The sequence below is a fragment of the Myodes glareolus genome, chromosome 14, assembly GCF_982192425.1.
Source record: "Myodes glareolus chromosome 14, mMyoGla1.1, whole genome shotgun sequence".
Classification (NCBI taxonomy): domain Eukaryota; kingdom Metazoa; phylum Chordata; class Mammalia; order Rodentia; family Cricetidae; genus Myodes; species Myodes glareolus.
This window is the reverse complement of record NC_142039.1, coordinates 40,750,434-40,875,810: the sequence shown is the minus strand read 5'-3', so window position 1 is coordinate 40,875,810 and position 125,377 is coordinate 40,750,434. Positions and strand designations below refer to the sequence as shown.

The 125,377-nt window shown below is 42.8% G+C and overlaps 4 protein-coding genes and 11 non-coding genes across 15 annotated transcripts; 2 read left to right on the top strand and 13 right to left on the bottom strand.

The window, feature by feature from the left end:
* The first annotated feature begins 19,593 nt into the window (after positions 1 to 19,593).
* Positions 19,594 to 19,667, top strand: Trnai-aau (transfer RNA isoleucine (anticodon AAU)). Its single transcript has one exon. It is a non-coding gene; the product is annotated as a tRNA-Ile (tRNA).
* Positions 19,668 to 20,456: 789 nt separating this feature from the next.
* On the bottom strand, positions 20,457 to 20,529 carry Trnaa-agc (transfer RNA alanine (anticodon AGC)). Its single transcript has one exon. It is a non-coding gene; the product is annotated as a tRNA-Ala (tRNA).
* A 233-nt stretch (positions 20,530 to 20,762) lies between these two features.
* Positions 20,763 to 20,835, bottom strand: Trnav-aac (transfer RNA valine (anticodon AAC)). Its single transcript has one exon. It is a non-coding gene; the product is annotated as a tRNA-Val (tRNA).
* Positions 20,836 to 24,868: 4,033 nt separating this feature from the next.
* Trnav-cac (transfer RNA valine (anticodon CAC)) lies at positions 24,869 to 24,941 on the bottom strand. The gene has a single exon. It is a non-coding gene; the product is annotated as a tRNA-Val (tRNA).
* Positions 24,942 to 25,804: 863 nt separating this feature from the next.
* On the bottom strand, positions 25,805 to 25,877 carry Trnaa-agc (transfer RNA alanine (anticodon AGC)). Its single transcript has one exon. It is a non-coding gene; the product is annotated as a tRNA-Ala (tRNA).
* Positions 25,878 to 35,935: 10,058 nt separating this feature from the next.
* On the bottom strand, positions 35,936 to 36,008 carry Trnaa-agc (transfer RNA alanine (anticodon AGC)). The gene has a single exon. It is a non-coding gene; the product is annotated as a tRNA-Ala (tRNA).
* A 196-nt stretch (positions 36,009 to 36,204) lies between these two features.
* Trnav-aac (transfer RNA valine (anticodon AAC)) lies at positions 36,205 to 36,277 on the bottom strand. Its single transcript has one exon. It is a non-coding gene; the product is annotated as a tRNA-Val (tRNA).
* Positions 36,278 to 41,686: 5,409 nt separating this feature from the next.
* On the bottom strand, positions 41,687 to 41,759 carry Trnav-cac (transfer RNA valine (anticodon CAC)). The gene has a single exon. It is a non-coding gene; the product is annotated as a tRNA-Val (tRNA).
* A 917-nt stretch (positions 41,760 to 42,676) lies between these two features.
* Positions 42,677 to 42,749, bottom strand: Trnaa-agc (transfer RNA alanine (anticodon AGC)). Its single transcript has one exon. It is a non-coding gene; the product is annotated as a tRNA-Ala (tRNA).
* Positions 42,750 to 42,954: 205 nt separating this feature from the next.
* On the bottom strand, positions 42,955 to 43,027 carry Trnav-aac (transfer RNA valine (anticodon AAC)). Its single transcript has one exon. It is a non-coding gene; the product is annotated as a tRNA-Val (tRNA).
* A 17,571-nt stretch (positions 43,028 to 60,598) lies between these two features.
* On the bottom strand, positions 60,599 to 74,597 carry LOC125396291 (vomeronasal type-1 receptor 4-like). The gene is made up of 3 exons (XM_048428136.3): positions 73,621 to 74,597; positions 64,368 to 64,439; positions 60,599 to 60,978 (listed from the first exon to the last, which is right to left on the bottom strand). The coding sequence occupies exons 1-3, from the start codon at positions 74,501 to 74,503 to the stop codon at positions 60,599 to 60,601; spliced, it is 1,335 nt and encodes a 444-aa protein (XP_048284093.3). The 5' UTR covers positions 74,504 to 74,597.
* Positions 60,891 to 60,986, top strand: Trnai-uau (transfer RNA isoleucine (anticodon UAU)). Its single transcript has 2 exons — positions 60,891 to 60,928; positions 60,951 to 60,986. It is a non-coding gene; the product is annotated as a tRNA-Ile (tRNA).
* Positions 74,598 to 92,233: 17,636 nt separating the features above from the next.
* LOC125396334 (putative vomeronasal receptor-like protein 4) lies at positions 92,234 to 93,136 on the bottom strand. Its single transcript, XM_048428172.3, has one exon. It carries the CDS (start codon positions 93,134 to 93,136, stop codon positions 92,234 to 92,236), a length of 903 nt encoding a protein of 300 aa, XP_048284129.3.
* Positions 93,137 to 103,110: 9,974 nt separating this feature from the next.
* Positions 103,111 to 104,198, bottom strand: LOC146891991 (putative vomeronasal receptor-like protein 4). The gene has a single exon (XM_085698842.2). It carries the CDS (start codon positions 104,017 to 104,019, stop codon positions 103,111 to 103,113), a length of 909 nt encoding a protein of 302 aa, XP_085554968.2. The 5' UTR covers positions 104,020 to 104,198.
* Positions 104,199 to 113,820: 9,622 nt separating this feature from the next.
* Positions 113,821 to 114,723, bottom strand: LOC125396321 (putative vomeronasal receptor-like protein 4). Its single transcript, XM_048428159.3, has one exon. The coding sequence runs from the start codon at positions 114,721 to 114,723 to the stop codon at positions 113,821 to 113,823; it is 903 nt and encodes a 300-aa protein (XP_048284116.3).
* Between the last annotated feature and the right edge of the window lie 10,654 nt (positions 114,724 to 125,377).

Genomic DNA, 125,377 nt, shown 5'->3' with positions numbered 1-125,377 from the left:
TATGAGGGTATTCAGACAATGGACTCCCAGAAACTGGAATTTTGGCGGGAGTCTTATGCTGGGAAAAGGAAAGGCCTAAGGCCCTGTTTCCAGCCAGTGGGAAAGTCTGAGCAGGATTTCACACAGTTCTGACTATGGTGATGAGTAAGGCTGCACCTTGACCAGGACTGCTTACTTATGCTAATCTCATGCCAAAAAAACAAAAAACAAACAAACAAACAAAAAACCCCACACTCAAAAAAATCCCTGAACCTCATGTTAGGGCCCCCAAGGTGAACTTGGGGGAGTCATTGAACATCTTTACTCTTTCCTCTTACCAATGTGACCTCGCTGAGTAAGTATTTCCCTGCTTTTCCTTGCTTGTCTTTTTGACACACTGAAGATACGTGGCTGAGCCTAGCTTGTTAGCGCTACCAAGGTCCACGCATGGACTCTAACAGCTACTGCAAACAAAGAGATTAATTTGCCGAGATTGCACATTTGTAATGAGGAGCTGGTTTGAGCTTCTCAATGATACCAGAGTCAATTACTGGAACCACCATACTTAAGGCTACCTCAGAGTATCATGGGAAATGACTGAACTGAACAAAAAGGTGTGGTAAGTGCTAAGCATCCTTTGTCAATTGCTCTAGACATACTGGCCCAAGCAGAGGATTCAGTGCCTTCAGTCCGAACATCTCTAATTCACCTGACATAACAGTAGAATACAAATACGCAAGCCAGCTCAGTCCTGAGCTTGCTAGTCTCATGCTCACAGTCTAGGACGGAAACTGCAGATGTCAATAGTTTAGAGAAGTTGTAAAAGATGGTGTGGGAGCATAGACATGGGGCCCTTGGCTAAGAATTTGGGGAAAGGTCGGAGAAGACTAGGCAATTAGGCATGAGGCAAAAGATTAGAAGTTGGCTAAAGATGCGATGGGATGGAAATGAGTCACAGTTGCTGACTTCATCCTCTAAGAAATGAGACATCAGGCCAGCAAAGTGCCTGTGGGTAAAGTGCCTGCTGCCCAGCCTGACAGCCCAACTTTGATTCACAGTGCTCAGGAGGTAGAAAAACTGACTTCCCCATGTCGTCTCCTGGTCTCCACATTGTGTGTGGCACGCTTGTGCCACCCCCACCCACATATATGCACACAAAGGGACTAGTGATTATTTTAAAATAGAAACAACTCCTGAAATTTTAAGCATGCTGGGGTAGCTTAGTTGTCCCTGAAATTCAAATATTTTTAAAGGTTTTTTTTTTGTTTTTAGTTTTAAATGAAGAGACATAACAAAATTTAATAATAACATTAAGTTTTACTACCAGAGTCAAATATTACAAAGAGATCAGATGAAATAGAAGTCTGGGTGTTATATACTATGGATTATGTTTATATGATATATACACTGTGTTCCAGGCATTTTATCATCCCTATTTCTTTTTATCTCGTAAGTAGCTGAGGTATCTCGGGTTTTCCACTAATATACAGAAAGATGATGTAAAAGTATCAAATTAATTTGGTGAATAACTTATCTGCAGATTCCATTTAACTTTAAAATTAATGAACATCCTATTTTATACTGTAGTCCAGTACTATGAGTAGAAAATTGTAAAAAGTTGATTCATGCCTTTAAAATAGTAATTGAAACCATGTGTAATGGTTCGCACATTTAATTCCAGCACTTGGAGGCAGAGGCAGACGAATCTTAAAGGGCTGTCTAACAGACCCAAGCCTTGCAAACATGGAACCGGCTGGTCTTGCCACCCCCACTTCCCTCTCCCTCACTAAACCATTAGATTCCCTTATTTAGGTAATCTCACATTCCCAAAGCTAGTCACCAAGGTCTGTTCCCTTATTTGGCCACTTCCGTATGCCTGACTAAAACACCAGGGCCCAACTATCCAAACATCAAGGTCCAGCAACCAAAATCCATTATTTGGCTATACTGACTAACATGTCCATGTGATGTAGGTGGGCCTTCTGTCTATGTGTTATTTTCATTGGTTAATAAAGAGACTGCCTTGGCCCTTTGATAAGACAGAAAATTAGGTAGGCGGAGTAAACAGAACAGAATGCTGGGAAGAGGGCAATGAAGCAGATGCCATGGAGCCAGCCACCAGGTCAGACATGCTGAATCTTTCCCGGTAAGCCACCACCTTGTGGTGCTACTCAGATTATTAGAAATGGGTTAATCAAGATGTGAGAGTTAGCCAGTAATTAACTCTCTAGAGATAATGGGTCAGGCAGTGTTTAAATGAATACAATTTGTGTGTTGTTATTTCCAGGGCTAAGCTAGCTGTGCAGGAGCCGGGCGGGACGAAAAGCAGGTCTGCCCGCCGTTCCTCACTACATCCATGTAGGACAACTCATTCTAACACACAGTTCCCCTTTTTCTTCTTAAAAATATTTCCTGCAGAGATATCACTGCTGTCTTTGCCTGATCTAGAGACAGCTTCCCCCTCTCCCCCCATCTCCAGTTGTCCCTTCTAGGGTAAATAAATCTCTTTTGTTCTGAAAATTTGTTATCTGGTGACTCTATGTTGACTCCAAAGCCTCTTCAAATCTCTCTGAGTTTGAAAACATTCTGATCTACATAGAAAGCTCCAGGAAAGCAGGGCTACATGGACACTGTCTTAAAACCAAACCAAACTGGTTGTGGATAAAAGTTTTTAAATAGCTGACCACCCACCCATGGTAGGGTGGCATGGTAGGAAGGATCTCAGGTTAAACATAGGTATTTTGTGGAATATTATTTTAACTAGGCAAAGGTGTGTTACATTTGTTTATGCTGTGGGATAATATTTTAACTATGTATAGATGTGTTACTTTTGCTTAATTATGTAAAGATTTGTTGCATTTGTTTCACCTTGCCTGCCTATGGCACCTGATTGGTGTAATAAAAAGTTAAATGACCAATAGCTAGGCAGAGAAGGGATAGGTGGGACTGGCAGCCAGAGAGAATAAATAGAAGAGGAGAACAAGAAGGAAGAGAGAGACACACATGGGACCAGAAGTCAGGCAGTTGCCAGGTAGAAAGACAGGAGAAGCAGTGAAAGTAAGATTTATAGAAGAAAGAAACGTCATAAGCCCGGCGTCAAAAGGAGGATAAAGAGAAACAGGTATTAAGTTAAAAGAGCTAGCCAGAATAACCCTAAGCTGGACCGAGCATTCATAACTAATAAGTCTCTGTGTCATGATTTGGGAACTGATTGGTGGCCCAAAAGAAAAAGCCTGGTACAAGGGTAAAAGAAGATACATATGTTGATTTAATATGTTGATTTGATCCTTCTGGATCATTGGCACAGACTTCCCTGCCGCCATGACCTCATAAAGTTTCAAGAGACCAGAGAGAAATCCATTAATATTAAGTGTTCTGCCTCTTACAGCAGTCTTGAAGGAAAGAAGATGATTTTTATCTCTTGTCACTGTTCCTAACACATGACCCAGCAGGTAAGATTCATTTGGGCAACTCTAGGTGGGTCATAAGACAGGTATTTGAGGTCCAGCAAGTTGTCACTGGTCTCAACAATGAGTTCCCTGTCCACTGTGAACAGCTAAGTTTAGTTTCCTAGAGGAGCAAATGGAGGTATAAGTAATAATATTGGTGAATAGTTCTGTGATAGTTAAGTTCACTGAGAAGCTGGCTCTGGAGCCTGGATTTGGTCCTCTCACTTCAAACCTTAGCATGTTTGTCTCAAAATGCCTTCCAAAGTCACAAAGTCTGACTCTGTGACAAGGGAAAAGGAGGACAATTAAAGGGATCACAAATAAAGCCATTGTGTTATCCTTAATTACAGCTAAAGAGTAAGTTATTTCCAACAGAAGCTACTATTATCTCAGAACATACAAGTGTTTATACTGGAAAACAATGTGATGCTCACTCTTGAAGACAGAACTTTCTACCTAGAAGTCTTTCAACCAGTAACTTTAACACAGCAGTTGTAAGGATTTTCTTTCTCCATTTCTGGGAAAGCTGATGAAGTTGTTTGAATGAAAATGACCCCATAGGCTCCTGTATTCAAATGTTTGGTTTTCAGTTGGTGAACTGTTTAGGAAGGAATAGGAGGTGTGACCTTGTCGGAGGAGGTGAGTCACTGGGGGTGAACTTTGATGTTTCAAAAACCCAAGCAGGTTCAGTCTCTCTCTCTCTCCTTCTCCACCTCCATCTTGTGGATCAGATATAAACTCTCAGCTTCCTCCCCAGCACCATGCCTCTCTGCATGCCACCATGCTTTCCACCATGATGATCATGGACTAACTAACACTTTGAAACTGTAAGCAAACACCCAATTAAATGCTTCCTTTTATAAGTTCCTAAGAAACCTTATGTCCCCCTTTAAGCTCTCTTATCTTTACGTCCCTTTTATAGTGTTTTATTTTCTCTTGAGACCAGAATAGGAACTGAAAGAGCTGTTGGGTTTATATCCTTCTTATTCTGTGGCTTTTTATGATTTGATTCTCCAGCCACTGTTCCCTGACCTCTTTGCCCTTTGTTTAACAGTTTGTACAGTCTAACCTAGTTGTGCTCCTGGTTTTGAATTAGTGAAAGTAGCAAAAAGGAAGAAACAACAGTCACATAACAAAAGGTTCTCAAATCTACATTTACTGTCTTGGTTACTGTTCTTGTTTTTCCATCCGCACAGCAGCGGTACCTGAATCTACTGCTGTTTTAGCCGGTAGTTGCAGTTCTGCAGTTGCTGACTCATTTCTCAGGAAATGGCCCAGTGGGACTTTTATGTTCCCCATCCCCCAATTTACCTCCTGCTGCTGCCACCAAATATAGTTTTTAAAATGAATCTCTATTGTTCTATTTACCAATAAAGACTCAGGAGTCAGAGGCTGTGGTGAAAACCTGCTAGCTCCAAGAGGTTGAGGAGCAACTAGCTGACCTTCCTATGGTAATATCTTGGTTTTACAAATAAAGCTTGCCTGAAGATCAGAGGGCGGTGCTAGCCATTAGCTAATCATAGAGGTCTGGAGGTCTATATAGACAGCCAGGAAGTGATATGGCTGTGCAGAGAGAGGAAGTGATAAGGCAGGAGGAAACAGGAACTCAGTCCCTTTTTGCCTGGGAAATTGAGAGGTAAGGTGGCAGTGGTTTAGTTCCTCCGACTCTCTGATCTCTCAGTATTTCCCCTATATCTGACTTTGGGCTTTTATTGTTCAGACCTGTTCGAACTTGTGCTTCTAACACTTCCCTCTTCACTGGTATCTAGAAAGAGGAAAAAAAAAAAAAGAAAAAGGAAAAAAAAGCCACACTCAAAGTCCTTTGTACAACTTCCTACGCATTCTATCCATTTTCCAGACTCCCTCTGACTTTTTATTGATTACTTTCTGTCAACTAGTTCCTGGCTTTGCCTCCTGACCCAAGGTTGATTCTATTTAATTCACGCAAATGCAAACTCGGGTTTCGGGTTTCACCGTGCAATTGAATATCCAGCAGCAGACCTTAGAGTGGGGTATGTAGTGAGAACTAGGTCTGAGACTCCGGAGACTAACCCTCTCCAAGTTAACAACCACTGCCTAACTGGAAGAGCTTATTACCCTAACAAGGGTTTTGACCATAAAGGGAAACAGATACATTTTTATACAAATTCCAAATATACATGCTTGATACTGCATGATCATGCTGCCTTCTGGATGGAGACAGGACTACTGGCTACCATGGGGACGTCTATCAAACACTCTAAGAAGATCATGGAGTTATTATATGAAGTCCTGCTTCTCCAGAGGGTTGCAGTCATGCACTGCCAAGAGTACCAAAAAGAAGGGGACTGAAGATCTTGGTCAGTCACCTGGTCATTGCTACTGCCAAAGCTGTACCACTTAAGATAAAAGGAATGTTTACCTTTTTATAGGAAGATTCTTTCTTCCTTCTGAAAGGCTGTACTGTACTCTCCTCAAGACAGAGCAGGCCCAGGGACAGGGTTGCAGTCTGGACCATCCCGGATGGTGGGTCACTGTTGATAGTCATCAATGGTTACATCAGTCCCTATACTGAAAAACTTTAGAATCTCTTCACCAAATATACCACAATTTCACAGTGACTGTGATAATACAGCCTCACAGATTTATACTAGCTAAGGCTTGGGACAAACCTTGGACTTTCCCATTATACAGAGACTGGACAATAAATGACAAAGCTAGCACTCCCAGGACTTGATACTTTTCTCAAGTTTTTTCAGGGTCCCCCTAAAGATGCCATCATCCCCAGATAACAGGAAGAAAATTTAAGAACATGACGTTTATACTCCCAAGAGCTTTTGGTCTTTCAGTAGATTATGAATATTTGTCATCATTTGGGGGGAGTGTTTACAAATTGTTATTGATAATGGTCAAGAAAAAAAGATAAACAAAGAAAATTGGATTCAGGGATCTTCTTCTATAAAGAAAAAGGGAGGATATAGAAATAGAATAAAAAGGTAGATTATTGACTCTTACTTTTAAAAAGCAACTACTAGTTGTAAAACCACTAGTAACTATTTAGGTTAATAAAGAAATGCAGGTTAGGAGTTAGTCATCTATTAAATCAAACTTAGATATGTTTTCAATGTCAAAAAGAAACACATTTTAGATAGGTGAGTGGTCCTCAGATACTTCAAAGATCTGTAGAATATGACATCTAAGATGTTTTTATAACATAAGGTTCCTTTTTTCCCCCCATGACAACGAGGCATGTCTGCTCCTGGCAACACCAACCTACCTTAGAGAAGATGATGGACATTGAAGAAACTCCATAGGGAGTCCAATTTCTTTGTGGCAAAAGTTAGCCACTGGACAAGAAACTGCCCTTGACTGGACTGCTGACAGTAGACAGTATGCTGTACAAACTGGTCAAACAGAAGCCAAGACAAGATGGGAGAGGCCTCCAAAATTCCTGCTTCATAGGTAAGTGTATCAGATAGTCTAGGCCTGTAGGCTGAAGATGAATGCCCCAATGTTTCAGAGGAACCTTGGGTGACTGTCTAGGCTGTTTCTGTCATTTCTTATTTTTGGAAGTTGTTTGTTCTATCCTTCCTGTTTACTCAGGTAATATTATGTCCTTCTGCAGTCTTTGATGGATTTGAAGACTTTATAGTTATAGTTTTCTTTTTTTAAACAAATTCAGAAAAGAAATTCTCAAAAGAGGTGTAAAGTATATAAGGTTGAGAGACATAAAAAGATAGTTTTGGGATGATAATGCAAGTTAGGATAGAAAATAAATTAGGTACACCACTTTGAACTCACCAAGACAGGGTAGATAAGAGTATTTTCTTTGATTTTGTCAAATGCTAATGGACTAGACACCATTAATGTAATTATTGCCTGTATATATTTGTATATAGTTATTGCACTTATTGTATATAGTTTTTCTGTTTTAAAACCTTCCATTTTTGTTTAGAAAAAAAGGGGAAAATGTTAAATGATATTTTGTTTGTGTTCTAGCAAATAAAGCTTGCCTGGAGATTAGAGGGTGGAGCTAACCACTAGTTAAACATGGAGGCCAGGCAGTGGTAGCACACACCTTTAATTCCAGCACTTGAGAGGAGGAAGCAGGACGATCAGGAGTTGACAGTCACCCTGGGCTATGTGAGACTGAACCAGTCTAAGAGAGAAACAGAGCCTGGCAGTGGTCGCTCACACCTTTGATGCCAGTACTTTGAATCTCATGCCTTTGATCCCAGCAGATGGGAGGCTGATGCCTTTAATCCCAGCACTAGGGAGGTGGAGACAGGAATATAAGGCAGATGGAAACAGGATCTCCCCCATTCGGTCTAAGGATCCATAGAGAGAGATCTCCCCCGTTCAGTCTGAGGATTTTTGCAGAGACAAGATGTCCCCCCTCCCCAATTTGGTCTGAGATTTAGTAAACGTAAGAAGTTTCTGGTGGCTGACTGCTCTGCTTCTCTGATCTTTCAGTTTTTATCCTAATATCTGACTCCAGGTTTTATTTGATAAAACTAATTAGGATCTAGCTTCATCCAACAAATTATCTCAGAGCTCAGGCTCAGAGCTCTTGACAGGAAAGAAGTGGGGCATACCTTATTTTGTCTTGAAGATACGGTCTTGGTCAAAGTCCTCAAGGAAACACTGTCTCTGAGCTGCAGTTGAGTGAGTCCTTATTGTGATATTCTGCAACATCCACGGCTGTCTCGCCAGTGTAGCAGAAATGCTGACTAGGCAGGCAAATATTGCCGGAGGATTGGGATCCGCGCTCCACAGAGATGTGTCCTGGGCTGTCCCTTGGCAATCAGTTGTGGTGTAATGCCACCTGAGTCGCCATTTGTATTGACTCGACCTGGCTGTCCTTGGAGCCATATGTCTGTCTTTTCCCTTGTCTGTGTGTTCTTTGTGATCTTTGCATATTGCTAACAGATCAGACTATTCCAGACAGTTGCGGATACAAACAAGACTGCTGAGGACATTTTTGAGTTTTGCGCCCCTATTCATTAAAGCCTTTAAAGAAATAGCCAGTTCTGGAAATAGGGAAGTCATCGTCAAAATAATTCCTTGATGATGTGGAGTAAAAGGAGTTGCTCTTATCAGGAGAAACCTTAGAAGCCTTCTGTAGGAAAACAGCTGCAGCAACACTAGATGTTTGCCTGAGAAATACGTGCAGGAGGCCTATGCAGCCTTCATTATGGCCAGAATAAACCTAGGCTAATTACAATATCTGAGCCTGAGAATTGAGAAGGGAGGAGAGTTGAGGTTAGTGATATAAAGTAAACTTCAGAGAGATTCAAGACTATGTATTAAAAATTTCCTAGCAGAAAGTTTTCCCAGAAAGATAGTAGTCTTCTTCTTTCTCACCCAGACACACAAGGTCACTTAGCTGAGCCCAGTCAGCCACCTGGTACAAGCTAATAAAGGTGGCCTAACTCAAGAACAATGGTCTCTCTAATAACAAGAAAAAAAAGGTAACTTTACAGAATGTGAGAAAACAAAAGTCCTTGTACTCATGCCAAAGCATCTTTAAAGATTCTCTTTGTAAACTGTTTTATGCTGTTCTTTCCTATTTTATGATCTGATGATGTATGCCTTTGCCAAGTTCTTTGTTTGTAATAATATAAAAACCTCGCACTGAATAAGTAAAACACAACAACAGCATGTCTCAAATACATTGAGAATGGTCTGTTTGTCACTTTCCTCGCCATATCCTGATTTCTCCTGTGCCTTCGCCCTGATTCCCCCACGGTCTGAGTGGCTCTCCTGAGCCGGTCCGTAGCAATATTCTATCCACCTCTAGATGGTCACCCCTTACTCAAAACCTCCCAAAGAAGTTGGCCTCCTGGTGTAGGAGGTCCTTCTGTCTTTATGTTGCTTTCATTGGTTAATAAAGAAACTGCCTTGACCTAGTTGACAGGCAGAACTTAGGTAGGTAGGGAAGACAGAACTGAATGCTGGGAGGAAGAAAGGCAGAGTAGGGGGAGAGACACCATGAAGCCACTGGAGACAGACATGCTGAATCTTTCCTGGTAAGCCACTGTTACATGATGATACATAGATTAATAGAAATGGGTTAAATCAAGATGTAAGAATTAGCCAATAAGAATCTAGAGCTAATGGGCCACACAGTGATTTAATTAATACAGTTTCTGTGTGATTATTTTAGGGCTAAGCTGTAGGATCCTGGGTTTTCCCCCTGCTCCTTGAGGTGCAAGTCACAAGGACTGTTTTGGTTAGCCAAGTAAGCTTCCTGCTAATTTCTGTGCTCATTCTGCTTTAGCCTGGTGATTTAGCTGCAGGGCTTTGTTTTACTTTTGGTATGGTAATTTCCCACCTGCCTGGGAGAACATGGCACCAAGTTCCCTCTCCACTGTCTGTCACTGCTCTCTCTGCCTCCAACCCTCTGCCTGCGAAGGAATTCCCACACAGCGCCAGGTTCCTCACACTGTGCTTTCCTGTCTGGCTGGGAGGGAATTCCTCTACTGGGGCAAAGGTATATTAACTTTGCTGAAAGCTAAATAAAGTGGCATTCGGCTATCTCTTGACGAATGACCCAGGTCTCTTTTTGTGTGTGTGTCTTTTGTTCAATCCCCAGGCCTTTGCCCAAGCTCGTGGTCGGTAAGGAGGCGCCCGAACTGTACCGGGAGGGTGGCGCAGATACGGGTGGAACACTAAGCTAGTTGGGAGGCCGGGACAAACAAGTGGGCTTTCCTTGCAACAGCCTCCTTTCAAGTCTTTTTCCAAAAATGTTCAAGTGAAGCTGAACAAATGGCTCAGCAGTTAATATTTACTGCTCTTGCAGAGGACCTGAGTTCAGTTCCCAGCACTCATGTTGAATGTCTTAAAAACATCTGTAATTCCAGCTCCAGGGAATCCAACAATCTTTGAGGGTACCACACTCACATTTACAGATGTACAGATAATTTAAAAAGATTGAAAAATAGGAGAGGGAGGAAATTAAAATAATTCAAAAATAAATATCTGTGGGGAGGGTGATCAAGTGGAGGGAGTCAACTAGTATCTAGAGGAGAGGAATAGCAGAGAGACACTCCTGAGCATATCTTATTCTACTCCATTATCAGCTTTAGTCTTCCTCACAAGAATATACTTCTTCCAAGGAGGACTCAGGACTCAATGTTTCTGCATTGGCCTTCAATCTATCTCATACCCAGCCTCCCTATCTTCCTCTACTGAATGCAACTCAAATGTCTTTGACAGAAGGACATTTAGTAATATCTAGGCCATCTTTATAAAAGTCATCTCTGGCTTTTCCCTGCGACAGGTGTGGAGAATACTCTGTGGCAGGCTAGATATCACTGAGCAATTGTTAAAAACCAAACTTTATAATATGTAGGCTCTTGTGCCACCAAGAAAAAAGGGGGTCTCGAAAACCTGATGCTTCTTAAATTCTCCTGCTCACAGAAGTCAAGTAAATTTATTTTTCTTTTTTCATTCTTTTCTAATTTTCTTCTAATTTCTAATTATGTATACGTGTATGTACATGTCTATGTGGGGGTATGTGCATGTATGAATGCACGTGCCTCTAGAATGCAGAAGAGGGCATCAGATCCCTGGGAGCTGGCGTTACAGGTGATCATGAGCTCCTTGATGTAGTTGCTGGGAACCAAACTAGAGTCCTCTGCAAGAGCAGCCAGCATTCTTAACTGCTGAGCCATCTCTTCAGTCCTAATATTGCATTTTCTTTATCTCAGAGAATTATGAATCTTCATAGTAGATCAAAACCACGCATGTTTTCTCATAATAATGTAGAGTTGAATTGTTTTGTAGAGTGAGAGTGAACAGTACATAGATACAACCGCAGTATTAAGTCATGGGTGTTGCCTACTTGAATGTTCAGAGACAATCTCAAGGTCTTGTTACACCAGAAAACCACAGCTTAGGGTTCTAGAGGACCAAGAGGCCAAAATGGCGGAAGGCTGGCAAGCAGGCCACAGGACAACCTGGGTAATCCCAGACAGTCTGTCTGTGGTGATGAGGATGGCAAATGCCCACCTTAGGCTCGGGTACCTTGAAGACTTGGTCCCCAGTTGGTGGAGCTGTTGGCAGAAGCGGTGCTGCTTTGCTTAAAGAGACCCAGCACTCAGCTGAGACTTCAGGGACTCACCCTGCCTCCTCTCTCTGCTTGGTACTTGCGGTTGAGCTGTGATTTCTCAATTTCCTGCTTTTGCAGCCATATCTGAGGCTTTCTTGTCAGCCTCCCACCATTTTGGCCTCTTAGCCCTCTGGAACCCTAAGCTAAATTAAACTCTCTTCCCAACTCTGTGACCTTGACACTGCTACAGAGCCATCTTCCCATGCAAAGCAACTCCTCACTGACTCCAAGAATTCAGACATGAGGATCTTGGGAAGGGACTTTATATTGTGTAAAACAGGAAATTGGGTTTCCCATTTCCTTCCTAGATTGATGTGTTGTTAGAATTTGAAAGTTGTGTTTACCAAGAAATTCCAGGAAGGTCAATTAACATTTATGGAAACATTACAATACTGCCCGAAAAGTATTAAAGTATGTGTACAATTTCAGGTCAGGTGACTACAGTGTAAGAAACTCTAACATAGGCCTCAAGGCAGGGACATCTGGAAGATAGGAATTGCAGTTATTTAAAGGGTACAGATTTAACAGAACCCTGATTTGTCTGTTTTGTTGGAGCTATTCTTAAGCAAGACTATTTATTTATTTATTTACTTATTTATTTATTTGAATGTGAACTAAGTAATAGCAGGATGGGTACTAGCTCAGGAGTGCCACACCTGGTTGCTGCCTTGTCTTTGCCCCTCCCCCCACGAGACGCAGGTGTGTTTTACCTTTATCCTTTTAGGCCATCAGCGGTTTTTTGTAGCAGATTATTCTGATGTCACTGTGGAAGTATGGCTGCTCATTCTGCTTCCTCTCAGAAATTTGAAGACTTCTGAGGCCACAGCAGAAACTGCTATGATGGGAAACTTCAGTCAATCACATTCTGCTTAGGGTGTGTCCCCCTGGGGTCACACAAAACAAATAAAAGATCCAGGTGCGCTTGCCGCTTCCTCTTTTGACCCCTGCATTCCTGGATCGCTGGAACCCTGGTTTTGTAAGTTTTCCTTTCTTCTGTTTATTAAAGCTAAATCTTTTATTTTAAGCTAGTCTGGTTAATTTTTAATTACCGATCGACCATGCCCTTCACTGCTAGATGTGCAATGCGAGTAGTACAACCTCCTTAAAGACAGCTCTCCTCTGGGTCGGACCTCTCTGTTTCTTGGACTACTCCTACAAGTCCCGTGTGTCAGGTCCTCCTTAGGACAACAGAAGCTTTGCAGTTCTCACCCACATCCACCTGACCCCAGACCAATGTTCTCACAGCCCGGATTCTTCATTCAGGTACAAATCCCATTTTAGATAGCCCAGCCTTCTACTATCCACAGAGTTGACTTCTGATCCCAACATCAGGAGAGGGAGGCTTGTCTTAAAGGCGTATCTCAAAGATCTCTGTGTCCTCCATGGCTCTGAGCTCCATAGACTACAAGAGCAGGTCATCCATGCAAGCAGGTTCAGTCAGCACTCTGAGCAGGTATCCTAAAATCTTTACAGTACTCATTTGTCCATGAGTCATTCTAGCTTCAAGAATGTGTTGGGGGAACCACCAATCAGCAGAAACTGCCCTTTCTGAGACTCTAACTCAGGCCCAGGCCCTTCAGATTATGAGACTAATATGCTGCCAGCTACATTAAGAGGGCTATAGGTGTTTGCTTAGGGATAAGTCTTTCTTTCTCTCTCTCTCTCTCTTTCTTTCTTCCTTTCTTTCTTTCTTTCTTTCTTTCTTTCTTTCTTTCTTTCTTTCTTTCTCCTTCTCTCTTTCTTTCTTTTAAAAAAGAAAACAAACTATCTTTTTTCATTTTATATACCAATCCCTGTTCCTCCCACAGCAAAGTTGCTTCTCCCCACACCCTCTCCTGTCGCTACTTCCCTTTTATTCACAGGCCTTAGCACTGGAGGCAGAGGCAACCAGATCTACAGAGTGAGTTCCAGGACAACCAGAGCTACACAGAAAAACCCTACCTCAAAAAAACAAAAAATACACTGGTCCTCACACTCTTTCCTAAGCCAATCTAGATATTCAAGTATTGCTGCCTGGGGGGCAGCAACACAGGGCTCAGAAGGAACCCACAGGTGTTGATGCGCCTACTGGACTTTTCTGTCTGAGGGAGTTAGGGAAAAAGACACACATTCTCTTGATGGTTTCCTTCAAACCCTTCCTTTATTCTTTTTCATTCTTTACTCCTTCACTCATTCTTGATGTTTTCTTTCTAACTCTATCTTAATTCTGGATGTTTCCCTTCTAATTCATTCTTGATGTTTTCCTTCTAGCCCATTTTAACTCTATCTATATTCTTTCCCTTACAGCTTATATATCCCAACACAACCTTTCAGGCAATATAAAAATTACAACATGGTTGCATTCTGATTTTCAAGTGAATTATTACAATGAATATAATTTGTAAAAAGCATGCTTTACATGTCCCTTAACATTATTAAGCATTTTACATATTACAGGTAAAAAACCAAATTATTCCAATAACCCACGTACATTCAAACAAAACCAACTTGTTATAGATTAACTGTGTGAGCAAGCAAGACATTCTTCTCCGTCAGGTCTTTTATTGGCAGGCTGCATTTTGCAGTTACAAAGAAAGGACCGATCACTTTATTCCTTATCTTGAAAGATAATCTTATAAGAATCTTAAGGAATCGTAAACCTAAACTTTTATGTATGAAAAGGATTCAGTCAGTTCTACTTTAAATCTTTAGGGTATATACCCACTCATCATCACCTTTGGTCATCAACCAATCCTGACAAGAAAGGCACATCAGCTAATAAAAATTGAGTTGCTTTGTTCTTGTTCCCTGACCTTAATGAGTTCCGTATTCAACTATGTGGCTTTCTAAAACTTTAGATTGTCTTCTTGGGTTTTTCATCTCAAAGCTATTTGACAAAAACATTTTAATTTTAAAATTTTAATTTTAATTTAATTTTAATTTTAAAGTTTAATTTTAAGTTATTTTCAAAGCTTTGTTTCAGCTGTGATGCTCTCCAAAATCTGTGAACACATTTCCCAACATAAAGGTTAAAAGAATTTAGCTAACTGGGTTACTGAGACTCAATTGTTTTTCTTAATCAATAACTTAATTCACAGTATATATGGCTCCTCAATAGAAACTCATATGTTCTAGCTGTGTGATACTTCCTTGTTCATATTTTTAATTATCAAAACTCTATTTAAACCAACATTATTATTATCAATTAGCAGTACAACATAAGAAGAAATCATCTTCATGGTAATAATCCACAAGTAAAAATGCCCAATAGAACAGGATGTTTCCATGAAATAAGCACACTGCATTACAGGCAGTAGAGATCTCCCCACACCCATTCACACCATGCTAGATACCAGAGAAAGATAGAAACAAATATGTCAAGGCACAGCAGGGTAGGGGATTTGTTTATGATTTGTGAAATGAAGACTGCTAGCCAAGTAACTTAGACACTGGGAAGGAGAGGACGGGTTCAGAAAAGAGTGGACAGAGAGAGTGTCTGAAAAGGCATTGGCTAAGAAACGAAAGTCACTAGCGGGAAGGCATTGTCCTCAAAGTGACTGATGGGAACAGACATCAGCAGGTAGCTTCCATGACACTGCAAGTGACTGGGAGGGGTGGCCTTGAAGACACCAGGTTATGAGTCTCTTCACTAAAAATAGCAGGGGATGATTGTATGGAATTAACAGAACGTGTCTTATATTATGAGTCATATCCCACAGTTGAGAAAGTCAAGTCAATTGCGTGAGATCAGATGGGGGAAAGAGACAGGTGTTAAGGGGAGGTCCAGGGACCTGGAGGAGCTTCTGAAGCAAGCCATCCCTTATGAAGATCCAACACCCTCTCCAGCACACTAGCTGTGCTATGGATAAGTGGCCTAAATCACATGACATGTAATTAATTCATTATCTCATGCAAATTCTTTGAACAGGAAAGGATGTTATAATTATAAAACTACATTGTAGAGGTGGTTAAGAGCACACACTTCTGTGCAGAGGAACAGAATTTGGTTCCCAGCACCCAGTCAGGGCAATCCAGTATCTTCTTCTGACCCTCCTTATGCATTTGCACTCATGTGTACACAGATACACTTACATCTATAAAATTTTAAATGAATAAAATGATATATACACATTGCATTAAAATGAATAGATATACATTGGATATATATATATATATATATGTATATATATTCAACAAACAAAAGTTGTATGTATAATATGTTATCCAAAAGATGATGAGGATCGTCTAAATGACATTTACATACTCAGATTTAGAACTCCTTAAGAATTCATCAAAAATTAGTATTTTTTGGGAAAGCCAGACTTCAGACTATGAGCACAAGGTGGGAAGTGATTTGGGTTCACTTCAAGAGGTTCCACTAACTAATTGTGCCTGTGATGACTTTATTTTATGCACTTTCACAAGCTGTGCTCGGCAAAGGAAAAATCATCTTCTCTCAGATTGCCCAAGAGTGGGTCCAGCATTGAAAAGGAAGACATGGCAAGAAGTGAGCCTGGAGGAGGTTGAGGGAGGGACCCAGCCTAGTAACTCCACTTAGCAAAGACACTCTCACCAAGGGAGGTGCAGGTCACTTTAAAACCCAACTGTGATCTCAAGGATTGAAAGAGTTTTTTTTTTTTTTTTTTTTTTTTTTAAGTCTGGATATGATGGCCTGCATTTGTAGTTCTTACTCTGGAGAGGCAGGGACAGTGTGGTGCTTGGGGCTCTCTGGACAACTCATCCAGCCTATTCAGCAATTACAGGCCAAAGAGATACTGTCCCCAAACAAAAATGAAAACACTAAGTGGTTGACTTAGGAGGGACATGTTGTTCCCTGCTCTCTACACATCAGCAGAGATGTACACCCATGCATAGATAATTGATTATATATATATATGTGTGTGTGTGTCCAAATATATATTTGTTATTTATCATGCATATATCATTGAACATATATACCACTTTTACTTGCTTTTTATTTATTAAACTGTTTTTTTTTAATAACAGGGTTTCTTTGTGTAGTCCTGGCAATCTGGAACCAGCTGTAGACCAGGCTAGCCTGGAACTCAGAGATTTACCTGCCTCTGCCTCCTGAGTGCTAAGATTAAAGGTGTGCACCACCGCATGGCCCATTTGCTTTTTAAACCATCAAATACAGCCAGGGCACGGATCTACAGAAAGGTAAACCCCTTGAATGTACTTACCAGAGACTAAGACCATAGAAACCTAGGGTTGTAACAGGGCCCCAGACCATAGTATGCCCTCAGACCTTAGCATACCTGACTCCATGATGGAAATACCATTCAGAGTGTAAAACTCAGCACAGAGGCAGCAGCACCATCTGCTAAAACTGAAAACAAAGACAATCTATCAAAGTACATAGTTCTGGGACACTCTCTAAATGTGCTAACTTGCTTGTTGATTTTTTTGCTGTTCCAGTCTGGCTAACTGTTCTTGTTAACAGAAGTGTGCCAACCCAGAACATGGTTTTTGTGCTTATAAGCTCACCATGAGAAAGACTCAGTGCTACACTCGGATCAGAATGCCCGTTGTTGTCACCGGCTGGTTAATAAAGACTTTCCATTAGCTTAAGCCCATGTATGGAGTCTTCGCTGGGAGTACCTCCACCACAAGGACTAGGGAGGAAAGCGCATAACTGGAGCTGGCTGGCATTCCCGCTTCCCCTCATTCTAGATCAGCCACTGCTCTACCCTAGAGCTGCCACCCCTCAGGCATAGGCCTTTCCAGCACGCAGTTATTGACTGTTTTGTGGTGCTGGAGATGAAGTCCAGAGAATAACATAGGACAGGTCAGCTGCTCTGCATGGTCACCCCTTTAATATGTTATGTGTGACTTCTCTGTTTCGGGGTTGAGGTCTTTGCTAATTCCTCTTTTCAATTTAAAATTGCCAGAAGGAGCCCTTTCCTTTTCATTCAGACTGAAGAACCCGGTTGCCTTAATTTCTTTAACACTGCTTAATATATAATGCTTGTAAAAACGGGTCAGCGGCACTGGAGCCGTTCGAGATTTTCCCCACACTCTGGAAAATACTACAAGTGTCTGGAGCCCTGAAATCTGAACCTGAGGTTCCACAGTCTCCCCGATGGAGATTTCCAGATAAGAACCCGGAGTTCCGTTTTAGGGTGCGATTTCGCAGGCATTTTAGCAGTACTGAGACAGCTCAACGAGAATCAAGGAGGTATTTAAGAATGTTCACTTCCTATGGAGGTGTGAGGCAAAACTGGTTTATGTTGTCTAACACATGCTAACGGGATCCGAGAATATATTTACAAAAAAAAAAAAAAAACCTTCCCACTCACGAGGACCAATATTCTGAGGAACTCCGTCCCGGTCTCCCGAAGAAATTAACTATTATCCCGCTAAGATGTCCTAATCAAGCTCGCTGTGACCAAGAACCCCATCTCCACAGACCTTCAGTAGTTTTGAAAGAGGGTAGATGAGAACCCGAGACGCAATTCCTGGGCTTTCTCTGAGATAAACCAGAGAAAGTTTGTAAGGTCCTTGTCAGCTGCGCACGCGCAGGTTTTCTAACCTTAGACAGTTACAGGATCCACATCTGAAGCAGGGCGTTGAAATGAGGGCCGCGCGGAGCTCTTGGCCCGGCCTTCGGGGACCTTGGCCACAAGGGACCTGACAGCCTGGCGGTGAAGCCGTTCGAGTTTAGAGTGGTGAAGTAGATTGTGACGTTCTAGGAACTGTGCGTCACGCGTAGCACTTTTCCCGAATCCCCCTTTGTTCGGGTCTCCTTCTGTGGTTGTTGCCTCAGCAAGACCCCCAGTTAGGGAGCGGGAGGTCCGAGGGTCGGTCCCTCGTGAACAGAATCAACAGTTCTTTTCACCAAAAGTGGGACGGAAGAACAAAGGTCTCGGTAGGTGGAGGCTGATGCCCGGCGTTGACCTCCTCGAAAACAGACTCCGAGGTTGGGGGCGACTTTGTAGTCACAGGTACTCCGTATCACCAAAGCTCCTGGTTGCCGCTACGAGGGGCTCTTTCGGATGTCAAGATGAGGAGACATCAAGTCAGCATCCCGGAGGTCAGAGGAAACCCAGGCTGCATTCAGTCCCGTGGGTGTCGCCTTGGGCTTGTTGCGTTTTTTCTCCGAGGCTCCGCAGACACTCAGACCAAAAGCGCCCAAGGTCAGTGTTTTTGGGGCGACTTGAAAATACTTATTTCAGAATCGCAAGTTCTCCACTCCTCCGAGACTGCATTATAGGAGGACGGGATGAACACGAGAGCGCATCCCGGAATTCGGAGGCGGGGGACACGACAGCCTGCCCTCGTCTCTTCGGTTGCCCGCTGAGACAGCTGTGACCCGCCCGGAAGCGCGGGCCTCCCCCAAACTTCAGGAACAGCTGCTGGGCTAGTGACGAAGGTAAACCCAAGTTCGAGCTGAGCAGGGTTTGGCATCGCTGAGACTTAAGAAAAGCATGGCTGTGCCGAGAGGACTCCGCCCTGTGACGGACGGGATGGCGTTGGTCCTGGACTCACTCGTCCCGCAGGACACCGCGGACCGCGACAGTGGCCAGAAAGACAAAGACCTGCCAGCCGCGAGCAGCGCAGGCTCCCCGGGCACGAACCCCTACCCGGCCTCGAGTGCCTGATCTGCAAGACTAGAGCGATCGATGCCTTAACGACCAAGTAGAGACGCGCGCCGGCGGAGGCCAGCGGCGCACTGCCTAATCCAAATATTTTTAGAGAATTGAAGGAGAAATCGGTAAAATCGGGAAGGCTATCAGGTTGTTGTCACTTGAAGGCAACAGGGAGAACTGCACAGGAGGTGACCTCTGTGAAGGCTAAAGGGCGGGTCGCATCGTAGGCGGCCACCGGAGTAGGGAACTATGTTGTCCGTGGCCGGGTCAGGAAACTTTGCGACGTGACATTACTTGCACTGGTTCATAATTTTTTTTTCTGCTCAGAGAAATTTTCTACTTGGAACAACACGAGTTTCATAACTTTTTCCAGGTTCAAGAAAACTTTAAAATTAAAAATGAAACAAATAACAAAGCAACAACAAACACCTAAAATAATGTCAAATGTCAATTAAATATTTGCTACCTGCAGTGGCTGACAGCTGGCCGGTTAGCTCAGTTGGTTAGAGCGTGGTGCTAATAACGCCAAGGTCGCGGGTTCGATCCCCGTACGGGCCACGTGAGGAACCTTTTTTTTCCCCCTTTACTTGAAAACACAGAAACACAAAAAAACAAAGCAGAATCTAGTCAGTAGTAGTCATTTCAGTCAGTGCGCTTTCAAAGAACTTCATCTTTATTGATCTCAGCCCCACAACTGCCGAGTCTTTCTGTGGTTTTAGTCGCCTCAAAGCACCGATGGGATCCATCTGGAAGCAGAGGGAAACAACAGAAAAATGTCCCATTCACTCCAGTGTCCCTTCCGTCCAGCCACACTGACCCTTCACCACCTGACTTCCTGGGTGGGTCAGAAGGCTGGTAACTCCTGTTTCTTTCCTGCCTTCTGCCTATCTAGAGACTCAGCTGAGAAATACCGGGTTCAGAACCCCAAACCATTCACCAATGTGCAACAGCTTAGTGAGGTCCAAAGCGTGTTTTCGCAGACATCTTTCCTGCCAGTTTTGAGGCTGAGCCTTGTTCCTCCAAGTACTCCTCGGCAGAGATCTATGCTGTGGTATTTACGATGACCCTTTTAGTGATCTTTCCCATCCATTACAGAGACACGTGCAGATGAGTGTAAGTCAGATGACCTCTGCTATTTCTCCAAAATTTAATTATGTCTGGGATGGCATTGAATTAGGTTGGGCTTTCCACACGAGGCAAGCACCATGGCATTTAGCCACATTCTCAGCCCTTAGATACTCGGAAAGGTCGTATCGTGAATTTGTGCTCCAAAAGAGAACACACAAGTCACCCCCATTTCCTGAGAATTGCTGTGGAGTGTGAGTGACTCTCAAGAAGCCTAAAAATTGGAGGATGTGGGCATCGATCCCACTACCTCTCGCATGCTAAGCGAGCGCTCTACCATTTGAGCTAATCCCCCGACGTCTTGATACTTTTTGCTAATCCGCTGATGTTTTGATAATTTTCCATGTACTTTCTTGTATGCCAGATGAATCAATGAGTTTTCCTAAAATTGGATGCTACTTCGTGGCCAAAGCAAGTATGCCGGGAGTCGAGTGGCAAATCAAAAACTCGAGATTCTTTTGCGACAACTGCTCAAAAGTGTAGGGAAGGAGTTAAGAATCTGGAAACAGAAGTGAGCAAAAGTAACTTTGTTTCCGCCCGGTTTCGAACCGGGGACCTCTCGCGTGTTAGGCGAGCGTGATAACCACTACACTACGGAAACTTCACTTCTACCCTCACTTTGCCTAGTTTGTAGAAATAGATTCTTTCTTTGCCTAGGAATAATTTAATGATAGCGTACGTTGTATATCCTTGTATCATGGGTTAGCTAAATCAAAGTAACTAAGGTGACTGCGCCTTCCATGCCGTGCTCTTGGTGACTCCGCTCTGCTAGTGCCAGATGAACACTCCGATTCCACGTTATAAGTGAGGTCCTGTGGAATTTTTCCCTCGATGGATCGATCACCTCACTTGCCATGTCCTCAACTTCTTGGTTTCGAGTGACAGAACCTCCTTATAATATTGATCCTTCCCGGAATAATCCTTCTGGGAATTAGCCTTCTGTGGATGTGAAGAAGTCAGCGTCTCAGTAGTCAGGGATTCGTTCCTGTGAACCAACAAATGTCTCAGAACACCTTGTTCCACTACGGTGGCCACGTGCCCAGGAGAGGGATGACTCTGCGGCTGTTCTCAATTTGTCATGCTAGAGGAACTTCTTTGATTCTCAGCACCCACATGGCAGCTCATCGCTATTTTAACAGTAGTAGGCGTCTGTCGCCATCTATTGTCTACCCTGGGCACTACATTCAAATACCCATATTCATAAGAAATAATTGAACTCTTTCCTGTGGATCCTCTGAGCTTTCCCTTCCTTTGGGTCATCCAATGATACACAGAAACCCCTTTTACCAAAGACTCCCAGTGGCTTCACTGGTCTGAAACAGAGGAAACCCTCCTCCCTATCCCATCCCGGGGACTTTAAAACTTGGTAGAGGTTCAGGGTCTCCTAGCTCTTTCCCTCTGCCCTCCCCCATCCCCACCTTCCCCCGCTCCCGTACTCACTTTCCATTTGTCCCGATCTCCATTCCATTTGTCAATTAGGGATCAGAAATGCTTTCTATCATGAAACCCCCACCCCCCAGGGACCACACTGAGCTGGGACACAGGCAATTTTCACTATCATTCCCACCCTCCACTCCAATCTGTCCAGACCCCCTCTTATCCTGTAGCAGCCTGCAGGCAAGAATCTCTTCTCCCAACCTACCTCACTTTGTGGGAATGTTGTTGCCAAACCTGGTCCCCTAGCTCTTTCCCACTGCCCCTCTGATTCTTTCCGCATAGCCTGTCTCCATTGCCTTTGTATCACCTCCCAACCTGCAGAAGTTCTCTCTACCAGCAACCGCATAGCTACCACCCTTGCCTAGGATCCAGAGTGGGCAACAGCAACCAAAGAACAGAACGCCCACCAGATAGGGAGAAGATCAGTTATCTACCCCAAGAAACACCTCAAATACCGTAACTCCATTGCCTACATGGACAGGCAAGACAGCATGCCTCCTGGAGAAAGCAGTGATCTACTGCAATAGGCCTTTAGAAATGCAATAGAGAGAAAGCATTAGATGGCATGGGCTGCATGGAGAATGGCCACCTCTTCTGCTTGACAAAGTTCCAGCATTTCGACACTGCAGGCCACACTTCCCTAGCAAAAATTTCTACTTTCCTTTTTAATGATTCTTGCTGTATGTAACTGGAGTTCTACATGCCTCTTCCTTTGGAAAATTTTGTGGGGCTTTGGGGAAGGATGGAAATCTATACAATGGCAGCTTCTTTAAACAAAAATAGTTCTTTGGGAAAAGTTTCCACCAACGTGGAACCATATTGTGTGATTCCTCTGTACACAGGATTCCCTGTTGTGTCTCCCTGACTACACCGCGAACAGGAAGGTTAGAGATTTACTAACTGGCACACCTGACCTTCAAGGATGAAAACTGTACAATCCAAACCCTCTCCTCAATACCAACCTCATCAAACAACCAGGAATTGATGTCAATATGATCACCATCAGCAGTTGTGATTGTATTTCTTCAGATGAGACTTGGAATTCTCCACAGTCCTTCTTTGTCACCCACCGTCAACACAAGCAACTAACAGAGCCTGAGTAGAAAAGGAGGCCTCCTTCCTCTGAGGATGGACTTCAGGGTCTTCTGGTGATCAAATAGCCCTTCCCATCAGCAGCTTCATGTTAGAAATACCGAGTCTGAGTCTCCAAGCACCCTGCATCCACTTGCAGCTTTTAAAGACCATAGCATCACTTGGAAATTGCACCATGTCAACTCGTGCTCAATCTGAAGCATCTCATACACAGAATGACGGCTTCCACACCCCTCTGATTTTCGTCTAAACAGAGCAGGAACAGTTACAATTGCCCTTTGCCCCTCTCCTCCCCCTTGTTTCGGTCCTCTGGCTTTCTCTTCCCTCAGAAGTCTTTCCTTCCTGCTCTCCTTTGTTGAAAAGCAGCACAGGGGGTTCTCCATTTCCTGAAGAGCAAGTAAATGATACTCAATATTGTGCTCTGTGCATACCATCCTGTTGTATCCTTTGTTTCATCAGGGCCTACATGTAATGGCTATTCTTGGTTGCCAGTGAAGAACCAAAGTTCCTCCATTTTGTCCTCTACCTCCCTCTTGTGTCTTGTGTAAGCTATTTCTGGTAAAGCAACAGGGTAGCCAACTAAAAAGTATAGATAACTGCAGAACATCCCCACCTGAAGATCAGCCAACAGGCAGCAGGTGAGATTCAAAAATATTATTTCTGAAAAGCCCCTAGATACGAGCCAATCAGGATTGAACCTGTCACTCCACACCCTACTGATGTGACTTTTCTGGGTTTTGCCTTTAAATAATGCCCTCTAGAAGGGTGGAGTACCTCCTCTTGCCAGTGCTGTGCCCCTTGCTTTGACGATGTCCCTGCCTGCTTGCATTGTGCACACAATAAACCTTGCTTTTGCATTTTGGTGAGTCGGTCTTCCTGGTGGACATGACAACCACTACACTACAAAAACACCTCTATGGGCAGCTTGTTACTCTACTATCCAGGACAGTTACAGTCTCCTGCTAAGCTGCCATCCAGAAGTTACATATGTACATCAACAGAAAGACTCACAAAGAAAGAAATCAAACCACAGATAAAAGCTGTGGGTGAGAGGCGAGTTAATGGCACAGGGAAAGTGTGCTGGGTGGTTTTGTGTGTCAACTTGACACAAGACACAGTCCTCATAGAGGACGGAGCCTGAGTTGAGGAAATGCTGCCTTGAGCCAACTGTAAGGCATTTTCTCAATTAGTGAAATGAGGGAGGAGGGTTCAACCCATGGCGGATGATGTCATCCCTGGGCTGGTGGTTCTGGGTTCTATTAGAAAGCAGGCTGAATAAGCGAGGGGAAACAAGTCCGTAAGCAGCATCCCTCCATGACTTCTGCATCAGTTCCTGCCTTCAGGTTCCTGACCTGTTTCAGGTCTGTTCTGACTTCCTTTGGTGATGAACAGTAATGTAGAAGCATAAGTTGAATAAACTTTTTCATCCCCAGCTTGCTTTTTTGTCATGGTGTTTCATCACAGCAATAGAAACCCTGACTAAGACGGAGGAAATAAGGAGCAGACAGATTCAAAAGTAACAAAACAGCGGGCCCTGGACTTCTGGTCCCTTTTATTTGTAGTGGCTTTCCTGCCCCCAGGGCCTCCTGGCTAGTCATCAAGTCCCAAAAGGCAGAGCCGAGGTTCTCATAGACAATATTCTTAAAATGTTATGCTTAAACACCATTTGCTAAGAGAGACATTCTCAACCTGTGGGTTATGACCATTTCGGAGTGTGTGTGTGGGGGTGTTTGAGTAGCTCAAAATAACTGGGGGGTAGGGGAGGGGGAGAAAGACATTTACATTATGATACATAACAGTAGCAAAATTATAGCTTTGAATTACCTATGTAAATAATTTTCTGGTTGGGGAATCAGCGCAATATTAAAGGGTCTCAGCTTTAAGAAGACTGAGAACCACAACTCTAAGAAAAAGAGAAATGAGAGGGAAGTGGGCTTTGAAGAAACGTGGAGAGAGTCAACAAATTTCTGGAGGCCGTGGGATGGATGGTCAGGCTTCCTTTGCTTGTTCTTCTATGTGTCCCCTTAGAACACGTGGATCTCTGTGTTTTTAGATCCAGAAAGAAGGGGATCCATTGAAAAATCCAAAAACACTAAATACAATGTTGTTTCCGCCCGGTTTCGAACCGGGGACCTCTCGCGTGTGAGGCGAGCGTGATAACCACTACACTACGGAAACCCACTGCATAGGCCAGCAGAACAACAGAAATTGTATACTTTCTAAAGAGCCTTCCAGAAGTTACAGATCCACATTTACAGAAAGAACTGCAAGGGGAAGCCGACCAAACCAAACATAAAAGCAATAGTGGAGAGGCAACGTGGCCCGGGGGAAGATTAATAAATGAGGCTTGGGCGGCGCGCCAAGGGGAGAGAGCTCAGGGAGGCAGAAGCGCGGATGTAGAAATTCCGGAGTGAGGACGCAACGTGCATCGCAGGGGAACCACGTGCGAGAAAAACACACGGAGGAAGGAACGTGATAACCCGGAGACACCTCGGGGAGATGTTGTTGACACTGCAGAGCTTTTGAGAGAACCCGGTTGAGTCACAGCAACCCGTTAAGCAAAGGATTTACACTTTTTTCTTTCTTTCTTTTTTTTAGAAGCAGAGTTTAGAAATGGAAAATTGAGAACAGTAGAGCGGATTCCACTCAGGCCGAGTTTGTTCAGGCGACGCCGTCGGTGGCAGTGCAGGGCTTCAGGAAGGCGCGGAACAGCCCTGCAGCAACAGGGTCGAGGGGGCAAAGAGTCAGACGGGGAAAAGAACGATCCCAGTAGAGGTCGGCAGGGAACTTACAGCACGGTGTGGATTAGGAGAAAATCCTAAAGCTGGTGGCCCAGGAGTGGTTCTGACTTAATGTCTGGCCAATGAAGTAACAAATAGAGACGCTTACAAACATTTGTTCAAACGCGCAGAATAACCATATGCTCAAGGGAGTTATGAAGCTAGGATAATTTTCAGTCCTCAAATCAGTGCAGTTGAGAACATATCCATTGCCAAAATCAGCACCTCAAAAGAAACGTGGTTTTAGAGGTAACAATAAACTGGAGGATGTGGGCATCGATCCCACTACCTCTCGCATGCTAAGCGAGCGCTCTACCATTTGAGCTAATCCCCCGACGACTTTGCTTGTTTTCTTGTATTTTTCTTGGAGACCCATTGAACCCACTGGTCCTCACAAAGCTTACCTGCTATATCCAGGGCTCATGAAAACATTACAGTCAAAGCAAAACTTAAGAGCCGAGATTTTTATGTGGTAAGGGCTGAAAAATGTTGGGAGTGAGCTGACAGTCTAAAAACAGAAGTCAGGAAAAGTCACTAATCTTATCTCCACCTGGCTTTGAACCAAAAGACCCCTTGATGTTAGGCGAGTGTGTTAACTACAACACTCTGGAAACTTCCAGCTTCTCAACATCCATATATCAGAAATAATTGTACTCTTTTCTGTGGAGCCTCTGAGCCTTCCTTCAATGACACACAGAAAGCCCTTTTACTAAGCACTCCCAGGGGCCACACTGGGCTGAAACAGAGGAAACCCTCCTCCCTACCACACCCTGGGGACTTTGCTTCTTTGTAGAGGTCCAGGGTCGCCTAGCTCTTTTCCTCCCCATGACTCACCCCCCCCCCCCACTCTCTTACATCATATCAGATCTCCATCCCATTTGTCAACTAGGGATCAGAAATGCCTTCTATCATGGACCCAGGAAATGAAGATACAATAGAGAAAATAGATTCACCTGTTAAAGAAAATGTTAAACCCAACAAATGCTTAACACAAAATATCCAGGAAATATGGAACACCATGAAAAGACCAAACTTAAGAATAATAGGGATAGAAGAAGGAGAAGTTCAACTGAAAGCAGAGAAAATGTATTCAACAAAATCATAGAAGAAAACTTTCCTAACCTAAAGAAGGATATGCTTATGAAAGTACAAGAAGCTTACAGAACACCAAATAGACTGGACTAAAAAAAAAAAAAAGTTCCTTTGCTACATAATAAACAAAACACAAAATGTACAGAATAAAAAAGAATATTAAGAGCTGTAAAGGAAAAGGGTCAAGTAACATATAAAAAGCAGATCTATCAGAATCATTTCCAATTTTCCAATGGAAACAATGAAAGTGAGAAGGTCCTGGACAGGCATCAGGCAAACAGGAAGAGGCCCCGGATCCCAGCCCAGACTACTATGCCCAGCAAAACTTTTAATCACCATAGAAGGACAAAACAAGATATTCCATGACAAACCCAGATTTAACCAATACCTAGCCACAAACCCTACACAAAATACTAGAAGGAAAACTCCAATCCAAGAAAATCAGCTACATCCACAAAACATAGGCAGTAGATGATCTCACAGCAGCAAACTCCAAAGAAGAGAAACATATACATAATGCCACCACCACCACCACCAACAACAACAAAAACAAAAATAATGGGAACTAACAATCACTGGTCATTAATATCTCTTAATGTAAATGAACTCAATTCACCTCTAAAAAGGCACAGGCTAACAGACTGGATATGAAAACAGAATCCATCCTTCTGCCGCATACAAGAAACACACCTCAACTTCAAAGACAGACATCACCTCAGAGTAAAGGATTGGAAAAAAAATTCCAATCAAATGAAGCTAAGAAACAAGCTGATGGAGCTATCCTAATATCTAACAAAATAGACTTCAAACTGAAATCAATCAAAAATGATAAAGCAGGACATTTCATATTAGTCACAGGAAAAATCCATCAAGAGAAAATCTCAATACTGAACATCTATGCCCCAAATATAAGGGCATTCACATTTGTAAAAGAAACATTATTAAAACTTAAATCCTACGTTAAGCCAGAAGGCAGAGAGAGAATATCCAAATTAACAAAGTCAGAAATGAAAAGGGGGGCATAACAACAGACACTGAGGAAATTGGGAGAATCATCAGATCATATTTCAGATACCTGTACTCCACAAAATTGGAAAATTTAAAGGAAATTAACAATTTTCTGGATACGTACCACACATACCAAAATTAAACCAAGACCAGGTAAACAAATTAAATAGACCTATAACTGCAGAGGAAATAGACATCAACATCAAAAGTCTCCCAACCCTACCCCCCAAAAAAACCACAGGGCCAGGTGGTGTCAGAGGAGAATTCTACCAGAATTTTAAAGAAGAGCTAATACCACTACTCCTCAAATTGTTCCACACAATAGAAGTAGAAGGAATGCCATAAATTCGTTTTTACAAGGTTACAGTTGCTCTGATACCCAAACTGCACAAAGATGCAACTAAGAAAGAGAATTACAGACCAATCTCCCTCATGAACATTGATTCAAAAACACTCAATTAAATATTGGAAAACCAAATCCAATAACACACCAGAAATATCATCCACCATGATCAAGTAGGTTTCATCCCAGGGATGCAATGATGGTTTAATATATGAAAATCTGTCAATATAATCTATCATATAAACAAAATGAAAGAAAAAAAACATAGAATCATCTCATTAGATGCTGAAAAAGCCTTCAACAAAATCCAACACCTCTTCATGATGAAAATCTTGGAGAGATCAGGGATACAAGGAACATTCCTAAACATAATAAAGGCAGCATACAGTAAGCCATCAGTCAACATCAAACTAAATGGAGAAAAACTCAAAGCAACTCCACTAGAATCAGGAACAAGACAAGGATATCCACTCTCTGCATATCTATTCAATACAGTACTCAAAGTCCTAGATAGATCAATAAGATGACAAAAGGAGATCAAGGAGATTCAAATTGGAAAAGAAGGAGTCAAACATTTGCTATTTGCTAATGATATGATACTATACATAAGTGACCCCAAAAATTCTACCAGGAAACTCCTATAGCTGATAAACACTTTCAGTAATTTGGCAGGATATAAGATTAACTCAAGAAAATCAGTTGCCTTTCTGTATACAGATGACAAACAGACTGAGAAAGAAATCAGCGAAACATCACCTTTCATAATAGCCACAAACAACATAAAATATCTTGGGGGTAACTCTAACCAAACAAGTGAAAGACCTGTATGACAAGAACTTTAAGTATTTGAAGAACGAAATTGTATAGGATATCAGAAAATGGAAGATCTCCCATGCTTATGGGTAGGTAGGACTAACATGATAAAAATGGCAACCTTACCAAAAGCAATCTACAGATTCAATGCAATACCCATCAAAATTCCAGCACAACTCTTCACAGACTTTGAAAGAGCAATACTAAATTTTATATGGAGAAAGAAAAGATCTAGAATAACAAAAAAACCTTGTACAATAAAGGAACACCTGGAGGCATCACCATCCCTGACTTCAGGCTCTGTTATAGAGCTACAGTAATGAAAACAGCTTGTTATTGGCATAAAAACAGACAGGGAGACCAATGAAATTGAATCAAAGACCCTGATATTAATCCACACACCTATGAACTTTGATTTTTGACAAAGAATCTAAAATTATACAATGGAAAAAATTATACATCTTCAACAATTGGTCCTGCATAACTGAATGTCAATATGTAGAAGAATGCAAATAGATCCATACCTATCTCTATGTACAAAACCCCATCCAAATGGATTAAAGACCTCAGTATAAATCCAACTACACTGAACCTGATAGAAGAGAAAGTGGAGAGTAGCCTTCAATGCATGGGCACAGGAGACTATTTCCTAAATATAACCCCATTAGGACAGACACTGAGAGCAACAATTAATAAATGGAACCTCCTGAAACTGAGAAGCTTCTGTAAAGCAAAGGACGTGGTCAACAAGACAACATGGCTGCCTATAGAATAGAAAAAGATCTTCACCAACCCCACATCAGACAGAGGGCTGATCTCCAAAATATACAAAGAACTCAAGAAACTAGAATTATCAAATAATCCAATTAAAAAATGGGGTACAGATCTAAACAGAATTCTCAACAAAGGAATATCAAATGGCTGAAAGGCATTCAAGGAAATGCTCAACATCTTTGGTCATCAGGGAAATGCAAATCGAAACAGCTCTGAGATATCATCTTACACCTGTCAGAATGGCTAAGATCAAAAACACTGATGACAGCTTATGCTGGAGAGGATTTGGGGTAAGGGGGACACTCCTTCATGGCAGGTGGGAATACAAACTTGTATAGGCACTATGGAAATCAGTATGGTGATTTCTCAGAAAATTAGAAATCAGTCTACCTCAAGACCCAGTAATACCATTTTTGGGAAAATATACCAAGAGGAGACACACTCACACCACAAGGACATTTGCTCAACTATGTTCATAGCAGGGTTATTCATAATAGCCAGAACCTGGAAACAATCTAGATGCCCCTCAATTGAAGAATGGTTAAAGAAAATGTGGTACATTTACACAGTAGAGTACTACTGAGTGGTAAAAAAACAATGGCATCTTTAAATTTGCAGGCAAACAGACAGAAGTAAAAAAAATCATCCTGAGTGAGGTAACCCAGACCCAGAAAGACAAATACAGTAAGTATTCACTCATAAGTGGATACAAGACATTAAGTAAATGATAATCAGCCTACAGTCCACAACCCCAGAAAAGTTAGAACTGTCTTCCAGAGACAGATGAAAACAGATGTAGTGATCCACAACTAACCACTGGGCCGAGCTCCCAGAGTACAAAAGAAGTGAGGGAGGAGTGATAATATAAGAAAAGGGGTCAAGATTATGATAGAGTGACCCATAGAATCAGCTAACCTATGCTTGTGGGAGATAGCTGACTCCAGGCTGACAAATGGGGAGCTTGTAGAGGACTGAAGTAGGTCCCTGGATACAGGTGACATGGTGTGGCTTGGGAGTATATGGAGTCACTGGCAGTGGGACCAGGATCCGACTGTAATACCTGAACTGACTTTGTGGAGCCTATTCTCTATGGAGAGATACCTTGTTCAGCCTAGGCATGAGGGTGGGGTGGGCTGGAGATGACTTGATCCTGCTCAATGACGTGATGGAACACAATGAGGCAATGAACTTAGTTGACTTCCAAGGGGAGCCTTACCATCTCTGAGGAGTGGATGGGGATGGGGTGAGGGGAAGGAGGAAAGCAGGAGGAGAGGAGGTAAGGGAAACTGGGATTGGTATGTAAAAAAAAAATATATTAAATAATAAAAAAAGTAATCCTGAGTGAGGTAACCCAGACACAAAAGACAAATAGTGTTTGTTTTCTCTTATATGTGGATGTTGTTTTTAAGCTTGCTATGTTTGCTACAATAACCACAATCAGAATAACTACGGAGATTAGGTACCTAGTACAGGACTAGGGTAGAGGAGAAGATCTTCCAAGGAAGGGGAAATAGAATGCAGGGGGACAAGAGGAAGCTAGAATAGGAAGATACACTAGGTAGTTGGACAGAAGATAAGGAGGGTATATGGGGAGGGACAACTAACAGTAAAGGCCATTTGAACAACCATATGGAAACCTACTACTGCAGAAGCTTCCTAAAATATACTCATACAATGAAAAGAATCTAAATGAGTCACCAATAATGAAGGAGACAGTACCCAAACTAGACATCCAATGACACCAAGTAAAATCTCCAGGACCAAGACTAATTTGCATTTTGTTGAGACATTAGCCTAAGGGGTCCCATGGAAACCTTCAAACATCACAGGCTTCTGCCAAGGGCATTGATTATCCCCCCCCCCCCCCGATGGTTAAGCCATATTGCTGAAGATAACCCTTCGATATGGAGAAGTCGAGGTGGTTTATAGAGGGAGTTACATTCTCCTCCCTCATCAGGACCTCAGGAAAAGCCTCAGTTAATCAACCCAGCTCTCAAATATTTTTTAATTTTCTTTACTTTTGAAACATTACAACCATAGCAACCATTGTACAATGTAGATCACCAGGATCCATTGTTAGAGGAATAAATGAGAGAAGGAACACACATCCCTCTCTGTGCCTTAACTGCAGCCGTGCATCTTCAGAGCACCAAGCTGAGAAGGGATTTGCCCTGCTCGCTCCATCACACAATAGGAAGGAAGAGCAAATATATTCTTGCAGTGCCCAGTGTAGCCTGACTCTCCTCACTACCCACCTCATCAAACAACCAGGAGTTGATGTCGTTATGATCACCATCAGCAGTTGTGATTGTATTTCTTCAGATGAGACTCAGAATTCTCCACAGTCCTTCCTTGTCACCCACCATCAACACAAGCAACTAATAGAGCCTGGGTAGAAAAGGAGGCCTCCTTCCTCTGAGGATGGACTTCAGGGTCTTCTGGTGAGGAGACTGACAGACCTGAGGTTGCATCAAATAGCCCCTCCCATCAGCAGCTTCACATTAGAAATACTGAGTCTGAGTCACCAAGCACCCTGCATCCACTTGCAGGTTTTAAAGACCATAACATCACTTGGAAATTGCACCATGTCAGCTGCTGCTGAATCTGAAGCATCTCATACACAGAATGATGGCATCCGCATCCCTCTGGTTTTCATCTAAACAAGACCCTCTGAGCTGAGGGAGAGGAACAGTTACAATTGCCCCTTGCCCCTTGCCTCCTACTTGTTTCAATCCTCTGACATTCTCTTGCTTCAGAAGTCTTTCCTTCCTGCTCTCCTTTGTTGAAAAGTAACACAGGGGGTTCTCCATTCCCTGAAGAGCAAGTAAATAATACTCAAGATTGTGCTCTGTGCACACCATCCTGTTGTGCCATTGTTTCCATCTGGGTCTACACATCTACAAATTTCTCCCTTACAATTTTAAATAACTTAGGGTTTTCAGTTCCATATGCCCTTACTCACGCTAAAAGATACTTTGGATTTATTTCACGGAGTCCAGCTGCATTTTGGCAACAAAAGAACTTGGGCACATCTGTCCTTTCCTGATGCAATGAAGGCTCAGGAAAACTGAGTATTTTTCTCAGGGTCTCAGAGTTGGGAAGTGGCAAGGCCTGAATTGGGCAACAGGTTGAGTATGTAATAATGATTTTTTTTGCTGTACCAACCCATCTGTCATTGCCTGGTCTCCACAGTAACTCACCCACTAACACACCAAATATCTATCCTACCAACCTCCACAGCCTCGAATGTAGACTGGGCTCCTGGTAATTCTCTCCCGCCCCAGAGCTGGAGAGCTCTATCGCTCTGGAACTCTGCCAAGGCAGTTCCAGACCAGGTTGGCATTCGGGTCTAGACTGCAGGACGTCCTTCTCCTCGGCTGAGTATGTGCTTGCCGTCATAACTTCTGGAGGGAAGAGAGCAAATTGTTCAGCTCCAGACCCAGCAGGTCTTTCCTGGACTGGACTGCGTGTGTGCAGGCCGGCCACATCACTGAGCAGAGGAACAGGCAAATGAGCCCTGTGCAGACACTGAGTCCTGTGCCCAGGCATTGTTTCCTTATTTATGTAGACTGGGAGATTTCCCACGTGAGGAGTCGAGGTGCAGATGTAAATCTGCAGATTAACTGAGAACCCTTAACTCTCCCTTCCCCGCCCCTTCCCCCCAGCACCCATTCTCCCCCCCCCCCCCCCAGGCGTAGCCTAAAAGTCGCTGTCCTTGGTCCCCTGTTTTAAGGCCTCGGATTTGCCACTCTGTTCCCAGACGCTGCTAACTAGAGCGAGTCTTCTACTGATGGGCCAGGCAAGGCTTGTCTGCTTCATCCTTCCAGAAAAACAAACAAACAAACAAACAAACAAACAAACAAACACCCAACTGGCCTCGATATCATTCCAGATTCTGGAGCAAAAGAAAGTCCGTCTATTTTCTGGATGGCCCACGGATAACCTTTCGGATTAGATAGTCCACGCAAGACATATGGGTTCAAGGGGTCCACTCAGAATGTTCCAACTTCGCCGTGATGGAGGTGTCCTTGGTGGGTTCAGAGGTTGCATTTCAGACTAGGAATGTCAAAAGGAATCCCAGTTCGAACTTCCGGCAGAAGCCAGGACAGGGCAAAAGTGTAGGCCATTCCGCACTGCCTTCTGAAGGTAGAGACAGAAAACGTTGCCGCCAAGGAATCGCGCGCGTGTAAAACCCAGGGAGGGAAGGAGGATGGAAGAGTTCAGACACTCGGAGACATTTCAAGGAGAAAGCAATTGACGCTGGAGAGCTTTAGAGAGAACCCAGGCAGGTGGCTCAAATGATCTTAGCAAAGTGAGTGTAGATTTTTTCTCAGAGAAGTTGGAAGTTGAGATCAGTGAGGGAGGGAGCTGCGTCCTACCTACTCAAGACGCGTGGGACTTTGTCTACCCGACGTCGTCGGTGTCAATGCAGGACTGTGGGAAGCTCCCTGCCTGTGAGGCGCAGAACAACCCCCACCAACGCGGAAGAGCGGGTAAAAGGTGGATGAAAAAATGGAAGATTAAAGAGAGGCAGGGAGAGTACTTGCAACGAAGCACGCTGTGGAGGTTTAAGAGGAAAATTCGAATCCTGGCGGCACAGAAGAGATTCTGAGTCTATGTCTGGCCAGAGAAGGAGCAAAGAGAGACGCTAACAAACATTTGTTAAACGCACAGAATAACGAGGGCGTGATCCGGATGGAGAACAACGCAGGAGACTGTGCTGAAGCGAGTTCCAACGTTTATTATGCTTTGAGGGTGATGGCTTAAGGCCCATTTTCAGTCCTTAACGTACTGTTGTTAAGTATATTTACAATGCGACCTCTACCCAATTCCAGAATGTTCTTATTATCCCAAGAGAACGATGGACTCAAATAAACGCACAGAGAGATCTAGGGGTTCAAATGCGACAAAACAGTTGGAAGATGTGGGCATGCACAATAAACTCTACCTCTTGAGCTGACCCCCCCCCCCATACTATAATGATTTTGGCCCTTTTTATTTACAGTAGTGCTATTCATTCGTTTGACTGTCAAGTGCCAAAACACAGGCCAAAACTCTCATAGACAGTCTGCTCAAAAGCTTTCAGATCCAGAGAAACAGAAAAGTGAGGAGAGGGAAATGGACGGCAGGGGGGAGGGGGAGGGGAGAGGGAGGAGGGGAAAAGAACCTGGAGAGCCAACAAATTCCTGGTGGCGGTGGAATGGCCTGGCTTCCTTTCCTTGTTCTTAGAAGAGAACAGAGTATCCGCTGCCTTTGAATTGGTGAAGAAAAGTGGGTATGTGTTCCCTTGGGAATCTGAGAAGGCAAAGGCAAAGGCAAAGGCAAAGGCAAAGGCAAAGGCAAAGGCAAAGGCAAAGGCAAAGGCAAAGGCAAAGGCAAAGGCAAAGGCAAAGGCAAAAACAAAACAAAACAAAACCAAAGCAAAACAAACAAACAAATAAAAAAAAAACAAAGACTACTATTTCCGACCAGTTTCGAACTGGGAACTTCAATACCTGTGAAGCCAGCATGATAGCCACTACAGGAAGAAAACACCACAAAACACCTCATTTGGTCACTTTACAATCCAAGGCAGACACTGTGTCCCTGCTAAAGTGCCACCCAGAAGTTCCAGATCTACATTAAGGGAGAGAATTGCAAGGAATGCAACCAAAGTAGAGATAAAAACCGTGGAAAAGGGGAGGCGAGATCCTGGCCTTGGGAAGGAATAAGAAATGCGTCATCGGCGGCACAGCGAAGGAGAGAACCCAGCCGAGGGAGAAGGACAGGTATAGAAATTCCGGCTTTGAGAAGCAGTGGTGCATCACTGGGGGAATCGCGCGCGTGTAAAACACAGGGAAGGAAGGAGGATGGAAGAGTTCGGACACTCGGGGACACTTCAAGGAGACCGTTGTCGACGCTGGAGAGCTTTTGAGAGAACCCAGGCAGGTGGCTCAAATGACCAGAGCAATGTAATTCCCATTTTTTCAGATTTCAGAAATGGGAAACCGAGACTAAGTCCCACTCAGGCCGAGGGGAGGTTTGTCCACCCGATGCTGTCTGTAGGTGGCAGCGCAGAGAGGTGAGAAGTTTCCTGCCTGGAAGGCACAGAACACCCCCACCCCCCACACCAACGCCGTAGATTTGGCAAAAGATTCCAGAGAACTTAAAGCAAAGTAGGCACGATGTGGTGGTTTAAGGGGAAAGTACTTAAGCTTCGCACAGAAGAGGTTGTGACTCAAGTATTTGTTGGATGCGCAGAAGACTGGGTGCTGAAGGGAGCCCCAAAGTTTATATTTTCAGTACGACAGCAAAGGGTAGATCAACTAGCCCAAAATGCACTTCTAGTCCTCAGCAACCAAAAGAGTAACTAAGGGTTCAAATGGAGAATGTGGGCATCGATCCCACTACCTCTCGCATGCTAAGCGAGCGCTCTACCATTTGAGCTAATTCCCCTAGGTTTTCAAGTTCTTCTTGTACTTTCTTTTATGTGTAGTGAATCCACTGGTCCTTACAAAGTTTCCCTCTATATCCAGGAAAGAATGACAGCCAGTCAAAGCACAAACCAAAGAGCCGAAATTCTTAAATGGTAAGTACTCAAAAGTGTAAGGAGTAGTGAGCTGAGAGCAGAAAAGAAAGCGAGAAAAACTCCTGTTTCCGCCCGGTTTCGAACCGGGGACCTCTCGCGTGTTAGGCAAGCGTGATAACCACTACACTACGGAAACCCCTCACAACATGGGCGTTTCCTGATTTGGAGACATACATTAAAAACTTGCTTAGTAAATGATTTGATAATATTTGTTGTATATAGTCGTATCATGGGCTAGTAACAAAGGTTACTCCATGCCCAGCCCTTGGTAGCCCCACTCTACTCTGTTAGGGGCAGCTAAACTCAGATTCCACACTGTAAGTGAAGTCCCGTGGAATTTGTCCCTAGGTGGATCGCTCACTTCACTTTAACACCATGCTTCTTTGGTTTTAAACCAAAGTTTTGGTTTTAAACCAGCTTCTTTGATTTCCAGTGTCAGAGTCACTTTATAATATTAACCCTGTTTGGAATAATCCTTCTGGGAATTATCCTTCTGGGAATGTGAAGGAGTGAGCGTCTCAGTAGTCAGTTGTTCATTCCTGTGAACAAGCAAATGTCTCAGAACACCTTGTCCCACTTCTGTGGCCATGCGCCCACTAGAGGGATGGATGACTCTGTGGCTCCATTTTCAATTTCTAAAGGAATTGTCATACTTTGATTCTCAGCACCCGCATGGCGCTCATCTGCATTTTTAATTTCAGTATTAGGGTTCTGTCGCCCTCTTTTGGCTACACGGGGTATTGCATGCAAATACCTATACACGTAAACACACTCTTTACTGAGGATCCTCAGAGCCTTCCCCTCCTTTGATGACACACAGAAACCCCTTTTACCGGGGACTCCCAGTGACCACACTGGGCTGAAACACAATTTCAGCCTACCTACTCCACCCTGGGGGCTTCGCCTCTTTGTGGAGGTACACGGTCCCCTAGCTCTTTCCCATTACCCCACTGATTCTTTCCTCATAGCCTGTCTCCCTACAGTCCTTTGTACCAACCTGCAGATGTTCTCTCTACCAGCAACCCCACAGCTGCCACCCTTGCCTAGGATCCAGAATGGGCAACAACAACCAAGGAACAGAACACCCACTCGGCAGGGACAAGATCAGATATCTACCCCAAGAAACACCTCAAATACCATAGCTCCATTGCCTACATGGACAGGCAAGACAGCATGCCTCCTGGAGAAAGCAGTGATCTACTCCAATAGGCCTTTAGAAATGCAATAGAGAGGAAGCATAAGATCAGGACTTCAAAACAGCAATTATGAATATGCTCAAGGACCTTAAAAAGGATCTGAACAAAAACCTTAACGACAACTGTGAAAACTCAAACAGGTGAATGAATGTGGTGATATGAATGAAAATGACTCTTTTTAATTTTTTTTTATTTTTTCATTCAATAATTTACACTTCCTTCCCTCCTCCCAGTCCCATCCCACTCCCCCACACCCCTTCCTCCCTCTCCCACCCTGCTTGAGAGTGGGCAGGGAACCCTGCCCTGTGGGAAGTCCAAGGCCCTCCCCCCTACATCCAGGCCTAGGGAGTTGTGTATCCATATAGACTAGGGTCCCAAAAAGCCAGAACATGCCGTAAAAAAACAAGTCCCAGTGCCTTTATCAATGGCTTCTCAGTCAGCCCCCATTGTCAGCCACAATCGGAGAGTCCGGTTTGATCACATGCTCATTCAGACCTGGTCCAGCTGGATTTGGTGAGCTCCCATTAGAACAGGTACACTGCCTCAGTGGGTGGACCAACCCCTCACGGTCCTGACTTCCTTGCTCATCTTTTCCCTCCTTCTGCCTTTCAACTGGGCCTTGGGAGCCCAGTCCATTGCTCTGATGAGGGTCTCAGTCTCTATCTCCATCTGTCGCTGGACAAAGATTCTATGGTGATATTCGAGATAATCATCAGTGTGTTAGTGGGGCAAGGACAGTTCAGGCGCCCTGAAAATGACTCTTATAAACTCATAGGGAGTGACATTATTGGAAAGAATTAGGACATGTGACCTTGTTGGAGCAGACGTGGCCTTACTGGAGGAAGTGTGTCACTGGGGGTGGGCTTTGAGCTTTCAGAAGTTCTAGTACTCGTTCTTTCTGCTGTCTGTGGATCTAGAAGTGGAACACTCAGTTCCTTCCCTAGCACCATATGTGTCTGTGTGCTACCATGCTTTCCACCATGTCGATAATGGACTAAACCTCTGAAACTGTAAATCAGCCCCAATTAAACACTTTCCTTTGTAAGAGTTGCCATGATCATTGGTGTGCCCCTCTGAACCCTGGTTAGTTGAGTCTGTGGGTCGTTTTCTTGAGGTGTCCTTGACTCCTCAAACCTTCCTCCCCATCTTCCAGAGGATCCCCTGAGCTCCACCTAATGTCTGGCTGTCTGGCCACATTTGCTCCCATCAGTTGCTGGATGAAGAATCTCTGATGGCAATTAAGCTAGGCTCCAGTCTACAAGTATAGCAGGGTATCCTTAGGGATCATTTCATGGACCCCCCCCCCCAGTAATGTTTGATTCTATCCCAGGACTCTTCGCTAGCCAGCCTCTGGTTCCTGGCCCTCCAGCAATGTCAGGCATGGACTCCCTCTCATGGCATGGGTTTCAAGCTGGACAGTCATTGGTTGGCCGCTGCCACAAGTTCTGTGCCATCTTTACTCAGCACATCTTGCAGACAGGACAAATTGTAGATTTACGGTCTTGTAACTGGGGTGGTGTCTCAATTCCTCCACTGGAACTCTTGCCTGGTTACAGAGATGGTCAGTTCAGGTTCAGTATCCTCTGACTACTAGGGGTTTTCATAAGGGTCAACCTAGTAAGTTCCTGGGAGTTTCCATTGCACAAGGTTTCTATCTTACCCCAGGGATGCCCCACAATTCCAGTCACCTCTCCCAATGCTCTCTCCCTCCATACCTACCCTCACCTGTTCCCTCCTGTCCACTCAAAAACTCTATTCTATTTTCTCTTCCTAGAAGAACCATGCCCCCCCCCCCGCCATGCTCCTTGAGCCCACCTTGTTACTTAGCTTCTCTGGGTGTATGGATTGTAACATGATTATCCTTTACTTTACGGCTAATATTCACTTATGAGTGAGCACACACTATGTTTGTCCTTCAGAAAACACTTTAAATAAAATCATAGAAGAAAATTTCCTCAATCTAAAGATGACAGAGGTGCCTCTCCAAGTATAAGAAGGGTACATAACACAAATGGACAGGGCCAGAAAAGAAACTTCCTATAACACATAATAATCAAAAACACTAAATATACAGAACAAAGAAATAATATTAAACAATGCAAGGGAAAAAGATCAGTCCTATGAAGGCATTCCCATAGAATAACCCCTGACTTCTCAATGGACACCCTAAAGACAGTAGGACCTGGCTAAAATGTTCCAGAACTCAAAGAGACTACAGATGCTATACCCAGAAAAACTATCAATCACAGTCAGCAGGGAAACAAAAACATTACCTGACAAGACAAATTTAAGTAATCTCCATCTCCCAATCTAGTTCTATAGAAAACATTATAAGGAAAACTTCAGTGTGAGATTAGCCACATCCAAAAAGACACAAGAGAAAAATAATTCCAGGGCAGGAAATCAAAATAGGGAGATAATCTCACACACCAACAACGAAAGACAAGAAATCAATAAACACTATTCATTGCTAACAGTTTGACTAATTAGATTAGAAAACAGAATTTGTCTTTCTGCTGATTCCAAGAAACAAGCCACATTGTCAAGGATACATATCACCTCAGGGAAAAGGATGGAAAAAGGAATTCCAAGCGTAAGGACCCTAGAAGCAAGCAGGTGTGATTATTTTAATATCAGACAAAACAGACTTCTAGCCAAAACTGACCAGAAGAGATAGGGAAGGGCACTCCACACCCTTTAAAGGCAAACCCACCAAGAAGATATTGTAATAGTGAGCAGTTATGCACCAAACACAAGGGCACTCAAGTTCATAAAAGGAATATCACTACAGGCAAAACCACACATTTGTCCTCACACAGTGGTGGTGATGGCCTCCGTTCCACACCTTCCTCCACAGACACGTCATCCAGACAGAAACCAGTGAAACGCTGGAGTTGACGTCTCAAGTCAAATGGACCTAGCAGACGTCTACAGAACATTCCAGCTAAATGCTACAGAATACGCTTTCTTTTCAGCAACTCATGGGACTTGCTTCAAAATTGGCCACGTACTAGGATACAAAGCAATTCTCGACAGATACAAAAGAATTGAAAAAACTCTCTGCCTCCTCCCTGATCACCATGGATTAAAGCTGGATGTGAACATCAGCAGAAAGTATGCAAACTATGGGAAGTGAATAACTCACTACTGAATGAAAAACAGGGAAAAGAAACTAAATACCTTTTAAGTTGAATGAAAAGAAAAACACAGCATACTCTGACCTAATGAACAGAAGAAAGTCAGTTCGAAGAGGCAAGTCACTAAATGCCTACACGGAAAGCCTGGAGAGATCTTATAGTAGTAACCCAGGGTCACAAGTGTTGTTCTGAAGCCTTTAGACAATGGCTAGAAGAAATAACACCCCACAGAGCAGACGTCACAGAACAAACTCCAGCATGAACTCAATGAAATAGAAACAAACATATAAAACACAATTTAGAGAACCAATGGAATGAGTTAGTTCTTTGAAAAAACCAACACGGTCGACAAACTTTTAGCCAAATTAAATAAAGCACAAGATCATCCATGTTAATGAAAGTAGAGATGAAAAGGGGACACTACAGCAGACACCTGAAAAATTCAGATAATCATCAGGACATATTTCATATATAGTTCATATATTTTACCAAATTGGAAACTTACAAGGAATGGATGAATATCTTGATATGTACAAGCTATCAAAGTCAAGATCAATTTAGACATATCCATAACCTCTAGTAAAATAGAAGTGCCCAATCAAACAAAACAAAACAAAGCAAAACCAAACCAAACCAAACCAAACCAGGCCCAGAAAGATTCAGTGCAAAACTCTACCAGAACTTCAAGGAAGAATAAACAATATTCCTCAAAATGTTCCACAAAGTAGTAACTAAAGGAACATTTCCCAAGGTTTTTTTTTTTTTCAAAGCTACTATTACTCTGATACCAAAATCACACAAAAGCACAACAATAATTATAGACCAAAATCACTTATGGATATAGATGCAAAAATTCTCAATAAAATATTTGGAAACCGAATCCAAGAACATATCAAAAACTTTTCATAGCATGTTCAAAAGGCTTCACCCCAGAGACGCAGGAATGGTTCAATATATGTAAATCAATAAACATAATCCACTCATAAACAGACTGAAAGATCAGAAACTTTATCATCTCATTAGATGTATAAAGGGTCCTTGACAATATGTAACACGCATTCGTGATAAAAGTCCTGGAGAGATTAGGCATGCGAAAAACATACTTCAGTATAATGACAGAACTGGTACAGAAGAACGGAAGTGTATGCCCCATTGAAAACCCAATAACTTCAGAGACGTCAAAAGAAAATAAAAAAAGAGACCTTTAGATAGTGTTCCCGCCCGGTTTCGAACCGGGGACCTCTCGCGTGTGAGGCGAGCGTGATAACCACTACACTACGGAAACACAACATGTGAGTGGTCTTGTCATTTTCCCATCCAAGATAGACATTGTATTTTTTTAGTGTCATCCAGAAGTTACAGATCCACATTAACAGAGAGAACTGCAAGGAAGGCGACCAAACCAAAGATAAAAGCCATGGTGGAGAGGCGACATGCCCCGGGGGATGATTAATAAATGTGGTTTGGGCGGCGCGCCAAGGGGAGAGAGCTCAGGGAGGGAGAAGCGCGGGTGTAGGAATTCCAGGGTGAAGACACAGCGTGCATCGCAGGGGAACCGCGTGCGAGAAAATCACACGGAAGGAAGGAACCTGATCACCCGGAGACACTTCGAGGAGATCGTTGTTGACACTGCAGAGCTTTTGAGAGAACCGGACAGGTGACGCAAAAAGTCAAAGCAACCTGTTAAGCAAAGGATTTACACTTTCTTTCTTTAAAACAGAGCTTAGAAATGGAAAATTGAGAGCAGTAGAGAGGATTCCACTCAGGCCGAGTTTGTTCAGGCGACGCCGTCGGTGGCAGTGCAGGGCTCCAGGGAGGCGCAGAACAGCCCTGCAGCAACAGGGTCGATGGGGCAAAGAGACAGACGAGGAAAAGAAAGATCCTAGTAGAGGCCGGCAGGGAACTTACAGCACGGCGTGGATAAGGAGAAAATCCTAAGGCTGGTGGCCCAGGAGAGGTTCTGACTTAATGTCTGGCCAGTGAAGTAACAAATAGAGACGCTTACGAACACTTGGTAAATTTACACAGAATAACGATGTGGGTGGGGGGAAACTTCCAAATGATTGTGTGCTCAAAAGAGGAATGAAATTTACGCCGGAAAGTTGTTAAGGTTACGGAGGTTAATTTTAGTTGAGTACATTTCCAATGCTATGGCAATGCCAGAATGTCTGGCGCCTCAGTAGAAACGTGGTTTTAGCGAACTGGAGGATGTGGGCATCGATCCCACTACCTCTCGCATGCTAAGCGAGCGCTCTACCATTTGAGCTAATCCCCCGATATTTTCACAGCTTTTCCTGTACTTTCTTGGAGACCCATTGAACCCATTGGCCCTCACAAAGTTACCTGCTATATCCAGGACCCATGAAAACATTACAGTGAAAGCAAAACTTAAGAGCCGAGATTCTTATGTAGTAACGACTGAAAAATGTAGGGAGTTAGCTAACAGTCTGAAAACAGAAGTGAGCGAAAGTTGTTAAATTTGTTTCCGCCCGGTCTCGAACCGGGGACCTCTCGCGTGTTAGGCGAGCGTGATAACCACTACACTACGGAAACTCACTAGAAGACGATAATTACTTAATTTAAAGATACATTCAAAAAATTTCCTCAGTAAATGATTCGTGATGGTATTTGTTGTCTACATTTGTATCGTGGGCTAGCTAAATAAAAGTAACTAAGTTGCCTGCCCCCTCCATGGCCAGCCCTTAGTGGCTCCACTCTTCTCTGCCGCTGCCAGCTGAGCACTCGGATTCCACACTATAAGTGAAGTTCTGTGGAATTTGTCCCTCAGTGGCTGGTTCACCTCACTGGACACCGTGTCCCCAGCTTCATTCCAGTTGTTGCAAATGACAGAGCCGCTTTATAAAAGGCTGAGTAGCTAACGTTCCATGTTTATCTGCTGTTTTCATCTGTCCTGACGGACAGAAGCTTAATTCCGTATCTCGGCTGTTGGGAATAATCCTTCTGAGACTGTGGAAGAGCCTGTGTCTCAGAAGACAGGATTCTTACCATGGACAGAGCAAGAGTGAGCCAAGCCTGGCGGTGTGCCCTATTCCTAAATTTCTAAAGGACTTTTCAGGCTAGCGCCTTTAACGACTGCAATAATTTACCTCCCATCAAAACTGAGCAAGCATCCTCTTTTCTCCACGCCTCAGGATCACCAGTTCTTTTCTCTTTTCTCTTCCTGGTAGGACAGGAGTGAGGCGTACCTCACAGGGCTTTGATTCTTGTTTCCTTGGTCGCCCAAGGACTGGGCACGTTTTCAGTGGTCAGTTTGTCATTTGTCTTCTTTGAAACGTGCTCATTCTGATCCTTTGCCCCACTTTGTCAGGCTACTTGTTTTCCAACTGTGGTGCTTGGTGTGCATGTGGACAGCAAATCCTCATCCGATGAGCGATTGTCCCTGCTTTCCCCCCACTCCATTGGCGCCCGAGGCTCTGCTGGTTCCTTACTTCTCTGTGCAGAAGCTTGTGTTTCAGGGTAAGAAGCGTGTGCGTTCTGTCTATGCTTTAAAAATACACCCAAAATCTCACCCAGACTCATGCCATCGTGTTTTCCCGCTACATTCTTCTGGGAGTTCTATGGTTTCAGGTCTTACATTTAAGTTTTCAATACATTTGGTATTTGCATCTGCTGTGTGAGATGCACTCAATCCCATTCTTCTGCATGCAGATATCCGGTTATCTGAACACTGTGTCCTGGAGAAAGCGTTCTTTCCCTGTGTGCCCTCACATTTTTCTTCTCGTTTAGTTATGCTATTGTTTTGTTGTTTCTTGGAGATGGTTGCACCCTACAACCCCGAGCTGGCCTAGAACTCACTGTATAGCCCAAGCCTGTTCAAACCTCTTGTCAATCCTCCAACCTCAGACTCCTGAGTGTTGGGATTGCAGCCATGAGTCAAATCCTTCCCAGATACTTCGCCTCCTCCAGCTGTGTCTGAACAACCTTTTGAAGAATGGACTGAGTATATATTCATGGATTTCTGGATTCTCTATTCTGTTTTGTTGGTCTACACATGATTTTAATGTCGGTATCATAGTGTTTGGGTTACTATAACCTTGTAGGATATATTTATTTTTGAATCAGATAGTAAAATGAGTCTACTGTTTTTTTTCTGAAAGTACTATTGTTTCTTTCACTGATTTTATGCCATTTTAAAGGTCTTATAGTTTTCAGCCTGCTGGATAAATGCATTATTTTTATTTTGTAACTATGTAAATGGAGTATTTTTAAACTTTCAGGGATTTTGTTGCTAGTGTTTAGAAACGCCACTGGTGTTTGTGCTGATGCTACAGTTTCCCTGAATTTGTCCATTCTACAGTGTTTTAGATTCTTCAGTCCCCACCTGAGGTTGCCATTCTGCTACCCAGCATGCACTTGAGCTTTTTAAGTGAATACTTTTGCTTGTCAGTTTCCTGCCTCTCTGTCTCTGTCTCTGTCTCTCTCTCTCTCTCTATATATATATACATATATACACACACACACATACACACACACACACACACACACACACACACACATATATATATATATATATATATATATATATATATATATATATATATTTGAAGATTTCAAGAAAAGAGGCTGGCCTTCTTCATCAACTTCCCCTATTCCAGCAGCCACATCTGTATTCCCAGGTCTGCCTGAGGCAGGAGAATCTGAAGTTTGAGGTTACCCCGAGCTTCACAGTGATATCCTATCCAAAAATACAAATAAATAAATACCATGAAATAAGCAATGAAGATCTTAATTGGGTCTGGTGTGGTGGCACATAACTTTCATCTCAACACTGAGAGAGCAGGGCACACTGAGAAGGAGTCAGGGTTGAAGGGAGTGGGCTGTAGATCTCTCTGAGTCTGAGGACAGTCTGGTCTACATGGTGAAATCCTGGCCAGTCAGAGCTGTCCAGTGAAACCATGTCTCAAATATATATTTTTGAGGGGAGGTTTCAAGACAGTGTTTCTCTGTAGCTTTGGATCCTGTCCTGGAACTTGCTCTGTAGACCAGGCTGGCCTTGAACTCACAGGAATTTGCCTATCTTTGCCTCCCCAGTGCTGGGATGTTCACCACCACCAGTGGTGGAGGAACCTAGCACCCGGGGATTTAATACTTAACAATCTGTCCTTTGACAGAGAGATGATTAAGATTTTCCTTCTGAATGTGAAGATTCTAGTGTGGATCTTCATGGTGCACTTGGTTTTTATGGGTGCACAGACTTTGAATCACAGAGTAGAAAATGGCTCTAGTCAATGGAAACACCCGAGACACACTTCACAGAGTAGAAAATGGCTCTAGTCAATGGAAACACCCGAGACACACTTCACAGAGTAGAAAATGGCTCTAGTCAATGGAAACACCCGAGACACACTTCCACAAACAGAAGCCTTGAGGATAACTCCTGAGGTCAGCTCACATTACAGGAGAATCAACATTGCTCCCTCTGGCAAAACTGAATGCAGGTGGGCTGAGAATGGGGTGAGGGTGGAGCAGAGGACTGTGCATGGTGCAGGTGAGGCTGGGGAGGGGAGGGGGCAGGAGCAGAGGGAGGACTGAAATAATTCCCCCTTCCACATTTGCTAAACATGGCTGTCTTGATGAAGGGGCAATGCCATCTTCAGTCAGCGTCTGCGTCACGAAACATTACTACTGAAGCTGTCCTGGGACAGAACAGTGCGAGGACATCGCAGGGGAAGCTGCATTTTGTCACGAGTCATCACCAGGCAGGTGGTGACATCTGGAATTGACACGGGCAATTGTTAACACTGCGGTTTCACAACGGCCAAAATCTCAGGCTAAAAGTAAGAGAAGGTTACATTAGACGTCGTCCTAATGAACATGAGGACTAGGGAGGTAAATGCAGGGCTTTCTCTCAGCATCCAGGCACTTCCTTCAGAGAGCCAAAGATGGAAGGGATTTTGGAGGCTCACCAGTCTCCTTTCAACAGGTCAGACCGTGTTTACCCGTAGAGATTCTAAGACAGCTGGAGGCATCGCTGTTACAGGAGGCCTGGCACCAGTGTGTTTGAAGCAGAGGAGAACAAGAGTGTGAATTCACAGATGCTCTGCCCCTGAACCAGCACACAAGGACTAGTGGGAAGGTGGAGTGGGCAGCCCCAAGCTATGGCACTGACCTCGGAACTTGTAGCCCAGGAGCATATCTTCTCTGCCAACCTTCTTTTTAATTTCATCACACACACACACACACACACACACACACACACACACACACACGAACACGCACAGTGAGTTTACTCACCAACAATGATACAATTTAGAATTCTAACATACTGTGAAAACAAAAACAAAAGTTTCTCTGAATTTTCAGATAGATTCCTGGCATGCTACTTTTTGAGATTCGGGACAATACAGGCCAGGTATCATCAGAATATTTGAAATTGTGATATTCTAATCATACTCCTAACACTCTTCCCTCTTATTGCTCAAACTGCTAAGATGACTTTTTTAAATAATAAAATAAGTATTGTAGCACAAAGAACTCCATCCTACAGGAACGTTCGATGAAAAACAAATAAAACCATAATTTAAAAAGCCTTCCCGATTAAAACTAACTTGAGGTATACTGTCCTACAAGGCCATAATACAGCCAGTAGAGAGATGACTTGATCAGTGGTCCAAACTCCAGTCTCCTAAGAACCATTCCCTTGTTTGGTGACTAGTTCCTGAGACAAAATACCAATGTCCAACAATCAAAATTCATCATTTGGCTAATACATCTAACCCTGATTTACCAGCTCATCCTTGGGCCAGACTCACCCTTTTTCTCCTTAAAATCCAGTGCTGCAGAAGCCCCTGCTCTTGCTTCTCTTGCTTTCTTGCACTCCTGGCTGCTGCTGCCTTTGCAGCACCCCACCCCCACATCACTTGGCCCTGGGGTAATAAATCTCTGTGTTGAGAATATGGTCTGGATATGTCCTGTGGGACTGCGAGGGGGCTGACCTCCCTTACACTGGTGATCCCCTCAAGATGTGGATCCCTCCCTCTCTAAGGACAAATCCAGAGAGTCCTACCAAGCATGGGAGCCCAAAGATTTTTGTGACATGGGTGGAATATAATGATTATAGTCAACACCCCAACTTACCGGCAGAAGGGGAACGCTTTAAACCAGAAACATGTTCATGGCAGGCAAGTGCTCTCAATGGGCCACATCCAGGCAACAATAAGAATTTTTTGATTCATAGTCAGGACCGCAGCCTTTCTTAGGTCATTCTTGGAGCTTCAACCAACATTCTTGGAATGTTCTTGGAACTTTCCTGTACTTTCTCAGTGATCCTTCCTTAATGTTGTTGACATCTATCTGCCTTCCCGATATTTGTCTACTCTCCAGCTTCTCAGCTTAGCAGATGTAAACAGTCTTTTGTTTTTCATTCTTTTACATGTATTTTTTAGGAAGCAGGGGAGGAGCGAGCGGCAGCTCCTGTGCAGAAATCAGGACAGAGGCAGGAGTTGGCGCTCTCCTTCTCTCTCACGGATTTCAGAGATCAAACTCAGGTCCTCATTCTTGCCAACAAGTACTTCTACCTGCTGAGTTCTCTCACTGGTCCTAGATCATCTCTCTTGAAGCCCTGACAGATTGAAATCCCCAACCTCACTAGGAAGGAGGAACCTAGAAAGAGTTCATATGGTCTCCAAACAGGAACCCAGGAGTCTGAAAGTGATGGGAACTGGTTTGCCTGAGATCTCAGCACTTTGAAGTGAAGTAGGATTGAGAAGTCAAGGCCATCCTGGTCAAGGTAGGCAGGCCCAACGTAGGCGAGAGCTATGTAGTGAGAGGCCCTATCTTTACGTAAGAAAATGAAAGAAAAATGCCTCATTGGTTGGGTTTTTGTCTGTCCTTCTGGAGAGGAGAGCAAATGCCTCAACTCTGATGCTCCTCACACTGTTCTGCTGCCCCCCTTTTCCTGGTCCATTCCTTGGAGCAGCACCCTCAGTGTCTACAATAACTACCCTAGGTTAACATCTGCTTGCATGAGGAAAGGGCTGAAGCAAAAATATCCGCATCAGGAAAAAGATTAACTCATGGTCTAGGTAGTTCACAGACGTGGGATTGTATGCTATCCCAAGCTAGGTGTTTGAATGAAGAACATGGTGACCACACACTGCAGTGATATTTTCAGTGGACACGTAAGGCTTTGCTCTTCTGTGTATCCTGCTGCCTGACAATTTCCATTTTGATATTTTACCTTCAGGTTTTCCTTTCCATTTTAAAAGGCTGTTTGTACTGGGCATGTGTCAATTAAAAATAAAGATATTGACAATCAAGTGGGCCCAGTCAATAGAGAAACAGTTCTCAGAAGGAATGTCCAGAACATCCAGAATATGGGGTGGGTGGTCTTACTGACCCTCGGCACATAGACAGTTGTAGGCAGACTTTTCTGTCATGCCAGCCAGTGCCCAAATAAACACACAGAGACTTCTTATTAATTATAAATGACTGGCTGATAGCTTAGGCTTGTTACTAACTAGCTCTTATACTTAAATCAACCCATTCCTGTCAATCTGTGTGCTGCCCCGAGGCTGGTTTATCTCATCTATAAACTTCCCCTGTTGCTTCTTCTGTGTCCGGCTGACAATTTCTGAGACTCCTCCCTTCTTCTTCCCAGTGTCTTCTAGTCTGGCTTTCCCACTCAATCTCTTCCTGCTCAGCTATAGGTCAGTCAGCTCTTTATCAATCAATGAGATTAATACGTATTTATAATGTACAAAGGTTGTTCCACAGTATTTCCCCCCTTTTTGTCTAATTGAAAAGAAAGAATTTTAAGTTTAACATAGTAAAATTTTTATACAACAAAACAATTATCAAGTAAGAATTACAGTTACAATATTTATTGTAACTGTATTTGGCAAAATTAGAGAAAATACTCTGTTATTTATCTTATCTTTGCGAGTCTACAGTTTTCCTATCTTTTCTTGGCAATATTTGGCAGTTACTATTTTTTACATCCTGCTTGTCTAGTTTGGACAATACTCTGTCTGCAATTGAGGCAAGGGCAGTTTTTTTTTTGCCATAAAGAAAGTGAATTTCATACATAGGTTCTTCATTACCCATCATCTTCTTTTGAAGTGTCCCGCGCTACCTTCTCGCCAGCAAGAACGACGCGGGACACTTAGGATCCTTCTGCAGCAAAGCTTTAATGCGTCTTGAGAGGGAGAGCATAAGCTTACATGGCGGAGACCCGGAATGAGGGGAACCCAGCCCTTATAAAGGAAACAGTCCTCGCTTCTGACGTGTCACTCTTGGATTGGTCCGCTGCCCATTATCCCAGATGATGCCTCGGAAGTAGGCAGGGACGCAGCAGTAGAGAGTTACCAAGCACATGCGCTGGGATTAAAGGCGTGTGCTACAACACCTTGAACTCACAGAGATCTGCCTGTCTCTGCCTCCCAGGCATTGGGACCAAAGGCGTGTACCACCACATCTTGAGGTCACAGAGGTCAATCTTTACCTTTGTCCCTTGAAGCAATGGAGAATGTGGTTGCAGCCCTCCACATTGAAGTAAATTGGTGTTGTCAGGAGCAGGCATATTTCACTGTCATGAAAAGTATTAGGTTATTTTATTAAGCATATTAAATTCCATATTCTGTAGGTATTTGAAATGTTTGAAGACCACATCTATCTAAATATATCTGTTTAACCTTGAAAGCATATGTAATATGACTACAAGTTTGATTATTATAGATGACTAACCACTAACCTGTATTTTGAACTATACATTACATTTTCAATGAACTGTATTATCACAGTACCCCAAACAAGAGTAGAAACAAACATATAGTATAGCAAACATAACTTTAAATTTATATCAATAAACCAATATCCAAACCAATGTAATATATTTTGAGATTAATAATTTTTTGGATTAATGTAGTTTCAATAATCTATTCTTTTATCTCACTATTTCTATATCATATTCCCCCTTTTATTCCTTTATAAAGAAATCTTTGGATTTAACTTCTTCATGTAGCTTTTTCCTGACTTTGACCAATAATGTGTAACCAACTCCCCACTTCCCGTTTATTGATAACAAACATCTATAGCCTATCTTTTCTGAATATGGAAGTCATTCTCTAGACTATTTCCTGTTGTTTGTGGTCACTGGTATTTTTGGGGGAACCTTGAGAAAATCAGAATAATTGTTTTGTCACAGCAACCAGTGCCATGAAACTGGTTTGGATGCAGAATTCTGAGGAGACTGTAACAGAGGCATTTTAGAAATTCTTGATCACCTGGGCTATCTGTTTTCATTCTTCTGAAAATATACAAACTTTTAAAGGTTACATCTATTTCTAAATTAATACAAGTGTAGACTGTGTGTCATACACAAGTTAGCTAGAGATGATTTTTTTGTCTTTTGTTTGAGTAGATAAAATATGCGATACATATTTTGTAGATTTTTTAGGTTTATTTCTTTATATTTACAGTCAGGAATTTCAAGAGGTCTCCCTTGATCAAATCTGATCCCTATTGCCCCAGAAACTCTCACTTCCAGTGGAAAGAAAAGGATAACCCATCCCCCAAAGTAACATATCTTTTGACTTCTGTGTTGAAGTGAAGATATTTTTAAACTATGTAGATTGGCTTAATCCAGCAGTTTCCACAATCCAATGCATTTTAGCAGTTCTTCTTCCTGTATCAGCAATCAGAAAATTCAAAGACAACACAATAATATACAGGATCTAGATTCCTTGTGTATTTTCCATCCTTGCATGCTTTTTCCTTTATATTACTTTATTCTTTCTTTAAAGACTTTATTATTTTTAAACTATTTTTCTATGACTGTCTATACCATTTCTCTGTTCTCTCCAAAGCCTATGTACACTTTTAAATACACTGCAATCTGTTTAGAGTTTTTTTTTTCTGTGTGTGATCATCTGTATTGTTCTCTGATCACATGAGTTGTATCTTAAACTGCTATGTCAGCACTGTTAAGTTTAGTGTATGGTGGTAACACATGATGGTTGGCAGCTGGCTCCATCCCACAGCTGCCAGGAGATGCATCTTTGTACTGTAGCTGGCATGACAGACTTGAGACTAGAAAGCCATATTTGGTTTTTTAAAAATGCTTTTCGAACAGTTTTAAAACTTTCTCAGGTCGCATGTGGATGTAGGTGTCCTACATTGGAATGCCATTTGCAGGCAGACTTTTTTTGTCTCAACAGCCACTTCCCAAATAAACACACAGAGACTTCTTATAAATTATAAGCATTTGCCTGATAGCTTAGGCTAGTTACTAGCTAGTTTTAAAACTTAAATTAACTTATTTATATTAATCCATGTGCTGCCCCAAGGCTCCTTCACCTCATCTATGAACTTCCCATGCTGCTTCTTCCATATCTGGCTGGCAACTCCTGAAACTTTGCCTTTCTTCTTCCCAGCATCCTCCTTGTCTGACTCTCTTCTGCCCAATCTCTTCCTGCTCAGCTATAGGTCAGTCATCTCTTTATTAACTAGTGAGAGTAATGCATATTTACAGTGTACAAAGGTTGTTCCATAGCACACAGCCTGTCGCTGGCTTGGGCTTTTCATTAGGTAGAGGTCAGAGGAACTGGGACACCAGGCTTCCATGACTGAGTTATGAGAGAACTGGACTCAGAAGCTTTTGGCAGCACATGGCTTAAACAGAGTGATGGTGTTTCCATAGCCCACACACCTAGAGACGCAGGTGTTGCTGGTTACCTCTGTGTCTCCTGATGTCACCGGGATCTCTGCTCCTCCTAAGGATCTGGGTTCCCAGCATTCACATGACAGTTCACAACTGTCAGCAGGGGATATCATGAGCTCTGTGCACAGACATACATGAAGGCAATCACCCATACACATAAGAAAAGATTATTTTTAAAGATCGTTTTTAAGAGTGAAAGCACCACTCCTTACATTTAACCCACATCAGGCTATAACTAATTTCCAGGGATAACCTAATGGGAGCCTTAAAGTTCCAGCCTTTAAGACTTTCTTTCAGGGTTCAGTTGAAGATGTTTCGATAAGCTAAGGGGGGCTAAAATCTGTGGGTTGCAATCTGAGGGTTAATAAGTCTCCTCACAACAGGTTTTGTCTATCCATATTTCTTTCTTCTTCTTTCTCATTTCTATCAGTTCTTCTTGTTGTACCCATTACAAACATTTCCAGTCATATATATATCCTTAAAACCAACAATTCCCCAGCCCTAGCAGATTCCAGGACTGGAATTCTTTTGCCCCATAAGAAATCAGATAAGAGTTTTCACACACACACACACACACACACACCCCCGTGGTGGCAATGGTGGGAGTGAGTGGCTAGTGCACATCTTGTGAACTCCTACTGGAGAAATTTAGTTAAGAAAGGAATTAAATCATCAGGGGATTCTAGAGGGGAAGGTGAGTACACTAAACTACGTTTTTGGGTGGTAGAAAGACCTAGAAGGTTAATTATCAGTAAAATTACGGATAGGGCATGGGTTGTTTAAGTCAGCTTGACACTTCTTTTCTTCCAGCATCCATAGAATCAGGTAGCCAAGCAACCTACATAAAGAGTCAGGGAAAGGCCATTGCTCTTGATCAGGTAGCATATTCACCAGATACTCCAGTTTCTAAGGGTCTAGGACTAAAGTTTTGCTCTACGTGGTAGAAACAAAGAAGGGACTTAGGCCTCTAAATTATCATTTCTGGGGCATACTATTATCAGTCATTCTAGTCATGGGGTAAAGCCAAGAGCAGCAGCTTGGGCAAATAGTAAGTAATTCTATGTCCTTGGCTATCTGTGAATATCTTAAATGAAATGCTCTTTCCTGGTCCCTAAACACCGACCAAATGCCTGCTGATAAAGATAATTGCAAAAAGGCAGACCTCTGCATTTACCTAGGAGAGAGGAGCAAAGGTCTGGCAGTGGGAAACTGTTTTCACATGTAACTAGGGAGAAACAGTTCTGAACTGTGGGAATTAATTCCCAAATATGTAACAGAAGGGGAGTTAGGTACAGCAAAATCTACAGCAAAGGACAGCCACTTATTTACAAAACAATAATGCCAAACTTTCTTAATTCTTGGTTTAACCATTATCAAAGCCCTTGGTTCTGATAAGTTGCTCGTGAAAAGATGACTGAGTAATTACTGTATAATGTTGCAGCTTGTAGCAATAACCATCACAAAATCAAGCTAGTCCATATCCTGGGTGTATTTCCAGCTGAGATTCAGTAAATATGGGCACAATGACTTTAACTGCACTCGACTCCACACTGACTTACAAGTTGGGGTCATTTTTGGCTATAACTCCACACTCAGATCCTACAGCCAGTGACAAAGTGACAAGACACTTTCATAACCTGGCCTATATCAGGGAACACAAGGATCACAGTGCGGAGCTCTGGAGTCAGTTGAGGGAGCAGGCTCCATTTTCCTCCACAGGATAGGATAAGAGTCCTAAACATTCAACTTTGGAAATCTGAAATATATCTACAAAGTAGAAAATGCTCATTGCTTCACTGTCTTATTTTTGAAGCATCTCCAGTAACCCTTGGGTGCCGGGGAATATTAGTTGAAGATGTGTTACATTTGTTTACACTGTGGGACATTTGTTTAAGGATGCAAAGATGTGTTGCATTCTTTTATGTTGCATTTGTATAACTCTGTGAAGTTAGCTGTGTTACTTTGCCTGTCTAAGGTATCTGATTGATCTAATAAAGAGCTGAATGGCCAATAACAAGGCTGGATAAAGGATAGGCAGGGCTGGCAGGCAGAGAAAATAAATAGAAAGAGAAATCTGGGAAGAGAAAAGAAGGAGAGAGGCCACTAGGGGCCAGTCACCTAGTTACATAGCCAGCCACAGAGTAAGAAGTAAAGAAAGGCATATAGAATAGAGAAAGATAAAACTCCAGAGGCAAAAGGTAGACACGATAATTTAAGTTAAAAAAAAAAGCTATCTAGAAACAAGTCAAGCTAAGGATGGGCACTCATAAGAAAGAGTATGCCTCCATGTGTATTTACTTGGGAGCTGGGTGGTAGGCCCCCAAAAGAGTAAAAAGTTCCCAAAAGAGAAAAAATAAAACCAACAACTAACTGCACTTGAGTCTTTCTTTGCCTCTTTTCTTTTTTCATTCTTTTTTTTTCCTGGAGTTTTCTCTGTTGTGAAAATCTAACTTATTGACTTCTAGCCAATGTCTGATTAGTAACTTTTTCAGTCTCATACAGTATTTAGCAAGGTTGAGTGTGTGCCTGTGAAGGTTTAACTATAGACAAGGCATGACATTACACTGAAATTAGTCTTGTCATCCAGTGGATGGCATCTCTGTTCAGTTCCTCTCCCGCTTTGTGAGTGATTTTATTCTGTCCACAGATATTTCTTTGGGCTTGACTTGTCTTGGTTGCCATGAAGGACCTTAAAGGACATTGGTGACAGCTGAAAAAAAAAGCATAGGATTCCAGTGGAAAGAATGATGCTGTTGAGAACAAATACTGTTTTCTCTCTGGTTGTTGGTTTTGCAACCTGACACAATTCACCATCAGCTGGGAGGAGAGTGTCACTGAGGGACTGACCAGGTCAGGTGAACCTGTGGGCATGTCTGTGTGGTATTAGCTTTTATTTATTTATTTATTTATTTATTTATTTATTTATTTATTTTGAGACAATCTCTCACTATATAGCTTTGGCTGTTCTGGAAAACTTGCTATGTAGACCAGGCTGGCCTCAAACTCACAGAGCTTTCCTGCCTCTGCTTCCTAAGTGTTTGGGATTAAAGGCATGAGTCACTATGCTTGCCTGACTGAGACGGTGGGACTGATCTAATGGGAGCTCACCAAGGCCAGCTGGACTGGGAGTGATGGAGCATGTGATCAAAATGGACACTCTGAACGTGGCTGGCAATGAAGGCTGGCTGAGAAGCCAAGGACAATGGCACTGGGGTTTTATTCTAGTGCATGGACTGACTTTGTGGGAGCCTGGTTTGCTTAGATGCTCACCTTTATAGACTTGTATGGAGGAGGGAGGACCTTGGACTTCCCACGGGGCAGGGAACCCTGACTGCTCTTAAGACTAGAGAAGGAGGGGGAGGTGGGGAGGGGGAGGGAAAAGGGAGGCGGGGAAGAGGTGGAAATTTTTAATAAATAAACAAATTAATTAAAAAATCATTTAACAAAGTTCAGTATCCATTCATGATTTAAAAACTCTTAATAAAAAAGAAGAAAATTATCTCAATACATTAAAGTCCATTTATGAAAAGGATATCATAGCATCACAACTAATGGGGAAATGTTGAAGGATTTTCCTTTAAGATTGGATATAAGGTGAATGTCCATTCTTGCTAGTTCTTTTCAGTGTAGCACTAGAAGTACTAGCAAGAATAATTAGGAATAAGAAATGAAAGACAAATTTGGGTGTGGGGAGAAGGAAAAAAAACCCGTTTCCTGATAACAGGTAGAAATCTATGAAGGCTCTACTGCAAATATGTGAGAATAAACTTTAATAAACTTTCAGGATACAAAATAAACATAAAAAACTTGCTGGAGCTTTATACCAAGATGATCTATCAGAAGAGGGAAATAGTACCATTGAAAAATCCTTGACATAGTTCTATCACACCCTACCGCCACTAGGCTCAGGGACCCTGGAAGAGGAGCAGAAGAACCAAAGAAGCAGTGTTTCCGGACTACAAAGAACTGCAGCAGTGACGAGCTCACAGCATCTGTGGCTATCGGTACATGGTCATCAGTCAGTCACCATTCTACATCACTTCAAAAAGTGCAAAGTATCCAGGCAGAGGGTGCTGCAGCATTTAGCAGGGTTCGGAGGTTGGGAAATGGTGAGATTTTCGCGACTAAATCGTGGGCAATGGTAGTTAAAGGGTATGCAGTTGTGGTGACGTAGGCTGAGCAATTCTTAAGATTGAAAGCACAACATGCTGCCGATAGATGGCAGTGGATTGAATACTAGAAATCTGCAAAGAGAGATTTCAGACACTCTCACTTTGTAGACAAAATTATGACTGTGCGAGGAGACGGGACTGTTAATTAGCTTGACTATAGAGATCTGTATCATGTCACTATATGAATGATGTCTACTGGGTATCAAAATGGCATTTAACTGATCTTATCAAAGCAACACATAATCAAGTTTAAAGATACATCATGGATAATGTTTTTATTTTTAAAGATGTAAAACAAATTGGGTGTGATGGTTTACACCTGTAATCCTTGCATGTTCCCTCAAGTGGGTCAAGAGATGCACAGTGTATGTAGAAAATAGGGTTTAATGCAGACGCACTCCCGAGGGAGCAAATGGGACTGACCAAAGGGACCATTGCTCACAAAGACATTAGACAAAGATTGGGCACATTCAGAGTGGTGTGGCCATAGGTCAGGTTGACATTAGAGAACAGGCTTTTTTTTTTTTGAAAGTAATTTTATTAAATTATAAAAGTTTCCATTTACGCCCCTCTTCCCAACACCCTCCCACTCCCCCCACTCCCTCTCCTCCTCCCTCTTCGTCCCTAAGGGCAGTCAGGGTTTCCTGCCCTGTGGGAAGTTCAAGTTCCTCCCCCCTCCCTCCAGGTCCAGGAAGGTGAGTATCCAAACAGACTGGATCCCCAAAATCCAGTATATGCAGAGGAAACAAGTCCCAGTGTCATAGTCAATGGCTTTTCAGAAAGACTCCGGGCCAGCCACATTCAGAGAATCCGGCCACATTCAGAGAATCTGGTTGGATCACGTCCTCGTTCAGTCGCAGTCCAACTGGCCTTGGTAAACTCTCATTAGATCCGTCCCCTTGTATCAATGGGTGATAACATCCCTCGCAGTCCTTATTTCCTTTTTCATTTTCTTCGTCCTTCTGCTCCTCATTTGGACCTTGGGGGGCTTAGTCCAGTGTTCCAATGTGTGTCTCTGTCTCTATCTCCATCCATCGCCAGATGAAGGATCTATGGTGATAAGCAAAATATTCATCAGTATGGTTATGGGCCAAGGCCGGTTCAGGCACCCTCTCCTCTGTCCAGAGAACAATCTGGGGATCTCTCCTTGGACCTGGGATCCCATATATAATCAAGTCTCCTGTAAACCCGAGAACAGGCTTTTTACAAGTTTTTTGTTTCTGGTTTCTGGGAGCGGTTTCTCCAGGTTCTTGACAGCTCCAGTTGGATCAAGTAGAAGAGGAAGAGACAATAACACTAATGTGCCAATCTAGGGGACTGCTCAGGTTCCCCTTAGGCCAGAGGTTGAACTCAGACTCCTCTTTTGACTATGAGGAAGAAGTTTTCTTCTAACAGACCTCAACAAAGATGCACACCCTCTGCCTTTTTATATAGTACTTCATACCACAAGAGTGATTGAGCTAATGTGAGACACTCCCTTTAGGGCTAAAAGGAGAAATGGGAAGAGGTGTCCAAAGCAGATTATGAGGCAGGGGTCCATCCCTAAAGACTGTAAGCACGTGAATGCTAATTTAGTTACCAAACAAATAAATCACTCTCTAAGAAGACCCTGTGTGTCTAGAAGTACCCTATCTTGGTCTTGGAGAAAGCAGGGACACAAGGAACATACCTCAACATAATAAAGGCAATATACAGCAAGCCAACAGTCAATATCAAACTAAATGGAGAGAAACTCCCAGTGATCCCACTGAAATCGGAAATAAGACAAGGTTGTCCACTCTCTCCATATTTATTCAATATAGTTCTTGAGGTCTTAGCTAGCACAATAAAACAACAAAAGGAGATCAAGGGGATACAAATTGGAAAAGAAGAAGTCAAACTCTCACTATTTGCTGATGATATGTTAGTTTACATAAGTGACTACAAAAATTCTACCAAGGAACAACTCATAAACACTTTCAGTAATGTAGTAGGATACAAGATTAATTAAAAGAAATCAGTAGTCCTCCTGTACACAGATGATAAGTGGGCTGAGAAAGAAATCGGAGAAAATCACCTTTCACAATAGCCACAAATAGCATAAAATATATCAGAGTAATTCTAACCAAAAAAGTGGATGACTTGTATCACAAGAGCTATAAATCTTTGAAGAAAGAAATTGAAGAGGACACCAGAAAGTGGAAAAATCTCCCATGCTCTTGGGTAGGTAGAATTAACATAATAAAAATGGCAATTTCCCCAAAAGCAATCTACAGATTCAATGCAGTACCCATCAAAATCCCAGCAAAATTTTCCACAGACCTCGAAAGAACGGTACTCAACTTCATATGGAAAAAACAAAACACCCAGGATAGCCAAAACAACCCTGTACAATAAAAGAACTTCTGGAAGCATCACAATCCCTGACTTCAAACTCTACTACAGAGCTACAGTACTGAAAACAGCTTGGTATTGGCATAAGAACAGACAGGAGGACCAATGGAACCGAATTGAAGATCTGGATATTAATCCACACACTTTCGAACACCTGATTTTTGACAAAGGAGCAAAAAATAGCAAAAGGAAAAATAAAGCATATTTAACAAATGGTGCTGGCATAACTGCATATCAACATGTAGATGAATGCAAATAGATCCATATCTATCACTATGCACAAAACTCAAGTCCAAATGGATCAAAGACCTCAACATAGAGCCAACCACTCTGAACCTCATAAAAGAAAAAGTGGGAAGTACACTTGAGTGCATTGGTACAGGGAACCACTTCCTAAACATAACCCCAGCAGCACAGACACTGAGAGAAACAATTAATAAATGGGACCTCCTGAAACTGAAAAGCTTCTGTAAGCAAAGGACACAGTCAACAAGACAAAATGACAGCCTACAGAATGGGAAAAGATCTTTACCTACCCCACATCAGGCAGAGGTCTGATCTCCAAAATATACAAAGAACTCAAGAAATTGGTACTCAAAAGAACAAATAATCTAATAAAAAAGTGGAGTGCAGACCTAAACAGAAATCTCTCAACAGAGGAATCTAAAATGGCTGAAAGACACTTAAAGAAATATTCAACATCCTTAGTCATTAGAGAGATGCAAATCAAGACAACTCTGAGATTCCATCTTACACCTGTAAGAATGGCCAAGATCAAAAACACTGATGACAACTTATGCTGGAGAGGTTGTGGGGTAAAGGGAACACTTCTGCATTGCTGGTGGGAGTGCAAGCTGGTACAAACCCTTTGGATATCAATCAGTATGGTGATTTCTCAGAAATTTGGGAAAAAAGCTTCCTCAAGACCCAGTATTACCACTTTTGGGTATAAATCCAAAGGATGCTCAGTCGTGCCACAAGGACATGTGCTCAGCTATGTTCATAGCAGCTTTGTTTGTCATAGCCAGAACCTGGAGACAGCTTAAATGCCCCTTGATCGAAGAATGGATAAGAAAAATGTGGTACATTTACACAATGGAGTACTACACAGCAGAAAAAAAATAATATCTTGAAATTTGCAGACAAATGGATAGAGCTAGACAACATCATATTGAGTCAGATAACCCAGACACAGAAAGACAATTATCACATGTACTCACTCATAAGTGACTTTTAGACATAAAGCAAAGAAAAGCAGCCTACAATCCAAAATCCAAGAGAACCTATACAACAATGAGGGCCCTAAGAGAGACATACATGGATCTAATCTACATGAGAAGTAGAAAAAGACAAGATCTCATGAGTAAATTGGGAGCATGGGGACCTTGGGAGAGAATTGAAGGGGAGGGGAGAGACAACGGGGGGGGGGGCGGGAGCAGGAAAAAATGTAGAGCTCAATAAAATCAATAATAAAAAAAGAAGTGCCTTTTCTCTAGTCCCTCTTCATCAAAACATACTTTATTATGGGATCTTTAACACAGGTGTTTCTCAAATATCTAGTTTAATTTTAAACGGAGACATGCAGAATTTCAGACCCAATCCTGGAACGCTTTCCCTAGTTTCAACTCAGGACTTTCACAGTTGCCTGAGGAATACAGAGCTCTTGTTCCCTCCCAGACTGTGTGGCGACCGCGCAACACAAGGCAAGGCCCCATGAACGTCCTAGTCTCTCTGGAATTAAGTACTTTGGTTTCTCCAGTTTTTGCTTGACCGAACCAAAGCAGAAGAAAAAACGCAGCTTTGGGGGATCCCATTTGCCGCCGGGGCTCCACGTCTTCCTAGGGAGTTTTCTTTCACGTGGACAGGGAATGGCTTTGAAGCCCCGCAGATAGCATCCACCTATTGGATTGCGAAGGCTGTACTAGCTAGCCGCTTGGTGGGAAGACTGGAAGATGTGCAGCTCTCCGAGTCTCCACTATCCTTTCGCCTCGGCTTCAGAGTCGCAGTCACGGCATCCGTGGTTGAACACTGGGCGCCTGCACAGCACCACCGTAAGAGCCCACTCCGGCGGGGTGGGGCGGGGTGAGGGCTACGGTGAATGCATGCCCGCTGTGCATCCATACTGTGGTCTAGCAAACGTTGAATGTTGCACGTAGGACGTATAACGAGTGACCGGAAGTGTTTTGCGAATGCTCCAGTGGCGCAATCGGTTAGCGCGCGGTACTTATACAGCAGTGTGTGCGCGAGAGCGATGCCGAGGTTGTGAGTTCGAGCCTCACCTGGAGCATTGTTTTCAAGTTTGAGGCAGGATCTTCCAAACACTCTCCTTCTCCTCAAGTTCTTTAACCTAGTTTAGAATCTGCCTATACTGGCTTTGCTGTGTTGCTTAGCAATTGGACCTCTGCCTTTCCTCCTTTGCTTTCACGCTCTGGCTGGGGAGAAATACAACAGTATTTTATGGTAGCAGCTTGGGCTTCACTTTTTTTTTTTTCTAGCGCAAACAAACAAACAAACAAAAATCACATGATAGCGGTGGTGGAATGGGAAGATAGAGTCTGTTTTCGAACTTCCTGGAAATGTTGAATTAGTTTTAGATTACCTAGTAACAGGCTTCTTTCCTGCTTTTGTAAATCTAATCAGGTTCGTTTTAATGTTGTGATACATTAGAACCTTAGGACAAAATGTACTGTAGTTGTGCCTAGCATTTGAGATGTTAAGGATCGCCACTTCTAGATCAGCCGAAGGTACATAGCAAAATCCTGATTATTTTTTTAATCACTGGAGAAAAACAATTGCGGTGTATATACCTTTAGTTCAGGCAGAGTGAAAGGAAAATGCACTGGCTGCACTTAACATGCACTCCAGCAGGCACCTAATAGACCATCTCGGCAGATCAGGATAAAGCGGCAGAGAGCAGCTAACAACAGTCAGAACTGCCTAAGCAATTAACATCATGGAGTCAAGCACCACGGTGGAGCCTATGCAGGAGGAGAGGATGAAATCTACCCAATAAGAGGGAAGGAAGCCGGTTATACGGGCGAGAACAGTCTGCGTTGTTCCGATTTCTGGACAGGAGTTGTTTACATAAGTGGAGCTGTGAAGTCAGAGGAAGCACTTGTGACCTGGTTATTATGACGTCATAATGTTGCTAGCGCTACTTTTAGAACTGTTTTTTGGTACCAGCTGCACAAGACAGTTCCGAATGGTGCACAATTTTTGACAACACTCTGACCAGACCTCCTCAAAACACTCAGAGACTATTTACAACTTTCTCACACCAAATGTTAATATTGGAATTTTACCATCATTTACTTTCACAGGACCCCCTAAGAAAAACGTCGCCCCCATGACAGCTGGAAGCAATTTTAGAGGACGATGTCTCCTCTCCCAGTAGAGTTTGCCCTCAGGTTTAGGGACATCATTTAGGGGTTGGTTATAATTGATATAGGGATGAGGGGATGGGGAAGGTATTTTATAGGCTCAGGGGTGTTTATTATTATTATTGTAGAAAAAAAGAGGGATTAATTGGTGATGGGATATTGGTATTTGTGAGTTATTGTTTTTAGAAAATTGTATTGGTGTTGATTCTTGTACATTGATATATTGAATATTGTATGTGAGTATGCGTCTACCTCTATTTATTGTATGTAAGTATACTTCTACCTCTATTTGTATTGATATATATATAAATATATTTATCATATTGCAGTATACATTTCTACCTCTGATTAAGATATTTATACATTGTTTATGTGATGATATACATTGTTTACATTTGGAGGTCATTGTCCTCGTTCATTGCACAGTTGTTTATTCTCTTAATCTTCAAGATAGATCAATATCGAGAATTATAAATCAATGGTCATATATGTTTGTCATATTTATATTTAGGCTAGTCAGGTTCTTTAGATACATAGAGATTACATTTAGTATAGATAGTATAATCTTCAACCTCTTCAAAGAGCTGTGAAAAATAGCCTTTAATTTAACCTAGAATTTCATGCTAACGAGACACAATCACTCCTGGCATCACCACTCTACTCCTGGGAGAACGTTGAGCACCAAAGACACTCCACTTGGAGCTTGTCTTCTTCTTGGCAGAACTGGTCTTTGGGCAAAGAAAAAGTCCATACCTCGACCACTGACAGAATTACAGAATATCCGTAAATGGATTAAAGCAGGATGGTCTTATCTTGCCAAGACAGGGTAAGAGAGTTCTAAAAGGTTCCTTGCCTTTGAAAATGGCATGTCAGTTAGGTTAGGCCTTAGCCAAAGTTAGTTGACTCAACATTGCAAACGAGACATTGGGTGATTGCCCAGGTTGTCTCTTTCATTTGTTGCACATTTCGGAAGTTTCCCGCTTATACTTCCGGGCTGCTTAAGTAAAACTATTTCCCTTCTCAGATCTTTGATGGAGTTGAAGATTAGATAGTTGTAGTTTCCATCTACATTATTTAGACTCCTTGAAATAGAATGTTTAGTAAAACTTTTGTTATATGTTTCTTACTTAATACTGTTGTTTGTAATTTTATATTTGGTATCTTTTCTTACTGTATATAGTTGCATTGGGTTTAGTTCAATCTTGTTTAGACAAAGGGGGAGATGATGGGGAATCTCAGCCAATCACATTCTGTTTAAGGAGTGTCCCCCTGGGGCCACACAAAACACATAAAAGATCGAAGTGCCTTGCCACTCCCTCTTTTTGGTTCCCTGTTCACCTGGTGTTTGTGGGATCTCTGGTTGTGTATGTTTTTTCCCTTTTATTAAAAGCTAAATCTTTTTGTATTGAGTTGGCCTGGTTAATTATCGATCGACCACGCCCCTTCAGAAGCCGGTCGTACGGGCAAGAACAGTCTGCGTTGTTCTGATTTCTGGACAGGAGTTGTTTACGTAAGTGGAGTTGTGAAGTCAGAGGAAGCACTTGTGATGTCTGTAAATACGGAGTGCCATGGGCCCACTGCTCCTTCAAACTCTGAAAGATGACATTTCAAAGAACCACAAGAGAGAGGAAAAGCCATTTAATTATGTGTCAGAATGGTAGTGTTTAACAATGTCCACTATTTACTCCAACTCCATGTCTGCTCTTGCTGTTGTAGCAAAGCAAGGTGGAGCTTAGCAGAGAATTAAAGACATGAAAGAGCTTGCCGTTGACGTCTGTGGTTTGAACTTTGTCCACAGGGTTGCCCTAGGACTGATGGTGACAGCCTGGACCACACAGAGGAGAAAGGAGGAGCGGTTGGGAAGGCCCTGGGTCATCTTTCTCCCTGGGCCATCTTTCTCAGACAAACCACAACTTTACAACTGACACCACTGTGGTGGTTTCATTAAGAATGGCCTCCATAGTCTCATATATTTGAATGTTTGGTCACCAGGGAGCGGCAACATTTGGAAGCCTCGTAAGGGTTAGGAGGTGTGGTCTTGTTGAAAGAAGTGTATCACTGGGGGTGGACTTTGAGTTTTCAAAAGTCTGTGTAAGAGTAGAGTCTCTGTCTCTGCTTGAGGATCAGGATGTAGCTCTCAGCTATTTAAAACTTTCTCTCCTAATAGGTACCTTGGTCATGGTGTATCTTCATAGCAAAAGTACAGCGACTAAGGCAATCAATCACTCAGGAAGTTTCTGAAATAAAACATCGTGTCATTGAATAACAATCATAATAGAAAAAGCCACGTGGGTGAGGATAAGGTCCATGAGAAAAGTATGTGTATGACAAACATTTGGATAGTCTCCACACCTCCAGGTCTACTACGAGACAGGGCGATTGTTTGTATAATGTTATTCCACATTGTCTTCTGACTTTACACAGCCTAGGGAACTCATCTGAGAAACACATGGAGAAATTTCTGTCCATTCTGATGAAAAGAATGACGTCTGAAGTAAATGTCAATGGTTTTCTCCTGCCAGGGACCTTACCTTATTTTTTTGCATTTTTTTTCTACTTGTTTTGTTTCCACTGACACCTCAGACAGGCAGCTAGTGATACGCACAGTTTGCACACAAATTCCACGCTAATGCACCTGTCTGCCTTTCCAGAAGACCTTTCTTTCTTTTCATTTCTAAAACTCCTGGTGGCTCTTTTCCCAGACAAATAGGAAGTCGAGAGTAGCTTAGTGATGGCTCTGAGCAGCATCCCCAGGACCAGGGGAGGAGACGCCCCCTCCTCTTTCCACTACTTGTACCAACAAATGACTTCATGCTCTTAGAGCCTACTGATGCACCCCTCCCGCCCCTTATGTTACACACATCCATACCCGAATGATTGTTGAATTCAAAAAGAGTTATTTCTCAAAAAAAAAATTGTTCGGTTAAATGGAACGGTTTTCTAGGGGAAATCATATGCCACCTTTCTTTCCTTAGCCCTTTGGCTATAAATGACACAGAGGTTAGAGAGGCAGAAAAGTAGACAAGTCCAGGCTGCTGTCCTCCAGATGGTAATAATGTGGTGGTAAACTTTGTTCTGCCAATGTTAGACCTGGGTAAAATCATAAGGTTCAGACTAAGAACAAGGCACATGGAAAAAACTCACCTTCAATATGAACTCTTCCACAATGAAGCATGAGGAAAGGGCTCCCAGGGCAGACACTGGTCTTTTGGAGACTTGACAAGGAATAATTTGCTGATTATTTTTTTTATGAAAGTACATTTCTTTTAAAAAGCTTTCAGGTATATCACATACAAGCAAGGAAGTTTACCTTAAAATATCAAGTATCACATTCATTGCCTACTCACATAATAATAATAATAATGATAATTTTTGTTTTTTCCAAGACAGGCATTCTCTATGTCATCCTGACTGTCCTGGAACTCTATAGATCAGGCTGGCTTCAAAGTCAGATATCCTACCTACCTACCTTCCTCTGCCTCCTGAGTGCTGGGATTAAAGGCATGCACCACCATTCCCAGCTTGTAATTAATTCTTTTTCCTTCTTTTTGTATAATGTCCCTGTTATTTATGTGACAGAAAATGAAAACTTAACAAAAATGTACATTGAAAACATGAGAGTAAGAAAAGTATTAATATATATTTAAATCAAAAATTTTCAATGTAAAAATACAAGCAGTGTTTGCTTACAATTAATTCTTAAAGCAGCATTTGACTTTGTTTACAAACGCAGCAGGTAATAAAACCTACATCTTCGACTGCCTATAGCTTCCAGCACAAACTCAAACTGAGATTCAGGAAGCTTAACAAGGTACAGACAGCAGCACACAAGGAGATTGTCATTATTCAGCACACAGAACATCACAATCTCAATCAATTGTTACAGGGAACCTTGATACTGCTCTGCTGGGAAGTCAGGTTAACTTAAGGTAGCAAGTTAGCGTCTGTTCATTGGCGACAGACTGTGACAGCTCCTCCAGCAGCGCACAGAGGGCTATGTATTTTAAAGTTGGTTCAGGTTAGTCATGGTCTCATCAGAAATCCCCCAGCCCTCACACTGTGAATGTGATCAGTTTCTGAACGGCATCTTCTCTCCCCATTCTTCACTTCCTCTATTGTAGTCACAATGAGCCTTTGAAGCAGAAACCTCTTCCGTTTACTTTATCTCTCGTGAAACACACAGCGCGTCACATGTCCATCATAATTCTGATTTGTTCTTCACAGTTTGGCGTCTTCTCTTTATCAATGGTGTTGCTTTAACTTCCGTACAATGGCTGCGCCTTAACTTACTGCTATTCCAGCCAGCAGTTCCAACTTGGCAGTTACCGGCTCCTTCTCTAGCAGTGGCCTGGTGGCTCAGGCCATAGCCTGGAGGAAATTCTGTTCCTGCAATCACAGGCTCTGCCACTGACGCTAAAAGTAGCTTTAATTATATCTCTATCATTCTGCTTATAAATAAGACTCAAGAGTCAAAGGCTGGGTTGAAAACCTGCTAGCTCAGAGAGGCTGGGCGGCAACTAGATAACCTTCTCTCCTTTGAAAGACCAGTGCTTCTGCTTTGCCAAACCAGATTTCCAGGAAGCTTACAAACAGATTCTACTTTACCATTCCACCATGTGACTTTTTGTTTATGCTGGAAAAAAAATAGTGACGCCGAACCTCTGTCATAATCCTCGCATATTCTTCCCTAAGTCAGAACATGAGGAAGGTAGAAAAGGCAGAGGTCCATCATAATTATTGGTTGTTGCTGGATTCTAAAATTGCTAAGCAACCAAGCTGATTCTAAACCAGGTTAAAGAGATCCTGAAAGGGAGGAGGTGGGGTTGTACCTCAAATTTGAAAACAATGCTCCAGGTGAGGCTCGAACTCACAACCTCGGCATCGCTCTCATGCACACACTGTTGTATAAATACTGTGTGCTAACCGATTGTGTCACTAGAGCATCCACAACAGACTTCTGGTCACTCATTTGTAAGCGCCCCTTTGCTTATAGAGTCTAAAGGATATATGACATCTACTTGTCTTAGTTCTTATATTGCTGTGAAGACACGCTATGAGCAAGGCAGTCCGTTTAAAAGGAAGTATTTGACTGGGGATATGTTTTACAGTTTTAGAGGGATAGTCCATTATCATTATCGTGGGGATGTGGAGGGAACATGGTGGCTGAAGGTACTCTGTCCAGGTCAAACGTGGTGAGCATGGCTCTGGCAGGCCTTGCCCTTCTCCCCCATTCTCCCTGCCTTGCTAAAAACCACTAATTACATTCCTAAAACTAGCCAGCAAGGCCTGCTTTCTTATTTGGGTACTTCTTCCTCCTGAGGCTGACTACCAAGGTCCAGTCATCAAAGTACTGAAGTCCAGCAATCCAAAGCTTTCCTGGCTCACCTAATTAACATGCCCAATTAAAATGAAACACCTCATCCTAACACAGGGTTTTCCTGGTATATTTATAAACTGTCATTTTCTTAAGTGGCATATCTGTCTCCTCTCTATCCAGAGACACTCCTTTGTTCCACTCTGGGACAGATACCCCTGCTCCCTTTCCCTTGTTCCCTTCCACTTCTCCCTTGCCCTCTATTTTCTGTCTTTGTCTCTTATCCTGGCCCTCTGTCCCTCTGGGACAAATAAATCTCCTTTGTGCTGAGAACTGGGCCTGGTGGATCCCGAGCTGATGGTTTTCCTTTCAGTGACACTTTGGCACTGGGGCCATAGCTGAGAGCTACATCCTCATCTGGAGGCCCGGAGGTGGGGGACTGAGAAAGTTATGAGCTTTGAAACCTCTAGGCCTGCCCCAGTGACAAGTTCCTTCAACAAGGTCACAGCTTCTAATCCTTCTCAAATAGTGCCAGTCTCTGGCGACTCAGCATTCAAATATGGGGACCTATGGGGGCCATTCTTATCCAATTCACCACATTATTACATAATAAATATCCAAATTTTCTAACCACTGTTTTTGAGCCCCATGGTTGGAAATGAAATTGTTTGGATTCTTGTTTATCCTTTCTATGGCCAGTCTCAGGATGGATGAATAGAACCTAAATGCTTTTCTAACTCGTTCCTTCTTTTGTTATTTCTTTCTATCATATTCTCATCTAATTCCAAATATAGGGGCTAAACAGATTCATCTTCCATATGCCCCATGCACAGACACTTGGGGGATCTGTTGCTTCAAGTTCTTTAACATCTCAAACTGTAGGGATGTTTCAACTTCTACTGTGTGTCTAATTTTATATTGTTAAAATCATTTATTCATTTTATGTGCATGTATGCACATATGCTGGCACAAACATGTGTGATGGCATGTGTGTGTGTGTGTGTGTGTGTGTGTGTGTGTGTGAAGTTGAAGGATAATCCACAGGAATTGGTTCTGTCTTTCTACCATGCAGTTCCAGGGAAGGAACTCAGGTTGTCAGCTAGGCAGCAGGTGCTTTTCCTTGCTGAGCAGTCTCTGTTCCTCTAGTTTGATTAGTTTCCCTGCTGTCTTTTAAACATAATGACTTCTAAGGTTGCCTTTTCCTTCCAAGTTGTATATCTTTGTTTCATAGTCTTAATATTTCCTGGGGTATATTTGAATCCCAAACTAATTCTGTGCTTTAATATTAAGTGGCATTTTTAGGTTTTAATATTATGCCAAGCTGTTTGGTTTTTCCAGTTGCGGTCTATACTGGCTAGTTTTATGTCAACTTGACACAGTTAGAGCCATCACAGGGGAGGGAGCCTCAACTGAGAAAATGCCTCCATAAGACATTTCTTAGTTAGTGGTAAATGGGAGAAAGCCCAGCCCATTGTGGGTGGTGCCATCTCTGTACTGGTGGTTCTGGGTTCTATAGGAAAGCAGGCTGAGGAAGTCAACGAGGAACAAGCCAGTAAGTAGCACACCTCCATGGCCTCTGCATCAGCTCCTGCCTCCAGGTTCCTGCCCTCAATTCTTTTGATGATTGTAGGGCCATATTTCTACATTGTATGGTGGCCAGACTCTCAGGCCATAGTTTGCACCTGGCCTCACAGAAGGTGGCCACCCAGCCTTTCCAGACAAACAGTCGCCATCCCAAAGAGTCAGGAGTTGCTACCGTCATTCTGCTCCATCTTTATAGTTATGGAGATCACCTGGGAAGAGGTGTTGGCTCAGTCTAGTGACAGAGCAGCCATAGCTGTGGACTTCACCTAAGTTTCACCACCCAGTAAACAGAATGCTAATGAACTTCCCCCTCAGTTTACCTTTTGGTATAAAAGCTGTTTGGATAATAAATGCTGGTGATCTTTGGGATTTGAATGAACCCTGGGACTCCTTTCTGATATCGCTGTGTGAACTGTGCCTCAGTTATTCCCACGCCTCTACACTGGTCCAAGAGATAATGTATGTTGGGGCTGGACCCTGACAGATGATGGACTTTTATCTGGAACTGTGAATAAAATAAACCTTTCCTCCCAAAGTTGTTTTGGTCATGGCGTTTCATCACAGCAATAGTAACCCTAGCTAAGATCCCAGCCCAACAATTAGAACGGAACCATTCAGATGTCCAAAAGAGTCTATTGTTGAAATAAAACCAGATACTCTACTGGGTGTAGCCAGGAGAGTGTCCTCATGAAGCTGTGGAGCCCATTTTCACAGCTTCACCTGAGATTCCAGTCTCCACTTCTTCCTGCCTTAGCTGCTTATTGACTGAGGGTTTTACCCTATTTGGGGTGAATCCGTTTTTGTTTTTGTTTGTTTGTTTTTTTTTTTTAATTTGAAGGTCATGATAACTGGCAAGCTCTGAATCCACGTCTTCATATTTCTGACTATATGGAGGAACCAGCCACAAACAGGGTTCACCAATGGAGGCGATTACAGCGGATGGAACAAATAAAGAGACTCACAGTCAGACACGAAGCAGAGAATAAGAGACTCTGGAACATTCAACCCTAAATGGGATTTCTCCACTAAATCCCTCCTCTCAGACTTTAGGGAACCTTGATGAAGGGAAGCAGAATGAATGTGAGAGTCAGAGGGGGCAGAGGACACCAAGAATACAAAGCCTTCTACATCAGCATGATCAAAGCTCACATGAACTCAGAGACAGACTGAGGCAGCATGCGCAGGGCCTGAATGGGTCTGCATCATGTCTTCTGCATTCATATTACGTTATCCATTTCAGTGTTTCATGGGATTCCCGAGAGTACAAACGAGTGGGTCTCTGACTCTTGTGCCTTATGTCGGGCTCATTTCCTTCTGTTGGTTTGTCTCATCTAACTTGGATGTGATAGCTTTTGTTTTGTCTTATTTTATTTTATTTCCTTATGTTTGAAAAAGAATGAATAAATAAATGAGGGTCTAACCACGCGGATGAGGGTTAACAGATGAACTATCATTTGTTCCTGCCGGGAGGTGAAGAAATGGTTTTCGTCAAGGGACAGGAAGGAGCCACGTCAGGGCTGGTTTTGTGCTCAGGAGTGGCTAGGCTTTTTTGTTTTGTTTTGCTTTTTTGGGGTGTGTGTGTGTGTGTGTGTGTGTGTGTGTGTGTGTGTGTGTGTTTGGTTTGTTTCTTGAGAAAGAACTTAAGTTGAGGTGGTTAGGTGAGGAACCAGCCCTACTCCACTTTGTTCCCGGGAACCATTTTAAGTCTGTAGCAAAGTTAAGCCTGTTGACTGTAAAACTTGTGTGTCTGTGTTTCAGAGCTTGGCTGTGCCCTACCCCATAACCATGAAACGTTCTGTAACACACATTCTAAGATTTCCTCAACTGCTTTGTGAAATTTTAACTTCCTGGTCTCTCTGCTTTAACCATGCTGCCTTGAAACATCCCCCACCTTGAGGTTTTGCCCTATAAACGAGGTATGGAAAATTGAATCAGATCTGGTCTTACGAACCCTGCCTTAGGGGAGACAGTGTTGACTTGGCTCTGATGTGTCCACAAATAAATTTGCTTTAATATGGTTGTGATTTGGGTCATGGTCTTTCTCCTCGTTGTCTGTGAGATTATCATAGGGAAGAGGAAAGGTTCTGGAGGAACTTGGAGGGGTGGAAGAATATGATCAAAGTATATTTAAATTTGGCATTTTTTGTTTGTTTTTTGAGATAGGGTTTCCTGTGTGTAGTTTTGACTTTCCTGGAACTCACTCTGTAGACCAGGTTGACCTAGAACTTGTAGAGATCCCCCTGCTTCTGCCTCCCAGAGAATTGTTTTAAATAATAAAAAATTTAAAACAACAACAACAAAATCAAAACCCAAAACCATATGCAGGTAGTTTCTGAGGGCTGTAGGCTGCACACCACACACTGAAGATTTCATTCTCTTTTGTATTTAGGTTTCACTTATTCGTAAAATCGTGTGGTATTTGTCTACATGCAGCTGACGTATTCCATTTAGTATAATGTCCACAGGTCCATGCTAGTGATGAGCAATACATTCAGCATAAGGAAATGATGAGGTTATTTATACTAATCCATCTGTCAAATCTGTGATTTGTCTGAAGGGTGTTATTGAATCCCATTTTCAGTTTGGCTTCACTACCCTATACTCATTTAGAAGCTTCATCATGTATTAAAATTTTAATTTATGTTTAATCAATTTTTTTCTGAACACACTTTAACTTTTAGAGAGAAATTGAATAGAGCACTTTTGTGTGCCACTTAAGTCCAGGCCATCCATGGTCATGCTGTGTCAACAATTATATATCTCTTGTCTATCTTTTAAAAAAAATTTTAAAGATTGTTTTAAAGCCCCCACGTATATTCTTAATGTTGAGCAATCTCTTAATTATTCAGATTAAATGTAGCTTCACTTACTCCTTCTCCATGATCTTATATTACTTATTTTTGAGTCAAATTACACAGACTGAGTTAGAAAGTGATTTATATCAATTATTAGAGAAAGACTTTCACAAAAGAGCTGCGAGACTAAGGTAAGCAATGAATGTTAACTCCAAACAAGTCACATTTACATAAGAAAGACAAAGAGCAGGAGGGATGCTCAGAGACCTGCTCATCTTGCAGTGGACCTGTTTCCTCAACATCCACATCATAGGTGTCATGACTGCCTGTAGCTCTAACTTCCAGGAACCCAATGTTCTCTCTTTTAATTTGTTGGCACCTGTTAAAAATGAGGCATAAGCTCATATAGAGACATAGGTACAAATAAATATTTATATTACAAAACAAACTATTTATAAGTTAAAGCACAGAGTAATGCCGATCACTTAAAAGTTTTGTATAATACTGTGTAACCAAGCAAAAAAAAAAGATATATATTCATCATTATAAAGTAAATTCATAATGCACTCAAATATTTATAGGCATTCTAGCCAGATATGACTGATAAGTTTTAAAAAATTAAGCCATAAACCTATCAACAGTTTAATGTTCAGTGATTATATCAATAAGTATTTTTCAGAATGGGTCTATCAGAGTCTTAGAACCATGTCAACTTCTTGTTGTGTAAATCTAAGAAATCAAGCAGAAAATCCTTCATTTAAATGGATGTAGAATCAGATCCTTTCGCAGCTCTTTGGTGACAAACAGCTGGATAGTGTTGTGGGAAACAACCAGGGCACTGACAAAGGGCAGCTGCAAACAAGCTTCAGTCTGCTTCACTCACACTACTTATTCATCTCACAAAAAGGAAATTCACATTTTTAATCAACATAGAAACTATAGACACTATAATGTGAAAGTTTACTGTGAATTTGTTTTCTAGTTTATTCCATGTCTGCAGTCTTTATTCCTGGAGAACATTTATGAATTTACACCAATGAAATGTTTCAGGGCATTTAGTTTCTGTGACTGGGGCACTGATTGGGCTTCTCTGAAGTCAATGCAGAGTACATGTAATTCTTTCACAATTCTATGAAATCTTTTCTATGGATGGATGCTTACAGACAGTTTGAAGTATCCCAAAATAGCCTTGTGGTACTACCATTTAGCAAGCACAGCGTCAGGTGCAAGAAAAAGAATTTCTTGGACCAAACATGTTAAAATCATGGTGAATTGTGATTCAATCCACCAAATTCTTCTGCATACTTCCAGTCATGGTAGGTGTGAAATGAGTTCTACAAATTCTAATGAAAGCTACTTTCTCAGTGCTGGAGAGATAGCTCAGTAGTTAAGAGTGCTGGTTGGTCTTCCAGAGCAGCCAGATTCAATTTCTAGCAGTCATAATTTGTTTTAGAGACATCTATTTAACTTCAGTCAATCACATGGCATTTGATGTTTTTTTTCCCCAGAAACTGAAGATTCCAGGCATGCATGTGCTGCACAGATATAATTGCATGCAAAGTATTCATACACAATAAATGAATACAAATATAGGAAAGTTAAAAAGAAAACCTAAATACCTTCAATAAGATGGCAATGCAGAAAATGAGGTTTCTATGTCACTATAATTTGTTATGGTCTCCCTCACTCTCTCCACTCAAGGCTCCAAGTCACCAGGAAGATTGAGAATAAACACATGATTAAACTACTTTGTAAAACTTTGTCTACTGACAATATTGCAGGACTGAGATCTTTTTCACACTAATTGAACAGATAAAAGAGAGAGAAATTTTCTCCTCCTGAGCATGCAGTAGTCCTCAGGCAGAAGCCCATTCCTGTGAACCAGCACAAGGGGGCTAAATGTTGCATAACCCAGAGTCATAAATACTTGAATATTTACCATCAAGGAATTGTCCACTAAAGAGAGACTTAAAAATAGAGAAACAACACAATCTGTCCAATAGAAGAAAACAAAACAGATCATCAGAAGGAGGACACTCTGAGCAGCTCTCAGCTCAGGGGGAGTTCTGTAGAGACACTTGGAGTTCTGAAGGTAGAGGACATGCTGGTGGTGCTTATGGAGAAGAAGTACCATGTAGCCACTGGCCCCTCCCATGGCTCCCTGAAACACAGCATCTCTCAGCACCATGAGAGGGAAAACAATCCATTTTGTTTTCTGACTTTCTTGTATAAAATAACAGTTACTGTCACTCTTTAACTGTGATATATTCAGGCTTGTACTTGTGATGGAAAGGATTAGTTTCATACCTATTAAAGCACTGAGCACCCAAAATAATGAAAAGAATGGAAAGATGTACCATGCAGACTTTGGTCTGAGCCTCTTCCACTGGGATGCTCCTGGACTGATGATGATGGCCTGGACCACAGTGAGGAGACTGCTGGTGCAGATGGAGACACCACGGGCCACCCTCTCCAGGTAAACAATAATCTTACATCCTATGGCATCTACATAGCTTATTAAACCAAAATCTGCCATTGTCTTTGGCAATCCTTTCGCAAGAAGGATTATGATGCTTGTAAAAGCCAAGTGGATGAGAATAAGGTGTATGGGTTTCTTCTTGGAGCTTCCCCACCAACTGAACATATAATTCACAGAAATAGAAATGTTCCCCAGAGTGCCAAGCACAATCATGAAGAGGAAAGTTGCTTCCTTAATAAATTTCAAAACCATTTCTTCTTTCCTAGGTAGAAAAACTTGTTCAAGGAATGCAAATGCTTGTTCAAGAAAGCGTCAGTAATGTTAGACATGGACCTGAAAAGCACATTTTACATAATAGTATTTTCTAGTGTACAAGAGGCAGCGGTGGACACATGTAATGTTGCAGATTAGGTTCTTGACATGCCTCCTTTTTTCCCCACCGCGGACCCTGGCATATTGTGTGTGCTCTAACGAGTGAGTTTGGTAACTGCTTTTCAAAATTTAAAGTTTTAAAGATATTTTATTTTTGAGCTCTACACTAGCAAAATCGACTTGTTGAAGCTGTGTGTGTGTGTGTGTGTTTCTCTTTGCATGCGTGGATTATCTTAGTTAACTTTCAGCATAGGTGAATTGAACTCCAAGATTCTCCAACCAAAATTTCTTCCTCTGTTTCTCATTCTATTTCATATTTCCCGAAATCTGAGATTCATGCTGAGCCTGTCTGCTTCCCCACATCACACAGACACTGGGAAACCCTGCTGAGTCAACACCTGTAACATCTCTCAGCTCTGCTAACTTTACCCTCCACACTGCCTGCTCCTTTGTCTGATATTCCTTTCTTTTCTGCGTCTTGACTAATATAACAATTTCTAGATTTGTCTTTGCCTTCGAAGTTTTAAAGCTTCTATTCCTATAGCCTAATTTTTAAAAGTTTCTATGTTGATCATTCTGTGACTTCACTCCATATACATGTTACTGGTTATTTTTTAAGGTAATCCTCAATGTCAAATCAAATTGTGTGACCTTTCAATTTAGGACCTGACATTAAAAGCTGAGTCATAACAAGATAGCCAAAAAATTCGTGGACCCACCAGGTTGCAGCTAAGGAGTGTGTCTAGCAGAACCCTGTAGTTCTTCCTAGGAGAGGGGGTAGCAGAGAGCCGTGACTCCAGTGGATGAGTTCAGGGCATTTGTGACTCCAGTGAGTGGCCTCAGGGCATCTCAGGAAGCAGGGATCAGCTCTTCACTAGGGGAGAAAATGAGGAGGATGGAAGAAGGGTTTAATGAGGTGTTAGGTGCTGTGGTAAGCTGAGTGCAGTTAACAACTTCTGACTCCTCAGCATTGGCTACATACAGTACAGTAGGTTTAGGCATACTGGGATGAGTAGGAGTTCTCCTGTTGAAGAAGTTATGGTGGCATTTGTCTCCATGGGGCCTTGTGAGCTGCAGTTATGTCAGCTTGCTTTACAGCCTGCTTTTCCTTCTGTTTCTTTTCCAAACTGTTGATCAGGCAGGCTTCTTTGTTCTACGTCAGTCTGAGCTTATTCCAGAACTTTCAACCTCAGCAGGATTCTATTCTTCATGTCCAGGAACTCCATTCTCATTTCTCAGGGATTTGTGGTAAGCTTTGGATGCTTTTTCTAGAATAAGAGGAATCTGCATAATTCATGAGTTTGTGTGTTCTGAGTACTAGGAATGCCTCTGTTCACACTGCTCTTCTTCCTGTGAAACTCACAGGATAGTTTTAGATGTCTATGTCTTGATGATCTCACCTGTGTCCTGCATAAACTGAGCCATGTTCCCAGTTTTAGTTTATATTGCTAAATGACTCTAGAAATGTCAGTTATTTTTCTTCAACTGCTCCTCTGACAGAGGTGTAATTGTTGCCTGTATTATCGGTACGTCCTAGGAATCACAACACTACCCCAAATATCTACACATAATGAAATATGCTCCAGATATTAATACCAAACACATCAGCATTCATTAGCACATTTAGAATAAACATTAAGTGTTTAGTCAGAGAGGTCAGAATCTCTAAAAATTCCTTCAATAATTCACCTCAAATACTGATGGAAAATATTAACTTTTTTTCTGTTTGTTTAATGTTTGATATCCTGAGAATTCCTACTTTTCTGATCTTCCCTTTCTGTTCCCCAAGTTTCAATCACATTTCAGAACAGATTCTGATCTTCTAAGAAGTGATTCCTTCTACTGGAATGCACTGTCCCAGGAGGGAGACACAATTTATTTCCACATTATATTGGAAAATGCTAAAGGAAATTAATTTGAAAGACAGAATGGGCTTGTGTTTAGATAAATTGATGATCCATTGTCTGGGAATAAACTCCAATAACCTGATGTAGGTTACATTCATCCGTCATGGTTTTCTAAAACCAAGCAAACAAAAGCAAAACAGGTTATTTGTCTTTGCTGATTAGTGCTGGGGTAAAACTAAAATGAGGTATTTCAGCATGTTTCACAGCCTTGATTCATTATATCAGAAATTCTCAAGATTGGTAATAACTCATACATTTACTAGTTTATGTTTCTCCACACCAGCAGGCATTCGAAGACTGTACCTGATATAAGTATGCATAATATTATGTGATAGACTACAGAGACAAAGAATGGATATAGAAGGAAAACTGGTACGGGAGAATTGTCTGTATTCTGTCAATCATGTTTTAAGTAAATGCTGATTGGCCAGGCAGGAGGTGTAGGCGGGAAAACCAGACAGGAAGTGGAAACGATGCAAGGAGAACAGGAGAATTCTCGGGAGGAGGAAGTTGATTCTTCCCACTCCTACCCAGGTCACCAAAGCAGCAGGATGTGAGCTGCCCCACTGAAAAAGGTACGGAGCCACATGGCTAAAATAGATCAGATAAATGGGTTAATCAAGATGTAAGAGTTAGCTAATAAGTAGCCTGACCTAATGGGCCAATCAGCATTATAACTTACGGAGTTCTCTGTGTGTGATTTTTCTTTGGGACTAAACATCTGGGGGGCCGGGCAGGACAGAAACACAAGCAAACAGGCCCCACTCATGTTACAGAAAACCGTCTGTAAATTAGGAGTTATGATGTTATTATTAAAGAAAACACCTGCCAATATTTGAAAAGTGGAAATGCATCAAACCTGAAAAGAAACAATGTTACAGACACTGGTGATGCTGTAGGAGTCAATGATGGCAAACACAGTGGCTAAAACAAGAAAATTTATTTTTCTTTTGTCTTGTTATTTTTGAGACAGAGTCTCTCTATACAAACCAGGCTAGCCCAGAACAATAATTCCCTTGCCTCAGTCTCTCTAGTGCTGATATTACAGGAGTGTGTCATGATTGTCTCCAGGGTTTGACAGACATCTGAAAATCTTCTATATACTAATGATTCCTTTAAGAAAAACAAACAAATAAATTAAAAAAACAAGCAAACAAATAATAAAAAAAAACAAGGAAGAAACCTTAATCAAAGACCCAGCCAGAGCTCTGTCATGGTACTCCAGTCTGAGAATGGATAGCGATCCCTCAGCATTTCTGTTCCATCTCTGTATCTCCGGGAACTAGTCTCCTTTGATCTTTCCGGTGCCAGGGCCAGAAGGAAAGTGGAGGTCCTGAGGATCACAGAGCCTCTCGCCTACTCCCTGGATTAGTCAGAGAGAGTCTTCTGCTTTCATGAAACTCTCCATGGCACAGCTGAGGGGATGGAAGGTCTTACCTCTGTGTACTCACCTGGACCTCTGTGGTGCAGACAGGATCTGGAGCGGCTCTGGGAAGGTGACACTTGTCAGGTCATATTTGTACTTCAGGATTTGTGAGGCTCTTTGCTGCTGTCAGGTATTGCAGACTTCAAGTGTCATGTGGTCACAGTGACGGGGAAGAAAGGCCTCTGCAGAGCCCCAGTCCCTGAAGTACAGCTTCCCCATCTCCACAATTACTACATCTGCTTTGCTCAGAAGTTATTTCAAGCTTAATTAGGGTTTAATTATTCTGCGAGGAAGGATGTGAGGTGAGATAATGAACAACTAAGTTTATATGTATGGAGCTTACTGTGTCTCTGGACTGTTTTTCATTTTTTCCCAAAGTGCCAAGCTGTGACTCAGAGAACAAGTCACTGACTTTCCTCTCTTAAATCCCTCCTTCCATATTTTCAGAACGAATGCTTCTCAACCCTTGGGATTCGTGTGCAAGTCCCACACATGGACTAGAGAAAGTTGAGAGTCCTTTGTTCTACCTTTCCCCATTGGTAGTGAAAGCCTTTGTTGTAAATGATTCTTCCATTCCTTCACATTGACTGTTATATGGGACTTGAAATGAACATTTTCTTGGCCTTATTCCAAAAGCAATATTTACTCATCATAAAACTTCAATGACATTTCTAAAACTTATGTGTTCCCAAGAGTGAATTTTCCATGCACATTTCATTCTAGTTCCTAGGAGGCCCTACTCAGCACAGATGGAAAATGATGTAGATAAATATACAGGGATAAGATTAGAAATGATGACATTATTATTTTGTTCTTGAAGAGAAAGGACCATTGGGTTGACATAGGAGATGAGCTTGAGGCCATGGCTCTTTCTCTGTGCCCTGTTTCCATACATGTTTTTCATACCTATAGGCTCAGCTGACTCATGCTAGAAGCTGAAAATTCTTCTTTTGTAAACGAAATGACAACTTTTGAGGAAACCAGAATTTCTGTTCTCTCTGTTGAATGTAGACTCTAGGAACAGTGACCAAGTTGTACATTAAATATTTCATGGTAGGCAGGAATTGAAAAATAAGGGTTGTTGCTCAAAGTGCTCCATGGAATCCCCAAACAAGCCAGGGTATTGCCAAGACTTTAGGATTCTCCCCACAAACTGAGTCCAAGGCTCCATTGCTTAACACCCCACGATACTACTCACTGAACTTGGAGATGTCAAGTCGATGCCTACAAATAGGCTTTATCCCTATGTTTCAGTGTCTTTACTACAGGAAGGTACTCTGCATGCTCTCAAAAGAGAAACATACACACCAAACCGGTCACAAACCCTTTGTCTACAATAGTTTACTGCCTGCAAAATATGCTAAGACTATGGTAGCACAAAGCTTGTGACAGTAACCAGCTCCACAAAATGAAAGACACTGCTTGGTTAATCAAGAACCTGAGAACAAATAGCCCAGGACTATTTATTAGGGTAAAACCAAATAATACTGGTTTAAAAAGGGGGAAAATGTAATGATAAAATGGCTTGATGATATTATGCTATACTCATAAATCAGTGTGTTGCTGAGCTATCATCAGAAAAGCTTCCTCCTGCTGCAGATGGGAACAAATACAGAAACCTACAGTCAGAGATTACCTAGAGAGTGAGAGACCTTGGAGCACACATCCCTGAATGGGATGTCTCCATCAAATCCCTCCCCTCAGAGTTCAGGGAACTCCACAGAAAAGGATGTGGAAAGAACATTAGAGCGAGAGAGGATGGAAGACACCAAGAAAACATCTAAATCACCATGAGTAAAGCTCAGAAGAGCTCCCAGAGACTGAAGCAGCAGGCACAGGGCCTGCAGGGGTCTGCACCAGCTCCTCTGTGTGCTTCCAGCTCTAATGAGATTCCTGAGTATGTGCATGAGTGGGCCTCTGAAACTTGTGCCATCTTTTTTCTTTATTTACTTTTTTATTGATTTTCTTTATTTTTCTCTATTTCTTTATTTTTCTTAGTTTTGGGGAGTTTTGTTCTTATATTGAGTTTTTATTTTTTAAGAAAGGGCTTGGAGTTTGATAGCTAGGGAGGAGGAGAGGATCTGGAAGTACTTGGAGGAGGGGAAGAATATAATAAAAATATATATGATCTTAAAATTGTTTTAAATGTTAAAAATATAATAATAATAAAAGAAAATTAAAAATAGTTATCTCTGATCCAACAAGGAGCACTTCCCTCTGCTGTCTTTGTTATTGTTTTTGGGCAGCTGAGGGCTGTTTACCGGGTATGAATAAGTTATAGAATCTGCCTGGAGAGCTGGGTCCAAGCTTGACTGTATTGGCTCTCAACTTAACAGGTAAGATTTGTACTTGTAAAAGACAGAAAAAAAAAAAGAAAAAGAAAGAAAAGAAAAAAGAAAAAAACTGTTTCCAATAGAAGGTTAATGGTAGAATTAACAATAGTACAGAACAGCTTAATATATTTTAAAGCAGGGTTAGATTAAATATACTGTATTTTTGTAAGAGACTTAAAAGAACATTCCAATTTAAAACATGAGACTTACTATTTTTGTAGTCTGGAATGAGATGCAATGAACAGGCAATTATAACATTTAACAGTAAATATTCGTGCATTCACACCCAGTTGAATTTAAGTTTTATAGACACATAGTTAAATGAAAAGTGAGTGAAAGGAAGCTGGCTGGGGTGGAACATCATGTGGAGAGCCTACTGCTGGTGCTCTATGGCTAGGGGCAGAACCTCAGGCTCCTCACTTTGTTAAGCTCAAAGAAAATGGCAACAGCCATGGTTGTCCACATGGTGCGACTATTAAATTTAGCCATCTTCTGGTAAAAGTTAGAAATGTGCTTGGTTTTTCATAGCTGAAAAACGTGAGAACGATGAAAACCCCAGGGCAACTAGCTGGACGTCTCCAGGCTAGCGCGGGTTTGATAAGAAAGCCGAGCTGATTCCTAGCCCATTGGCTCAGGGGCGAGGACTGCTCTGAGTAGTCCTTACAGTGGTGAGGAGCACTTTCGAGAGGTCTGTAAAGAACAACAACAACAACACACACACATCTTAACAGTCTAAGGACCACTTTGAGTGGTCTGCTCATGTTTTTAGCCCCCCCCCTCCCCGCAATGAATACCCAAGGCCCATAGAAGAACACCTTCTCTCTACAGGTGGGTTGTTAATGAAGCTGACTGGCCCTGGTCTGGGCGACTCTGAAGCCAGAGGCTAGAGGCTGTCCTGGGTGGTCTCTCACAGTGGGGACCACTTACGAGTGGTCCAAGAGAAAAGAAAAGAGGACGAAAAAAAAAAACCAAAAAAGAACAACAACAACAAAAATCCAAGGGAGCCTGGGCCCTAAAGTGAATGCACTGCTCAGAGTGTGCAGTGCTAGCGTGGGAGGACTAACGTGGGTAGTCCGATCATGTTTTTAGCAATGGGAAGCAAGCAGAGATGAATGGTCAGTGAGGGGCTCAACCACAGCTGTGAAGGTTGTGGTTGGGGACAATCCCCCTGTTTCTAGGAACACCAGAGGATTTCTGGGAGCTCAGTGGTCAATTTCTTGGGTTCAGAGAAATGGTTAAGCTGACTGGAAGGGGAAAACTCACCAATCAAAGCCGGTGGTGTGTGTAAAGGTTGGCGCTCAGGCAGATACCCGGCACCTGAGCCCAGGGTTTCATGTGTCCTCAGTTTGCCCACCTGTGGGTGGGAGGGAATGTGGATAGAGCCTGGCAGAGTCACAGAGCACCAATGTAATAGTTTTGATAAAATAGCACAGTTCCCCGGGGGGCAGCAGCGGGCCATGAGGATCAGCTGGTTCCCACCATCCATGGCCTCTGTGGGTCCCAGGTGGGTGGGAGGTGGCAGGTGAGAGACCTTGGCATGTTGGCAGGCCAGTTGGTTCCACAAGGAGCCACCGTGGGTGAGAGATGGATAGACACCATGCAGAGACTGTGGGTATTTATTTAGTGGATTACAGAAAAAAAGGGAAGGGAGAGAGAGAGAGGGAAGGAAGATCCAGCTGCCTCAGCAGAAGGTGAGGTTGGAAGATGGCGAGGCTTGTCTTTTAAAGGGACAGGGTAGTACCCAGGTGACAGACCAGGCCAACAGGTCATAACACCTGCATTTTGTACAGCAAGCTTACAACTAATATTCCATTGTAACAGGCTGACAACTAAGGCTTATAAACCCTGACTGGGAGATTGCTCTGTTGGTTAAAGTTCTTTGCTTCCATGTGTGAGTGCCACTTCACTTAATGCCTGGTGGGGTGGCAGCTTGCCTGTCATTCCAGCCTCAGAAGTGAGGCACCATGCAGTCCTTTCGTTGGCTCTCCTTCCCTATTGCATCTGTACCACTGTCTGCATGCTCTCCTTGTCTGACTCTGCTCATACTCATCCTGGACCGTGCACAGTCCGTCTTATTTTGCACTAGCGCATTTCTCTCACACTTTACTCTAATGTACCTTTCTCCTACCCAATGTGGCCAGTGACAGCATCAAGTGGTGACCTTTAAAATGTGCCATAATCTGCCCTTCTTTTACTGAAAGCTCTTCAGTGGCCTCCTGTTATTTTCATAACTAAACATACACAGAGTGTCTATTACTTGAACTTTTGGTGCCTAGACCTGATCCCCATCTCATCATTTGCATGCCTTCCTTCTGTCAGAAGTAAGAATGTTCTTCCACCAAAGTTCGAATGCAAAGTATTACCACTCCACTTAGTTTTTGTGTTCATTGGGAGACAGTGTCCTTGGTCACATTCTATATAAAGCAAGAAGAGTTTTCCATAGACACCACTTCAAAGGCCCAAATACTCGAGGACACTGTTAATCAAAGAATCCTTGGATAGATCCCAAATAAATAACAAACTAGTGTGCAAAACAAAACTACATATTTTATTCTTATTTATTGCTAAATTGTTTTTATTTTAAATTAAAATACAATTACATAATTTTCCTCCCTCCAACCTCTCCCATGTACCCAGCTCCTTGCTCTCTCTTAAATTCATGACCTTTGGGCCCTTTTTCTTTAAATGTTGTGTTTGTGGACATGTGTGAGTGCACGTGCTCTTAATTATATAGATAGAAGATTCTCAGAATATAAAATGTTACTTGTATATATGTCATTTTCCTGCTAACCACATGATATTGAAAATATTAATATTAAGATAGGAGGCTCAGGCCTACTCCCTCAGTAGTCCCAGAATCATGCCTGGGCCTGCAGAGGTCTCTCAAGGACACTTTTATAACTTATGTGTGCCCAAGAGTGGTCCTTCTATGTACTTTATATTCTAGTTCCTAGAAGGCCCTTCCTTTCCTGTATTCAAAATGATGTAAATAAATGTGCAGGGCTGAAGTAATGACATCATCATATTTTTCTTGAAGAGAATGTACCACTGGATTGCCTTGGGAGATCCATTTGAGATTATGACTCTTACTCTGTGTCCCACATGATGGTGTCTCCATGTGTATAGGTGCAACTGGTACATAATAGAAGCTAAACATAATTCTCTATATATGCAATGACAGATTTTGAAGAAACCAGGATTCTACCCTCTTTACTGAAAGGGGAATCTAGATGTAGAGAAACTAAGTTGTGTATTACATATGTCAGGGTAGATAGAAATTGAAAGATAAAATGATTTTCTCTGGCTCATCAAGGATCACTTCTTTCTGAAGTCTCTCCCCATCAGCACCAAAATAGGGTTTCTCTATGTAGAACTTGCTCTCCTAGAACTCTCTGTTGACCAGAGATCCACCTGCTTCTGCCTCTGAAGTGCCAGGTGGGATTAAAGGCGTGAACTACCTCCACACAGTTCTCTGATGTCTCTTCTCTTTAGAAAACTTCTAAATTTCTATTTTGTCTTTAAAATGTGAAGAAAATACAGGTTAAAGCTTATAGTGCTCAGGCTCGTTTATTCAATCAAAGATAAAAGATCAGGAAGAGAGCATTGTATGCAGCTTCCATCTGGGGGGAGTTCTGTAGAGAAAATTGGCCACTCACAGACAGAGGACATACTGGGGGCCACTGGTGACCTCCATTTTGTTTTGAAATCTGATCTCATATGAGGGATTTTCCTGTTACCGGGTGGCACTGGAGATTAATAAATCATGGATGGGGAGATGCCTCAGTGGTTAAAGTGCTTTGCCTCCAAGTGTGAGTGCCAACTCACTTAAATGCCTATTGGCAGCTGGCCTGTAATTCCAGCCTCAGAAGCCAGGGACAGGCTATCCCGAGAGGAACGGGACAGTGAGATCAGCCATGTTGATGAGCTCTGTGTTTGACTGACAGATCCTGACACAGTAAAGAGGACGATGGAGGATGATTCCTGACACCAACCTCAGTCTCCTGCATGCAGGGGAGCACAAATGAGCATGAGTACAAACACACACCCACACCCCACACCTCCCACATACACACACATACACGTGTGCCTGCTCACTTGCAGAAAGGTAACAGATGTTCAAAACACACAAACACAAACACCGATGCACATGAAAAATGGAAATTTTCATTTCATTTCACAGAATTTCCTCATGCCACTGCTTAAGAAAACTAGAAAACAAACTGATTAAACAAATGGATTTATTTGTGATTTGGCAAATTCAAGGAGAGAAAGAATCTTCCTTTCTCTCTGCCTTCTTTGTAGTAATGCTCTAAAGGGACCTGCGTACTTCAGGGTGCTCCCCTCTGGACAGCAGATTAGGCATAGACCCAAACACCCAAACACCAATTCCCAAGCACAAACCAAACACGAAGAGATCCTTTACTAAGCAAGGCAAAAAGACAAAGTGGGAGAATATGAATCAGGCAGACCCAGCAGCAAACAGCTTTGCAAGTGTTAGTTTTAAGTGGGAAAAGGGAGGTCTGTGTTAGAATGAGCCAGGATGACTTGGTAAGTTTTGACTGAGTATTTTAATTAGGTTGGTCAAAATAAGGAATTTAGATTCCTGGACCTTGATGTTTTGAGAGTTGGACTGTGGTGATCAACCTCAAGAATGAGTCAGGCATAGCAAAATGGCCAGTAAGGTGAAAACCCTAGATGGCCAGCTTTAGGAATATAGTCTAATGGTTGAGCAAGAGAGAGGAAGGGGAAAGGGCAAAGCCTGCCAGTGCCATGTTTGCCATACTCAGGCCATCATGTGTCTGACAGTCCCAGGGCTTCAGCCTTTTTCCTCCCCAAGGGTGGGGCTGACTCCTGGGCACATGTTATTCTTTGGGTTTGTTGTATCAATACTCAGATAGTGAAATAGAGGTGACAAACCTTTCTCCTTAGAACGTCTGCTCTCCTGCCAGCACAGTTACACCATGACACCTTCCCTGTTGGTCTCATGCTATGGCTCCTGTGGGTACAGACGTGGATAACCATTAGTTTTCCCTCATTTATTTAAAGCGAGGTAGTACACTGTCTGGGGCAGTTGTTCCCACTGTAGTGTACACAGAATTCTCTAAGCAAAATGTCTAGTGCTCTCACTATCCACTAAATGACATATTGGAAGGAAATGGATAAGTGAATTTGTTATTTTTGTGGGCATCATTTCAAATTGTGCATCAAAGGTTGAAGATTCTGTATCACCTCTACTTTTAAAGATGCATGAGAAAGTATAGATGACATATGGATCTGGATAGAAATGCTAGGTGAGGAACAGATCTCTCATTCTCTTCAGACTATGCACTCATGAGAGAGACTGTCCACTCATGAGTGAGACTGTCCACTCATGAGTCTCACACAACTTGTAAATTTAAATGCTGTAGAGAAACAGCCCTTCTCCCTAGCATGCATCTACTTTGTAATACTCTGAAGGTGATCTTTAACCTAGTTGGATCTTATTAAAACCCTACTTTATCTTAGCAAAGAGCAGTATTATACAGGCCAACAGCATGGTCTTTCTCTTACTTTGCTCTGGAGAGTTTCAACTCCTGGACCTGGAAGAGACCAGGAAGGACTGAGCTTCCTTCCTGCCGGATGCTCGTTTGATACTGAGCTGCAGAGAGTTGGTTCGGCTCCACATCCCTCAGCACCTGTTGAGGTGTTTCCGTTTCTCTTCCAGCAGGAACTGTAGTGAGCTGATGGACAGCTTTGGTGAACAGCCCTTAGCCGTCCCAGGGTCCTCCAGGCAGGGCACACAAGTGACAGACAAGAGCCTCCCTGGGGATCCTGCAGCACAGGGAGCTGCAGGGAAGCAGGGTCAGGGGGCATCCTGAACTCTCTCTGTCCTCCTGAACCCGAGGCTGTAAATGCTCAGCACAAGCACTGTCCTTCTGCTGGGCAAAGCCGTGGTTCTTGGCCTTCACCAAGCTCATGTCTTCAGTACCCTCACTACCCAGGTCTCCTAGTCCATAGCTCAGCAGCGTGCACCTGTGCAGATCAGTGGTGAAGGAGCGTGGGTTTACAGGCAAAGTGATTAGCAAACTCCAGATGTTCAGTGTTGACCATAGAGATTGACAGGGAGCGAGACCCTGTGCCAGTGAGGCTCTGGCCTGGAGTGTGGTCTATAGACGCGCAATGGCATCATTTGAGAGTCCATTTGCCAGAGTTTCTCCTGGTGATTATTTGAGATCTAGGATTGTTGGGGAGGTTGAAGAATGCAGACTCATTTCCACCTTGTCTGAAGGTCAGAGTTTGGAGACTAACAGGCTTAATTGCACCTTCTAACTAAGGAGGTGGTTACCTGGCTCTTTTGAAGTTAAGAAAGCTCGGTGCCATCCTGACAGGTGGTCAGGATATGCAAATATATTTCTGCTCCTTCCATTGTAACTATGAGGTCACCTAGGGAAGCGCAGTCTTCAGTGTATGTGACTTGGGATACCTCAGCTACCTAGAGGACAGAATGCTAAAGATTTGATGTTCAGAGTGTTCAGAGTGATAAGGCCATTGACTATGTGAGTTATCCTTTGTATCATGTTAATAAAGTCTTTTGTTACCTTCTCCCCCAGTTTACATTGGGTATAAAACCTGTGGAAAAATAAACGCAGGGATTTCAGAGTTTCAGTAATCCCTGGAATACCCTCCCAGTACTGTTTTAAGGTTTCTGTCTTGTTATTCTATGTGTCTTCGTATCCTTTATTTATATATCTTCAATTCCCATGCTCCTACCCTGGTAAGAGGGGATTTTGTCGAGGCCAGTCCTTGTCAGATTGTCGCACATGGTCATCTCTATTTTCCTGGCGGGTTTGGAACCTGGCAGTGTCGAACAAGTGGTGACCACCGCTCTGCCGAAGCAAAATAATCACAATCAGACCAAATTAAAAGATATCTAGGTTTAATTAGACACCTGTGCTCCCAGGTGGCCCTAAGGGTAACAGAAAGCTGCCACCTGCAACCACTGGAGAGGAAGAGGGATAACCATGTGTTTATTTTTTTTTTGGGAAACAGTTTAAATAGCCTGTGGGAGTGGTCTTGACCTTTCCTGGGGAGGAGTCAAGGTTCCAGGGGCACAGGGGAGGGGCCTCCAAAGATGGAGGCCAGAGGCTGGGATTGCATGCTGTGCTGTGGTAACTTCTGCCGTGCAAACCCACCCCAGAAAAGGGTAATCTCTTATCTTTGTCTACCTTATCCTGTTTTTGTTCTTTGATTTTGAGAGAAAAGTTTTTTTTTTTTTTTCCAATATTTGACAGAAAGACTCTGAAAGTCACGTGACAAGGCTGGTAGACAGGAAGATGGTAAGAATCTACTTTCCACCTGCCTAGTCTTAGGTTGCCTTGAGCTAGTCTTTTTTTTTTTTTTAATGAAAATCATTATAATGCTTAACTTATTTAATGTTTGAATGTATTAAAACATTAGGGCAGATTGTGGTGTGGCGGCAAATGCTCAGGCAGGTAGCTCACCAGGTCAAGGCCTGGGCTATAAAATGGTTTCCAGAGCAACTGATACCACATAGCAAAGCTGCATGCCCTCCATGTACCCTCCAAAATATTAAGGCAAATAAACGACAGTGTAAATCTTCACAGGTTGATATGGAAACTTAGCTTCTCTGTGAGATTACAGATTTGTATCAAAGTATGTTTATTGAAGGTTAATTATAAATTGGTTTTATTTTTAATAATGCAAGGGAAAAAAACAGAAAATGCAAAGGCTTTGGATAGAAATGTCAGGTGGGGCACTGCCCTGTTCTTCTCACCACATTGCCCACTCCTTAAGAAAGATGGAGGATACACCCAGGAAACACTCACAAGGTCTTTGGAGAAGCAGCTCTTCCCCTTGTCTACCATGCATCTATCTATCTCAGAGCATTGGAAAAGGTGGCTGTTTCAGTTAGGGTTCCAGAGGAGAATAACCAAGAGGATTAAAAAATATTATATATATTGTATATAATAAATAGGATACGATATATGTGCATATGTAAAGTCAGTTTTAAATTAGTAACAAGAGCTAATTCCCTCTGGAGCAGCTGAGAATCTGATATTCACTAGGTCCTTGAGGTTGCGTGCCTTACCAATCAGAGTAGTCTCCCCATAGCTGTCTCTCCCCACAGCTGTCTCTCCCCATAGCTGTCTCTCCCCGTAGCTGTCTCTCCCCACAGCTGTCTCTCCCCACAGCTGACTCTCCCCCAGCTGTCTCTCCCCATAGCTGTCTCTCCTCATAGCTGACTCTCCCCATAGCTGTCTCTCCCCATAGTTCTCTCCCCACAGCTGTCTCTCCCCACAGCTGTCTCTCCTCATAGCTGTCTCTCCCCATAGCTCACTCTCCCCGTAGCTGTCTCTCCCCACAGCTGTCTCTCCCCACAGCTGACTCTCCCCATAGTTCTCTCCCCACAGCTGTCTCTCCCCACAGCTGTCTCTCCCCACAGCTGCCTCTCCTCACAGCTGTCTCTCCCCATAGCTCTCTCCCCACAGCTGTCTCTCCCCGTAGCTGTCTCTCCCCACAGCTGTCTCTCCCCACAGCTGACTCTCCCCATAGTTCTCTCCCCACAGCTGTCTCTCCCCACAGCTGTCTCTCCTCATAGCTGTCTCTTCCCACAGCTGTCTTTCCCCACAGCTGCCTCTCCTCACAGCTGTCTCTCCCCATAGCTCTCTCCCCACAGCTGTCTCTCCCCATTGCTATCTCTCCCCACAGCTGTCTCTCCTCACAGCTGTCTCTCCCCATAGCTCTCTCCCCACAGCTGTCTCTCCCCATTGCTATCTCTCCCCACAGCTGTCTCTCCTCACAGCTGTCTCTCCCCATAGCTGACTCTCCCCATAGCTGTCTCTCCCCATAGCTGTCTCTCCCCATAGCTGTCTCTCCCCATAGCTGTCTCTCCCCACAGCTGTCTCTCTTCATAGCTGTCTCTCCCCACAGCTGTCTCTCCCCACAGCTGTCTCTCCCCACAGCTGTCTCTCCTCATAGCTGTCTCTCCCCACAGCTGTCTCTCCTCATAGCTGTCTCTCCCCATAGCTGTCTCTCCCCACAGCTGTCTCTCCCCATAGCTCTCTCCCCACAGCTGTCTCTCCCCATAGCTCTCTCCCCATAGCTGTCTCTCCCCACAGCTGTCTCTCCCCACAGCTGTCTCTCCCCATAGCTGTGTCTCCCCACAGCTGTCTCTCCTCACAGCTGTCTCTCCCCATAGCTGTCTCTCCCCATAGCTGTCTCTCCCCACAGCTGTCTCTCTTCATAGCTGTCTCTCCCCACAGCTGTCTCTCCTCACAGCTGTCTCTCCCCATAGCTGTCTCTCCCCATAGCTGTCTCTCCCCACAGCTGTCTCTCTTCATAGCTGTCTCTCCCCACAGCTGTCTCTCCTCACAGCTGTCTCTCCCCATAGCTGTCTCTCCCCATAGCTGTCTCTCCCCACAGCTGTCTCTCTTCATAGCTGTCTCTCCCCACAGCTGTCTCTCCCCATAGCTATCTCTCCCCACAGCTGTGTCTCCCCACAGCTGTCTCTCCTCATAGCTGTGTCTCCCCACAGCTGTCTCTCTTCATAGCTGTCTCTCCCCATAGCTGTCTCTCCCCACAGCTGTCTCTCCCCATAGCTCTCTCCCCACAGCTGTCTCTCCTCATAGCTGTGTCTCCCCACAGCTGTCTCTCTTCATAGCTGTCTCTCCCCATAGCTGTCTCTCCCCACAGCTGTCTCTCCCCATAGCTCTCTCCCCACAGCTGTCTCTCCCCATAGCTCTCTCCCCATAGCTGTCTCTCCCCACAGCTGTCTCTCCCCACAGCTGTCTCTCCCCATAGCTCTCTCCCCATAGCTCTCTCCCCACAGCTGTCTCTCCCCATAGCTGTCTCTCCCCATAGCTGTCTCTCCCCATAGCTGTCTCTCCTCATAGCTGTCTCTCCTCATAGCTGTCTCTCCCCATAGCTGTCTCTCCCCATAGCTGTCTCTCCCCATAGCTGTCTCTCCCCATAGCTGTCTCTCCCCATAGCTGTCTCTCCCCACAGCTGTCTCTCCCCACAGCTGTCTCTCCCCATAGCTCTCTCCCCACAGCTGTCTCTCCCCATAGCTGTCTCTCCCATAGCTCTCTCCCCACAGCTGTCTCTCCCCATCGCTGTCTCTCCCCATAGCTGTCTCTCCCCACAGCTGTCTCTCCCCACAGCTGTCTCTCCCCATAGCTGTGTCTCACTTGGTCCATAATTGGCAATGAGACCACGAGACAGTAGTCCTACTCTGGCTCCAGAAGTCTGGAAGTTTCCTAGACAGCTGCTGGTTCTACTCTCAGCAAAGGAATCAACCCCAGCAGCAGCAACAGAGCAAAGCAACTCAGAGGCAAGAGGGAAGGGCAAGCAAACACAAGTCAGGAAGATCTTCCCTCTGACACATCCTTTTAATGGGCACAGCTCCAATTAGGGACCATCCACAATTGGGGTGGAGCTTCCACATCAATCAAGGCAATCAGAACAACTCTAGGGGAAACTCCCTAATCAGAGGATTGACAAAGAATCTAACCATAAGAGTGGTCTTCAATCTATATTATCAAAACAAAGAGCAAGGAGCAGTATTTCCGAGACCCACTGCCTGGCCTACCTCTTCCTTTACTCTGGAGAGTTTTCAACTCTCGGACCCAGGAAGGAGTGTGGCTGCATTGCCTCCCCTCCAGGCACAGTGCTCAGCGGCAGGAGAGAGCAACTCAACATCATTCCCTACTGTTTGGGTCTTCATCTGTATCCTGGGCAGGAACTGCAGTGAGCTGGTGGCCGGCTATGGTGAAGAGCTCTTAGGCTCCTGCATCCCTCAGAAGCAGCACTCACACAGCTCAGAGCAGACGGGAGCCTCCCTGGACAACTGCAGCGCATAGTGCCCTGAGAATGTGGGACTGGCGACATTTCTGGATTCTCTGAGTCACTTGGGCTGGAAGATGTGGAGTTCTTGACACCACCAGTGTGCTTCTGTTTGGCAAGGTCATGCCACCTGGGCTTCGCCAAGCAGATCCCCAGTGTTCCCTGGGCACCCTGGTTCCCTTGTCTGTAAGCCAGCAGGGTGTCCTGCACATTGTAAGGGATTCAGGGGCCAAGGGAGTCCTAGCAAACACTGGGATGTTCACTATAGGCCACAGTGAGTAACTGGGAGCCGGTGGGAGACACTCCAGTGTTAATCTGTCAGCGAGGCTTTACACATTGGTGTGCCAATGAGGCCCTGGTCAGGGGCATTGTCTCCAGGCCTGCAATGGCATCATTTGAGAGAGCTTGTTTTCCGGAGTGTCCTGTGGTAGGACTTTAAGACCTGACCTAGTTATAATTGTCCCACTGCATTGACGATAGTTTTCTAAGCAACTTTGGAACTTAGCTATGTCATACAGCTGTCAACCAAATTGGCCTTGATGTGGTGATGTCGCTCATCTCCTCTGCTTTACTCTCTGTACCAGCTCACCTCAGGTAAGGGTCATCCCTCACCTCCGCCTACTCTCTCTTGCTCTCATGTTCTGCCTTTGGAGGCAAAATGAATACTGATTTCTGACATTAGCTACACATCCAGCATTTCCCCCAGTGCCAATGAGAGGCTGAAAGTCACATGAAAACATTGGTGGAATGGGAAAATGGTAAGAATCCACTTTCCACCTTCCTAGAAACCCTGAATTTAAGACGGTGTGGTGTCAGACTTCTTAAGAAAATGAAATGCATTGTTATATTATCTAATTTAATGTTGTGACACACTAACATATCAAGGCAAATGAAGTTTGGTGGGGGAATGCCTGCAATATCAGCATTTGGGATTTCGAGGCATCTCAAAGTCAGCCTCTGCTATGTACTGACTGCCAGGTCAGCCTGTGCTATATAGAAAACGTAGGTCTTCCAACTCTAACATTCATCATGGCAAAGCAGTTTACAATGTACATACCCTCAGCTCATAGAGAATATGTGTAGAATGTAATTTCTACACTTCTCAGTGAGCATGCAAGACATTAGGGACACGGATGTCTCTGCTAATTATAACATAGGGACTGAAACTAGCATAGCCAAATTCTAAAACTGCTTTAATATTTAGTAAAATAGAATCGTGTGCCCCTGTGAAACCAGTGTATAAGGAGAGAATGAAATCTACCCAGTAGAAGAAAAGGAAGCAGGTCATCAGAATGAGAATGCTCCAGGTAGCTCTAATTTCCGGAGGGGAATTGTGTGCACACCTGGAGCTGTGAAGGTAGAGGACACGCTTGTGATGCTCATACAGACGGAGAGTCATGGACCCGCTGCTCCAGCCCATCAGACTCTGAAAGATGACATCACGAAGCGCCATGAGGAAGAGGAAAAGCCACTTGATTGTATGTCTTGATGGCAGCATATAGCAATGGTCAGTGAATATTCCAGGTAGAGACATGTTCAAGCTGTTCCCTGATTTGATGTAGAAGAGTAAGTAGGAGCTTATGAGAACATTAACCATCCAAAAGAAGAGGAAAAACGGAAGGACTTGCCAAGCGGTCTGTGGTTTTAGCTTTGTCCAAAGGGTGGTCCTGGGATTGATGGTGACAGCCTGGACTACGCTGAGCAGACAGGTGGTACAGATGGAGAGACCGCGTGCCATCCTTGCCAGAAAAACCATAGCTTTACAGCCAATATCTCCAAGGAAGTTTCTGAAATAAAACAGCGTGGCTATGTCTGTGACCCCTGTGGTACAAATAATGATCATATTAGAAAATGCCAAGTGGATGAGGATAAGGTCCATGGGCTTTTTCTCAGTCCCCAGAGCAGAAGTGTACACATACCTTATGAAGACTATGATATTTCCTACAATTCCAGGTACAGCAAGAGAAAGGAAGACTATAGCCAGGGTGATGTTATTCCACTTCATCTTCTGACTTCATGCAGTGCACTAGGGAAAATCATCTGAGAAACACGTGTAAGGTGTCTCTGTTTATTATGACGCCGAGAGTGGTCCCAAGTTCTCTCCTTGATGATGCCCGATCTTAGTTTGTTGTTCTTTTTGGTTTGCTTGGTTTTTTCATTTTACGGTTTTCAATTCTGGTAGAAATGATGATAATTACAATCAGGGCATAAACTTGATAGTTCCCTGAATTCACAAAGATCCATCATCCCTCAAGGTCATATGACTATACTCTCCCCAGACAAAAGCTAAATCCACGCCAGTACTCTGACAGTTTTCTAAGCAACACAGTCCTTAGTATTAGCCTGACAGCCTCCTTCCTTTTCCCTCATCACACTCAGTGGGACTTTAGGCTCCTGGACTGTGTTGGTGCCTCATCCTGATCCTCTACACTGCCCCATATGTAACCATCACTCAAAAGGTTGTGGAACTAATAAAAGCCTTGAAACTTCTCAAAAAGTTGTTCTTGGTCAATGGTTCAGGTTCTCAGAGGAGATGGTATGGTATTCTCTTCCCAAGCCCTTTGATCATAAATTAGACAGAAGTTAGTGACATAGTGAAGGCATGGACATCTCGATCACTGTCCTTCATGTGGAACTAAGTGCGATTAAAGATTGTGTTCCAAATCTTCGTGGGTAGAATCATATTGAATGTGATTTCCTGTTTATTCTACTTCATCCTGTTGTTACTCTGTCTACTGGGAACTCTTCTCCCATATAACACCAGGAAAACTGTACCAGTGGAGTCTTAACAAAGGTCTGACTTGCTGATTGTTTTAAGGTTGGTTCTGTCTAGTGATGCTCTCAGTCAGAAATCCCCCAGCCTGCGAGTCCTCCCTGCTTTCTCACACTGTGATTGCCATCATTTTATGTATGGTATCTCTTTCCCCCTGTTCTTTAGTTTCTACATTGAAGTCAAAATGAGCCTTTGAAGCAGAAACTTACTCCATTTGTTTCACACCTCACAAAACACAGAGAGCTTCACATGACAACCTTAATTTCTATTTGCCCTCTATAATTTGACATCTTCTCCTCATAAAAATTATTTCTGACTTACCTTGAACCTCCTCTTACAAATATAACATTGGCACCTACCTTTCCCCAGGAACATGAAATATCCAAGGCTGATCTTTCCCAACTACCATGCGTTAGAGCACTACCCTACTTAGTGCTTCGTCTTTTAGGCTTTCCTTTCTTTCAGAAGGCTGTGTGCCCGTGCTTCTATTCCCTCCTTGTTCCGGCAAACAAACAGGCCTCAGAAACATTGGTGCTGCCTGACGGGGGCGTGGGGAGGGCATGGGGTGTGTGTCAGCCTCCAGGCAGCACAGAGTTTGAGGGGAATCCACTTTTTTTTTTTTTTATTTGAGGGAGTTAGGGAAAAAGATACTCACATTCTCTCTTGATGGTTTCTTTAGTCTCAATTCTTCTGCATTCTCTCTATGCTGTTTCATTGTCAATTAAAAAAAAAGCAGGAAAGTCTAGCTTCTTCTGATGGACTGAGCTGGATGGACTAGTCTTGGACCCCAAAGAGTTGTACAAAGGCATATTTATCGATTGTTACATGTGGTAGCCCACATATAACTCAGTTTCTGTCTGGAGTCATTTCTGACTTAAAGAAATCATTTGAGTTCAAGCTTGCCTGCTGTGCTTTTTCCAGTATCCTTGAGGGCTATGGGTAACATCTGTATTAGCTCATAGGAAGAGCATTTTTGCCCAGATGAAAGAACACATTTTTCTATTAAGACTTTGGCTGTTGTATGGCAGCCGGAGCACTCCTCGTTAGAGAATAGAAGCTGCTTAGCTGGATGAGTTAATGCACCTGCTTGAGCTTCCTCCCAAGTACAGTGCAGGGAGGTGGGGAGCTGACTGTACCGCTCTTTGCTCTGCCTTTTACCTGTAATTAGTACATATTCTGGCTAAGAAGTGAACTCGGGGCTGTTTGGTAGTAACCTTCAGTTCTCCCAGTCTTTTTTAAAATTGATTTTTATTGAGCTCTACATTTTTTTGTGCTACCCATCCTATGTTTTTTGTCTTCATTTCTCTTAACCTAACATTTCCTCATCCTCAGAGTCCCCTCTCAGGGTAACCCCAGTGGATTCCTCCTGGAGCTCCCACAGCCGCACAAGGCATTTCCTCACACACACCTTCCTGAAAGGGACCACACAAGCCTCCATGACTCTAGTCCTTTATTATGCATGTGTACAATAAATACACAACAATACAAGTACCTCAGGTGTGCCAAAGTCATGGCATGGCCACAAGGGGTTCTCAGCAAAACAATCACTGATTTCCACTAGGATTCTTCAAGGTCAAGGCACGTCTTTAAACAAACAAACAAACAAACAAACAAAAACCAGCTGTTCGGCCTAATTTCTACCGCATGCAGTGATTCTGCTGAATTCCTACAGAGCACAGGGAAAACTTTCTTTCAGCTAATGACGCACACGGACACCTGTGACTACGTCTCTCAGCATTAGCGTCTTTCAGCATTAAGATGAGAGGAATTCGAGTCAGCCTGGCTCCTCGGATTCAACTGTTCCTTTTAATCATTAACTTGAGCTGTGATCTAGGGAGCTCCTTAAGAGAAACTCACAGACTCTATCTGTGTAACATTTCCTTGTATTTATTTTTATTGATGAAAACTCTGTATAAGCTATCAGTATTATTATCAAGGACACAGTACAGCTTTATCATAACCCACAGGTAAAAATGCCCAGTAGAACGGAATGTTTCCATGAGAGAAACACACCACCTTTCAGGCAGTGGGGGAGTCTCCCCACACCCAGTTCAACCATGCCAGATACCAGAGAAAGATAGCAGCAGCAAACAGGACAAGGCAGAGCAGAAGCAAAGACATTCCGAGGTCTGTGGTCTCGGGGCCTTGCCTAGCTGGGATTGGTCCATCAGAGTCTCCTGGTGGGCGGACACCTTTAACGTCAGCTGCCACCGGCTGCTCCTCTGACATGGCCACAGGCACATTGGTTTTCTATGTTTTATGTAAGTGTTAGCGTAATGCCTGATCAAAACCTTTGTAGGTTACAAAGGAAGCTGTTGGTTTTAAAACCACGTTAAACACAGAGATGAACTGAGAAGCCAATTTGGGGGAAAATTTGAGTTGATCTCTTTGCTTAAGCTTGATAAAGCTGAGTATCCTGGAGATGTCAATTAATTTTAGACGGTACATTGGGGAAGTAGTCTGTACTTCATTTGTGCAATGATGTAGAATACCAGGATTCAACCAGTTTAGTGGAGGGCATGGGTTAGCCTTTAAGAAACTCATCAACGATGCTTTATTTTCTCTCAAAATCCGCCTGTATCGATCTGTTCACAATTTGATAGCTTTTCACATGGTCCTATGTGGTCACTTATAGCAAAACTTATAGTGATGAAATTGTCTTTGATTTCCTAAACAGTGTGATATGTGAGTTGAAAAAGCTGCCCCCATACACATAAAGACACACAGACACACACAGACACACACACACAGACACACACACACACACACATCTATTCCAGGGTGATTATTAAGAGATATTTACATTCATATTTATTAAGCTTTCCCAACTCTTACTCTTAGCATGTAAGAAATAGCAAAGAGTTTGGGCTGGAGAGACGGCTCAGAAGTTAAGAGCACTGACTGCTTTTTAGAGGACCTGGGTTCAGTTTTTAGTACCCTTGTGGCTGCTCCCAATGTCTCTAACTGCAGTTCCAGGGGACCTGAAGGCCTCCTCTTGTCTCCATCACATTTGCACACAGTGCACGGGCATACATGCAGGCAAAACACCCATACACATAAAATAAACAAAATTGTCTTTTAAGAAAGGGCTGAGGATGTAACTCAGTAGGTAGAACACTGACCTAGCATGTGTAAGTCCTGGGTCCAATCCCCAGCAGTACATAAAGTCTGGTAGTGAACAACTCTAATCCTAACACTGAGATGCAGGCAGGAAATACTGAAGTTCCAGCTCATCCTTAGCTATAATGACCTGGGAGGCCAGCCTGGAATATACAAGATAAATCCCAAAAGGAGAAAAAAAAGAGAACTAACAAAGAGCAACCTGAGTGAAACTAATCAAGTCAGGGTTTTCTTTCAGAAATGGGTCATGGGCTCTAGGGGCCAATGCAAAGCCCAGCGGCATGAGAGAGAAATCTGTAAACTAGAGAAGGATAAATTGCAAAGTCGACAAGCTCAAGTTTTGGGACCAGTTATCCCATCTGTCAAACCTCAACTTTCCTAACCGCTCTATGCCTGACTTTGAAGGTTTTGCTTGGCTCCTTTAAGAGTCACTAATGTAGGAATGGTGTTTGGTATCGTTCACATGTGTTGCTAGAACTCAGTGGAGCAGAGATGTGAGAAATTTAGGATAGTGCCTGCTAACCACGCTCTAATGCATTGTTCTGTGATTTTGTGTTATGTCAGATTCCCCCAAGATTCTCTGCACTGTCACACTGTGTTGTTTTAAGTTTGGACAGGAAAGCTGCAGGAACAATAAAACCAGAACAAAGAAGGGCAAAACCCTCTGCCCCTTTCTGAGAGATGAGAAGGCACCAGACATAAGATACTGCACAGTAGAACCTTTTTCTCCTGTGAAGACAACACACAGACTGGAGAAACTGAGGAGAGGAAAAGCTTCCTCACACTCAAGCTGAAATCTCAGCCCATGTCTGCTCTACCTGCCTGGGCTGTCACAAGCATCTCTGGCCAGGGACCCCCACGCAGCTGCACAAGGCTCTCTCATGGACATGGAAACAATTCTGCATTGCAGGTGGGAATGAGAGCCTGCTTTCTCCCTGGATCCTGTCACCTTTCTTTCTCACAGTGACAGAGGAACCCAGACCCTTCTCTTCAACCACCTTCCGTTCCCATTCCGACCTCACAGCCCCTTTGTCAAGGTGAAAGGCAGCTTCAGTCCACTGTGACTTGATGGAACACTTACCTGTGGAGTCTGTGCAGGGCTCAGGCTGGGTGTTCTGTACAGCCAGGCCCTGTTTATCGTCCTTTAGCCTTGTGTCCCCAGCTACTGTCACTGCTGTTAGGACAGCAGTTTGACTTCTCTAGGGGAAAAGGGCTCCTTATGCGCAGCCATTCTGGGTGCCAGCTCTGTGCTCTCCCTGGTGGCCTGCCATTTGCTGAGGCTGAAACTTTCTGTTCCTAATTAGAGTCCCTGTGTGCTGACAAGGAAGGCTGTGAGGATGAATGACACCCTAGGTTTCCTGGCTTCTGGGAAGTTTTCCGCCTTTTTTCTCCAAGCCAGGAACTAAATTGGGAGAAACTTCTATGAATCTGAACACAAGGCCTGGAGAGAGGACTTAAGCACTTGTTGTTCCTACAGAGGACCTAGGTTCAATTCTAAGCATGCCCACAGTGGTTCACAGCCGTATTTAGCTCCAGAGGTTCTAATGCCTTCTTCTGATGTATATGGTCACCAAGCATATATATGATGCACCAACATTTACACAGGCAACACACATTAAATGAATAAATCTAGTAAAAATAAAGTTTATCTTATTTTACTTTTTCAAAAAGCTCATTACACCAGCCAGTGGCTGGTCTTCAGGTGTGGTACCAGGGTAGAGCCATGAGGGACAGTTTGGAGTCTGTCTGTTTGCTGCTCTGAGTGCTGACTTTAGATAGAGCCGTCAACTCCTGTCCTTGCTGAGTTCTCCATTTCTCCTCTCCTTTCTTTTTTCTTCAATATCTCAGTTTTCTTGCTGAATGGCTAATATGGATTGCTGACTTTCTGGTCTACACACTGAATTTACCTCTTTCATCTTGTTTTCTGAATCCTCTTTAAGGTCACTGATTATTTGAAAACAATTTTTCTTTTATTCAGCATTTTAAACATTTCACTATTTTCCTGTGTGGAATAATATGTGTGACAAAGGGAGACCCCCAGGGTGAATTCATAGAAGAATAATGCCATTAAGTTCAGTCAATATAAGATGAAGGAATATAGTAAAAAAGCAAAAGATAGCACATTGGTGCCCAGAAACTCACCAAACTCAGATGAATAAATTTTCTCAACTACAATGATGCAGCCAGCAGCACAAAGCAGGACACAGCGGCAGCTGAAGAACAGTGAGGTCTAAGGACCTTGGATAAAGTTTCTGGATGAAGCGCTGAGATGGCCTCGTGCACAGGCCACCCTGGAGCTCTGTGATGAGAGCAGATCCTGAACACAGGGACAGAGGCGCTCAAGGGTGCTGGGGGACATCTGCCAGTGGAACTTCCAGCATTCTGGTCCCAGACACACACCTTTCTATCTCAGGTAGAGAGGGAAGATCCTCGGGTTCACCCTTCCCAGTTCCCTGATCATCCAAAGAGAGAGCAGCGTGTGTGCTTCTGAGGGAAGCCGACACATGCAAGTGAACCAGAGAACTGTCAGGTCTGCTCACCACGATGGCTGTGGAGCAGACAAGCTGTGGCAAGTTCTTCTAGGGGTGATGTTTGTTTGGCAGTATGTGTATCTACAGGGTTTGCAGAGTTCTTGGCTACCATAAAATATCAGTGACACTTGAATATCCAAAGTTGTCACCATGTCAGGGAGGAGTAAGCCACTGTGCAATCTCAGTCCCTGTTAGATGATTTTCACCTCTACCCTTCCACAATTACTTCATTCACATCATGAGTTGTCCTAGGCTTAATTATGTGTTTCTTTCCACATTGATTTTTATGTAAGTTTGACATTTCTTTACAGATATATTTTTGTACTTTGGTTTTAGCCAGATCATGGGAAAGAGACATATAGATCTGGATCTGAGCAACACCCTTATGTTTTGGCACAACAATGCTCTGCGGAAGATGTTTGCCCATGCTATATTTTGAAGTGTTTTCTCTACATTTCTACCCTGTAGTCTCAGAATTTGGAGGTTCACATGAAGGTCTGTGATTTGTCTTGAACTGCCTTTTACACAGGATGAGAAACAGTGTCCAAGATCATTTTTTACATGTTGACTTCTTATTTTCCCAGGAGGATTTATTGAAGTTTGTTTTATTACGCATTTCTTTTTATTTCTTGAGACTATTCCCAAAAGTATTATTTTGCTGATTTTGTTTTAGTATGGTTTTGTTAACAGGTAAAATGTCTTTGGATTTGTATATTGTCTTTGTATCCTGTTATTTATTTATTTTTTGTACTGATCAGATCTAAGAAATTTCTAGTGGACTCTTTGTGGTCATTTAAGTGTAACATTATATCATCTGGTGTAAGGGTAGCCACCATCTTCACTCATAATCAATGCAGCACTTACATTATTTGCCTAAGTAGTAAGGCAAGAAAGAATAGAAATAGGAAAGGAAGACATGAATTAACCTCTTTTGAAATATTTCAGAAATTCTTCACTGTTTGATGACGTACATAGAAGTCAGTTTCAAAATTAGTTTTCCCTACGAATTTATTCTTTCTCAAGACTGATATTTGGATTTATCCATGGTTCCTTTTGAATTTTACAGTGTAGCTTTCTGTTTTTTCCTAGGACATCATAATGATTATGAAAGGCTTATACTGAATTTATCAGTCTTATTAGCATTGACATCATAGCAATACTGTCTTTTAAGCTATGGACATGAGGTGTATCTTAGTTAGAGTTACAATTGTTGTGATGAAACACTATGACCAAAAACAACTTGGGGAGGAAAGGGTTTATTTCACTCACACTTTTATATCACAGTTCATCATCAAAAGCAGATAGGGCAGGAACTTAAGGAATCAGGAAACTGGGGGCAGCAAGCCATGAAGAATGCTGCTTACTGGCATGCTCCTTGTGGCTTGTTTAGCCTGCTTTCTTGTAAAACCCAGGGTTTCCCTGGGACAAATGGAAAGCTTGAGCTGTCTTTCACACTTCAGCAGATACTGTTGTTTGGAAAGATAATGCAGAATAGTCATGCATTTGCATTCATCAGACAGGGAAACCCGAATCTCGAGTCACTTATATACTTAAGCATCATAATAAGGCTCATTCATGGTCTAGTTATAATGGATCCTTCATGTTGTCAAATCCTCCCATACAAAACATGTGCATGAAAACTGTCATTTTATGAATTACAAATCATTTCCCCTCAAGATTTTGCCATTTCCTTTAACTGCTAACATACACTCTAATTTAGTTTATGAACTGACCACTTAGGGGAGGTGTTGTTGCCTTCAGAGTTCATGTTCTCACAAAGTAGTCATACCTTACCCTTCAGTAAATCTTTCCAATCTATTTCATGCCCAAAAGTACAAGCTTATATGGTAAAGAAATTTTAACAGCAACCAATTCTACAGTATAAAGAAAGGAAAAGAGCCCCAAAGTTCATGCCATGGAAATATGACTTGAAGCATAATATAATCCATGAAAACAAGCCTTGTAAGTTAAGTTTTGCATAAAAAATAAATATTATATCTTTTAAACAGAAAACTTTGAAATATACTTGAAGAGAGTCTCCCCTCCAGGATATAGACCATCATTCCTTGCTTTCTTAAATGACAGTTTAGCCAAGCAACCTCTTTCCAATAAATATAGAAAGTCTAAAATATAATGAATCTATATAAATAGAGGGAAATCTGAACAGCAGTGCTTTGTCGTAGTGGTTAGGTTTAAAATCACCAGTGGTATGTCATAGTGTTAACAGGGGCCGCCTCTCATGCTGTCTCATCCTTCAAGGTGAAACCACCCCCAAGTTGGTGTTATTTATTTATTTTTTTGAGGCTTTCTGTAATAGCTCTGGGAGGGGTGCGAAAGAAACAACCAGTTACAACAGAGGAGGTGAGAAGGGCACCTTATCTCTTTTGCATTGTTTCCCTAACCTCACAATCCCAGTGTATCCATGAACAGAATAAAAGACTACTTCTAAATCACAGATATCTGCAAACAACTTGATAGATTCTGCAAAATGACCAATGCACAAATACAGAAAGGCTTAAGGACATCTTAGATTCACTAAAGCCATCATTTTTCCACAGCTGACTGGTGAGAGTTGCCTGTTTCTCTTCACATGACTGGAGGAAGCACACTGGGAGGACTGAGAGACTGTTTTGGTGTGAAAATAGACCATCGATAGTTGTTTGTTCCTTTTGCCAGAGAGAAGGAAAGTGACTCCTTTTGGTAGGGGGAACTAATTTCCTTTGGATCTAACATTCCAGCTTTTTATTATTGATAAGGGAATTTTTTTTTTTTGTAACTGATTCTCATCTGAAATAGGATGCTAAGTTCAGGGCTCATGAAGACTGGAATGCCGATCAAAGGCTGGGAGGGGGCAGGATACATCAGTTTTGCTGTCCAGGTTGTGTTGAACCTCTTGGGGCAAGTGAAGTGCAGGTAACTTTGGAGCAGTCTGGATGTTGGTTTGAAAATGTCTTGAATGTGTTGGGAAAAGCATTTTACGATATTTATTATTACCAGTTCTTTAATGCTTAGTACCCAGCAATGCCAAACATTCGCTAGCTGCAGTGAAATAGTTTCTCTCCATCACCGCTTTCCAAGTGACCTTCAGATAAAGGATGCTTCCTGCCACCCTTCTCCTTCACTTGCTTTCCTGACCACTGGGTTTAGAACAGCCTCCGGCACATAGTATTGCTTTGTAAATAAGTAGAGGAGCCGGTGATCACGGAAGTACATTAGAAGGAACAAGAAGACAGGAAATATTTGCAGGCCCTTAAAGAGTAAAACTCTCTAATTTCAGGTGGCTGCATGCCCTCCTGCATTTCCTGATGAAAGATGCAGTAAGTTAAACTGTATGATAGGAATTATGGGATGGTGGGATAGTGGGATAGTGAGAATCAATGCCAGCACTCTAGAGCCTGAACCAATCTTTATTATCCAGGACAAGCTCTCTGAAAAAATTAATCTATTGCCTCAATCCATTTACTGTTGTGATGCAATAGAATAAAGGGAAAAGCCATCCCGGTGTACAGAGTTTAGTTCATAAAGAACTAGATGAGAAAAGGAATTTCCTATTTCTCATGGGATACAGCAGGGCTTAGTAACATGGACATCCCTGACAATCAGGACAAAGGGACTGAGGCCAGCATAACTAAGTACTAAAAATGCTTTCAAATTTGGTATTGTGGAATTATGTGTCACTGTGAAGCCTGTGTAGAAGGAGAAAATGAAATCTGCCCAATAAAAGAAAAGGAAACAGGTCATGAGAGTGAGAACCCTCTGGGCAGCTCTGATTTCTAGCCTGGAATTATTTGCCGACCTGGAGCTGTGAAGGTACAGGACACGTATGTGATGTTTGTACAGATGGAGAGCCATGGACCCACTGCTCCAGCCCATCAGACTCTGAAAAACGACATCACGAAGAGCCATGAGAGCGAGGAACAGCCACTTAGCTGTGTTGCTGGATGGCAGCATACGGCAATACTCAGTATGCATGCCAGCTTCAGACCTGTTTGTGCTCCTGGTTGCCGTGATATAGTGAAGCAAGTTGGAGCTTATCAGGGAATTGAAGATCCAAAAGAGAAGGAGGAAGGGGAGAACTTGCCATGCAGTCTGTGGTTTGAGCTTTCTACAAAGGGTGGTCCTGGGACTGATGGTGACAGCCTGGACCACGCTGAGGAGACAGGTGGTACAGATGGAGAGACCACGAGCAACCCTTTCTAGGTAAACTATAGTTTTACAACCAACGTCACCTATAAAGTTTCTGAAATAAAAAATATTGGCTATGCTTCTGACCCCTATGCAATGAATAATGATTGTGTTTACAAAAGCCAAGTGGGTGAGAATAACATCTATACATTTTTTCTCAGGACTCATACTGAGAATATTCACATGTCTCACAAATAAGATGATGTTCCCTAAAACTCCAAGTCCAGTAAGTGAAATGAAAATTAATCTCTGGATGAGGTCCCTCCAAATCATCTGCATGATACTTCCAGAACTAGGAAAGCCATTTTGAGAAAGACAAGGAGGTAAACATGATATGGTCCAGTCCTGTGGGTGTTCTTTCTTCACTGAAAAGAACAGTGTAGTCTGTATGCACAGAGTCCTCTGCTGTAGACGTCTGATTTCATTCTTTCCCCTTCTGTTCTTGCTTCCATCGACATAAAGAGGATGCTGATGTCAACTGGACATAAACTCCGCGCTGATGCATTAGCTGCTTTACAAAGATAGTTCTTTATATCCCAGTCCTTAAACTTTTGTCCAGGAGAACATTTAAACAAAGGGTAGCATCATTCAATTTCTGAGTCATGATATTAAAATTCAACTTAGATGTCCTCTCTTCCCACATCCTCTTTCCCACCCTGTATACATTCATCTCTCAAGAATTGAACTAATAGAAAATCTCAATTACTCCAAAGGTGTATAAAAATACTTGCCCAAATGGTGTTGCCCAAATGGAGACAGACTTTCCTCTGTCTCTAACTCTGAATTGACCTTAACAATAAAGAACACATCGATTAATTAGAAAGAGAAATAGTTGGCCCATTTCCTCACCTTGATGGTGTGATTAATTTTTGTTCTCTATCAATCCAGTTGTGGGATTATATTAAAGGAGACCACCCCCCTACTTTTGTGCATTTATTGACCATCCCCTAAAAATATTCTCCCAAGAAAACATCACATCTCAGCTCTCAGCTTAGGCATTGTTTCTTTGGACTCCCAATAATGGTACCTTCTAACATTTTGATTTCCAAGGCTCATCAAATTAGTGGTTCTTACCAATCAGTAATGATAACCAACCTACTACCCCATACTAACTTGTGCAATTTTACACATAATATCCACTTTTTTCTATTTTCTCATCATATTTAATGTTAAAATGAGGATTAAATCATGAATGTATTCATTTTTCCCACTTTTACAAATCATAAGTAGTTTTATGTTGGGAAATTAAGTCTATTTTTTCCTACTTTTTAGTATTCTGTACTGCTCACCAAATTCATCTCCAGATTGCTTTCAGTTTCTCCCAAGCACATGTAACACTGGCATTCCTCCTGCGACAAGGGTACATGTGATGTTCTCTTTGTGATCTGATTTCAGTCACAATTCTGTATAGCTAAGTGCTGCCCACAGGTCACAAATGTGTCTCCCACAGTTTCCCTGAATCCTCCAGTCCGTGCTGTCATTCTGCTTATGTGCTGAGAAGCCCTGAGAGAGGCTTTAGTGTGTCAGTTCCCTTGCATAAGCCTGTTATGGGATGCTCAGTAAATTGATAACTGAGTGCCGTGGTTGTAATATTCTGTATAAATCACAGAGAGGAACGGAAAGAAAAGATGTCTTGGTTGTTCTCTTTCTTTAAAGTATTGGAAAGGTCAGTCCAATTTGGAATACACATTCTGGAATGTCTGCTGTATGTCCTTTCATGCAGAGAGGATAGAAATTTCCACACTCCCACACTTCCAGTGAATATCATGGACTATATTTAAAGGCATTCATCAATGTAGCTCATTTTTAAGTCACATTCTCTCTGTAATGATCTTTTTATGACTGTGTTTTTAAAGGTGTACATCTTGTTTCTTTTAGGTACCAATAATGTATATTGAAATAAGGAAGCTGTCACTGTTTTCAGAATAGTGTCTCTCTTGCTCTGCAAAAATTATCTATTTACATCTATTCAAATAACTGCCAAAGGACACTTATATGAATATTTCCATTCAGTCATTTTGAGTTTAGTTATTTTATGTGTATGAATATATGCCTGGGCACTGCTTGTGTTCCTGGTGCCTGCAGAGGCATTGGATCCATTGAAACCAGATTTGTAGATGGTTGTTAGCTTTGATGTGGGAGTAGCAAGTTCTCTTAACCCCCGAGCCTATTCTTCAAACATATATGTACAACTTAATGCTTTCACAGACTCCTTACCTCCACCATGCTGGAACCAATCAATCCAGTCTGCGTGCATCCAGTTAGATGAGAGATTTTGCTGCAATGATGTGGTGGAGTGTTGAAGTTCTAGTTGGTCTTAATAATAAAAACCCAGAGCCAGATATTGGGGAAAAAGTTGAAAGATCAGAGAGAGAAAGGAGCAAGCCACAGCTAACTCTTACCTTGCTAACTCCTCAGCCAAAAAGGGTATCCTGTCTTTACAAGTCCTCAGAATGAATGCTGTTTTATGAAACCTTAGACTGCATCTGCTCCTGTTTCCTCCAACTTCATAGTCCTCTCTCTGCCCAGCCATATCACTCCTATCTCCACCTCCCTAGTCCTGGGATTAAAGACATGGGATCCCAAGTGCTGGGATCACCTTTGTGTGAGCACTGTTTCTCCTTTAGACAGATTCAGTTTCCTGTAATAGCCCAGGGTGGCCTTGAACTCACAAAGATCCATCTGCCTTTGTCTCTTGAATGCTGGGATTAAAGGTGTGTGTCACCCCTGCCTGGCCTCTATGGCTAACTAATAATTTAGCGCTGCACTCTGATCTTCAGGCAAGCTTTATTTGTTAGAATATAAAAAAATATCAGTACAGTAGAGGGTTATATGTATTCTAGAAGTTGGAGGAATACCAAAACTTTAGAAATAGAAAGTTTGGGATTCACAAGAACCTGTTTTGTGACTACCCACTGTGAATTAAAATTACAGCTTTCTCAATTTATATATTCATCATTTTAGGAATATTATTTGGCTTCTTTGAAAAGTATTTTTCATATGTAAACTGTATTTTGTGCAATATTGGCATATTTTTAGGGCATCAATGAACTGACATGCATAGTGCCCAGCATGCTATAGATCCATTTTCCAAAATCAGCTCTTCGCAGTAGTTTGATAAAGTCATATCTGCTTTATCCACAGTTCTCATACTCTGTGGTTTACATTGTGTCTAAATAAGGAGAAATTCACAGAAAAATGAAATCATGGTAAGGAAAGAAAGAGTACTCCATCTGCAAAAGATGTAGTCACTAGAAATTATACAGTTCGGGTCAAAGTTCCCAGCTCTGGGAGGAAAAACACACAAAGATTGTGCAGAAGCTGTGGGAGCAAGAGCTTTCCACTCCAGGCTGCAGCACAGGTGTCCTGTCTCCTACCCTGCCTGTCTTGTGTAATGAGCAGTTCTGGCCCAGCGGTCAACTCACTGTCCACATGGGTACTGAAGCCCTTCTGGATTACAGGTACGAAATGGTAGACCATCTTCTCCCTGAATTCTGCCACTTTCCTCTCCCAGAGTGACAGGGAACCCACATCCTTGTCTCCTACATCTCAGCCCTCCAATAACAAGGCAGCTCCAACCTACCATGGCATGACAGCACTTACCCATGCAGTATGTGCAGTGGCTCAGGATGGGTGTCCTCAGGGCACCAGCAGGCCCTGTTATCAAGCTGAGACCTTAATGCAACAAGGTGTCATGATGTTATCATCAGGACTTCGGCTTTGTCAGGGGAAAAGGCTGCTTCTGCAACCTCCATCCCTGAGGCCACTCTGCCTTCTCCCTGGTGCTCTGCCATTTGTTGAACCCAGAAACTTTCTGATTCTAATTATCGTGTCTGTGAGTAGGTGATGAACAGTACAGTGCACAAGGGGTCTGGGCTTTTTGAACTTAAATCCATTCTTTCCTCTTTCCATTCATTTACCTCCTCAACCCAAAGCACCTTTGGAAGAAATATCTGATAATCCAAAGTGATCACCTTCCAAATAATTTTCAAGCATATTGTTTAGTAATAATAAAAGATCATTGAGGACTATAGGCAAGGGCTATTTTCAGTGTCATTTTTAGGACACGGTCACCAGGAGACTGTGGGAGCCTCTGTACTCAGTACTATTTTGAATGCCTGCTGCATGCTTTATAGTTGGTCTCGAATATTTCATTCTTCAGTTTTGATGCTATTTCCTTTTTCTCACTTAATTATTTCATACCATATATCTAGATCATGTTAATCTCTTCACCCAATACCTTCTGTGTTCTCCATACCTCCCCGTGCCACTAACTTTATTTGCTCTTTGTGCTCTCCTTGATAAAAACAAAACAAAACAAAACAACTCCAAAACCTGGAGAAAATAAAATCAAATTAATTAATCAAATGAACAAACAAACAAATAGAAAAACCAAAAAATAAGCCCAAACAAAACAGATCAAAAAATCTACAAGACAAAAAAATAAAAACAAAAACATAGAGTTTATTTTGTGTTAGTTTGCTATTCCAGATATGGGTCCTGGCCTAGTGTGTGGTTGAATTTTACTCAGTGATATTTCATTGAAAAAAAAAGGTGATTGTCTCTTTTCTAGAAGTTATTAATTTCAAATAGGTTCTTGGTTACCGGGGGACCCCGTGTCTACTTCCCTCTGTCAGTGCTGGGACCCTGTCTCACTTGAAACTGTGTAGGCTCTGGGGAGAGGGGAGGTGACCGGGTGATGTGAAGAGGAAGGAGTTGAGGGAGGGGTGTTTGTGGTATGAGAGAAGAATAAAAGTCTATCTTTAACAACTGTGCATAGATGTGTGTTTTGTTTACGTATATGCCTGTGCGCCAGTTTCATGCAGTGCCTGCAGAGGCCATCAGGACCTCAGATTCCCTGCAGCTGGAGTAATACACAATAATAGCTGCTATGTGGGTGCTTAGAGCAAAGCCGGGGTCCTCAACAAGAGCAACAAGTGCTTTTCACCGCTGAGTCATCTCTCTAGCCCTGCCATCTGGAGTTTTAAAGAAGGTTGCATGATAATGCTATTGATGGCAGATGGAAAGACTGTACAAGCAGGAAGTTAGAGGTAATTAAACAAGGTCAATATTACTTTTATGACACTGTACACATGAAACACAGCCCAGAGACTGGAGGAGAAATACTGCAAAGAAGTTCCACTAGGTCTCAAAATTGCTGAGTACCCCATTTAGATGACCATCTACTTTCTTCTAAGCTTCCACTTACTCAGGAAAATACACCAGAAACACAGATTTCTGTTAATATAAAAAAGGCAAAGAAAGAAAACATAAAAAATCTTCACCTCTCCACATCTGACAGGGGACTGATTTTCAAAACATAAACTCAAGAAACTGGACACCAAAATACCAAATAATCCAGGTGTGTAGTATCAAATGCGAATTCCTTCCTGTATATTGGATTTCAAATGCAACCATAAAATATCTGGTTGCCTCCATAACAGTCATGCCTTTATTGCAACAGTGGGCATGTATTGTGTGTCAGGTTGCAAGTATAGCATGTTTGGTCTTCAGATGAGGACACATGATATTCAGATGAGGACATATGGTATTACAGAAACCAGATATCCACATGTAGAACGAAAGAGCTAGATCTATCCTGCCTTTCATAAAAATTGCCTCTCAGTGGACCTAATGTTAAAGACTTAGAGGACACGTAGAGAAAAGACCTTCAAGATACAAACATAGGCAAGGCTGTTCTCAATAAGACACATCATTCAGGAAACAAGACAGTTGATAAACAGGAATTCAGGAAGGTTAAAAACCTTCTGTACCACAAAACAGTAGCTAATTAAGTGAAAGGCAGACTGCAGATGGAGAAAATCTTGGCAAGCCATGCATTTGACTGCTTTGTCCGTTTAGAGGGTGTAGTCCTTACTGCCCAAACCTCTGCTGCCTGCCCTAACTCTGCAGGTTTGTTTTTCTTGAGATGTTTGTTAAGTTTTCCAGGGAAGACTGTAAGTTCTGAGTGTCAGAAGTGTCTTCGTCTCTGAGACACTCCTTCACACCAGCCTGAGTCTCCTTTGCTTTGGTGTCAGTGGTATCCCTGGATGGCATTTCGTGAGTGCTTGGGGAGGTCTGAATTGCTGCTGTTCTTCTTTCTGATGTCTGTTGTATTGCTCTGCTTGGTGACATCATCGTTCATGTCCATCATCCAGACCAGAAGATATTCTTCACATTGGTCACCTTAAAGCCATATTATCTCGTCCTCACCACGTTTCTCAGTCTTGCTTTTATCACTCACTTTTGCCTCAGTCACAGGGACCCACTTCATAGGGGCATGTCAGCAACGGTCATGTTCATTTTTTCTGTTTGTGTACTTTCTCAGATTTTCTGACTCCCTTGACATCGTCTTTCGTCAGATCCCATTCTGGGTTGGAACCCAGTGACCTGACAAAGTTGTCACTGTCACAGAAAGGCTGGGACCCACACCTTTTGAGTCCTGCTTGTGCTTCCTGGCAGCTATGGTCACATTCATCTGAGTATTTAGTGACCAAACTCTCAGGTCTTCAATGTGTCTGGAATCATCTTACTCATTTCACTACGTGTCAGGACGACACTGAGGGCAGTGAGTTAGGTCCCGGATAGGCAGACAGAGAGTCCATGGATAGATAGTAAAGAAAGGAAACATCCAGATCCCACACAAGTCCTAAAGGTCTGGAGGCTATTTCTACTGCCAGGGGGGCCCCTTGCCAGTGCACTGTTCCCACAGGTTCAAGGCGGGATCAGGATGTTTACACCAAAGTCGTGGGCCAATCAGTTTCTCTACTTTTGTTCAATGTGACCCAGCTTACAGTAGGGGAGGATGACCCCTCAAGGACCACTAGAACACCCATCCTTGAAGCAGAAACAGGCCTTCAGCCTCACAAGTTCCCCCTTTGCTTTGCAGAGGGTCCTACTCTGTGTGAGCCTCACTGTGTGTTTGTCTCTGTGCCCTTCAGCCCTAACGAAAGCCTTTTTTTCATTCTGTTTGGTAATTTTTTCTGCTATGCATGAGACTCTCCCCTTTCCCCCACTTCTTAATTTTTTAAGTGACAGAGAAAATAAATTAAGGCCCTTAGATAGTAACTGTATCACATGGCAATGCCCACAATCCATTGCAACTCCAGATCTGTTCAGGCTACTGTCTGTGTGATATCACAAACAGAACTGGAGCTCATCAGAAAGCTACAGATCCAAAAGAAGGATACATAAGCAAGAACTTGTGATGCAGCCTGAGGGTGAAGTTTCTTCCAGCAGGTGGTCCTGGGACTGATGCTGACAGCCTGGGCCACAATGAGGTGACAGGCAGAGAAGATGGAAAGGTTCAGAGACCCCTTTTCTAGGGAAACCATGCTTTCACAAACATTACCTAGGAATTTCTGAAAGAAAACCTGCAGCCCCCTCCCCTGCCCCCCTGCGTGCACAGATTAGAGAGCAGGATTGTGCTTCTTTGTGGCCGAGAGATGGGGTTGGGTGAGCTGCTGGTCACAGGTTCAAACCTGCTCTGAGGTACAGAAATTCCATGGATCTAGTGCACACATGGTGACTGTAGCATACGTAGTGACTCTGGGAAACACAGGAGCTTCCACTTTACCTACCAAATGATAAGGAAGAAGCAGGTGGATATGGAAACTTAGCTTATCCGTGAGATTTCAGATTTGTATCAAAAGTGTGTTTATTCAAGGCTAATTATTAATCGGATTTATTTTTAGTAATGCAAGGGAAAATACAGAAAATGAAAAGGCCTTAGACAGAAATGTCAGGTGGGGCACTGCCATCTCTTTCTCACCACATTGCTCACTCCAGAAGAAAGATGGGGGATGCACCCTGGTAACACTCACAAGTCTTTGGAGAGGCAGCCCTTCCCCTCCCCCACCATGCATCTACCTCAGAGCACTGGAAAAGGTGGCTGTTTCAGTTAGGGCTCCACAGAGAAACAGAACTAATAGAATGAAAAAATGTTACACACAGATATATGTATAATTATATGTAATACATAATTATATATAATAGAATATGATATTTCTGCATATATAATGACAGAATTTATTAAGTCAGCTTTAAAATAGTAACAAACTAAATAATATGGGAGATGCTGAGAACCCGGAATTTACTAGATCATGAGCCTGTGAACCTCACCAGTAGGAGTAGTCTCACTAGAGCTGTCCCTCCCCATAGCTGTCCCTCCCCATAGCTGTCTCTCCCCACAGCTGTCTCTCCCCATAGCTGTCCCTCCCCATAGCTGTCTCTCCCCATAGCTGTCTCTCCCCACAGCTGTCCCTCCCCATAGCTGTCCCTCCCCACAGCTGTCTCTCCCCATAGCTGTCTCTCCCCATAGCTGTCTCTCCCCATAGCTGTGTCTCACTTGGTCCATAATTGGCAATGAGACCACGGGACAGTAGTCCCACTCTGACTCCAGAAGTCTGGAAGTTTCCTAGACAGCTGCTGGTTCTGCTCTCAGCAAAGGAATCAGCCCCAGCAGCAGCAACAGAGCAAATCAACTCACAGGCAAAAACGAAGACTGGGCAAGTGCAAGTAAGGAGGATCTTCCCTCTGACACATTCTTTGAATGTGGGCAGTTACAGTTAGGAACCACCCACAATTGGGGCGGGGCTTCCCACATCAATCAAGACTGAAGTTTTTTTTTTTCTCTTTTTGCTGGGGCTCCCTACTCAGAAGATTCTGATTTGTGACAAGTTGACATAGAAACTGACCACAATAGTGGCCTTTGATCCTTTTTATCAAAACATTAAGAATTTAGCTTATTTTAGCAAAGAGCAGTATTTCAGAGACCCACTGTCTGTCCTACCTCTTGCTTTACTCTGGAGACTTTCAACTCTTATACCCAGGAAGGAGTGTGACTGCACTGGCTCCCCTCCAGGCACAGTGCTAAGCTACACTGGGAGCGGTTCAAGCCCACTCCCTGTAAGTACTTTGGGTCTTTCTATCTGTCCTCGAAGGGAGGGAGCTGATGAACAGCTTTGGTGAGCAGTGCTTCGTGGTCCCGCATCCACCCCTTCAGGAATGACACTCACACAGCAGACAGGAGCCTCTTTGGGATGTACACTGCAGTGCATTGAAGACCCAGGATCGGGATGTTTTCTGGATTCTTTGGGTTCTCTTTGCCATGCCAACTGGTTCCCCCAATTGGATTACCTCTGAACCTTCAGCACGTTGGTCTCCTGGTTTTCAAATCAATAGGCTGTGTCTGTGTAGTATCAGTGAAAATGGAGTCTTAGATTCAGGGGCCAAGGAGACCAAGCAAACACTAGGATGTACAGTGTAGGCCGTAGTGAGGGACTGGGAGTGAGATGTGGAAATGCCAATGTTAACAACCTATCATCGAGGTTTTAACACATCAATGTGCCCATGAAGCTCTGGACTGGAGCAAGGCAGCATTTGAGAGAGCCCATTTCCCAGAGTGTCTTGCAGTGATACACTAAGTTTTAACTCAGCTATAATTGGCCAGCAGTGTTGATACTGTACTGGGAGGCATTTTGGAGCCTAGCCGTGTCAATCGGAAACCAAATTTACTGTGCTGTGGTGACCTTGCCTGCCACACTGTGGTCTTCACTCTGCAGGAGGAGCTCACCTCAGATAAGGGCCTTCTCCTCACCTCCACTTAACCTATTTTGTTTTCCTTCTCTGGCTTTGGACAAAAGTGAGATACTAATTTCTGGCAGCAGCCTTACCTCCATCATTCCCCCCAGGGCAAATGAGAAGCAAACCATTGCATGGCAGAGGAATAGGGAGATGGTAAGAATCTGTTTTCTACTTGCCTAGAAACCCTGAACTAGTCTTAAGATTGTGCAATGCTAGACATTTTAAGGAAAGAAAATACATTATTAAAAAATTTAACTTAATGTGATACATTAGAACGTTTAGGCAAATGGCAGTTTGGAGGCAAATGCTGTAATACAAGCATGTGGGATTCCGAGACATCTCAAGGTGAGCCTGCGCCATATACAGACTGCCAGGTCAGCCTATGCTATATAGCAAACATTGTCTGCACTTCTAAAATTTATCATGGCAAAGCAGCTTACAGTGTACAAACCTTTAGCTCATATGAATATGTGTAGAATGCAGTTTCTACACTTCTCAGTGAGCCTGCAGGACATTAGGAACATGGCTGTATCTGCTGATCAGAACATAGGGACTAAAACCAGCATAACCAAGTTCTAAAAATGTCTTAATATTTAGTGAAATAGAATCATGTGTAACTGTGTAACCAATGTAGAAGGAGAGAATGAAATCTACCCAGTAGAAGAAAAGGAAGCAGGTCATTAGAATGAGAACGCTCCAGGTAGCTCTGATTTCTGGAGGGGAATTGTGTGCACACCTGGAGCTGTGAAGGTAGAGAACGCGCTTGTGATGCTCATACAGACGGAGAGCCATGGACCCACTGCTCCAGCCCATCAGACTCTGAAAAATGACATCACGAACCGTCATGAGGGAGAGGAAAAGCCACTTGATTATATGTCTTGATGACAGCATATAGCAATGGCCAATGTATGTTCTAGGTAGAGACATGTTCAAGTCACTGCCTGCTTTGATGTAGCAGAGTAAGTTGGAGCTTATGAGAACATTAACTATCCAGAAGAGGAGGAGAAATTGAAGAACTTGCCATGAGGTCTGTGGTTTTAGCTTTGTCCAAAGGGTGGTCCTGGGATTGATGGTGACAGCCTGGACCACACTGAGGAGACAGGTGGTACAGATGGAGAGACCGCGTGCCATCCTTGCCAGATAAACCACAGCTTTACAGCCAATATCTCCGAGGAAGTTTCTGAAATAAAACACTGTGGCTATATTTTTGATCCCTGTAGTACAAATAATGATCATATTAGAAAATGCCAAGTGGATGAGGATAAGGTCCACAGGTTTTTTCTCTGTCCCCAAGGTGGAAGTGTACACAAGTCTCACAAACATTAGGATATTCCCCACAATTCCAGGTCCAGCAAGAGAAAGGAAGATTATCGTGTGGATAATGTTATTCCACTTCATCCTCTGACTTCATGTACAGCACTAGGGAAAATTAATTGAGAAACATGTGTAAGATTTTCTCTGTTTATTCTGATACAAATAATGGTATCAATGATGCAAACACATATGGTTCTTTCCATGATGATGCTTGATCATATTCCTTATTTTCCCAGTTTGTCTAATTACCGTTCCCACAGAAGTGGTGCTAGTTACAATGCAGGCATAAACTTTAGTTTTCATGCATTTCACAAAGACTCTTCTTTGTCTCCTTCATTCTTCATCCATAGTCATATGACTATACTCTCCCCATACAAAAGCTAAATGCACGTCAGCACTCTGCCAGTTTTCTAAGCAATACAGTCCTTAGTATTAGCCTGACAGCCTCCTTCCTTTTCCCTCATCATACCCAGTGGGACCTCAGGCTCCTGGACAGTTTTGGTGCCTCATCCTGATCCTCTACACTGCCCCATACGCAACCATCACTCAAAAGGTTGTGAAACTAATAAAAGACTTTCAGCTTCTCAGAAAGTTGTTCTTAGTCAATGGTCTAGGTTCTTAGGGAAGATGGTATTCTCTTCCCAAGCCCTTTGATCATAAATTAGACAGAGGTTAGTGACATAGTGAAGGCATGGACATCTAGATTACTGTCTTCTATGTGGAACTAAATGTGATTAAAGATTGTGTTCCCAATCGTCGTGGGTAGAATCATATTGATCGTGATTTCCTGTTTACTCTACTTCATCCTGTTGTTACTCTTTCCACTGGGATCTCTTCCCCAGTATAACACCAGGAAAACTGTTCCTGTGGAGTCTTAACAAAGGTCTGTCTTGCTGATTGTTTTAAGGTTGGTTCTGTCTAGTGATGCTCTCAGTCAGAAATCCCCCAGCCTGCGAGTCCTCCCTGCTATCTCACACTGTGATTGCCATCATTTTATGTATGGTATCTCTTTCCCCCTGTTCTTTAGTTTCTACATTGAAGTCAAAATGAGCCTTTGAAGTAGAAACTTACTCCATTTGTTTCACGCTTCACAGAACACAAAGAGCTTCACATGACAACCTTAATTTCTATCTGTCCTCTATAATTTGAAGTCTGATCTACATCAAAATCACTTCTAAATCCCTTTGAATCCCTCCCAAGCGAATGTTAGCATTGGCACTTACTTACCTTTCCACAGGTCCATGGGCTGTATCCACAGCTGAGCCTTGCCCGTTCCCATGCCTCATGGTTCCCTGCTTAGTATCTCACATCTTATGTTTTCCCTGACCTCAGAAGGCTGTGCAGCCTGTGTATGTTCTTGCTTCCTGTACTGGGCACTGAGCAGTCTCGGAGACATTGGTTCTGTGTGTAGTTTGTAGTTTGTAAGTGTTAACATAATGCCGGCTGGAAAGTTTAAAGGTTTCTCAATGCAAGTGTTGATTTTTAAACTGCTCTTTAATCATGGAGACAAATTGACAAAGCAATTTTGAGAAGCATTTGAGTTGGGCTTTTCATAAAGATTGATAAAGCTGAGTATCTTTGAGAAGTCAGTTCAGTTTGGATTATACATTTGGTAAGTGTTTAACACTTCCTCACTTGTGTAATTATGTGAGCTTTCAGGCTTCAGACAATTTAGTGATGCGCAAGGCTTATCCTTTAAGAACTTACCAACAATGCTTTATTTTCTCTCAAAATTCCTCTGTACTGATATGTTTATAATTTGGTAGCATTTCAGATGTACCTATGTGCTCTCTGAGATGCCAATAGCAAAATTTACAAACATGAAATTGTCTTTCATCTCCAACACTGTCAGAACTTAGTTGGAAAAGCTACACACAGTCTCTCTCTCTCTCTCTCTCTCTCTCTCTCTCTCTCTCTCTCTCTCAAACACACACACACACACACTGAGAGTGATTGGAAATATATTTATATACATCTTCATGTACATATTTAATATGCTTCTCAACCATCACTCCTCCAGCATGTAAGAAATAGCAAAGAGCAACCTGTGTGAAACTAATCAAGTCAGGGTTTTCTTTCAGAAATGGGTCATGGACTCTAGGGACCAATGCAAGACCCAGCGGCATGAGAGAGAAATCTGTAAACTAGAGAAGGATAAATTGCAAAGTCGACAAGCTCAACTTTTGGGACCAGTTATCCCATCTGTCAAACCTCACCTTTCCTAACTGCTCTGTGCCTGATTTTGAACATTTTGTTTTGCCCCATAATAATCACTAATGTAGGGATGGTGCTTGGTACCATTTATGAGTGTTGTGAAGATTCAATCGAGCCAAGGCACACAGTACTTAGGACAGTGCGTACCCAGTGTTAACCACGCTTTAATGCATTGTATGTGATTTTGTGTCATGTCAGATTCCCCCATGATTCTCTGCACTGTCACACTGTCTTATGTTTTGAGTCTGGACAGCAAAACTTTAGGAACAATAAAACCAGAACAAAGAAGGGCAAAGCCCTCTTCCCCGTTCTGAGAGGCAAGAGAGCACCAGACCCAAGATACTGTACAGTAGAACCTTTTTCTCCTGTGAAGACAACACACAGACTGGAGAAACTGAGAAGAGGAAAAGCTTCCTCACAGTCAAGCTGAAATCTCAGCCCATGTCTGCTCTACCTGCCTGGGCTGTCACAAGCATCTCTGGCCCAGTGCACCCCATGCAGCTGCACAAGAATCCCTCATGGACATGGAAACAATTCTACATTGCAGGTGGGAATGAGAACTTGCTTTCTCCCTGGATCCTGTCTCCTTTCTTTCTCACAGTGACAGAGGAATTCAGACCCTTCTCTTCAACCACCTTCCGTCCCTATTCCTACCTCACAGCCCCTCTGTCAAGGTGAAAGGCAGCTTCAGTCCACTGTGACTTGATGGAACACTTACCTGTGGAGTCTGTGCAGGGCTCAGGCTGGGTGTTCTGTACAGCCAGGCCCTGTTTTTCGTCCTTAAGCCACGTGTTCTCAGAAACTGTCACTGCTGTTAGGACAGCAGTTTGACTTCTCTAGGGGAAAAGGGCTCCTTATGCACAGCCATTCTGGGTGCCAGCTCTGTGCACTCCCTGGTGGCCTGCCATTTGCTGAGGCTGAAACTTTCTGTTCCTAATTAGAGTCCCTGTGTGCTGACAAGGAAGGCTGTGAGTCTGAACAGCACCCTGAGTTCCTGGCTTCTGGGAAATTTTCCTCCTTTTACCCCCAAATCAGCAAGTGAATTGGAAGAGACTTTTGAGAAGCTGAACACCAGGGTTGGAGAGATGGCTAAGTGGTTAAGAGAAATTACTGCTCCGGAGAAGGATCCAGTCAATTTCTGCACCCTGTAGCCCATAACTCCAATTCCAGATAATCCAATATTCTCTTGTGACCTCTTGTGTATTTTGCACATGTGGTACACATACATAAACGCAGGCAAAACACACAGATAAAATGATTAATAAAAATAGTTAAGATGAATCAATCTAATAAAAATAAAGGTTTTAAGAAAAAATAAAAAGAAGTTCAGTAAACCAAGAGCAAAGAAGTTCAAGGGCTACAGCCAGTGGCTGGTTTTCAGGTGTGGTGTCCAGGGTGGAGCTGCAGGGGACAGTTTGGAGTCTGTCTGTTTGTTGCTCTGAGTGCTGACTTTGTGCAGAGCAGTCAACTCCTCTCCTTCCCAAGTTCTCCCTTTCTCCTCTCATTTGGATGTAACTCTCTTTAGACTGATGTTCACTGTGAAAAGATGGGCTTCTGTCTCTTGAAGATGATCAGATTGCTCAGTTATTGTCCAGACCACATGGAGAAGGGTTATGTATATTTAACTCAAAGCTGCACACATCAGTCCTGGGTCTCTCACAGCAAGCAGTTTGAGATATGAAGTCTTCAGTTCTCATTTTCCCTTAGCAGAGGAGATCCAAGAACAGAGCCTCTGACTCATCCACCATGTGCACAGCCAGTCATGAAGAGCAACTTAGCTCACACTTCTCTACCTTCATGGCTCCTTTCCCTTCCCAGGGTTTATCCACTTCCTAGTGTGAAGTAGTGCCCTGGAGTGGTCATATCCGGGAACTAATATTCAGGAGACTGTTTTTCCCAACCATAAGAGCATCTGTGCTTCTGTCAGGTGAGGTGGATAAGTGAGATGGGGGAGATAAGAAAAGAAGGCTCCGAATTTTGCCCAGAGACACCCTGTGGTATCTAAACCCTGGGTCTGTCCTTTATTCTCCTGAAAGGGAGGCTCTGGCCTCTCTGCTGCATCAGCCTGCTCTTACTGAGACTTCATAGCAGTCTCTACCAACAAATGGCACCAATGTGGGCAACTACATCCACATAAAATTTGAGAGAATTTGGGAAATAATTCTAGATACTAAAGAAAGAGTTCAGCATAGTTTCTTGGTAGCAGCATTTCTTTGGGTGGTCTCTGTTAGAGGCAAGTGCATCTCATTTAAGATAGGCTTCCTGATGCAGCTTTAGCTTCTAAATCCTTACAGCTCTTTTATGAGCCCTGCCACCAAACACTTAAATGGTGTTTATGAATCACCGACAGTATGCTTCTTGGTAGTGGCAGGGACCTTGAAACTCCATAGAGCTGTGGCAATAAATATGGCTCTCACCAGTACCTTTGCCATGAAAGGTGAAGACTTTCAGAAAGCTAAGGAATGGTGTGGATCCAGACATCAAAGCCATGGCTTTAATCCTAGCCATATCACTTAGCAAATTAGACTCATGGTCAGAAAAAGAGAGATATACAGTAAAGATACATTTGGATAAAAAAAAACAAACCTCTAAATGGTTTACAGTGTGTTTAAAAATATATGCAGGCTTGGGAGAGAAAAGAAAAAGGATAAAGTCCTTAAAAAAAAAGAAAGAGTAGTTGGGTGTGGTAGCACACACCTTTAATTCCAGCACTTAGGAAGCAGAAGCAGGCAGATTTCTATGTGTTCAAAGACATCCTTGTCTATAGAGTGAGTTCCAGGACAGCTAAAGATACACAGAGAAACCCTGTCCCTGTTCCCCCAAAACCCACAAAAATTAAAAATAAAAGAAATAGAGTTTAAAATAAAGTTACATTATGATGGAAAATACACAGAGAATCTGGATACTGTATGTTATTGTGTTGTTTTTGAATTGTTTGATGGCTGAGGAAAGAGTAACAGCTGTTAAAATTGAATTAATCCAAAATATATATTTTGAAAATGTCTTGTCTTCAAAAGTTAAGTCAAAAGATATGTTATTTTGGAAAATAGGCTTTGCTTTTGTTTCCACAAGAAACGAGAAGCTGTAGATTTGTTCTGAGTTAAGAAATATCAGATTTGATCAAGGTAGAACCCCCTGAAAAATCTCTGATAGGTGTGGATGGCCCAGATGATTCAACATTTCAGACAACCTTTGTTGGAGTTTTCTTAGAGTTCCACATCCAGAACAGCCTCAAGACTGCTAGTTGAGATGATCAAGCCTCACAGAATATTCCATTCAGGATTTGACAATAACCCTAAATTTTCTTTAGGTCCCCATAAGATTATCAGTGCCCCTAGTCAGCAGGAAGTAGCCTAGAAAACTACACCCACATTCCTAAAAAATGAATTACGGATGTTTGTTTTTGTTTAGAGTGTTAGTTACATGTTGTTATGGTCACGAAAAAAGCTAAACAAAGATTTAGGTTTAGAGTTCTTGTTTTGAAAAGGAAAATAAAGTGAGAAGTACAATGATCTTGTATCCTGTAAAAATATGTCATTTGTATTGGTTTAATGTAATGTTGATTGGTCAGTCACCAGACTGGAAGTATGGGGTGGGGGTGCGACTAGAATAGGAGAATTCTGGGAAGGGGAAAGGCTCAGTCTTGCAGTCATCATCCAGATGCAGAGGATGCAAGATAAGAATGCTTCACTGATAAAAGGTACCAAGACATATGGCTAACATAGACAGGAATTATGGATTAATTTAAGATGTAAGAGTTAGCTAGAAATATTCATAAGTTATTGACCAAAATTGTGTTGTAATTAATATAGTTTCTGTGTGATTATTTCAACCCTGGGCAGCCAGGAAATAAACAAGGAGCCTCTGTCAACACTTAGTGTCAGCCTTGGACTGCTGGGGGCTTCTGTATAGACATTTTCTCTTCTTTTATTCTTTTTCAATCTTAGGCATACCTAACTGTGACTTAGGGGCTCTTTCTAAAGTTAGGTGTGTGTGTGTGTGTGTGTGTGTGTGTGTGTGTGTGTTTGTGCATGTGTGTGTAAGACAAAATCACTTCATATAGTGTAGAAGCAATCAGAAATAAACCATTCCTTTCTGCTATGCCTGGACAGAGTGTGGAAACACAGTCCAAATAAGTTTCCGTGATTTGGAGAAACCCAAAGAGAAGATGTTTGTCCTGTTTTCTTGGAGTGTTTCCACAAACACTAAGAATTCCACTACTCCATTTCTGGGTCATATTCTTAAATGAAGGGAAGGGTTTGTTTGGTTTACACTTTCACATCACTGTTTATCATCAAGGCATCAGGACAGGGACTCACCTAGTGCAGGAACCTGGTGGCACGAGCTGATGCAGAAGTTATGGAGGGGTGCTGCTTACTGGGTTCTTCACCATGGTTGCTCAGTTAACTTTTGTATAGAACCCAGGATCATTTTCCCAAGATGGCACTACCCTAAAGGGCTGGGAACTCCCCCATCAATCACTGATTAAGAAAACACTCTACATTTGGATCTTATGGCTGCATTTTCTCAGTGGAGGTTTCGTCCTTTCAGGTAGCTCTAGCTTGTGTCAAGTTGACAGAACTAGACAGTCCATGGACATTGGCCCCCATGAAGCAGTGACTGTAAGGCCCACAGAATACCCTTGGCACAGCAGAGCAGTAGCTTTCTCTATGATATTGGTTATGAGACAGAATCTCTTGGGGACCTGGAGGCCGCGTTCACGTTTGCCTAAGATTCCAGTCTCCATTCTTCCTGCCATAGCTGCTTACTGACTTGGGAAGTAAATAGAATCTTGATTGAGGCTTGGTATCTGTTCTCATACAGTTTTTTTTTTTTGGTTGTCACTTATATTGGAGCCAGAATTTCTGGTCATGTGGGTGCATTTGAGTCTCCCATGACCTATAAATTACAATGTAATCTGGTAATCCAAGTAAACTGGTCCATTCAACTCAATTTAGATGGAATCAATTCTTTGCACAGTTTTTACCCTGATCTGGGATGAACTATTTTTTTTAAATATCTTCCTAAGAAGTCACATGACAGTGAGAATTTGAAGGTGAAGACTGGCAAGCTCTGAGTAGCCACAGCTTCATATTTCTGATTATAAGGAGGAAGCAGATATAAGCATGAACACCTCACAAATATGAGGTAGTTTCTGAGGGCTGCACACCACACTCTGAAGGCTCTATTCTCTGATCTATTAGGTTCCACTTATTAACAAAATCACGTGATATTTGTCTATATGCAGATGACCGATTTCACTTAGCATAATGCCCACAGGTCCATGCTAGTTACAACAATGTGTTCAGAGTAAGGAAACGATGAAGTTATTTATACTAACCCATCTGTCTAATCTTTCGTGCTTCACTTGAACGGCATAACTGAATCCAATTTCTCAGTTGCCTTCACTATCCACTACTTACTTAGAATTTTCATTATATGCTAAATTTTTAATTTTTGTTCTGATCAAGTTTTTGTTTTGTTTTCTTTCATTCTACTCTTTTTTAAGGAAAAAATTCACAATACCAACTCTATATGGCACTCAGAGTCCAGATCATCCTTGGGCATGCTGTGTCAACAACTATGTATTTCCTGTCTCTTCTCTTTTTACAATGTTTTAATTATTTAAAAGTTCATTTTGTGGGTTTAGACGTGTGTCGCAGCATGCATGTGGAGGCCAGAGGACAACATGTGGGAGTTTTCTTCATTAGCGATAGATCAGATTGTCTGGCAAAATATAACCATAATAACCCCGAATCCAAACTGTTACAGAGGTTTTAGTCATGTGACACAGCTGAAAATAGTTGTGGATATAATCATTGAAAATAAAATTGTAGTATTCTTAGATGTAGCTGGATTTTTCCAACTAAATTGCCGATCAGATTTGTCCTGCCAGCTGTTGTCCAAATAAGGACAGAGAGGCTTATTATTAATTATAAATGCTCAACCAATAGCTCAGGCTTCTTATTAGCTAACTCTCACATTTTAAATTAACCCATATTTCTTATCTACACTCTGCCACCTGGCTTGGTACCTTTTCTCACTACAGCAAGCTCATCTCCTGCTTCCTCTTCATCTCCCTGAGACTCCTGAGACTCTTTCGCTCCTTCAAGCTTTCTGCCTGGCAGTCCCACCTAACCTCTACCTGTCCACACATTGGCCAGGCAGTTCTTTATTAAATCAATCACAGTGACCTATATATACGGTGTAAAGAAATATTGCACATTAGAGGTAGGTTTATGCCTTAATTTTTAAGAACTTAAGTGTCACATCTGATATCCTTCATTTAAATTAGTGTAGAACCAGACCCTCTGCAGCTCTGGTGACAAAGAGCTGGACAGTGTTGTGCAGAGCACCCAGCGTTAACAAAAGGCAGCTGCAAACAAGCCTCAGTCTCTTTTCTTTTTCCTTCCTTCCTTCCTTCCTTCCTTCCTTCCTTCCTTCCTCCCTCCCTCCCTCCCTCCCTCCCTCTCTCTCTCTCTCTTTCTTTCTTTCTTTCTTTCTTTCTTTCTTTCTTTCTCTTTTTTTTAAAGGTGAACCCTTTATTGAAAACTTGAAACACCCACTCTTTTTTTTTACATTTTTTGAAGTTAGCTTTATTTTTTTTTTGTAATTTTATTAAATTATAAAAGTTTCCATTTCCGCCCCTCCTCCCAACACCCTCCCACTCCTCCCACTCCCTCTCCTCCTCCCTCTCCATCCCTAAGAGCAGTCAGGGTTTCCTGCCCAGTGGGAAGTTCAAGTTCCTCCCCCCTCCCTCCAGGTCCAGGAAGGTGAGTGTCCAGACGGACTGGATCTGCAAAATCCAGTATATGCAGAGGAAACAAGTCCCAGTGCCATTGTCAATGGCTTTTCAGAAAGACTTCGTGCCAGCCACATTCAGAGAATCCGGCCATATTCAGAGAATCTGGTTGGATTGCGTCCTCGTTCAGTTCCAGTCCAACTGGCCTTGGTAAACTCTCATTAGATCCGTCCCCTTGTATCAGTGGGTGATCACATCCCTCGCAGTCCTTATTTCCTTTTTCCTTTTCTTCCCCCTTCTGCTCCTCATTTGGACCTTGGGGGGGCTCAGTCCGGTGCTCCAATGTGGGTCTCCATCTGTATCGCCATCCATCGTGGGATGAAGGTTCTCTCTGATCTTGCCGTCTTTGCTCACGTTCTCTTTCCTTCTGCTTCTCGTTTGGACCTAGGGAGTTAAGTCCAGTGTTCTGATGTGGGTCTCTGTCTCTATCTCCATCCATCGCCAGATGAAGGTTCTGTGGTGACAAGCAAAATATTCATCAGTATGGTTATGGGCCTAGGCCGTTTCAGGCACCCTCTCTTCTGTCCAGAGAACAATCTGGGGATTTCCTTGAACCTGTGATCCCATTTATAATCAAGTCTCCTGTAAACCCTAAGATGACTCCCTTAGTTGAAATATATTCTTCCCTGATCTCATATCCATTCTTCCTCCCTCCCCCCATCCCGGTCCACCTAGCTTTCCCCTTTCCTCCCCTACTCCCTTCTCTCTAACACTCTCCCCTTCCAACAACCATCCCACCCCCCCATGCACCCGAGGTTACCTGGGACTCTTGTCTATTTCCAATCTCCAGACAGATAGCTACATGATTTTCATCAGGTTCACCTTCTTATTTAGCTTCTCTAGGATCACGAATAATAGGCTCAAAGACCTTTAATTATGGTTAGAACCCTCATATGAGTGAATACATACCATATTCCTCTTTTTGGGTCTGGCTTACCTCACTCAGTAAAGCGTTTTCTATGTCCATCCATTTGCATGCAAAATTCAAGATGTCATTGTTTTTTACCGCTGAGTAGAACTCTAATGTGTATATGTTCCACACCTTTATTAACCATTCTTCTATTTAGGGGCACCTAGGTTGTTTCCAGGTTCTGGCTATTACAAATAGTGCTGCTATGAACATAGTTGAACAAATGCTTTTATAGTATGATAGGGCATCTCTTGGGTATATTCCCAAGAGTGGAATTGCTGGGTCCTCAGGGAGGTTGACTCCCAGTTTCCTGAGAAACCGCCACACTGATTTCCACAGTGGCTGCACAAGTTTGCATTCCCACCAACAATGGATGAGTGTTCCCCTCACCCCACATCCTCTCCAGCATAGGCTATCATTGGTGAAACACCCACTCTTCACATCACACCTTCATCAAAGCTCTTCCGTAGCCTGCACAGAAAACTGAGCTTTTCAACATAGAGGGTCAGTCTCCATCCAATCATGCTTATTCATTCATTTTGCAAAAGGTAATCCACATTTTATTACTCAGCACAGAAGCTATAGACAGATAAAACGTGAAATGGTATTTGTTAACCCGTTTATCCTTTATGTACAATGTTTATTCCTGCAGAGAATGTTCACAAATATAAGATCAGTGAGAAGTTTCAGGGCATTTAAGTTCTGTGACTGAGCATTGGTCATCTAGGGACTGACTGCACAGTACTTGTCAGCCTTTCACAATTCTGTAAAGTCTTTTCTATAAGTGGAATCTTACAGACACTTTGAAGAAT

What these genes read in the sequence shown, in the direction of transcription:
- LOC125396291 (XM_048428136.3), bottom strand. Translation starts at nt 74,503, where the DNA reads ATGGTTTTGAAATTTATTAAGGAAGCAACTTTCCTCTTCATGATTGTG. An exon ending in GCTTCTGCCTGAGGACTACT is followed by an intron (nt 64,440 to 73,620) that starts GCATGCTCAGGA and finishes GTCTCGTAGTAG; the next exon opens with ACCTGGAGGTGTGGAGACTA. An exon ending in TGGACCTTATCCTCACCCAC is followed by an intron (nt 60,979 to 64,367) that starts GTGGCTTTTTCT and finishes ACAATGCTCCAG; the next exon opens with GTGAGGCTCGAACTCACAAC.
- LOC125396334 (XM_048428172.3), bottom strand. Translation starts at nt 93,136, where the DNA reads ATGAAGTGGAATAACATCACCCTGGCTATAGTCTTCCTTTCTCTTGCT.
- LOC125396321 (XM_048428159.3), bottom strand. Translation starts at nt 114,723, where the DNA reads ATGAAGTGGAATAACATTATCCACACGATAATCTTCCTTTCTCTTGCT.
- LOC146891991 (XM_085698842.2), bottom strand. Translation starts at nt 104,019, where the DNA reads ATGCAGATGATTTGGAGGGACCTCATCCAGAGATTAATTTTCATTTCA.